At 43.7% G+C, this 144,179-nt stretch overlaps 3 protein-coding genes and 1 long non-coding RNA gene across 4 annotated transcripts; 1 reads left to right on the forward strand and 3 right to left on the reverse strand.

Annotated features, from left to right (window-relative positions):
• Nucleotides 1-2,061: 2,061 nt before the first annotated feature.
• On the reverse strand, nucleotides 2,062-32,207 carry LOC123621668 (cytochrome b5). The gene is made up of 5 exons (XM_045527572.1): nucleotides 31,940-32,207; nucleotides 11,373-11,501; nucleotides 9,603-9,632; nucleotides 5,103-5,137; nucleotides 2,062-3,365 (listed from the first exon to the last, which is right to left on the reverse strand). The coding sequence occupies exons 1-5, from the start codon at nucleotides 32,066-32,068 to the stop codon at nucleotides 3,284-3,286; spliced, it is 405 nt and encodes a 134-aa protein (XP_045383528.1). The 5' UTR covers nucleotides 32,069-32,207; the 3' UTR covers nucleotides 2,062-3,283.
• Nucleotides 21,308-30,023, reverse strand: LOC123621669. Its single transcript, XR_006729214.1, has 3 exons — nucleotides 29,902-30,023; nucleotides 27,140-27,197; nucleotides 21,308-21,440 (listed from the first exon to the last, which is right to left on the reverse strand). It is a non-coding gene; the product is annotated as an uncharacterized LOC123621669 (long non-coding RNA).
• A 5,737-nt stretch (nucleotides 32,208-37,944) lies between the features above and the next one.
• On the forward strand, nucleotides 37,945-93,923 carry C16H18orf63 (chromosome 16 C18orf63 homolog). Its single transcript, XM_045527634.1, has 14 exons — nucleotides 37,945-38,078; nucleotides 39,822-39,900; nucleotides 42,348-42,404; nucleotides 46,851-46,962; nucleotides 48,234-48,275; nucleotides 49,911-49,987; nucleotides 54,473-54,582; nucleotides 57,475-57,571; nucleotides 57,683-57,768; nucleotides 58,983-59,166; nucleotides 68,852-69,868; nucleotides 91,350-91,453; nucleotides 92,358-92,434; nucleotides 93,664-93,923. Exons 1-14 carry the CDS (start codon nucleotides 37,945-37,947, stop codon nucleotides 93,921-93,923), a joined length of 2,436 nt encoding a protein of 811 aa, XP_045383590.1.
• Nucleotides 93,924-120,352: 26,429 nt separating this feature from the next.
• Nucleotides 120,353-139,724, reverse strand: DIPK1C (divergent protein kinase domain 1C). Its single transcript, XM_045527353.1, has 4 exons — nucleotides 139,467-139,724; nucleotides 129,948-130,631; nucleotides 125,543-125,707; nucleotides 120,353-121,353 (listed from the first exon to the last, which is right to left on the reverse strand). The coding sequence occupies exons 1-4, from the start codon at nucleotides 139,653-139,655 to the stop codon at nucleotides 121,156-121,158; spliced, it is 1,236 nt and encodes a 411-aa protein (XP_045383309.1). The 5' UTR covers nucleotides 139,656-139,724; the 3' UTR covers nucleotides 120,353-121,155.
• Nucleotides 139,725-144,179: the final 4,455 nt, after the last annotated feature.

The following is a 144,179-nucleotide window of genomic DNA, read 5'->3' on the forward strand; positions in this document are numbered from 1 at the left end:
ACTTAGTGCAATTTAAATCTCAGTGCAATTTGCTATCACTACCCTTTTCTAAAAAATGCTTCAGCTTAGCAGACACAACTTTTGCATTGTTCCTTTTTCTCCTTGACCTGTTTCCATTTCTCCCCAGAATTTTGTCCTAATGAAAAATAGCTGTGCAAGTCTTTTGTCACCCTATCACACTTCTCTACCATAGAAACATGTCCATACCAGTGAAATAAAAATTTTCATTTTCTGCAGGCCCGTATCACAAAACTAATTCATACTTTATCCGACTCTGGTCTGCCAGGATGCCCCCCCCAGGAGGGAGGCATTCCTCCAAGACGGGTGGTGGAAGAGATGCCATCATTCCTGCTGCTGTCTATCCCACCTGAACTCAAACCACCCCCCAAAAGGCCAAACTGACCTTTCCTACTCTGTGATTCACCATCAACAGAGTACATGTCAGAAGAGGAAAGAAAAGCCCAAAGTCCTTGAGGTTACGGTACTTTGCTTGAAAAAGGGTCTCAATTAAAGATTCAGACTCCACTGTTTTTATTTTCAACGTACAATGTTTGAGAGAGGTTTTCACACCCTGGGGCAATGCACAAAATTCAGGATGGATGAGGAATAGGCCTCTGGCATGGACAGGGTACCACCCTAAAATTCCTATGTGGAAACCCTACCCCTTAATGTGAGGGTAGGAGGTGAGGTCTTTGGGAAGTAATTAGATGACGTCAGGAGGGTGGAGCCCTTATGAACAAAATTAGCGTCCTTTTAAGAGTCCCGAGAGCGCTTGTTTCCTTTCTGCACCACGTGAAGACATACATGAGATGACCCTCACCAGACCCCAAATCTGTTGGCACCTTACCTTGGACTTTTAGCCTCCAGCACTGTGAGAAATAAATGTTTAAGCTGCCCAGTCTATGGTATCCTGTCACAGCAGCCGAGCTAAGGTGGCTTTTTTCCTGAAAAGAAGAGGAGGAACTGAGTTTAAGGGGGAGTAAAGGAAGAAGAGCCAGTCGGAGAAATCTCAGGAAAGAACGTGCTATGGCTTGACTTGTGTCCCCCCAAAAGATGTGAAGTCCTAACCCCAGCACTTCATAGAACGCGACTTTATTTGGAAACCGGATCATGAAGATGTAATTAGTTAAGACGAGGTCAGACTGGAGGGTGGACCCCTAATCCACTATGACTGGTGTCCTTATGAGATGACAGAGACGACAGGCAGAGCCTGCAGCGAAGCAGCTACAGGCCGAGTGCGGTTAAGGCTGCACGGCTGGCCCCCGCCGGAAGAGGCAGCGAAGGATTTTGCCAAGTGCCGGAGGCAGCATGGCCTTGCTGAAACCTTAATTTTGGACTTCCGGCCTCCAAACTGTGAAAACAAATTTCTATTGTTTTAAGCCACTGTTTGTGGTACTTTGTTACCACAGCCCTCAGAAACATGCAACTCCACACAGGAGCTGAGGATCTGAAATTGATTCCCTTGACTCCCAAACTGTGTCTGCACACCCCTTGGGAAGGTTACCCTTCGTGAGACAATCAGCTTCCACAACTTCCACTCGATGTTGCCTAAACACTTCCTGACCCTACTGCAGCTAGAGCAGTGATCATGGGCTCGTGCAGAGGGAGCGAGCGGGGACTAGGTCCCAGGAGCCTCCGGCGACTCCTGGCACTCTAAGAGCCAGTAGATATGAGGAATGACAGCTGCATGAAATCCTGCATCGCTCTTAATGGAAAACTGTAAAAAGTGTCAAATATCTTGAGATTCTGGATGCGCAAATGTAATGTTCTTTGTCCTTTATCCCGTATGTTGTTCCACAACACATGAATAAAACAGAGAGCCAGGGCGGCCAACTGCTGAGTCAGCAATTAAAATGTCACAGTTCAACTATTATGGTTCTTAACAGATATTATTAGCCAACTTCTTAATGAGTTACAAATTAATCACTTCAATACTGTCTAGGATAGGATACACCCAGTTCAATTCACTTCATAGCTAATTTAGGAGCAAAGTTTTAAAAGTATTAAAATTTGAAGCTTTATAGCTAAAAATAACCCAGAAAATTGAAATAGTTACACAGGTTCCTTAACAACTGTTGAAATTTATTTTGAAATACAAATTAGCTCAACTTTCAGTGACAAAAACAGGCAAAGGGTGACACATGCCATTGATTATAAAAATCTGTACTCTGTTAGAATAAAATTCCTTTCCAATGTGTTATTTCTGAAGAACTCCCTTGGCTCCTGGGTCAGCTCACATGGCAGTGGAAACAGTCACACTAGTGACTTACTCATGGTCTGACACATTCACCTGTCAAGTCGCAACATTAAAAAGGAACAAAGCACGAATAAGGACAATGCAGAAGGCAGAGAGCAGCAGGAGGGAAGTAAGATGACTGCATCAGTTCCAGCGAGGAAATAGACAGAGTCCCTGGCAGGTCACCACGAGCAGCTAAATTTCTTCAAAAATCACATTCCAAATGTCCCCCAATCTCCTTCAAAGCTGTTTTTACAAATTAGGGAATCAGCATTTCCTTAGAAGAGTACATAAACAATTTTCCCCTCTGAGGAATTCTTAAATTCTTCAGAAGCCATAAACTGAGCGCCTCTTTGGCATAAGAAAATGGACAGCTGTGATATCCTCTCGCAGTTCATGGGTTTTTGTTTATGTTGCTGGTGGTTTTCAGTCAGAGAAGATACGAAGTCTCGTAGATCTTGTAGGCTACTTTCTCTTTTTGTCATCTACTTCAAGTAGAATAACTACTAGAAACCCTTAAGCTATAATTCCTGGGCCTTTCTTGATCTCCCTGAAAAAAGCAGCCACACTGGGAACATGCAACGCTTGGTGTTCGCTTAGACCAGCAGCAGCACAAGGAGACACTCCAGGTGGTTCCCTTCCCCTCAAGTCCCACAGTCTCCTTGGATCTGAATGAATAACACATTGAATGATTCTTCTAAATAATCAGAGATTCTAAACATTAAAGACAATTACATACCAAATATACAGGCAAACATGGTGGCCTATTTTAGAATCCAGATATATTTTTCAAAGATCATGCTTATAAGTAAATCACATAGCGGAGAAACATCAAAATAAAGTTGATGAATAAAAAGGCACACTTGAGAAGTTCAAGTGGAAAGAATAGGACAGTTCTTTTTGTTTTGTTTCTAATGCAGGAGGAAAAGTTAACAGACATATTAAAATTATTTTTTCAGGTGAAGGTTTCTGTCAGTTGAAGTAGTTACATTGGCTTTTCTTCTCGTACAAAGCAATCCTGTCTTGTGTTGGTGTCTCAGAAGGTATTCAGTCTTCCGCCATGTACAAGCGATACATCAGGGCCACAGCCAGTGCTGAGATGGCAGGGATCACCCAGTTGGTCCACCAGCTACAAGACAGAACAAGCAATGATGCTTGCACGATATCCACTGCAGGCAACTCAAAATCTTTGCTCCTCCTAACAGAAAATTACCATGGCCTGTTTTTCTTTTTTTGTTGTTGCTTTTTTTTGGGGGGGGGAGTTTGTTTTGTTTTGTTTTTTACTTCTGTAACCAATTTGGCTGAAAAGACAATTCGAATTTGCTAAAAGTGATGTGAATGCATGCCCTAGAATACTGCCGATAGCTAAACCCTGCCAGCCTTGTGAGAAAACTAATGCCTCGCTTTGTTCTACTTCGACCTATTTCTATAGACTTTACACAAAGAGCTGTTATCAGTTTTCCAAGAGACACTACTGATTTACCTCAAAGACATAAACTCTGGGTTACACATTGCGAGTTAACAAAAGTTAATATTCCTTACATGTTTTATTCTAGTTACATATATTAATTAAGAATTTTAAATGGCACTCAATTGAGAATCAGAAGACCAAAGTTCTCATTTTGGGTGAGCCACCAGCAAGCTCTACAGCCTAGGGCAAATCACTTCCCTTGAGTGGTAAATATGATTACTACGGTTGCTACTAACACCATACCCCTGATACCCCAAACTTAGGTTTTGAAAATCTAATCTTTACAACCTGTGCTTAGTGGATTTAAAGTGTTAAGAAACAGTACACCCAAACTACTTATTTCTGTGGTCTATAAGGTCTAAATTCACAAAAATGCCTAATTTGCACGTTTGTTCAGTCCTGATACATAGAAGTTTGATCTAGTATAAATTACAGATTATGGATCAAATCAGGGAGAGTTGAGAAAAGCTTTAATTTATATTTTAACATTTAAATTAAATTTGAATCTTCAATTTAGATTTTAATTTCTTAGGAAACAGAAATTAATGTATAGGCTTTCAAATCTAAGTAGTCAATGTATACATATATTTTCCATCATAAACTTTCTGTTCTTTAATACACTTCATACATCAACCCATTCAAAGATAAAGCCCAATATGAAGATTTAAACTGCAAATGGATTACAAGTGGAATTTTCATCTCAGTGGGGTTTGGTGGGGTTTCTCAGTTTCCCTCTAGAAAGAAACCTGCGAGTCAGTGAAGAGTAAGGTGAAGTAACGCCCGAGGGCAGAGACTGTTCCAGAACAGCAACAGACTGGGGCAGTTAAATCTGACAGGATGAAATACAAATGTGTGGTTTTGAGCTTGAGTCCAAAAAAAAAGTGGGGGCTGTTAAGTCAATATGGTAGAACTGCTAAAAATATTAATGTGAGCTTAGACTATGATAAAGAAATCTAGTCCCCAGAATGAGTGAGTCATGTGACACTTGGATTAATAGGTTCAACACTGGGGACAACTTATAAAAATGACAAAGGAAAACTGAGCCATGCTCAGGGAAATGTGATCACTACAGTTTAAGAAACAGACATGCGTCAGGTGAGGAAGGAAACGTCCGTCGGGAGATGAACCCAGGGAGCGGAGCAGCCACGGGACCGGCTATCTGAGGGCACCCGGGGAAAAGGCGATGCCAGCAGTGCTGTATGTTCCCTGGGGTGGACGCAGCCAGAGGGTGAGGTCCAGGGTGGTTGTGGAGAGTGGTCCCAGCTGGAGCTGCCTGACGTTGGGGACCAACGCCCCGAACAGTCTGGCCTGCAGGCAGGGAACACGGGGACGCCCCTGGTCCAACTCTTGACTTCCGAGCCCTGCAACCCAATACGACTTTAAAACTCCACATACCTGGAATTAGAATCAACGGTAGTAATAAGAGTTTCCTGAAACATAAGAGGAAAAGTTAGAGGGAATATCCACACATTTATTCCGTTGACTAAAAACCTGTTTTAAAATAAGATCATGGTATTTTATTCAATGCATTCTTCAACAAATGTTGAAAGGGAAAATTACATCATAAACATCTTTTCACTAAGATGCTTAATTCTGCCATTTTTTTCAGAATAAAAAATGGAAGCATAATCTATATTTAAATTACTTAAGGACATAACCTTGATCATTTGAAAATTTTAAAATAGGCTACATAAAATATCCCGCACAGAATAGGTACCTAAATACTTTAACATAAAAACTGAAAACAGATATTCATGTACACATACACACAACCCCCTGCCATCTTTAGGAAGAGTTTAATTCTTCAAAAGCACAAATAAATGTTCAATAAAAACATCAGTTATTTCATTCAAATATGATAGATATAAAAGTGTACCTTTTAATTACATTAAATACATGTCAACCAAAAAGAAAAAATAACTGTTTAACACTGGACCCCCTTTCCCCCAGCCACTTCTACCTCTGTCCTGACAGGGACTGGCCTCACACTGACCACCCACCACCGGCCACTGTCACCCCAACAACAAACTTCCAAATAAGGAAGCCTTGTTTTTACCTTCCAGCACTTCTGAGAGCAGCTCTAAAGAAGTACCACTGAAGTGAGCTGACAGCTGCTCTGGAGAAGTAGATACTTCCCTGAGGGCTGAAACATTAAGGCCTAGCAAAATACAAACTTTTCTGGGCTTAACGTGTTAAGAAAGCATTCTTTCGATATTTCACACCAGCAAAAGTTATTAGTGCCTCAAACAAAACCAGCTGTAAATAAGCAGCTTCATCAGAGAGCTCTATGTCTGCAGTTTCTCAAAGCACAAATAAAAAAGCATTAGCAAAACAATCAGCTGTCTGCAGTGAAGCCAAGCTACACTCTGCAAAGCACATTAAAGAAACTCCCACGAAAAGGCAGAAACCTCTTAGGGGAGAGCAGGCAAAGCATTTGTGAGACCCACCAACCTTGAAATATCTCCTTAAGATTCCTGACACAGTTGGGGAAAAAAATAAATCATTTACAAAGCAAATGTCACAATATCTATTTAAGCAATTCTAAATGTTAGCAACTATAACAACTACAGCCAAGATTATTTTCCAAATTTTGTATATGTGAGTAAAGTTAAAAACTGCTAGAAATAATCAAAATACGCAAAAATGTTATTTAGCTACTAAAAGACAATCAGTTCGGAAACAAAAGAATTCACTGAAGGTAAAATATTATTGTCACACTAGAAAGTTAAGCTTGAAACAGTACATGGAAGGCAAACGCGAACATTCATGACATTGTTAAACTGAGCACGAGTGGGCATTCCACCAAACACGCCAACAACCCTGAAAACTCGCCGGCCCGTCCTCCTCCACCTTCGTGGTTGCCACAAGCGAGTGCTAATGTTCAAAAAGCTGCTAGCACATCACTACCAGCAGCAATGAACCTCTGAAGAGATGAACTTAAGAAAATCATGTAACTTTTTTGATTGTTTATCATCTTCTTGGCTCTATAACCAGGATAGCTGACAGTTAAAGCAAGTGTGAATGACCACTTAGCACTGTGACGAAAAAGCAAATTGTCTTCAGTGGCCAGTGCTCTGAAGGGCCTCACGTGGGTTTAGGGATGTAACTACCAAATATGTCAGCAATGAATAGGGAGAAAAGACTATGGTTTCTATGACAGGCTCTGCCACTTGTTCACTCCCTGACCTTGAGGGTTTAACTTCCGTAAAAAAAAGGTTAACAAATCAATAAGTCATGTGTAATGACTTATAAAAGTCATGTAAAGTCACGTCTAAGTTGTGATAAGCTCCATATAAAAGCATGCACAGCCCAAGAAGCTTTTGCAAATCAAAGCTATCTCATTTGTAAGTTCATTTAACTTAGCGCATCCTTTAGCTGCAGGACTTCCTCCTTTAAAACACTGGTGGTCGGTGCCCAGCATGTCAGGTCCAGAGCCTACAGAACCAGCTAAGAGATTGAAACCAACAAGCCTGAGAGTGTTAGACTCAACACTGGAGTGTGTGACTTTGAACAAGGAGCTTAACACTTCCAACCTTAGTTGTCTTCACTCCTTGGCAGGTCTGTGGATCTTACAAAGATATAGTAAGAACCAAATAAATAATTTATATAACACATGCTTTGAAAACTATACCCAAGAAAGGGTATTGCTACTACTAATATCCTTCATGTAAGCAAATTTGATAGATACAGGTATGCTTAATTAATACATTTAATTAAAAATGCCTGATTTCTATGTCTACAAATATCTTAATTTGGCCACTTAACACTATGCTTTCCTCTGGGCAGTTTCAAGCTAATAATCTTTGGTACATTTTATTACGCAATTCAACTAGATACTTTAAGCAGGCAACATTTCAAAACTTCAGACCACAGTGTACATTGTTCAGCCTGGAGACAGATGGATGGATGGATACATGACACACAATAGAAATACCCAAGGATACTCTCTTCTTCTGGAAAACTAAAAGTACAAGAAAGATAAATCCAGAAAAGCAATCATGTATTTTCTTGCATTTCATGTGCTTATAGCCTCTCAAAAAACCCAGCAAGTTCCTGTCCCACAATCCTGCATTCTGCTCTAATTTAAGCAAAAAATTACATAATATAGAGGTTTCTTTTTTTTGTAAATAAAATACTCAAGTTGTCTTGAGTAAATCTCTGAAGAGAGTAAAAAATATCTACTTTAAAAAGTTAGTGTGATTCTTAAAACTCCAGTAAGATCTTCTATAGCCAGCAAGCTGATCAAATACGTATCAACTACTAATGACGACATGATGAAAGCCAGCCTTAACTCACAGAGAGCTCTCACTAACATAATGTTGTCAGGAAAATTTACGTTGATGTTGAAAGCTAAATTCCCAGAATTTAGCATGTAAACTTGCTCTGTCCCCTAAATATTGAGTATCAAAGTGATCAGTGCTTTAAAATAGGAAAATAAGAACAAATAGCAACGGTCAATGAGTTCAACGTAACAGTAGAGGTTATAATGCATGTGTTCTGAAAGCAAAGGAGGAACCTGTCCTTCAAACGCAAAGCAGCTATGGTGGGAGACACATTGACCACCTGAGACCTAATGGTGTTTCCTGCTTGCAGGCATTACGGCTAGAGACGTGGCTGGCCTTGCAGTGATCCAAGTTCATGTAAGAGCCTTATCAAATCTTTGTTTTACTGTAGCTGAATGACTTACACCAAGATTATTAACATACTGAACGCCTGACAGGAAAATATGCACCTTTCCCCTGACAGTCTTTAGAGAAAAAAGAAAAACTGCATGTATCACAGAATTTCAGCTGTTCAAAAAGCAGCCTCAAAAAAGGTGCTAACGTCAAATAAACTGACAGCAAGGACCCCAAGCAATTGTTCAAGAGGCCATTCAAATTCTGAAATCCATTTTTTATCTCCCAGAAGGACTCGTATCTCCAACATTGAACTTGAGTCTTTTTTTTGAACAAGGAAAGGAGAGAACATAAATGAAATTGCTTTGTACTAAACAGCATTACACAAGACTTTTATTGTACTATCCTGGATGCAGAGATAAACAGCCTTTATACTCATATTATTGGATTAACTGCTTTGATTCTGGTGTAGATTAAAGACATCTTGACAGTAACAGAAAGCAAAGTGAGTTCACCAAGGCCTGATACAAGCTCACTGCAGTCTTGCTGTTGTGCTCCCTCCAATAAAACCAAGAATAAACAACAAAATGAAAAAAATTAGACTTTCTGCTACTTAAGAAAAACTTTCCCCCTAGTGCTTTAGTTACAGGCCAGGAGCTACTATGCCTACGTGTACTTTTGGGAAACTTTGGCTGTTCTCATCCATTCTTACTCTGGATTCATCTTCAAATGTAAGTGACATGGTCAGTTCAGAGAGAAGGGCTCGTGAACCAGAGTGTAAAACTGGTATTACCCGAATGATTTTCCTTTCCTCTGGAAAAATAAGTCAAAAGGGTATATTTAATATTAAATTCATCCAGCAAATATTTATTGAACACCTACTATGCCCCAGAGATGCAGAGATGAACAGGACATGGGTAGTGTTCTCCAAGAGTTAAGTAATAGGACCTCTACTCAACCAGATTTTAAGTTCCTAGAAAATAAGGCTCGTGTCAAATCTTTCAGGTAGAAGCACAGTGCTACCTATAAAAAACAGCTCTTCAAAAGATATTAATAATTAAAAAAAAAAGTATTGAGAGTCTTACAAAAATAACACACAAGCTATCCTGACAAAACATACTAACTAGTCTACACAAATAAAAATTTTTGCCGAGCCAGCAGGTAAGAGCTGCGCTGGCCTCAGCCAGCTAAGTAAAAGACCTCTGCCTTCAGTCTGACAGGTATTAAAGACAATGAAAATAACTCTATCCACCGAGACATGTGAGATGGTCACACTTACCGAAGGCTTGTTTAACTTTGCTCTGTCATCCTGCAATAAAAAAAATAAGGCACATTAAAGTACCATTTCTAAAGCGTTCACTTTGAGTTTTTAAAATTACAATTTAGTAATTAGCATTCTGGGTTCAGCATTCAGCTGTTAAACACAAAGTTTGATCTATCTGGCTTAACAGCAAAATTTGATGGCAGGTCAAGTGCTGAGAGGTATTTTCTATCTGGAGTTCCAAGGGTTAGAATAGCATCCATGACAGTCCTCTTTGTAAGCTCATGTGTGTATATGTTTATTAGACTTGGACTATAATCTTTAATTCAGAGAACAGCTGCAGACCTAGTTCTTCCCTCTGTGCTCTCAAATTCCCTTGGAGATGGTACGCATCTTTTACTTGCATGATATCCTCACTGAATCCCTGCACTCTCCCAATTGTAGGGTCATAAACTATTAAACCTCAGAAGCCACCAGAAATCAAGTGTGTCTTGATGCTTGCCCCAGGGAAGCCCGGCAGGCAGGTGGGACAGAAATGCTGTAGTCGGGGCCTGAAACCCGCCCCCATCCACCCCGCTGGGAAGAATGTGGCTGGCATGGGACATTTTTAAGGGCAGGGCTCTCTGATTACCATAAAACTACTTCACTTTTGTGAAACATGAAGATGAAAATACATGGGCAAATAAACTTTCCAGATAGATGAAAGCTTACTCCCTGAAAGTACATACCTCCTACTGCCAAAAACAAAACAAACCTCCACACCCAACAGAAGTTATTCTAAAGTGGATTTCCTCTTTCCGGCCCCCGACAAAGACCCTGGTGTGACCCAACCCTTCCTCCACTGCCAGTCACCGCAAGCAGCATCAATGATACACAATGAAACTTCTTATATGTTTTAAGTGTTTCTCAGTTTGCTCACTTGGGAGGCTATTTGCCTGTATTATTTTTCTCATGAGAAAAAAGCCAGTTTGTATCAGTACCCCGACCCCTCCCAGTAGGCTGCTCCTGCTGCCAGGAGCTGGGTGGGCAGGGAGGAGCAGGTGCTGGGGGGCTCGATGCACAGCCGGGAGGCACTTTCAGATGCTCAGAGGGCTCAGAAACTTCTTTCCAAGTTTTCAGCTGTATTCCTGACAACTTAGGTTGACAGACTTAGGTTTAACATGGCCATTTAAAACTGTCACAGCAGGGCCTAAATTCACATCACAGCCCTATGTTTATATGAATGCTAAGTTAGGTCAGTTTTTTCCAAAAATCAGTCAATGGATTGGTACCAAGGCTGCATCTTCATAGGTCTGCGGTAAAGTGAGCAGAATCAGGACAATGTGCTCGTTTTAGATAAGGCAGAGCTGCTTCATTTAACGTAGCTTAGTTTTTAAATTTTTTAAATCATTTTTTAGATTTAAAATGTCCTCAGAAAGGAGAAGGGGGGTTTTCTAAGAAAAATATTTTGGTCAAAAAAGAAAAAGGGAAAGAAAACTATGCTGGATTGACACCCCCACCTTTTAAAATTTGCTGCCTCACAGAATTTCTAAGACTGCATCATTCCCCAGCACATGGCCTTGGATAGAGTGTTCCAACTCAAAGTGCCAGTAAAAAATGCAGCCAGTGAAATGGAAAGAAATTTTTGGTCAATTTATTTATGACAAAAATAGTGTTCTAAAATCAGGAGGAGGTGTTTTTACTTTACTCCTTTTTAAATTTGGGTACATGCAAACCTACATGCTTGGGTAAGATAAGCCGATAGCCTTGAAGAGAAATAAAAACAGAGCACTCCCCAAAAGTACTTACTGGATGAACCTCCCCGATGATGTACGTTTTGGACAATTCCCGAGCATCCGTAGAGTGCCCGACATCCTCAAAGTTTTCAGTAGCGTCACCTCCAGCTTGTTCCCTTAAGACTTCTTCCCCACCAGGATGCTGTTTAAAAGATAGAATAAAAGATAAATATTTTTTCAAGCAAATGAGTTAAAAGAAAATGGCCAGTTTATTTAACCAAATAGGCTACTCCATAAGTACCAGATGACAATGGGTGACTGTATCTTGTTCATAATGTGGATTATTAATAAAACGTCACACTCCCTTATACTCAATTTCCTTTGTGGACGTGCAGCGGCACCTTCCCCTGATGGCAGAGGGTGCTTCCCGTGACACGCACATGGCTTAGCGAGAGCACTAGGCGGGTATCTTCCATCCGCTGGTATCGTCCACTCTGCTCTTTCATAAAGCTCTCAAAGTCGCTCTCTTAATCTGTTCCCAATCTATTTTTTCTTGAATCTTACACCTGACACCACTTTTCACTTCTCCAGTCTACGTGTGACTCAAGAGTGGCCACTGCCTGAGGTAACAATTCATAGGAGGCCAGGTCGCCTGACACTTCCCTCTGGAAACACTGTGCGCCTGCACCTGCCTTTGCAGAACGTGCTTTCTAGCAGGGGGGGGGGGGGGGAAACAACAGCAGATGAGACTTGCTCAAGATGCCGCAGTGAGGATACAGCACTGACAGAGAACCATGGAGCTCAATTCCACAGGGGAAGTGGGGGAGCCTCTTGTGTAAGAAAGCATTTCAGTGCTTTTAGCTGCTCTAATTAGTAAAACAAAGGACGTCTGGATGCAGGGAGGGGGGACTTTTTCCTCTAAGGTGATTGATGAGTGGGGCCCATCACCGGACACAGGGGAAGATGTAGAGATTCTCAGGCAAGGGAAGTTCTCAGAAAAGGAAAAAGAACAGCTTGGTTAAAGCTTCCTAAATACATATTTCTGTAGGGAGGAAAAAACCAAACTTCTAAAATGGAGCTTGAGTATTCTCTTAGATCAAATCAATCCTGACCATGAGCAAAGCACCTGTAAGCATCCAACCCCTGAACAAAACCAGTCTTCCTTGCACAGCTGATTCTAGTCAGTCCTTCACGTCTCCCAATAACGGAAGATATAAAGGCACATAACGTTGCACAAAGGTCAGTGATTATTCTGTTTGGAAACCTGTTTCTCCTTTTACTTTGTTTAAACATATTTAGTGTTAAAGAAATCTGCTATACATATGAATAATTTTTGAAAGAAAACTTGATTATCTTACACATTGTTTTATTAAATAAGAAGCAGATAATGCATGGTGCTAGTGGTTACCACTCACCATGGGAACTTGGGGAAATAATGGTACTTATATAGTTTCTGAAGATTAAATGTATTAATATATGTGTTTTGCACATAATATATGCTCAATAAATATTATCCAGCATTTTTATCAAACATTTTCCAATGTCACTAAGTATCTTTTCTCAATGTGACTGTTTAAATGGCTACATGTTACATTGTACAGGCATTCCCCAATTTATCTAAATGTCTTCTATTGGGGACATGTAGTTTATTAGAAGTCCACTTTAAACAAGCATGGGATGCAGACTAGAGGTACAGGCAGGAGACTGGCTACCCAAAAGCCAGGCTGAAGCTTCTGCATTCATCTCCAAGGCTGTGGCAGTGAAAACATGGTTTTGTTCATTCAGGAACAGTCTGTTTATTGTTGGGCAATGAGGAGAAGCCACAGGTGGGAGATATAAAATGACTAACACAACAAAGCACCCACAAATTATGTAAATTCACATACTGCTGTTCCTTATGTGCAGATGGCCTGACTCACGAGCTTCCTTAACTTTTGATACCTGTTAATGATATGCAAGTGCAGACAAACCTTGGGTCATTTTCCAATTACAGCTTATCTTCAAAGGGCAATTTCAAATAAGGTTAAAAACATAGACTTGGCCCTTGATAAGGACTTGTAAAATTAGACAAGTTTTTAAATACAGAATTCTGATCTTTACAGTGCTAAAATGGAGAAAGTAAACATTCTATTTCATAATGTAGAAGGGCAAAAGGGCCACTCCTCACCTTAATTTCTGACCAAGAACGGAAACAAGACAGATAAATGCATCAATCTATTTGCCTATCTCTGATATATACCTTGTCTAAACCACTGTGAGGCAGTTTTCTATGGAAAAAGTAAAAGACTGAAATATCTTGGATTATTACTGGTTTCACTGACAACTGATAAAAATTTTTAAAGTAGACCAAAAAAAAACTATTTAAGAAAAAATGTATCGGATAAAACTAATTGACACTAAAATATTTTCACTCTAAAGTTTTAACAATTAGTAAGAAAATCAAAGCCTAAAAATTAATATTTCAGAACAAAATAACTCAAGTCTTGGTAAGACAGTAAAAGGTACCAGACTAGCTTTTTGTAATATCTAGTATTTTCCTTGAAATATATTTATGATGGAAAGAGACACCTTGCCATGTGACTCGAGTCTAAATCATGAAGTACTGAAACCCAGCAATTTATCTTGTCACTCTTCTCACTCGTTAGCAAATACGTGCAGTTTTCATAGGCACAGGTCCCATTTTGAGACTAAGGAAAATGCTCTTCCTTACCATCAGCACTGTTAAGTGACAAAGAAAAACTGGGAATGCTGGTGTTTGTGCCATCGTGGTTATTCCCCAAGGTAAGCGGATGACAGCAATTTGTGTCCTATCTTTTAGGTAGGTTACAGACTTTGGGAGTGGTCCAAAGAAAAGGCAAGGCTTTGAAAAGGAAAGTGGTAGAAAAATAGGTGAATGAAATTATCTCATGATTTACTGAAAGATTTAAGGAAAAGAACAAAATGTACAGTCACACATGGGCAAGATTACAGGTAACAAAAGAGGTTAAATTCTCCCAGAGTGTGAGCCAAACAGAAGCTATGGTTCCACTTTGGTGAACTCCACGGCGGAATCCTCCACGATGCCCGGCTCGCCACAGCCCCACCCAGCCCACCACACACTCATGGTGGCAGAGACCAGCTGTGGGGCCCAGAGACAGGGAGAAAGGTGGAGAGAGGACATGAGTGGGGGCAGTGGAGGACAGATTGTGGTTATGGGAACACAAAGCTATTTCCACCAGAGCAGCCCCTCTAACAGAAAGTCTTCCATTTTTCCAGAGGCAGATTTCAATTTCCACTGTATTATTACGTGCTAAAGTTAATTCACTCAACAAATACACCCCGAGTGTCTCCACGTGCCAGATACCAAATTGGGCTGGATGCACTAGTGACCAAAGATGCCCCAGGTCCTGCCCTCAGGGAGTTCACAGACTAACATGGATCGAACATGAATAACCCAGGACTACACACCTGCAAGTGACTGTAAATGTTCTGAAAGAGCACAGTACTGTGAATGCCGAATGTCACCCATCTGAGTCAGGGGGGACCCCGGTGCTGGAGTTAATGAGGGACCAGAGGAAGGAGAAAGGGCCGGGGGCGGGGGGCACGCAGTGCTTCTGGCCTCTGCAAGGATTTTCATCTCTGTCCTGTGAGCAATCAGAAGCCATTGCAAGGATGTAATCAGGGAAGGCGACAAAATCAGATTTAATCTTACAACATAACCCAATCTTCAGAGTGATTTTCAAGTATGCCATACAGTATTATTAACTACAGTTACCACACTGTACAAAGCATCTCCAGAGCAAGACTTCAGCACAAATCAAACTGGGTTGGCAGAAAAGGCTCTCCCCACGCCCACCCCAGAGACAGTCTCACTCTGTTGCCATGCCTGGCATCACCATGCCTGGCTAATTTTTTAAATTTTTTCTAGAGCTGAGGTCTCACTATGTTGCCCAGTCTGTTCTCAAGCCATCCTCCTGCCTCAGCCTCCCAAAGTTCTGGGATTACAAGCACAAGCCACTGAACTGGTCAGAAAAAGCTTTTGTCAACTGACTCATCCAAGGAGAGACCAACATTAATGTTGAAGATGGCCAAGAACAAAATGACTTTCCTGTAATTAGGTGGCAAGTTTTAGGATCAAGCCAGACCTGTTTTACCATTTTGCCAACCCTATGGCATGAAGAGGTAAAGTGAAAAAGTTCTTATCTGTATAATGGCAATGCAATGAAGGCTTGCATAATACAGAGTAGTTCATTTTATTAATGTAATAAAAATTAAGTTATATGGCTTTAGTCCTTGTTTTACAATCACTAAAAGTCTGAAGTAGTGTCTTAACCTCTTCAGTTATAATTTCTATACTAATGCGAGAAATACAATTGTAACTGTCCTTGTAAATTTGAGGATTTATTAAAGTCAAGGGTTCACCAAATACATACATATGAAAATGAGGGCAATACACATAAGGCCAAAAATGAAGTGTTAAATGGTCTCAATAAATTCAAGGAAACAACAGGTCACGTCAGTCAGAGCTGAACAACTGACAGTGAGGGTGAGTCAGCTCTGAGCCCGGGGCTGGTCATCCCAACTCATGGCACTCACCGGGCCATACGGTATTCAATGATTTAAAAGGTAGAGCCCTGGCTTCCTAAGAAACAGAAGAGCTTGAAAAGGAAGAAAATACTGTTTTACAAACTTGATAAATTATTATTCACTGGGCACCAAATATCCATAATGAATTAAGCACTACTTACAGTCCCTTGGACAATGCTAACAAACAGAAACAAGCTCAGACTCTCATTTCATCTCTAATTAATAGCACCAAGCCAGCATTTTCCGTTATACCCTCTCTGGAAAATCAGCACTCTTAAAACTGATGACCAACATGTCGCCCTTCACCTACGAAGCCGGTCTAGCCAAGACCCCACCACCCACCCACCTCTTTCCAAATATACCCTAGTGGTAAGAATTTGCTTTAATCTGAAAAACATTCAGTGCAGGTGGAATTCACCTGCTCCCGCTTCCCTCAGGAGAGGCCAAGGTTTCCAGAGTCAGCCCTGCACTCACAGCCACCCTCTGAGACCATGTGACGGGCTTCATCCGGACCCAGGTTCTAAGAACCTTCCCAGGAAGACATGTGGCCTATTTAGCAGCATGCAGCTCAACAGTTTATACCCTGGTCATTAGAAAAAGAACTTGATTCTAAACCTATGGGTGACGCTGGCATGCCCTACGGATGGCACACCCAGGACCGTTCACATGGCAAAGCCAGTCCCTGGAAGGCCTTGCTCACCTGCACCTCAATCTCTGGCTCCCAGGTACTTTCTACTTGAGTAGTTACAAGGAGCAAGAGGGACAGAGCATACAACATGGAACTTCTTTCAAATGAAAAACAGGGGGACCATTTCCCACACACAGGAAAAAAATGAGTATCAGAGTGCAGATAGCAGAAGGTGCCTTATAAGGGCACGACGCTTTTATCACATGTGAGCTACAGAGTAAGTATAACAAAGACATGATCTTGGGATGACTGCATGTCAAGAAGAATTATACAATATACATAATGAGTGATGCCTCAAATCCTTTTTAGAATGAGGTCAAAGAGAAATGCTAAACAAAGGAATAAATGATTAGAGATTCCACAGTATACAGGATTTTTGAAACTGCAAAAAAATCCATTTTCTATTTAACATTGCACACTGAAAATGGATCTATAAAAATTGGCAAGATAAAATACATTGAGATGCTTTCTTGATACAGAGGATTTCAATAAATAATTCTTAACATGAAGGCAAATTCCTTAAGGAGAAAGACAACATTGCTAATAAAGTTGAAGTCACTTGCCTCAAATATGCAGTCTGCAACTATTACTTATCCAGAACTGATTACTGGGTGAAAATAATCTTCAGGCCCATTCTTCATTCCTGCTATAGCCAATTTACAATTCCTTCGATAATCTACCCAGAAAATAAACATGAGTATAAATATTTTGGAATTATCTTTGCCAGCTATATTCCTCTTTAACACAAATAATGTGACAATGAGACTGCCATAGGCTTGATACAGAATAATATTTTTGTTTAGTGTTATCCTTAACCCTAGAATTCTTACATTTTAGTGGCTACGGAAAAGCAAATTATAAAAATCTCAAAGTCAAAGGTTAGATGGTCTTTCTCTGAGATAGGAAAGCCTCACATTCTTGTGAGACCAGGGAGGGCTTCTCATCCAGTTCACAGTTGCAGCCACCACCTCCCTCACCCGTTCTTATCCCTCTTATAGACTGCTGCTGGAACACTCATCCTCAAATACTGCTCTGACCATTTCTTGTGCCCCACTCAAAAACCTACAATGGTGAATTTCTGCAGCCGAATCAAATGCCTCTTGGATTTCTCAACAGAGGGGGCTTTGGCATCCACGAGGCCCGGGGAGTGCCCGCAGGTGCACGATCAGATCAGGTGGGGGGAGAAGCTCACTATTCCAACATCGTTTTCTCCCTAACACTTAAACTTTTAGCGGGGACTGGCCAGTAAATGAAGGTACTAGAGGTATATATCAGCATCCTTTGCAGCTGGGTATCCCATGTGCTTAAACTCTGCCTAATAGAATGTAAGAACCTTCAAGAAATCTTTCCTTTAGTGTGGTGTGCCCCTGCTGCCCTTTCTTCATCCTTCCTTCGTCCGCTGCCTGGAATAGGGATGCTGCCCCTCTGCACAAGGATAAGGGCCACCCCCAGGGCTGGCCGAGAAGACAGGACACAGCTATCACATGTCCCAGCAGCAAACAGAATGAATAGCCAGCTCTTTGGGGTTCTTCTGAGCCTAATCCTCATTACTGCATCAATCATTTAGTCAAGAAATATGACCTGCAGGCACTGTACTAAAATGCACAAGCCATTAAAAAAAATGAATAAAACATAGTGCCAACCCTCAAGAAACTTAAAACCAAGTCAGGGCAATGGTCTTGACAAACGTCAAACAATTAGAGAAATATTAAGGGGCCATCTGAATTGTTGACTAGACAGAGCATGAGTCTGGAAAAGTAGAGGCTGTAAGAAACACTCTAGGTCCCCACAGAGCACTTAGGATGTGGACCGTGGAGCAGGCACGTGAAAATGCACAAGCTGAAGAGACGGGCATGACGGATACGCTGGATGCGCCCTGCACCACAGCTCCCCCGACCAGCCTCGACCCCAGCCTTCAGCATAAACAGCTTCTCTGCGCGCCAAGTCTGACCGTCCCCCACCCCAGCCTGAGCCCAGCAACAACAGCACGTAACTGAGCTGGAGATCTCCACGCAAAACGATAGGCTGAAGGTCAGAATCCCAGATGTTTAAGAGTTTAAAAGGACCTTCAGAGTTCCAACATCCCAAATGTACAGATGGAGAAACCGGACGCAGAGAAATGAAGGCCAGTACTACCCTGCCAGCTCACAAAGGAGGCAGGAACAGAGCCAGGTTTCTGACTTTTAGCATTCAGCCCCCCCCTCACTTATTTTTGAACATGCAAAGTTTTATATTTCTGGACAAAGTGACTTAAAATATACAAAAGATGTCTTAAAAAATAAACCTTCCTCATAAATTTCCCTTTTGAGAATTTGGGGGAAAAAAATCTCTCATCTCTTCTAAACTTCAAGAAAATTTGTCACTTACCTTGCCTTCCTGGGCCTCACCAATTAAAAAAGATGCAAAAGACACACGCACACACACACAGGCACACAGAGGTACCTATGTCAGGGTTCCACAAGACAAGGTTGTGCCTATTAAAAAAAAACAAAAAACAAACAAACAAAAAAACCCCACCCAACAGGGTATGCAGAACTACATTACCATATTGCAGTATGCACCAGGTCAAAGTCATGCCCTCTGAAGGTTTGCATAACCCAGCAAAAAACAAACCACCACCATTACCAAAAAAAAAAACCCCTTTTAACCTAAACGTAATGCTACGTGGACCAAAGTCCACCAATTCTGGAGTTTTAAACAGGATCTTTCATTCCAAACACTTAACACTGCCAAAAAAGGTGAGGCAAACAGATTGTCCACAAACAATGACTAGGCAAAAAAATATATTTAAAGAGCTTATCTGCAATAGCTAAGCCAAAAATGAAAATAATCCAGGAGAGTTTGGAGAGAGAACAATTTATGCAAGATTTATTAACAGAATAAAATAACAAGAGAGCCTAACCAAAGGTTTGCTATCATTTCTGGATACTGTTTCTCTAAGGCAGCAAAGGGTTATGGCCTCAAAGTTGGTTTGAGCTCATCAGGCCTCTGTTCTCCAACCCGGACCCGTGGAGGTGCCAACATCTGCGTGCAGCAGAGTCCATACACACCCTCCCACAGAATCCTCACAAGCATCATCCCAGTTACCTCTCCCCCCTCCACTCTGACGGGCACAGGATGGAAACCATCTCTGCATTCACCCACTGGCTGATGGGTGCCACTGTCCAACTCAACCATCCGCGGAAAGGCAAGCAAGCGCTATTGTTACCAAGACGGGAAAGCCACGCCACCCCCCCAAGTTACAGTCTAATAAGGAAACAGACACACAAGCAGCTAACCGTAGTAAGTACCGATGCAAGAGCCACCGCACAAAGCATGAGGGGAAGCACTCTCCCGGGAGGCAGAGAACAGACCGGGGAGGGTCACTCAGCAGGCTATGCTTGGACTCTGAGCAAAAGTTTTGGGTTCCAAGCCAAGGTCACGGACACCACACAGGCCTTGAGCAGAACACAAGGGTGTGGCAGAGCCACGAGCAGCTGTAAACACAGGAGCATATGTGGGTGACCAGACGTGGGGCAGCTGAGGCTCACCCTCCTGTGGGAACTGACCTGGAGAGACTAGACAGGAAGAGCACCTGAGTTTTTGCTGAAGAGCTCTGCATTTCACAGCCCAGAAAAACTGTGCATCTTCTGTTACCTTCTAGCTTTCCGTATCTCACCTTTCCACCCTAGCAGCTGGGGAAAAAGTCTAGGGGGAATTTGGGAAGTGTTCAGAGTATGGTGTGTGGACCCTTCCAAAGCTCACAACCAGCCTAGGAGGTAGGCATTACCGTGGCCACCTCCCCTTTACAGACGAGGAAGCTGAAGCCCAAGGTGACAGAGTCTGTCTGGGGAGGCCCCGGGGAGTGAAATTAGGCAGGCAGACCCCACACCAGTCCCGAGAGCGCTGTGTATACTCGGAAGAAAGCCACTTTCCCGAGATCTGCGTCTCAGATCTACCTCGAGATGCTTGTGTGTGGCCCTCAGGCACAGTTTATCTGGGGACCACCCACCTGCTGGATTAAATGACATAATTACTCAGAATGTCTGGCATGTAAGAAATGGCCAAGTAACATCAATTCAGTTTCCTTTCTTCCCCATCCCCATTTATGTACCTGGCACCGTGGCTGGGCCCTGTCAACCGCTGGAGGCCAATTCCTGCCCCTCAGCCCAAAGGGCCCCCTTCATCCTCAAGAGCTTTCTCTGGATTTAATCAACAAGCTAGATTCTACTAAGCCACATAACCAAATGACAAGAGTTAGTAGAAATATTATAATAATAATAATACACATTTCGACATGAGATAATTCTTGAAGCTCCGTTAAAAGGAGGGCAGATGGGTCTTACAGATGTCAGCCTGGGCCCCAGCCATTACCCTGCAGAAGCCTGCTATGATTTTCTGTCCTTGAAAAAGAAAAGCAAAATTCTTCTTATTTTTAGAATTGAAATAGTAAATGCTTGTTCAAAATGTACCATGAACCAAAGGGGATTTTGTATGTATTTGGTCACTATGCCCTGATCAATAGTTTAAATTCTATTATTACCAAACTAGTCTCATTACATAAAATAAAGCAAGTGAGCCAATTGGAGACGTAACTATTTCTGATCTCTGGAGAGCACATAAGCCCCCAGATGGGACATGAAGACCCTGGGACGGAGGGAAGGGTCGGGTCTGCTGGGGAGGAACGAGAGCAGGAACACTCTGGCCCCCCAACCCCCAGCACTTACCGGAGCTGCCACAGTGCACCTCCCGCTCTGCGGCCCAGCCAATCCAAAGGCCTCATAGGAATAAGCAAAGCCACCAAACCCAGGGGCCCAGTGGCAGATGAGTTAGGACCTGAGAGGTGCATCTATGGACGATCTGTCTGGAGTTGGAATGGCCAAGTGATGAGATGACAGAACAGCCAACCTTGAGACCAAAGGAAAGGAAGACTGACAGTGACACCATTCCCTACCTTTTCTTTCCCCCTCAATACCAAATAACTGGGCCTCTTTTTCCTTTTATGTCTAGTGTTCAGAATAATAGAGTTGAAACATGCAAGTGGGACAAGGCAAAAATAAAACAAATAGGAAATTACTCAATCTAGCCCAATAGCCATTCTGCATCCATTTTTAAATATTTTTTAATTATAAACTTAATCTTTCATTCATTCAATCAATCAAGACCTATTGAGTCCTTTCTTGGCACCAACATTGTTCTAGGAACTGGGATAGATCAGTGAATAAAACAGAAAAACCCCTGCATTTGTGGAGCATGCATGGAGTGGAAGGAGACCAACATAAACATAATGAATAACTATACGGTATAAGGTGATATGTGCTATAGGAAAAAAAAATTGAGCCGGTGACTGGGCTCAGGAATGCAGGGGCCTAGGGAGACTTCTAGGTTTACATACAGTAGTCAGGATATGCCTCACTGAGGTGATATTTAGTAAATACTCGAAGAAGGTGAAGGAGTGAGCCGTGCAGGTATCTGGGGGCAAAAACCTTCCAGTGCCAAGAACTTAAAATGAATCATACTTTCACTATCAGATCTAAAAATTCTTTGCCTAGTCCTAAGTCTCTTCAAAAAGTTTTACATGTTATATTTAGATCTATGATCCATTCTGAGTTAATTTTTATATAAGGTGTGAAGTTTAAGTCAAGGTTTATATTTTTTGGCTACTGGTGTTCAATTGTTCCACAGCCACTGCTGAAAAGGCAGATTGCTTCCTCCATCAAATGGCTTTTCCACCTTTGTCAAAGTCAGTTGGAAATATTTGTGTGTCTCTATGTCTGGGTTCTCTACTCCACTGCACTGACCTATGTGTGCCTCTCTGTTCGAACCACACTCTCCTGACTACTGCAGCTCTACCCTAAGTCTTAAAATTGGGCCATAAAATTAGCCACTGAAGGGTTTAAAGAGAATATAGTGACCAGATCTGATTCACATTTTAAAATGTCACTCTACTGTGGTGAGAATACACTGTCAGGGGCTGGAGGACCAGGCGAGAGATGACGGTGGCTCAGACCAGGGGGAGCAGTAGAGATGGCAGAAATTGGTCAGATTCTGACATCATGCAAGTTGCGCCAACAGGGTGTTCTGGTGGACTGAATGCAGGTGTGACCACCTGGTGTCTTGGAGGACCCCCAGGTTTTTGGCCTGAGCAACTAGATGGATGGAACTGCCATCAGTCAAGGGGAGTGATGAGGATGGAGCAGTTCTGGATGAAAAGCCAGTTCAGCTTTTCACATTAGGTTTCAGAAGCCCATCAGACACCTAAGTGGAGACATGCAGTAGCCTGTGGGATCCGAGAACCCAAGGTTCAGGAGAGAGTTTTTTGGCCCGGATATGACAATCCAGGATTCACAGCAGATTTGAAGCCAAGCCACTGGGTGAGACGTCCAAAGGAGAGTGGAAACCCTGGGCCCTGGGGCCTTCTAACTCTGAGGTCAGAGGAAACCAGGAGACAGCGGCATCCTGGACACCAAGTAAAAAGGGCATTTCCAAGAGAGGTGACTGTCGCTGTCACGTTCTGCTGGTCCACTGAGCAAAAGGAGAACAGACAAGTGACATCACGGGGACCTTGGCAAGTGCAGCTTTGGTAAACTGGTGTCATTTAAAAGAGAACGGAGGAGACAGACTGAAGACGGCAGGTTAACCGCCATTCAGAGGGTTCTCTGGAGCAGCAAGGCGAGCCAAGGGAGGTCGCAAGTGTGTGTGTTACAGGAGAGGGGAAAGCAGCACACTTGAATACTGGTGAGAACAATCCCAGGGGCAGGGCTGAGAGAATGGTGATCGGCTAGAGAAATATCTTTGGGTGAGGAGGAGGGAACAGAACAGGGAGGTACTGGATGGGACAGGGAAATTCATCTCAAGTGCCACCCTCACCTTTAATTCTCCTCTTTCTTTCTCCTGACTTCATAGGCACCTCCCTCGGTGCCATTTTGTGTTCCGTGCGCTAAGACTATGTTACAACCTAGATTTTCTCCAGGCAAATATCTGTAGAGTAAGAAGAGATCACACTAGTATGTGCCATTTGTGTGGGGAAAAGAAGGAAAAAAAATAAGAAATAAGACAGTGACAAAGCACGGGGTTGTGTCTGTGTCCCTCCACAGCACTCTCCTCTTCCACCCAGGGGAGGACTATCAACCACACCCACTGTGCACAGGGCGCACAGCAGGGAGGCGGGCAGCTGGAGACACACAGCGGCACACATGCAAGAGGAACATCAGATCTGGATTGCTCCAACTGACAGCAGAGATGCCACACAGGATGGTATGACAGAAAACTCTCCTCTCTGGAGAAGAGAGGCTGAGCTACACCTGACCAAGCAGAGGCAGGCAGAGGGGAAACCAAAACAAAAGTTTTAAGGCAGAAACAAGCTTGGCTGGTTTGAACAAAAAGAAGGTCCAGGGTGCCCAGGCATAGGCGTGGGCGTTGGGGGGATAGCGTTACCAGGCGAGGTGGGAGAGCTAGACATGGGCGGATCACACAGAGTTTCTAAACCAAGGCAAAGAGATAGGATTTTATTTTAAATGCAACGGGAACCCACTGAAAAGAATTAAGCAGAGAAATGACAATCTGTTTCCACAAAGTTTTTTCTTCTAGAAATGACATTCTTTACCATAATAGCACATATTACTCAAGCTGAAAACTGATAAAACTACCCATGAAATACCACCAGCTTCCCCCTCAGGGGCATCTGCTCTAAGCACGGAGGGGAGAGAGGTTCTAAGGACTCCTGCACTGGTGGGACAGGCCACCAGGAGCAGGATATGGAAAAGGGGCAGCCTGAAGGGGGAGGGAAGGAGCAGGCAGGAGTCTGGCAGGACCCACTGAGGGATTTATCAGAGCAGGGACCTCCTCAGATCTCCCTTTAGAACAACCCCTCCCAGGGCAGCTATTTAAAAGGCATTTTCCAAAACATTTCACCTCCTCACACATGCCTAACGTACATGTAAACTTCTTCCCTAACCCAAATCACATGGATTCTTAAAACCATGCCAGATGGAGAGCATTGTCTGGGTAAGGAACGAACTGACTCCTTGAAGATTCCCTCCGACTCTTTATTTAAAAACTCCTCTTTGAGAAACTGGAATGGCTATCAGTTCCCTTCAACTTCTAGAAGGCAGCATAGTAAAACAACAGATGGAAAAAAAGGCACATTTTTGCCCATTTGCCCGACAAGGGTTTCGTTTTTGTTCAGATCTTTGCATCACAAATTCCCTTTGCCTTCTCCCCATATCCTACAGAGAACTCCCAATGGGGGCAAAAAGCCTCCAGCAAATAGTAGCAGCTCTGTACCAATGGATGACTTTTTTCTTTTAAAGCTATCCTAGTTACCTTCAAAACTCCTTGGGTGTCATGCCTCAGTGACAGAGCCAGCAGTGACTGGGCTGCGGAGCCCCTCAGCTTGGACTGAAATCCACGCTTTGCACCTTACTGGCTACTGGCTGTGTGGCTTGTTGAGCAAGTTGCTGAATCTCCCTAAGCCCCCTTGTCTTACCTTTAAAAAGGAGGATTCCACCACCACGGACCTCAGAGGGTTGTTGTGAAGATTAAAAGTACAAACTCGAAGAAGGTTTCATGTGTGAAAAGCACTTTGCATGATATCCAGTACATAATGAATGTTAATAAACATTCAGTAACCATCCACTGCAATCACTCTTATTACTAGCTCACAGAGGATTTTTATCAGGGGAAAGGGGATTAATGAAGGACATTTACTTAACACTTCCTGAGGAAGATGGAGAGAGGAAAAAGCAGGCTGGATATATTTTGTGTCCTGGCCAATTTTGTGCACAGCTGAAAAAACCTGATGAATAGCTCTGACAGCAACAAACAAAACCAGGCCCTGAAAGAAACAACCTGGAAAACTGATACCTGCAAGGCCTTCAACTACAGAAGAGCTCAAGCTATTCCACTTCAAAAAGGTTTTGCCATCCCAGCAAACCAGGCAAAGTGGGCCCTTGACTGAGGCTATCCATGTCACCCTCCAAGTGCACTCCCCTGCCAGAGCCTCCCCAGCCATGGGCACTGGTCCCAATGCCAGCGTTTGGGCATGGGCATGACTAGGGACTGAATTCTACAGATGTAAGAAAGTCTCTTCTTGCCATGGACCATAGAGACATCCTCTGTCCCTAATGAGGGGTCATTAGCCAACAGGCAGCACGTGTGGAGTCTATTCAACCAGCAAGAGTTGAGGTTCCCCCACCCAATCTTCAACTCGTTCTCCTGGTTCCTGTGTTAGTAAAAGACACAAGTAGCCAATTGATAAATACACTTACGTGTATATTCCCAAGAAAACTAAGTTCAAAGGTAATAGGGGGGAAAAAAGCATATTTTATTAAGATACAGGGAGAGTGCCAGTTAGTCAGCTATTGCCACAGGCCACTTTTCTGATGGCTTTGAGCCCTCAGACAAAGGCCTAGTGCTAGTAACTACCGCTCATTTTTTCATAGAATAGACAAGGTATTACTCACCACAGAAGCACTTTTAAGAGAATTTATAAGCTAAAGATACTAAAAAAATTTTTCATACACTTCCTCTTCCGACAAAAATACACATCTAAAAAATTCAGGAGATCATGCAGGCAAAACACAGCCAAGTTTCTCGGTTACTAAGAACTAAGACCTGGGAAGCAAATACACTGGTGTGTTTGCCACCAGTGGTCATTGGGACAAACCCCAGTGCACTTTGTAGAAAATGTATGTCCTTTCACTCAAGAATCCCACTCACAAAGGTCTACCAGGAGGAGGTAATCACAGGCAGCAAACTAAACAAACTGTGCAAGAGAGGCATAGTTACATGTTAGTATCATCTATATGGTAGGGAGGCAGCTTGGAAAACTATTATTTAGTGAAATGGACTGCTACACTCAACAGCTAGTTCCACAGGGGAAAGAGCAGATTACAGAACAGCATGTCGAGTGTTCTCCCATTTTGGTAAAATATATCCATGATCAAGGGTGTGTGTTTATAGAGCTGTCTGTTCACCAAACTGCTCATGGTGGTCACCTCTGGGTAGTGGAATTCTAAGCAGCTTTGATTTTCTTCATTGCACTTTTCCACAATCCAATTCCTTAAAATGATCATGCAGTCTTTCCCCTAAACAATAAAGTATGTTTAAAAGCTCCAGAAAAGGGATGATTTCCAATTACGCAAAGCACATATTCCTGAAAAATAGTATTTCAAGTGAATATTTGTATTCTGAGTCATTTTGTTTACTGGTTACCATTACAATTTCTGAGATGTGTTCCCACCTAATAAATGGACCTACCACATAACAAAAAACAACAATTTATAAGAAAACTTTAATTTAAGCAAAATATAGTCATTTGAATGCCTTCTCGTACATACTTTTCCAAGTGTTTTCACACATATTATTTCTCCCCATGTTCACAGCGCTGAGGTGGATGCAGGTGACAGAAGAGTCCCCATTTCAGAATAAGGAAGTGATTCAGAGCAGTGGTCCCCAATCTTTTTGGCACCAGGGACTGGTTCTTAGAAGACAACTTTTCCACGGATGGGGGAGGGGATGGTCTCCTGAGGGCATTACATTTATTGTGCACTTTATTTCTATTATTATTACATTGTAATACATAATGAAATAATCATACGACTCACCATGATGCAGAATCAGTGGGAGGTCTGAACTTGTTTTCCTGCAACCTGATGGTCCCACCTGGGGGTGATGGGAGACAGTGACTGATCTGACAGGAGGCAGAGCTCAGATGGGGAGCAGCTATAAATACAGATGAAGCTTCATTCTCCACCCACCATTCACCTCCTGCTGTGTGGCCAGGGGAGAAGATTTAGAGAATTACCTGATTTGCCTGAGGTCACCTCCCTAACAGGTCTAAGACCAAATCTGGTTTTCCTAATCATAATCCAGTACTTCACCACGAACATCCAGCGGGGCCAGGGCTGTTCAGACTCCACTATACTAAAAAGGCACTAATGAGTTGTCTCCCACAGTCTAGGGGGACTTTTAGAATTACAGACATTCACAGTAAGTAGAATTTAGCACATTATTTATTCCTTGATTTACCTAAACTAGCCTATATTGGTCCTTATTTACAATTTTCATCCACCTTAAAGATAAATAAAACGCAAAAGTTAATCTAGAGTGTTTTCTTTACAGTTTCAAAGCAAAGTAGCCTCTTGGAACCTCTTTTCATAAGTAACAACAGGTTACCAAAAAATTATGTACATAAGTAGAAATATATCAAAGATCCACAGGTTCACACTCTCCAGGTGGCTTTGAAAGATGTGGTTTTGCCACCTGTTTACCCAAGATAAGCCACCGTTACCACCCCCGATACCTTTATATTTTCTTCCTGTGGACTTCATATTTTCTGAATCTTATTTACCTATTAATAATAGTAATCCCATTTTACATTTGGCAACTGCAACCTTTCAGTAGTAAGAGCTTCAGAATACTATCAAACTTCCTTGCAAAAGGCAAAGGCAGTTAGTATTTTAGCCCTAAATATGGTGGCCCTAACAAGGGTAAAGATAAGTGTTGTTCTAGGTTTTCCAGAATTAACAATGAGTCTTGAACACTCACACTTTCTTCCCAGGTCCCTGGAAGACTGCAGTCCCCAGGCTTGGACTCACTGGTCTCTGCGATACGGGCAGCCACATTCCAAGGACCATTATAAAAACCAAGTCCCTACAACACAACCTGCCATAAAGAACACTCTGAAGACTCCAAAGTCCAGGGAAGTCAGGAGCCAACAGCTCTTGTGAGGCAGACTGCTGTTAAAGAACATCCAAGGCTCAGATACAAGACTATCAGAATCCCAGGAACACTGGAAAATGTTCCACAGAAACAAGTTTCCATTTTTATAATGTAAAGGGAGGGGGTCAACTCGACGCAAAGACATTTTGCTTTACAAAAAGTTCAGGACAATATCTATTCACAAATCATACACCCACTGACTTGAATCGAAAGTTATAACTTATATAACTGTTGTTATATCACCTTCTCTCCCTTCCACAGCTCTTTTAAAAACTGAATACATGCTGCCCAAATCACAGACAGGGAAATGCAAATCATTTTTTTCCTTCTGGCCCTAAAGGTCTAAGTTTTCATTTCAAATAAGTGTCTCTCAAAGCTCTATAATCATAAACTCTGCTAATAATATAATTATATATGACAAGATTCAATTTCACTAAGGTTAATTCAAAAACTAGAATTCAGGATTGAAGAAAAATTGATTTCAAAATATGTAGGCAATAAAGCTCAAAATCTCGTAGGTAGGTAACAGACGGTAACTAAAGCCCTGCTGCTACTTAGACTGCCATTAATAATAAGCAAGTCTTCCCTCTTAGGTTTCTACCCCTCCTCCTGAACAATGGCTTTGTCAGTCATTATTTCAGGACAATGGAGCTCACAATACACAACTAAATTTCAACCTGTGTTTCTGACTTGTACCCTTAAGGGTAACAGAGCAGGATCCTTGCATCACACCATATGTCTTCTCAACATGAATGTGGAAACTCATGTAAATCTAGCAAATTCTGGAAAAAAAAGGAAATGCTCAGCCATGAGAAATCTTGTCCATATGGATAGGTAAACTCAGAGCAGATGGAGATCCAGCCTATAATGCCTGAAAGTTCATTTTAGAGGTAGGAAAAAGGAAAAAAAAACTTTCACATTTAGGTAAATTAGGGAAGACAGAATATTCTTTAGTTAACATGCACCAGCTTCGTGAAGTTCTGGAGCCTTTAAATGATGGAAGAAAGGAAAAAGGGCAGGGCAAGGCAGGAAGAGAGACATTCTTGCTCAGTTCTGTTTTCAAAGCCGGTATGAGACAAACAACACTGACATCATAAAATAACGGAGTAGGAGGAATCTAGAGCTGACAGCATGGTGGAGAGCTCTGAGCGAAAAGATATGTTTCAGACGTAACCTCATGGGCCCAGGAAGCCCCCTGCAGGGAATCCTAGAACCACGGGTATAACCAGAGAGAGACCCCAAAGGCCTTGCTGCGGGGTGGGAAGCCAACAACTAGGACGCTGCATAAAGCAGGAAATGGTCACATAAAGTAAAAGCAAATGTAAAAATGGCAAGTGGAAAAACATGTCAACAAAAGGTAGAAACAGGAGATGCTGAGAAAGTTGGTGCAGTACAGGAAAGGCTAGGTAGCCTTGTTATTCTAATCTGCTAGAACAACATGTTGGCAGACAGTGGAGAAGGCAGTTCTGACCCCTGAAGATCTCTCCAACCCCTTAAAGTCAACAGGATCCAAACCAAACTTCTTGTGTTTCTCCCAAACTCCAGCCTCCTCTCCTGAGACTGTACTCCCAAGCTACTTTCAAAGAGAGGGTATCAAAATCTTTGAGAAAGAATAAAGGAATTTGTTTTCAGCTAATTTACATACCAAACAGCTTGTTCTTATCCCTTCCAGTTTTGCTTGGAAAATTTTTGCATAATCCTCCTTCCTTGCCTCATAAGAATGAAATGTAGCAGTAAATAGTTTCAAGTAAATTTTAATAATTATCTTCACTTCCTTATTATCTCCTTCTGAAAATCCTTAAAAGTTATGCATGATAACTGCTAGAAGCAACTTTGTACCCTAGTGGACATGTGGCAATATTTGGAGACATTCTTGGTTGTTGCAACTGGGGGAAGGGGTGCTACCAATACCTAGTGAGTAGAGGCCAGGGAGGCTGTTCAGCATCTTACAACGACCAGGACAGACCCCATAACGAAGAATTACCTAGCTCAAAATGTCAACAATACCAAGGTCAAAAAAAAACCCTGTTTTAGGAGAATGTATACATTAGAATGGTAAAGAAAGAAGGAAGAAAAGCAAATGCTTTATAATATACCCTAGTATTTTATAAATGCTACTTTTTTTATAGATACAAATAGACAAAACATACTGTATCTTAAAATTCCAGAATTACATATACCATGGGAGAGGGGTAAGGAACAGTTGCAAGTAACTATTTAGAGTCAATTAGACTTGATGTTATCACACAAGATTTTTAGTTCAAGAAACTATAATGGCAAGTAAGCTGTGTAGTTCAGCAGGAGGGAGGGGATAGACTCTCTGCACAATTCACGCCTACCTAACTAAATGGGGACACTTTTATCTTCTGGCACTCCACCAAAAGACAAGAGTGAAATCTCTTACCCATATGCATCAACTCCAACTTTTTTTTTTTTTTTTGGACAGACCTTTTGATTTAAAGTTTCTGCAAAAGTCCTTTGATATAAATTGTGATCCAGCTAAGACCAGTTCTCTATTTTTGTCCACACCCCCCCCCCCCCCCCCCCCCCCCCCCCCCCCCCCCCGTCCTCACCACGTAAATAATTCCCGTCACTAAACAGTCTCATTTATTGTAGAGCGGTGTCAGGGGAATGGAGGAAAGTGTGTGTAAAGATTTATGATTCAAACTCTCCCAAAGTGATACAATACATCCAGAGATAGCAAAGGCAATAACTTAAGAATGCCCCTTTAGGGTGTACAGCAACAATTATAATCCAAAGCAAAGAATCTTATTAAAAAAAAAAAGTTTTAAGTTAAGCGAAGTTATTTTATAACTGCCAAAGCTGCTTAAGGATCAAGTCCCACTGGTAGACTTTGCACTGTTCTGGCCACCCCGCTTCCTTCATATCTCATCAAACCACACCATAAAGCTTGACTCCTCAGTCTCCTCCCCGCCAAGTCAGTGCTGGATGCGGCTAATCATCACTGAGGCCCACTAGGTACACACGAGTGGCCGGGGCGGCCTGCGAGTGCCACAGAGAGAGCGGGTCCGGTACCACACCGGGTCCCCTCTGGCGGGATCCCACGGCTCTCAGGGTGGGTGGTCTCCAACCGGTCACTCAGAAATAACACTGGTGGGACCGACCCTTGTCCTAAGCGGAGACCCCTTCTATTCAAACTCAAGGATAAAAGGGATCATTTAAAGTCCTTACGTAGCTGCTCTAGCCACGATTCTGCTTCCCACTGATCAGGAAGGGAGTGTTCTATACACTTCTGCGCAGGGTGTCGGGAGCCAGCCCCTGCCTACAGGGGCACACCCACCGTGTGGGCTGCCAAAATGGCTCAAGGGGCAAGGATGCCGGCCCATGCCCCCGAGCGCCCGCAGATGTGCACATGCACTGTGCAGACTCAGGTGCGCTGACTCGAGAGCGCTCCCAGGTGTGCAGACTCAAGGCGCTGACTCGGGAGCGCTCCCAGGTGTACAGACTCAGGCTCACTGACTCGGGAGCGCTCCCAGGTGTGCAGACTCAGGGTGCTGATTCAGGAGAGCTCCCAGGTGTGCAAACTCAGGCGTGCAGGCTCGGGTATGGGGGCTCCGGGAGCACAAAGAGAGGCGCCGCGAACGACAGGTCACACCAGCGAACCCCCAAAACTGAGCCACGCTCCCCGCGCCCCCGACCGACGTCGCGCCTCACCAACTCACCTCTTCCAAAAACTTGGTCAAATCGTACACCTTGTGGTGCAGGATCAGCCAGGTGCTTTTGCTGTGGTTATGCTTCTGAATCTCTTCCAGGGTGTAGTACTTCACCTCCTTGGCAGACTGCTCGGCCATGTCGGCACGCGGCGAGCCAAGCCCGGCACACACAGCCACAGCAGGGGAGGAGAGCTAGCGTCTCCGCGAGCGCCACCAGGGACATTCCCCGCGCGTCGGGCACCACGCCCTATGCTGGGCGGTCGACGCTGCGGGGGGGTGGAGGCGTTACAAAGCACGGCCTTCGAGGATAGGCCAGTATCCTTGTCACTCAAGAGGCCCGGCCTTTGATCGACCCCCTCCTCCAGGCCTGGCGCGCCCCAACCCAGCGCGCGGGTGTTGATTGGCTGCAGAAGGTGCCCTTCACAATCTCCGGCGGCTGGAGCTCGCGGAGGGCCGAACGCGGCTTCGCCGAGTCTGCGCAGAAGGCAGTGGGCGGGATTGCGGGGCGGGGCGGGGCCTCGGCCGGCACGAGGTGGTCCGGGCTGGGGCTGTTGGGGTGACCCCTGCCGATTCCACGTAAGGGCGCAACGGGGCAGTTTGCTGCCGGTACAAAGTCTATCCTTGCTAGGGCAGCGACCTCGGCACGAAATCGCGGGGTGTTTCCTCACCACCCCTAAGTACCAACGTTAATTTGTAACAAAAGTAGTAATGCTCCAAGTCCATCAAGGGTCGGCACGGGGAGACCGTCAACATGCACGCTAGAACGGTTTCACAACCTAACCCCTCTGACACAAATGTGCTGCTCCCGACAAACTTCACTGACCCTCGCCCGGGGTTTGCAATGCCTCGTCCTCGCGGGAGAAAGAAAGCCAGGGAAATTATTTTTTCCATATAAAGCAAAAGCGTATAAGCTAAGCTCTTTTTACAAAATTTCTCAGCTATTCTAGCACACTGTTTAAGTAAAAACACTTCAAAACCAGCACCTATAAAAGACAATTATCTTGACCTTCATGCTCTTTGTTAAAACCAAAAGATACAATTCCCATGTAAAAGACACCCTCCCTATACTGTGAGGAATGGCAAGGACAAAGAATTGAGACCAAAAAAATACTATACAGACCTTGTTAGAATAACTTATCTTTTGGGCCTCCTCACTTAATGCAGTCACAGTTTCACAGTTAATTATTCTTTGTCATAAATGGGTGTTGAATGTTATCCAGTGCTTTTCTGCATTGATATAATCATGTAATGTTTTTTTCTTCTAGCTTTTTCATAGAATGGAATATATTGATTTTCAAATATTGAACTACCTTGATCTCTGGAATAAACTCTACTTATGGTGTATAATTCCTTATATTGCTGAATACCATATATAAGGTTTTGCTAAGAATTTTTATATCTATGTCAATGAGATATTAGTGTGTAGTTTTTATATACTGTATTTGTCTGGTTTTTACATTAGAGTAATACTAGCTTCATAAAATGAGTCCATTTTTCTGGAAGATACTGTGTAGAAGTGGTGTTATTCTTCTTTAAAAGTTTGGTAGAATTCTCCAGTGAAACCATAATGGGCCAAGAGATTTCTTTTTGAGGTTTTAAACTATCCAATTTCCTTAAGAGTTACAGGACTATTCAAATTATCTGTTTTATACTGGGTGAACTGTGATAGCTTATACTTTTCAAGGAATTGATCAGTTTCATCTAGGTTGTCAAATCTGTGTGTGGAGTTGTTTGTAGTAGTCCTTTATTATCCTTTTGATGTCTGTAAGGTCTGTATTGATATCCTCAGTTTAATTCCTGATAGTTTTTAATAATTTTGACTTCTCTCTGTCAACCTTGCTAGAGGTTTGTCAATTTTACTGATCTTTTTTAAAAAGCCAGCTTTTTTTTGCACTGATTTACTCTATTTTTCCATTTCATTGATTTCTGCTCTTTATTATTTCCTTTCTTCTGCTTGTTTTGGGTTTTTCTCCTTTTCTTTCTAGTTTCTTGAATTGGAAGTTTAGAGTATTACTTTGAGACTTTTCCTTTTATCAAATGTGTGCACTTAGTGTTATAAGTTTCCTATATTATTTTTAAAAATTAATGAACCAGATTATGCTCTTTCCCTAACCATTCTCAGGATTGCTGAACCCATGACTTCCAGTAGAGCAGCCAGTCTCAAGTGCACGGCTACCTCTATGATCCAACGTCAAGATACCTTCAGACTTTAGTCCCAGTTCCAAATAACTCCAGAAATGGTTAAAATAAAAACGTTAGTGCTAGTAACCTGGATCCTAACCCTGATTTTGTGACCTACCTGATGTATGACTATAAGCAGTTAACTGCTCTAAGCCACTTGCTTAGAAAAAAATCTGTTTTGTCTCCAACACAAGTTAATAGAACAAGGGTAAAACGCTTAGCACATGTCCTGGCACACAGAAAGCAATCAATCAATTTTAGCTAGTGCTACTATTATTATTACTCAATAAGCTTTCCTTATTCTAAAACACAGGTGTAAAGAAGCATCCTATCTGGCAGGAACTCCAAGGTGAAGTAAATGTAGGCAAATTTAGAGACAAACCAGATAAAGAAACACAAATATTTACAAACTCCTGACTTCCTCTACTTCAAAGAAAGTAGCCAGTGGAGGGTTCTGAGTGTAGAAGAACAATTTGATTTACATTTTAACGAGATCACTTTGACTCCAGTTTTACGCAAAGACGCCAAGTTGAGATTGGAATCAGGGATACCAGTTACAGACTACCATAATAGTCCAGGTACAGGGATGGCGCCAGGTTTTATGGGGCCTTAACCTTCCCGGGCCTCAATCTTCAAGAGGGGTGGCCCTCTTGAAGAAAAAGAATACGAAATTATAAATGCAAAATTAGGTGTGGAACCTTGGGAGGGGTCTGTGCAAGTGAGGGATCCTGAAGCTTGAGCCTTATCCGTACCTCTGCCTGATAGATGGGGCTGCGGCCCACATTAGAATGTACCAGAGGCAGAGGACACGCTGGAATTCTGGATATACTCAGAAGGAAGGACTGATGGGTTTGTTGGCAGATCAATGTGGGGTGTGAGACAAAGAGACAATGCTAACGCTGAGGTTTGGGGCCTGAGCAAATTGAGGGACCATCTACAGGACACACAATCCAGCTCTCCTCTCAGGGAAGCTCACCTCTCAGGCAATCCCCGGGTCCGCTGCACCCAGAGTCGGGCGTCTTCCACGTTGGCGAGGAAAGCTGACGGGCACAGCATGCCAGGAACGCACAGGAGGCGGGGCATGCCGGGAATGCGCGGGGGATGCTGGGAGAGCGTGGCGTGCCGGGCGCATCCGGCCGTGCTGCAAGGAAAGCGGGGCGCGCAGGGCATGCCGGGAGCGGCTCCTGAGGGCGAGGACGCTGCGGAACCGAGCGCTGAGGTGAGTGTCCCGCCCGAATGGACCTGACTGCACCGAGGGGGCATCTGCTTGAGAAAGCAGAGTGGAAGCGAGGGAGGCCGCTAGAGTCCTGCTACTCACCCCGAGGGAGAAGGCCGGTGCGTCTGAGCCTCAGGAGGCCGCGGCTTTGAAGGCGTCGCTTTTCTAGTCTTTTAAAACTCCTTACCAGTTCTGTTTCCCTCTGTTGCGAGGCAGCCTGAGTAGGGAAGGGACGCGGGTGAGCAGGTCAGGGTCGCTCGCAGGGCAGGACCCCGGCGCCAGCGCCCAGAGAAGCGGGGACGCCGCTCCTGGAGGAGCCCGCGAGGCGCGGTTGGAATCCCGCCGCTTCTCGCTTTGGGGTCGGAAAAAATGTATTCGTTCTTCAAGGCCCGTAGGGCCCATTGTTAGTGTATTTTACTTTGTTGGAAACTTATAGAATTACCTTTTTAATATGTATGTGGCCTAGACCTTAGCTGCGTTTCCGCCCAAATCCGTTACTACAGGTAAGAAAGTGAGGCCCGGAAGAAGGTCGCTTGCCCGAGGGCCCTCGGGAGGCCACCTGTGCGGCCCACGCTGAGTCACCTCCAGGCTTGCTTTTCCTGGGAAGGGTCCTGCAGATGGGCCGGAAGTCCCTTCCGCTCACTGACTGCGCAGGCTGGGCGCTCTTGGAGTTTTGCTTCTGTTTGGGTTCTCTGTGGCCTTCAGATGTAGAATTTTACGGATACCTGTTCCTTTTTGCTAACCGTGGTGGTGGTTGGGAGCAAAGATGGTTTACCAGGACGGACATGTAGTGGAGTTATTCTCTGAACAATATGTTGATAATTCATCCACGTATGTTAATAAGGTTTGGCCCAGGTTTTGAGCCTTACAATATAATTCTTATACAATCTAGTAAAAGGACAAAAAGAAACTGTAGTTTTAAATCTGTAAGTTTTGCCAACTAAGAACTCAAAAGCAGTTTTTAAAAAATTCTGTTAAATAAATTCATGCTTATTCCTGAACAAATCAATCTTGTTTACATAAAATTTTCTGATCAGTAAGTCTCTGAAGATTGACAAAAGGGGAGGACTGCTCATAGAAATTTCTTGGTGACCTGGAATTTAGATCTCTGCTGTGAGATATAAAGGAAAAATGAGATAGAAAGTAATTTTAGTGGGAAATGTGTTTTACAAATGAAAGTAACAAATCACAAAATGTCACCCATGTCTTTGACCTATTCTCTTGAAAATGTGCACAATTGACCTGGGTCCGAGTCATAATTAATATTTTGCTTTATATTTTACCTTGTTCATTATTGATGCCCTCTACTAAAACACTTAGGATGAAGTGAATTAAAATTGTGAAGTAGGTTGTGTTTTTCTTGGAACTTTGTACTTTTTCTCCCCACAACATAAAAGCAGAAAGAGAAGGACTATTTTAATTTTTAATGATACCAGAAATCATCTTAAGTCACTAACACCTTTGTGAATTTGTTAACCATTGTAAGAGTACTTCCAGTTTAAAAGAACCAAGTGGTTCTCTAACGGGGAGAAAATTTCACGCTGTGGTGCTTGAGTGAAAGAAATGTGTTGGAGCGAAAAGGGCACTGCCAGCATTCCTGAGCTGACCCCACAAATGCATTTTGTTACCGGGATCAGACTTAAGACTGGCCACACTCCAGATTCCTGGGCTAATATGTAATTACCTCTTAAAATGAGAAAATATGTCCATGTTAAAAAGTTTTAAGTACGAGAGAGTCCAAGTTACTTTCCCCAGATGTATTTGTGCATGTTAGAGTACTTGAGCTTCAATAGGTTGCTTTACTTTTCATATTTCAGTTTTCTGTAATACTATAATGTATAATATAGACTTCAGAGGTAGACCCTGTGAATTATCAGTTGTAAAATGTGCCCCAAATAGAATTTTAAAGCCAGATAACTTAGTGGAAATGAAAACTAGATAACAATTTAGAAATGTCAGTGGACATTTTTACTCATATAAAATGAGTAATATATCCCTTAACCTTGAAGTGCTTTACAGAGATAATCTGAACAGCAGAAGACTTTGCTATGCATTTTGATTTTTAAAAAACTATTATTGTTACAAGAAAGATGTTGTTTTCCTGAAAACAAAATGAACCTTAATGTCTGGAACTGTAGAAGATATTTATTAAATAATCACAAAACAGTAGAAATATATTTAGTTCCTAGAGCAGAGTAGGAATTTAATAAACAGCTGGTGTTTTATATTGTTTATACTCAAATTATTCTACCTGTGTTATAAAACTGCAGGTTTAAAACTCTAGGTTATGATCAAAATGTTCTAAAATTTATTGCAGTGATGGTTGCACAACTCTGAATACAGTAAAAAACATTGAATTGTACACTTTAAATGAGTAAATTATATGTTATATGAAATATATCTTAATGAAACTTGTACCCAAAAATCCTAGAAAATCTTAAAGGTAAAATGGCAGTGATATTTAACTGCTGAAGTTTGCTAACTAATTTGTTTTTATGATCTTATTCTAATACAGCGTCAATAATATACTGAGTTGGTATTGAAACCCTATTGGTAAGATATTTTCCCTTTTGTTGTTTGTTTTTAAAGGCCTGATTGTTTCAGTCAACAGGAAAATATGAATGATTCTAGACAGCAGTCACTGTTCTTCATCACACTTCCAGATTTACACAAACTCTGTGAAGTCAGAATAATATTGAGTAATGGCTTGTCAGATACTGAGATTAGGAGTATGCAAATGAAGATGTGCAGGTAAAAAAATACATCTTATAACTAAGGCTTTTAAAACTTTAAGAGCCATAAGAGCTGTTTTAGAAGTATTTCCTTTAAAGCAAACATACTTATTCACTCAATCTGTGTATATAATTTCAAAATAAAGGAAGTCAGTTTTGTTTTGACCAGGTATATTGGATTACATTTAAGGAGAGACTTAAAATACTTGTGATAGAATGTCTCACTGTTGAGTTTTTTTGTTTGTGACCTCTTATGTGCTTTTGTAAAATTTAAAATCTCTGCATACATTCATGAATTAAATCAGGCTCCCAAAAACTTAGAGATCCTAATCAATATTTACTAAGTATATACTGTTTATAGGACACTTAGAGCCACTGTAAACACTTTAGTTTCTTAATTTTCAAGTCAGTGTAAAACAGGAATATTTTTCTAGGATCTATTTCAATAAAAATGACCCCAGGCAGTCTTTGAAAAACAGCTTAGAGGAAGCCTAAAGTATAATTTCATGATTACTGAGGACCCACCATCTATTAGTCCCTTAAATTGCAGAAGAAGATTATATCTTTAATTGAATTTCTTGGAGAAGAACAAACACCTGTAAGATTGTTAGGGGCAAAAAATAAGGAAAATGCTTTTCGGGTGTCCTCCATTTTCTCTTATTTACAACATGTTTCTTTTCCTTATTTGCATATTTTCCCACCCAGGGGCAGCAGGGAGCCTGTGCCCTTTCTGCCAAAATGCAATTTGATGCCTATTGAGGACTTCACCTGTGACCCCTTTTGGAAATACTGAAATAGGTAGAAAACCTTAAGTGAGGTTTTCTGCTGCTGTTTAGCCTCAAATTGAAGGCAGCCGTGCCCACAGAGTAGCGCTGTCTTAATTCAACCTCTCAGTAACTGACAGCCTGAACAGAGAAAGCAGAGAGACCTGGCCTGTGTCAAACAAAGGCAGACCTTCCAAAAGCAAGTACCTGCTGCATCTGGCTTCCAGCAGCTAGGAAGCCACCAGAATCAGGTTGGCCTACCTTGCTTTTTGAGGCAGCCCCATACACATACTAATGGTCATTTTAATTGATTTCTTTGATGATTATAATGTTAAAAAATTTCATATTTCTAACTATTCCCATTTGTGTTTTTCATATCTTCCCCTTGAACTTTGAAACAAAATTATTGGTGGTAACTTGAATTGTGATGATTTTTGTTGTAAATTCATTTGGCTGTTGAAAACCAAACTAAAACCACTACTCAATTCTTTCGGGCTTGGGAAGAATTCCCTTTTGAAGAGAAAGGATCTAGGCAGTAGTAATTTTCAAGGAGTTGGTAACTTCACTGATAGGTGAATCCTTAGCCTCTTGCTTCCAGTGCCCCTTGCCCACCACTTAAAAAGGGGAAAGTGAAAGGAACAGGAATTAAAAGAGATGGATTCCTCACTGTGCTTAGACTTCTTCAAGTCTACATTTAGGACAGAAATGGAGCTTTGGAAAATGAATTTAGTCTCACAGAAGAAAGAGTTTGGGAAACTCAGGTACAGGGACAAATTATCATATTAGTATCAGTATCTAAAACTTCAGAATCCTCTTAATTCAAGTGTTGGCTGAGTACCTGCGATGTTCAAGGTACCATGCTAAGTGTGAGGAGATAGAAGTCTGTAACACAATCGTTGTCTATAAAAACTTAAAATTTTAAGCAAATTTTTAAAATGTTCCAGTAAAGTCAAAACACGGTGGGCAGGTCTACTATGTAATATATTTCATCTCCACAGGGAATTGCTGTTTTTGCATCAAGATGTTCTTACATCACCTGTGCCTGGAATATTAAACCAAATTTGGGTAGTGATGGCGGTTAGTATTTTAATGTTTTACGAAATATTAGTACTAATTATTGGGAGCAATATTGATAAAAATAAAAAATTCAGATATTGAAGCTAAAATTGAAGATGGTTTATGAGGATGTATCGCACTGTGTTATAGTTTGATTGAACTATTAACAGAATAACTTTGATATGCCTGATGTTTAAAATCCATTAGTTTTCTCTGTCATAATGCTAAGATAAAGACTATTAAAGAATAAAATGTGTTACAGTATAGTTTTTTAAGATGGCATGGGCTTAATACCTTTTATCATATTTTATTCTTTAGAATAAAAGGAAGAAGTTTCTCATTTCAACAAATCTCCAACTGTTTTTTAATTTTTTTCTTTTTTAACTAGTCCTGTGTCAGATTAATCTCCAACTGTTTTTAAGGAACTTAGATCAATGTTTCTTTTAATTTGGAAATTTTACTAAAAAATCTTCCTATACTTAGTAAAATGAGTATTAGAGACATATTTCCCAGTGCTATATGTAACTGGGAATTATAATGAAATTTCAGAAACCTTTATAAAAATCATATTATCCTAAGATTTTTATCAAAAATCTTTCTGAAAATTCTGTTTTTCAGAGATTTTAATTCCCCCAAATTCAGTGAAATCATCATTTTTTAACAATGCTGATAAATCATCCAAAGCCTTTAGTTCTTTTATTTTTCTTCTAGGTCTTGGTTATATGTCCATCTTATATCTTCTTATCCTCAATATAGTTTTTAAAAAAGACAAGCTGTTAGTGAACAAGTAGACTAGTATCTCTTTTTTTTTTTTTTTTTTTTTTGAGACAGAGTGTCACTCTGTTGCCCGGGCTAGAGTGAGTGCCGTGGCGTCAGCCTAGCTCACAGCAACCTCAAACTCCTGGGCTTAAGCGATCCTACTGCCTCAGCCTCCCGAGTTGCTGGGACTACAGGCATGTGCCACCATGCCCGGCTAATTTTTTTTTCTATATATATATTTTTAGCTGTCCATATAGTTTCTTTCTATTTTTTAGTAGAGACGAGGTCTCGTTCTTGCTCAGGCTGGTCTCGAACTCCTGAGCTCACACAATCCGCCCGCCTCGGCCTCCCAAGTGCTAGGATTACAGGCTTGAGCCACCGCGCCCGGCCTTAGTATCTCTTATTTGTATCCTTTTCTACCCGAAAATCTGTATGGCACAAGGATATTATTTTAGAGTTCTAGTAGATTATTCTAATTTTGGCAAGAATAATTAGAGGAAAGTAGCCATCTATTTTTTAAATATATGTTTTGTTTTCTTACAAAGGTATTCTGTAAAAAAAATATTTTACAAAAACATTTAAGTAGAAAATGGGATTATTATACATATTATTTTGAAACTTGCTTTTTATTCTTTAACAGTCTCCTCTGGATATATTTCCATGTTAGTCATGCATCCTCATTTTTTAAGGCTGTGAAATATTTAATTGTATGGGTATATAGTACTGTAATACTTCATAATGCAAAACTGAGTTTCTAGTTTTATACTGTTACAGTGTTTCAGAAAGCATCATTGAAATTGTATCATTTTTATTTGATAGTTTCTGTGGGTTAAATTTTTAGAAGTGGTTTGCAACTATAATCTGGATGTTAAACTATAATCTGGGTACTGCTAAATTGGTCTCTGAAAAGCTTATGCTGGATTACATTTTAACAAACAGTGCCCTGGGAATGGTGGCTCACAACTGTAATCTCAGCGCTTTGGGAGGCCAGGGCAGGAGGATCACTTGAGTCTGAGACCAGCCTAGGCAACACAGTGAGATACCACCTCTATAAAAATAAAAAACAAAAAAATTAGTCAGGTGTGGTGGTGCACCTGTAGTCCCAGCTACTGGGGAGGCTGAGGCTAGAGGATTGCTTGAACCTAGGAGTTTGAGCTATGATCATGCCACTTCACTCCAGCCTGGGCAAGATCCTGACTCTTAAAAAAAAAATAAATAATGTATGAGAGAACCTGTTTTTCCATACCCTCACAAACGCTGTAGATAATAGCAGCCCTTAAATGTTTGTTAATCTGTTACGTTAAAAATATTTTCCTTTAATTTGTATTTCTTTCATTAGTGAGTTGTGGCACTTAGGCCTTTTGAATGTGATCTTCTATTTGTGTCCATTTTTCTTTTTCATGTCTAAAAATTTATTGTATACTAAGGAAGATACTAAATACTAAGTATATGAAATTTATTGGACTTTGACTTTGTATGGCTTCTGGGGTCATATCACTCCCAGAAAGGCTTTCCATGCTTTGAGAATGTGCCCACAGATTCTAGTTCAGGGAGGGCATGATTATCACCTCCCCAAAGCATAGAAGCTGATAGAATGATGGCCTTATTCTGTGCCCTCTGTTGCATAATGTGTAAAATCTTCATGTATTGCATTATTTAATTATATATTTATGTTAAGTCCTTTCTATAAATGTGGATTTTTGTTATAGATACCATTTTATAAAACTGGAAAACTTAATGCCTATATTGAAAAATATGGAGCTAAGGTAAGTTTTAAAAATGATAATTCCAGATGTTTATATTGATTATGTGTTCCACTTCTTTAGTCAGTAAATGAAAATTGGAGTATCTTTCTCATAAATCATTGCTATGCTTGTGAAAGAACCCAACAGTTTTTTCCAAAAAATTATTTTGTGCACATTTAGTATAGAAAGAGGGGAAGAGGCTTATTTTTTATTGGATACTTTATTGCAGCCATTTATGTGGCATAATCTCATTTACCATATGTTTTATCTTAAAAGAAGTAAATCTCCCTATTTTCGCATATGGAGAAAATGAAACCCAACAGGGTGAAATTATTCTCCACAATCGTAGAGCTAACATGTGAAGGAAAAAAAATTATAGATTGCATAATGGCGATGAGCTTCTGGATTTTTGCAAGGAAAAAGATGAATACATGGGGTTGAGTACCACTCTGTGTCTCAGTAAATCAAGTCATGGAGCTTTGATTAGAGCTCACTTCGTGCCTTTGCACGTAACCCTGAGGCACTCACTGTTATTCTAATAGCCTGTCCAGCCATAACTGCTGGCCTCTGTTCCTAGATCTATTGGAGTTCAGGATAATGAGGTTTCTAGTCATCTCTAAAATGAGATGCTGCCTTTAGATTCTAGAAGAATAATAAAGTCTCAGAAATGGTGCATTCTATTTACCTTCGAAGTCTGAATAACTTGAAAGCTGGTTTCAGACATCAGTTACAATCTGGGAAAACAGTATTGTTGAGTAGCAATGAGGAAGGATTATGTTTAAATCTTTTTGCTGAGACAAGTCTTTGGTCATCTAAGGATTCTGGTCATCCTGAAAGGCCATTTATGAACTATGAGAATCAGATTTACAGTGTATCATTCACCTAGAATAAAGACCTAGGTCTTTAAGCAATCCCTACAAAATTCTATTGTTTATTATGGAAACTATGTTGTGGTTTAATGAAGACCCCTTAGCTTCTGGAGAATTTAATCTTCTTATTAATATACTGATTTAAAAATTCTATTGCTGTAGAATCTGTGGGTAAAAATTGGAGGAAGGCCATGACAAATGTTATTATACAAAAAGAATACATACAGTATGATTTTTAAGATGAATTCTAAAGATCAAAACAATTATATTCTGAATTTCTGTACAGCAGATCCTTGAATAAAGTCATTTTGTTTAACATTGTTTCATTATGATGTTGATGAGGAAAAAGAATCAATTTCCAGCAAGGCCACTGTGTGGGGTTTACATGTTCTCCTTATGTCTACATGGGTTTTCTCCAGATATTCTGGTTTCCTCCCACATCCCAAAGATGTGCACGTTAGGTGAATTGGAAAGTCTAAATTGTCCCAGTCTCAGTGAGGGTAGGTGTGAGTACACCCTGAGATGGAATGGCGTCCTATCCAGGATGGGTTCCCACGTTGAGGCCTGAGCTGCTGCGATAGACTCTGGCTGCCTACCACTCAGAACTGGAAGAAGTGAGTTGGAAAATGAATGAATGAATAAATGCATACAAATTATTATAAAATAAAAATTCATAAAGTATACAATGATTATTGTATACTTTAATTATTAGTATATTATCGTATATATAAATGCACCACAATAAATGATGTGGTATGAAAGCACTCAGGGAACCTGCCGAATTTCTGATTACTTGTTTTTTAACTACATGGTGGTAGGAGATGCCCCTGACAATTTTCACTTTGCAAACATTTATTCCTTGATTTAACTCACCACCACTGTGACCACTGTCACTGATTCACCAAAAATTGGGTAAATAATTATTTTGTTTTTATTAATCATTCTTAAATCTATTTTTAGTTCACATTTATTTCAATGTTTTTTTAAAAAGTGTTTTAGGTCTTTATTTTGAAGTTTGGTGATGTTTTTGTGACCAGGACTATGCTATAGGAACTTAAATCTTACTTATATCAATTAGCCTATGGTAAAATTGGTTTTGTTATATGTTGTTCACTTAAAGTCGCAGTTTCCAAAAATCTATTGATGACAGTAAGGACTTACCACATTGATTTAATAAAGCAATATTTATACTAAGCACCATCAATTTATACATACTTTATATGAAAAAATGAAAAATTAGGAAAAATATCACCCACAGTCCTTATATGATAATAAAAATGCTTACTTTCTGCTGTATTTTTTCCATTCTGTTCACACCTTTGACTTAATCAGTGCAAGGTGTCACATTGCCAAAATAATTAAAATCTTTCTGTTTATACTCATCCTTTTCCCATTTATCCCAATTTCTCATGCCTTCTAAGTAAACTTGTTTTGTCCCCTTTACCAGACTTCCAGATCCTGAGTTCTTTGCTATTCATGAACTTTCTTCCAAGCTCACTTACATTTTCCTATCGTTATTGAGCCTTTATGGTTATGCTCAATTTTTCTTTATATAAATAATTTTCACATAATAGTAATCATAGTCAGCAGATATTTTTTGAACACCTATAATATGCCAAGCACTCTACTTATTTCTGGGGGTAAAGCTGTGAACTAGATAAAGTCTCTGCCCCCAGGAATTTTATAGCAGGAAAAAAATCCCTACATTTTCAAGTTTTTGAAAGAGTTTGTGTGGAATTTTTGTTATTTTTTCAATAAATGTTTGGTAAAATTCACCAATAATGCTATCTGGGAAGGGTTTTAACTATATTTTTAATTTCTTTAATAGATAATAGAGCTATTCAAGTTACCTGTTTCAAGGAATATATCCATTTGATCTCAACTGTCAAATTATTTGCATAAAGTTGCTTATAATATTCCCTTATTTTCCTTTGAGGTAGAATCTGTCATGATTTAGTGATGTCATCTCTTTCATTCCTGATATTGGTAATGTGTGTTGTCTTCTCTTTCTTCCTCTTCGTCGTATCTTCCTCCTCCTCCTCTGAGGGGCAATAGTTTTTCCTACAATGGGAGTCACCCAAATAGAGAAGGTGGTAGAGAATTTGTCACTGACTTTAGCTAAAGTGATAAGTGGCACCATTGTTGCCCTGCAGGGTGTTCGGGTCACCCATCAGTATGGTTATGGATGATAGAATTGCCCCAGACTTCCTCCTTGCATGGCTGTTTGTGCTGATATATCCTGCTGTATGTAGATTAATTCCTCAGGCCAAGGAGAAAGTCAATACAGAAATTAAGGAGAAAGCAACCTGGCTTTCTAAGGAAGACCCTGAGTTTATGAAATTTGTTCAGCTGCTTGGGTCTGGGCCTCTTGGGCCATGTTTGGGGTCAACATTGCAGGTTTACCTCATCCTGCTGCTTGAAGTCCTAATGATAGTAGCCTTAATTAGATTCCAAAAAGACAAATTAAACAGATTAGCGCCATCCCTTGCCAACAGATTATTCAATTGTTATCCTGGCAACGTTCACCAGAAGCCAAAGTAGTGTAGAAATGAGGGGTGGATAATATTGAGAGACAATGCTCCTTGGCTCTCTCACTTTTCTGCATGTTTTTCTCACAGAGGCAATGGCAGCTTTTTGTTGTTGTTGTTGTTCCTGGACTATATTTTCAAAAATGTTTTTATAGCAAACAGCCTTGGGCTTTTCCCCAGCCTTGGGCAGTTTCCTTACGTGCATGTGCTAATCTGTACTCAGCTGAATACTCAAGAGGGACCCTCTGCTAATCTCCAGAGTTTGCTATCTATGCAGCTCTCTTCTCTCCGGTACTTTGCCCCTGAAAACTAGCTGCCTTGGCCTCCCTGGACTCCCAGCTCTGTCTTCTCAATTCTGGGAGATAAGCAGACTCTTCCTAGTTACCCCCGTCCTGCACTGCAGCCTGAAAATCCTCTGTAATCAAGAAGCTGGGGAAATCCTAAGGCTCATCTTGTTGGTTTCCTGTCTCTTGGGGACCACTGTTCTTTGTTGTGTGATGTCCAATATCTTGTGAACCATCGTTTCATATAAATTCATATAACCAGTTTCTTAGACATTTTAAGTGGGAGAATGAATCTGGTTCCTATTAATGGTCAGAAGTGAAAGTCTTAATTTTTAAAATTAATTCTGTACAAATAGCGATACTGTTGGTTGCATGTGTGCCTATGTAAGTATTTAGTTGTTTTGTGATGTTGAACTAGACTGAACCATATTGAGAAATGTCACAAGATCTGTCTGTTCTGCGTTCCTCTGTATGGAGCAGAGCACAAAGTAAAGTTGAAGGTTCTTAACACAGGAGCTCTCAAAGATGAGGCTTATTGGGCCAGGATAAGCAGGTAGAATTTGGGCATAATAGCTTGACAGTAGTAGTGGTTTTGAAATGGATATCTTTCAACACTTCTTTACCTTTAAACTCATATAGGGCTAGCTATAGCAAAACCTAGAATTTTTAACCAGAGTAGCCCATTATGTTGGGTAGTGATGTAAACATCTAATCATTTCTTTTGAGTTTATAAGGACATAGAAATTGCTCTAAATTTGCCAATATTTTGTTCTTTAATATTTTTAGATGGAGGCTCCACAAAGAGTAATTCCACTAATTCTTCAAAACTGCCTTTCATATTCATTAATGGCTAGACTTGCTCCGGCCTGGAATAGAACTGGCCATGTCTTGGTACAAGGTAACTTTATCTCATTCAGTCATTGAGGTTTTCTGAATTAGGTTACTTCTATTATGTGCATCTGTTTTGAATTTCAAGATAATGTCAATTTTAGGGAATAATTCATTTTTATTTCAAAATACTAAGGGGGTGCAAATGTTTTTCGTTACATGGATTGGTTTTGTAATGCTTGAGTCACAGCTATAAGTGTGCCCATCACTCAAATAGGGTTCACTGTACCCGTTAGGTAGGTTTTCACCTATCCCATCCTCCTCCCTCATCCCTGCTTGATTTCCACTGAGTTTTACTTCCTCTGTGCACATGTGTGCTCATTGTTCAGTTCTAATTTAATAGTGAGTACATGTGGTATTTGTTTTTCCATTCTTTAGATATTTTGCGTAGGAGAATGGTCTCCAGTTCCATCCAAATTGTTGCAAAAGACATTAATTCATCTGTTTTATGGATGAGTAGTACTCCATGGTGTGTGTATACATATACACAGACACACACACATCACATTTTGTTAATCCACTCATGAGTTGGTGAGCACTTGGGTTGATTCCACATCTTTGCAATTGTGAATTGTGCTGCAATAAACATTTGAGTGCAGGCATCTTTTTGATAAAATGACTTCTTTTCCTTTGGATAAACACCCAGTAGTGGGATTGCGAGATCGAATGGTAGGTCAACTTTTAGTTCTCTGAGGGAATAATTCTTAAAACTGACCCAACTAAGCATTCTCAAACAAGCCTATAACAATATAAATGTCATCTCTTTACTTTGGATTATATACAGAGGCCTGCTGATGTTTCTTTAAAAAAATTTTTTTATTATACAATACTTGATGCTTGGAAGGGAATAAATATAAGTTATGAGGCAGTGTGATAAAATGAACACGAATTGCCAATACTGTTGGAACCAAAAAACTATCCTGAATTTTTGTTGAGGTCTGTTTTCTAAGTATTTTATAGCAGGAGATAAATATTTAAGGAAGAATATAAGTATTTCTCTCATCCAAGTACTAACCAAGCCAAACTCTGCTTAGCTTCCAAGTCCAGATGAGATCGGGCGCATTCAAGGTAGTATGGCCACAGTCAAATTGGGTATTTCTGTCCTTTAACTGAAGAGATACTTTTTGAATGATTATATTTTTTCTCTGAACCGTCATCAGATATTCCTTTGCATTTCAAAGTATTTTTATTAGCTTTGATAATTTCACATCAAGCATAGTTGTATTTATCAAGCATGATTATGAGTTATAATAATACAGCATATTCTGCAAATTTTTTAAGGAAGAGATTTTCTTTCTCAGATGGGAAAGCAAAGTGCTGTTGGTAAGTACAAATGCTTACATCAATATGTATGACATTAATGTAATTAACATTGAAAACAATGTTATAGATCATTAGGTTGTTACAATCTTTTGATGGTTTGGTTATATCAGAGTTTAATCAGATATTGTAATCAGAATTTCACCTGGGAAATCACTTCTGGTTCAAAATACATATTCTACTTATATGAGAAAAATGTACTAATCATAATTGGAAAAAGTTATATTTTATTTTCTCTACTTAAAGAAAATTATAAGTGTGAAGGAGTTTAATTCTGTAGGCACTGCATAGTTTCCAGAATCATATCATCAAAAATTTTTTAGTGCTGATGTAAGTCAAAACTTTATTTCTTATAAGAAGAATATGGTTGTTTTTCTCCTTTAAAAAAAGAAGGTTATCTAAAGAGAGACAGATGATCCAGAGTATATAGTTTACTGTATGGCCTAATCTGATTCTTTCATCAGTTTGCATGGTTGTATGTCAGGTAGATAGTTTCCTAAACAGTAGTCCAGAGAGAGTAAATAGGTGGGAATCCTGAGCCCACAGCAGATATTATTAATCAATCATGGTAGCTCTTCCTGTCGTTTGGGCATAGCTTTAAAATTCTGACCTGTAATCTACAACTATTTGATCTGAGTTGGCATTCCAGCTAAAGCTTTTTTATACTAGTTTTACATTTAAGGTGGGCAGTGACAGTCACTGTGCTCTAACTCTGTATGAATGGGTTCATTATCTAAATCTAGTTTCACCCCGTATCCTATCATGAGACTACAACTCTAGAGCTCAAAGTTAACAGGTCAGGAGAACAAAATTCCTTACTCCTGTATTAGGATTTTTTTTCACTCTTACTGAAATGCAGTATACTACAGCATAACTCACAAATTGTAAGTGTATAGCTCATTTAATTTTAACAAGATATCAGGAGAACAAAATTCCTTACTCCTGTATTAGGATTTTTTTTTCACTCTTACTGAAATGCAATATACTACAGCATAACTCACAAATTGTAAGTGTATAGCTCATTTAATTTTAACAAAATAAACATATCATTGTAACCAGTTCTCTGATCAAGAAACATTACCAAGCTCCTCTTGCTGTTTTCAGGTACTACCCCTTCCCAAGGTCACTACTGTCCTGGCTTGTCAGTAGTAGTTCTCTTTATGAAAAAGCAAGGTAGAGTCTTCAAGGCTCTAGGAGACCTGGAATATATCTGCCAATATATTTGAGAATATTTTTTAGTAAAAGACTATTCATGTCAGAAACATGGTGTGGTTCCTGTTTAGATTTCAGAAGGGGACAGTCTCCATATTTTTATATATAATATTAATAGATGTACATGTATAGGTATGTTTAGGTTTTACTCTTAACTGCAGATGTCTCATTTTTCTCATTGTAACCTTGCCCTGTGACTACTTTCCTCCCCATATCTTCATGCAGTTTTATATATTTGTCTTCTTTTAGATGTCTCATCTGTAGACCATCAAATATTAAATGGTGATTATTTGAATTTTATCATGTGTGGAAAAAAATCTTTTCTTAGTTTTTGACTTAAAGGGGTTTTTTTGCTACTAAAATATTTAATTTGATAGGATGGAATAATAATGCCACATAGGTCACAGGTAAATATTTTATTTTCAGTATTAAACATCAATGTAACGGAAACTCAAGTTTGTCTAAGTATAGAAGCTTGCACAGTCCGACTGCCACCACCTGAGGTACCACATGTTTTTATTTCTGTAATTTACTATATACTTTTAATGTTTATTATTATTACTAATGTACTATTAGGTTTTAATTTTTAACATAAAAGGTGATAGGAAGGTTTTTATTATCAAAATCCATATTATTAAATGCTTGACCTGTTTAAATTCTAAATTTGCTTCCCCCAAAGAAAATATTCTGTCTATTTAACACAGGTCTTTCTCATATTTTTCCCTTGTTCACAAATCTGTGTAGGTGGCGTCCAAGACTCTCCACAGCCTTACCCAGTCTCAGCCTTTTATTTTACCCCCAAATGTTTAAAGCACTGTTTTGGCTTGTAGTAAATGTAATCTTCATCCCCTGTTCTTGGCATTCTGATAGCATATTTTTGCATCTATTTTTATACATAACACTTTGTCTTAGTAAAAGGATGTCTTTTATTTTGCAAATCCCCATAGCACCTATCATAGAGCCTTACACATTAGTGGCCACTCAGTAAATGTTATTTTCTTTCCTTTAGGCTAGTGGTTCTCAGTGGAAGGGGTTGGAGGAAGAAATGAATGATTTTATTCTCCATGAGACATTTGGCAATGTCTGGAGGCAATTTTGGTTAACACGATGGGGGGAGGATGGTGTTGCACTGGCTTCTAGTGGGGAGAAGCCAGGGATACTGCTAAATATCCCACTGTACCGAGGACAGCAACCTCACCCCCACCCCAACAAAGAATTATCTGGCCCAAAGTGTCAGTAAGCACTAAGGTAGAGAAACCCCAGGCATAGGACAGGTAACTCTTCCTTTGTTTAGAATGCCCCTCTGATTGGCTGTGCATGCCCTGCTTATCCTTTAAAGGCCAGCTCAAATGCTACTCATCCATTTATTTCTCTTTAATTTTGTGATTACCTGTTATATTGAGGCAATGGTCAAGTTAAAGATGGATAGGGTCTACTTTCCTGTCCTTAAGAATCATTAAGCCAGTAAGGCAGCTGACCTGCATATAAATAATTGGAATGGGTGACATGGCATATATGAGGCCTGTCCAGAAAGTATACAGCCATATAACTGTACTTGTTATATTAACAGAATACTTTCCAGGCAGCGCTCGTGTATCTCAGACTGATGAGGAACTTTCCCAAGGCTCTAAACCCTATGTGATCTCCCACCCTCATTTAAACCCTCATACTATTCTGTGCCATACTATCTTAGCCTGTTTTCTGTCACTTACAACAGAATACCTAAAACTGGGTAATTTATAAAGAAAAGGAATTTATTTCCTACACTTCTGGAAGCTAAGAAGTCTATGGTTGAGGAACCATACATGGTGCGGGTCTTCCTGCTGGTGGGGACTCTACGCAGAGTCCCAAGCTGGTGCAGGCATCACATGGTTAGGGTGCTAAGCATAGTAGCTTAGGTCCCTCTTCTGTTTCTTGTAAAGCCACCCATCCCACTCCCATGATAACCCATTAATCCACTAATCCATGAATGGAATAGATTAATCCATTCATGAGGGTTCTACCCTCCTGAATGAATTCTTGTTTTTGTGTTTTTTGAGACAGAGTCTTGCTCTGTTGCCTGGGCTAGAGTGCCATGGCGTCAGCCTAGCTTACAGCAACCTCAAACTTCTGGGCTCAAGTGATCCTCCTGCCTCAGCCTCCCGAGTAGCTGGGACTGCAGGTGTGCACCACCACGTCCAGCTAAATTTTCCTATTTCACTCTTGCTCAGGCTGGTCTCAAACTCCTGAGTTCAAGCAATCCTCTCCCACCTTGGCCTGCTGGCCCTGAATGAATTCTGAAAGGCCCCACCTCTCAATACTATCACATTGGGGATTAAACTTCAGCATGAGTTTTGGAAGTGACAAATATTCAAATCACAACATATACTCATATACTTTCTTGTATTTTTAGATTATATTCATTTTATACCTCCAATTTCCTTTATAATAAGCATCATGAGAACTAATATTGTGTTTTACCTTTGAATTTTCTGCAGATGATACTTCTGTATTCTGCACTTGAGTTTGAACCAATTTGGAGATTGTCACATGGGAGTGAGCATAGAGATCAGAATACCACCTTTATTACTAGAGGGAGAGTATAATTTATCATAAAAAATGGGACACTTCCGAGAGTGAAAGGGACACTAACCTGATGAGCTCCTGGCCCAGCATGCCTGAACTCGGATAAATGGTCCTACTGTTTATTATTGGAAAGGAAAAACAGCTATTGGAGAACGTGGTTTATCTGAATCCTAGAATTAGGCAGATTTACCTACCCACTTATGGCAGTAGTGGAAAACCACAGGCCTCCCTCGGAAGATTAGGTGCTGTTCCTAACATGACAGAATGCAGGACCAGCTCCCAAGGAAGAGGGAGGAGTTGGACCAAACATGGTGCTTATTTATCCTAGTTGGGATGCACATACCAAATGGGCTTTCAGAGAGGCTCATGGAGATCTGCATGCATAGTAAGACTCAGGTCGTATAACTCCCAGCTGTCCAATCAGAGTGGTCCCATGATGATGTCTGAACCACAGGAGGTCCCATTCCAGACACTATACAACAAGACCCAGACCATAACCAAGCTCTCTCTTTTTGCTATGACAAGGGGTCCGGTCATCATCTGTGGCACAGGTCTCGTGCTCTGTAAACCTATATGTTGTTCTTGCTCTATAAGCCTATCTTGCTCCCTGTCAATAAATTTCACCCAATACTTGCCTCACTTTGGTGTGTCTGGTCATTCTTTGGCCATGAGCATACCAAGAACCGAAAACACAGAACGAGATTGCCAAACCTGACAGACGAGAGTTCTCTTTTTAAAACATAGGTTCCCAATCTACGTATCTCTAGTATCTCAACATTGCCTATGGAAAATTAAGTCCAAATTATTTAGATTGGCATTATGAGGAGGAAGTAATATTTATTGGTTACCTGCTTTTCAATATGGTTTTGGCCACATAAGGACACTTTATAAATATTTGCTAAGTAAATAAATACAAACGGCTAGCAGTCTCTTGGGGTATGTGGTAAACAGTTGGGTAGTTTGCCAGCCTTTAGAATAATCTGTGTTGAGAAAGACCAGTATAGACAAATAGCGCTAGTACCATAGAGATCCCTGCACCAATTGGTTTGAGTCTCCGAATGGTGTAGAAAATACCTAGAAAGATATAAACTCAAGCTATGTAAATAGGTGTATGTTAGAACCCATAAACTGCAAACATTTGAACCTAATACTTACCTCCTTTGAATTCAATTATAGGTTCTATTTTCCCTCAGTTTATTCCTTTGCAGCCAGTCTTTCCTGACATTCATAGCCATCCCTGCCCTAACCATCTTTTTAATACACGGTTTAGGCAACTGATCTCTTAAGCACAGTATGTTACAGTCCAAGATTTATCTCTTTTGCACAGGAAAATATGTCCTTACTCATTCTGAGAATCCTTGCTCTCTTACAGCATTACCAGCACAACTTATCTCTTTTTTCTGCATTCGTGTTTTTCTGCTCCTCCCTGCTCCCCCATTTCCGTTAGTCTTACCAAATGCCATGGGAATTCAGAGAAGGATCAGTCACTGGATATGGAGGAGATGGTTCTAGATCCACGTCTGTAGGGCCCCTTCTTGGTAGGAGTCAAATAAATAAGAGTGAGGGAAGTGCTTTAAGCAAGTATATCATTAAAATGACTTGTCCAGGTAATAAAAAGTTGGTCGGTTTAGTTGGAGTTCTTGAAAATTGTAGGCAATGAGGCTAGGACATTGTTGCCCAAAAGATGCCATGGTGATAGATTAAAACAGAGGTGAGAGATCGTGAACCATTCTTTGTAATCTTAATATAGTATCTTTTTACCCATTAATGCTTTATTTTTCACCTCCCTCGGGGTCTATCTTTGAATAACTGTAAGAAAATGCCTCCCAGTGGGACTTTTCAGAGTAAGAGAACTATAATTAACAAACTCTTGTTGGCTAAGTACAAACTTAAATACCGTTTAGGTAGGGAACCTGAGGAACAGGAAAGAAATGTTCTAGGAGAGAGAGGGAGGGGATATAAAAGGAGAATGGAGTTGTTGACCCTCCCCTCCAAAAGACCAGAAAGAAATATAACTCCCTTACTTGTCCTCCATTAATAAAAAGAAAAAAAAGGTCAAAAAATTGAGGTAAGAAGTTATTCTTGTAAAATGTAAATACATGCCTTTGGAAGGGATTCAGCTTCCTACAAATTAACATAATAAAAACCCTGAAAGCCAATTGTATAAGTACAGAATAGAAGTTTTGGTTTGAAGAGTAAGAGGGAAAGCATAAAATACTTAATATAATGTATAGAGGAGACACAAGGTGAGCTGCAACATTGATTATGTTATATAAAGTGGTTATGCATGATTCAATATTACTTAAGTCTTTAAAACTACTTTAAACTGAGAGTGTAACAGATATAAGTATTTTTTTAATGTTTCTTTTTCTTTGACAAATTTTCTGAGGACTTATGCCTTAAAATCTCTTTTCTATTAAAAGCTAAAAGAATTTGATATTTCTCAGAGTATTATAAAGGATTTTCATATTAACAAGAATGCTGTCATTGAGAGACATTCCATTTTAAGCAAGTGGTGCTACGTTTTGCCAAGGTGAGATTTCAATTTGTAGTATCTAGGGTGAGTTCCTCTTATTTTTCTTCCTTAACATGGATATATATTATTAGATTTAGTTTCAAAAACTGCTATTTCTGGATTTCTCATTATTAAGTTGACAGTTATAATAAAATCAGTAATACCTTATAAACCTATACCTAATAATTGTGACTTATTATCATTTCATATAAGCTGAGTTTTAAGTTTATACTATCTTCAGGAAAAAATGATTTGTTTCTAATATAAACAGAACTATTGGAATGGAATTTTAACTTAGGAAAAAGAACTTAGTAGAATGCATGTAATAATTTAATCATTAAAGCAGGGAAGAGATAGATAAGGAACATAGATTTTACTCTAATTCATTCAACTCCTAACAGACTTTTTTCCCTAAAGTCTAATGGTTACAGGCATACCTTTGTATGGCAAAAATTTATTAGTCATTATTTTGTGTTTATAATTGGCACATCGTTGGCAACAATTTAGTTTTTCCTAACAAGTCTAGTTGTTAAGATTTTATACAAATAAAAGCCATGTATGACAAACCCACAGCTAACAGCATACTCATAGTGAAAAGTTGAGCTTTTTCTCTAGGATCAGGAACAAGACAAGAATGCCATTGTCACTACTTCTATTCAAACATAATACTGAAAGTCCAAGCCAGATCAGTTAGACAAGAGAAAGAAATACAAGGCATTCAGATTATAAAGGAGGAAGTTAAATTGTCCCTTTTTGCAGGTGACATGATCTTAGATATAGAAAACCCTAAAGACTTCACCAAAAACTTGTTAGAACTAATAAATTCAGTAAAGTTGTAGCATACAAAATCAACACATAAAAATTGGTAGCATTTCTATACACTGACAACAAACTATCTGAAAAAGAAATCAAGAAAACAATTACATTCATAATAGCTACCAAAAAAACTTAGAAATAAATTTAACCAAAGAGGAGAAAGACCTGTATGCTGAAAAGTATAAAATACTGATGAAAAATTAGAATAAAAGACAAATGAAAGATATACTATGTTCATAGATTGAAAGAATTATTAATAGTATTGTTATTATAAAATGTTCATACTACTCAAATCAATGTACAGATTCAATGCAATTCCAATCAAAATTACAATGACATTTTTCCACAGAACTAGAAAAAACAATCCTAAACTTCACATGGAACTACAAAGACCCCAGATAGCCAAAGCAATCTTGAACAAAAAGAACAATGCTGGAGACATCACACTCCCTGATTTAAAACTGTACTAGAAAGCTATAGTAATCAAAACAGTATAATACTAGCGTAAAAACAGATACATAGACCAATAGAACAGAAAGCTCAAAAATAAATTCATGCATTTATGGTCAGTTGATTTTCAACAAAGATGCCAAGAACACACAATAGGGAAAGGATGATCTCTTCAATACATGGTATTGGGAAAACTGGATATTCACGTGCAGAAAAATGAAATTGGACATTTACCTCACACCATATACAAAAATCAACTTAAGATGGATTAAAGACTTAAGACCTGAAACTGTAAAACAACTAGAAGAATACAGGGGAAAAGCTCAGTGACATTGGTCTGGGCAATGATTTTGGACATGACCCCAAAAGTACAGGCAACAAAAGCAAAAATAGACAAATGGGGTTACATCAGACTAAACTTCTGCACAGCAAAGGAAACAACCAACAGAGTTAAGAGACAACCTACAGAATGACAGAAAATATTTGCAAACCACACATCTGATAAGGGAAATGACTTAATAGCAAGGAAACAAATAACCTGATTAAAAAATAGGCAAAGGACCTGAATAGACATTTCTTAAAAGAAGACATACAAATGGCCAACGGGTATATGACAAATGTTCCACGTCACTGATCAGGGAAATGCAAATTAAAACCACAGTAAGATACCACCTCAAACCTGTTAGAATGGCTGCTATTAAAAAGACAAGACAAAACAAGTGTTGGCAAGGATGTGAAGAAAAGGGAAACCTTGTACACTGTTGGTGAGAATGTAAATTAGTATAGCCATTATGGAAAACAGTATAGAGGTTCCTTAAAAAAATTAAAAATAGAACTACCATATGATCCAGCAATCCTCCTATTGGGCATATATACAAAGGAAATGAAATCAGTATGTTGGAGAGATACCTACACTCCTGTGTTCATAACAGCCAACACAGGGACTCAACCTAAGTGTCCATCAACAGATGAATGGATAAAGAAAATGTGGCATATACGTACAATGGAATAGTAGCTTTAGAAAAGAAGGAAATCTTGTCATTTGCAACAACATAGATGAGTCTTGAGAACATTATATTAAGTGAAATAAGCCAGGCACAGAAAGACAAATACTGTATGATCTTACTTGTATTTGGAATCTAAAAAATTTGAACTCATAGAAGCAGAGAGTAGAATGGTGGTTACCAGGGGCTGGGTAGGTGGGGGTGAGGGAGTGGATTGGGGAGATATTGGTCAAAAGATAGAAAATTAGGTAGAAGGAATGAGATCTGTTGTACAGCGTGGTGACTATAGTTAATAACAATGTATTCTTGAAAATCAATAAAAGTAGATTTTAAGTTTTCTCACTAAAAATATGATAAGCATGTGAGATAATGCATATATTAATTAGTTTGATTTAGCCATTCCACAATGTATACATATTTCAAAATATGTCATACACAATAAGTATATACAATTTTGTCAATTAAAAAACAATTTAGTACAACGTGTGTTTGAAACTAGGAGCAAATAGTTTATTATTTATATATGGCTAGTAAGATAGTTGCTAAATCTTTTGGAACACTTTCTAAATCACATAGTTAACTTATCAAACTGTATTTAAGCATTGGCTCATGATACCGTACCGATTCTCATTTTTCATAGCATGAAAATGGGACAAATTATAAGTATTCTTCATGCCACCCCCCCTGACTGTCCTTTTCAATCATATGAAGATTTCAAGATGCACTGGGATGACCTGGTAAGGAATGGAAATATATATTATGGTAGAGTTATTTGACTTTACTTCTTGTACCTTAACCTAAGTTTAGTTTTCTCTAAGATGTTTTAAATTTTGTGCTTAATTTTTTAGTATGGCTATAAACTTCCAGAAGATTGTGGAAATATTAAAATATACTGCAACATCTATTTCAAAATGATTGGAGAAAAGACCTTCACGTATCCTTTATGCACCAGTTGTAGCAGATGCTGCCTGCCCACCTTATGAACTAGTCTTGCCCCCATCGTCTTGTCATCATTGTTTTCAACCTTCTCTATGTTTAAATGAAGCTACAGTACTTTTTCCTCTACTATAATGCTTAATCTGCACATTTTTTGTTTTGCTTAGAATTTCCTGTTTTTATTTGAAGATGAGCAAGCTTAATAAGGATAGGTGTTTTTTTTTAACATTATTTTAACAATTTAGAGAACAAAAATGTGAGGTAGAAAAAAATGTTTACCTTTCCTAATACAAAGAACCAATCATATGATTCTCCTTAGCTAAGAGCTCCCTCCAGTGGCATTGTGGATATTATTGAAAGAGTTAAAGGAATAAGTTGTTGGACAAAGATTTTTCTTTTTGGGAGATTATCTAATTTTACAAGCAAAGTTTAGAGAATTTGATTTGCACTTAATGGGTCCCATTGATTTATTAAAATATCTTTCTTAATATTTAAAAAAAAATCTACCCACAAAAAGCGCAAGTACTCAGGTGAAACTCTGAAATCTTAATTAGTACTAATTTCACCATTCCTGTCTCTTAGCCTTTGTATTTGGACCTGCTGGAGTTTAAAAATAGAAGAAGGAAGAGCCATAGTGTTCTCTTTCTGCATTCTATTGTTTCCTAATCCAGATATTAATAGTAAAGCTGAGGTTGACATCTATCAGTTATTTCCTTTTGTTAGATGCCAAGATATTATTCCAAATCTTCAGAATAGTTTTCATCAGAAAAAGTATTAATAACTGCTTTTTTTCAAAGGAATGCTTTTGGAGTTGAATACAATCTATATGTGTTATTTTTCTGTACTGAGTTTTACTGGTTTTGGATATGTAATCTGTTCATTTTTTAGTTTAACATTTATTTTTTAATCTGTAAGGGTCATAATATCTTCCTTGTAACTTGTTTTTGAAATGTCTTAGTTGTCCATTTCATTTAGAAGGCCACATAATAAGGATATAATGAATTTTCTTGATTGTGAATGTTAGAAGGAATGAAGATCCCTGTGAAAAAGTATGCTTTTCAGCTTTGGATAGTATCAGATAAACAATATAAAAAATAGTATTTACTTATGTGTGCCTTTTTAACATTGCTATTTTAATGCTTTTAAAAATCCCATATAAATTTCTGTCTCTTATTTACAAAATATTTGACATTGTTCTTTACCATTGTTCAGATACCCTCTCAGCTGCATCAGAAGTCAGCCCATACAGTTCTTTCCAAGGGTAGATTTGGAAGGTGTGTTGAAAAGTTTCCTTTCAGATTTAAAATCTAAACTGCCCCATATATGTGGATTCCCCATAAAGATGACAAATAAGCCGTGCTACTACACACAAGAACTAACTAAACCTCACATACAGGTAAGAGATTTCTTATCCTATCTAGTTCTCCAGGACATACTATCCACCAGTTTTTCTTGAATCTTTTGCCTTCTGGAGTGGAACACCCAATCCATTGTGTAGCAGTTCTTTTCTCTAAATTTAGTGTTTCCCTAATACTGTTTGTTATTATTATTATTTAACTTAGCCATTTATCACTGTTGTTTGTTGTTATTGTATTCAACACAGTATTATAGTAGTAGTAGTTTACTGAAATGTTCATTCACATCAAGGATATAAATGAGTTGGGTTGTTGGAAATTAAAGAGAATTTTGTAAAGAGTATTTATTTGAAAATGCTGTGCTGTCATTATAAGCTCAGTTAGAAGGTGAGATGCCTGCCCCTCACCAAGTCAGGTAAGTGAAGGGCTTCTGTGGAACCACTCAGAACTTCAAGTGTGATGCCTGTAGTATGAGGAAAACAGTGGGCTAGTGTCTGGCTCCTATCTGAACATCATTAGGAAGTTAGTATAACTGGCTGTCTGCTGATGGACAAGTTAAACAAGAAATGGCCATTTGGGGATTGGCCTATACCCCAGAGTTTGTCAGAACAAAGGAGTAGAAGACTTAATGTGAAATCAGATTCAGAATTTTTATTTTTACTGAGGCAGGAAACTTTCAGGGAGAGAGGAGCATTTCCTGCTGGGTTTGTCCCTTCTGCATTTTTAAAATCCATTCTTATGGTGACATATGGCACACATACAGAAAAGTACATATGTGTACAACTTAATGAATGCTTATAAAACACCCATGTAACCATTACCCAGAACAAAAAAAATAGAACATTGCCAGGACTTTAGGAGACTCGGGCCTGCACCTTCCTAGTCATCACTCCTTCCCTCCTCCCAAAAGATAACCACTAGCCTGACCTCTATGGCAATTTTTCCTTGTTTTCTTTGTTTTTGTCAACTAAGTATGTATCCTTAAACACCATATTTTAATTTTGCCTGCTTTGAGCTTTATGTAAAAGAAATTGTAGAGTATGTATTCCTTTGTGTCTGGCTTTTTAGGCTCAGCGTCATGTTTGTGACATTCATCCATGTTGTTCTACTTAGCTATAGTCAGTTCATTTTCATTTTTATGTAATATTTTATTATATGATTATACTACAGTTTATTCAGAATACTATGGATGGATATTTGGATTGTTTATGTTTGGGGGTTATCACTAATAATACTGTAGTGAACATTCTTGTGTGTATCTCCTGGTGCACATGTCCATGAAAGCTCCAGGAGTGGAATTGTTAAGTATATTTCCAACATCAGTAGCTATGCCAAACTATTTGCCTAAGTGGTGGTACCAGTTTGTACTTTCCCTCACCTCCACCCAAGCAGTTTAGGAGAATTTATGTTACTCCACATCCTTGCCCATGTTTGGTATCATCAGTCTGTAATATCAGCCATTCTGGTAGATATATTTAATGAGTATCTTTTCATATGTATATTGGCCATTTGGGTATCTTTTTTAAAGTGCCTCCCTGTCATTGTTCTATGTTATATTTGTTTGTTTGAATTGTAGGTATTCTTAACATATGCCAGGCATAGTTCTTTATTAGTTATATACAATTATCTTCCTCCATTCTGTGATATACCTTCTCACTCTTAATGGTGTCTTGGTGTCTTTTGGCAGAGCCTTAGTTTATAGTCAAAATGATCAGTATTTTTTTTATGTTTGGTGCTTTTTGTGTGCTGTTTAAAAATATTTCTATACACCAAAGTCATGAAGATATTCTCCTGTATTATCATCTAATAAAAGGTTTATTGTTTTCCAGTCACCTTTAGGTCTACAATGCAATTGGAATTTATTTTTTAATATGACATGATGTAAGGAATCAAATTTCTTTCTTAATATGGATATCCATTTGTCCAAGAAAAAAAAAAAAAGACCATTCTTTCCCTGCTACTTTTTTCCCCAATACATTTTCCTCCCAATATTTTGCAGCACTACCTTTGTCATAAATCAAGTGTCTTAGGTGTGTGATATTGTTTCTGGACTGTCTGATCTCTTTCTCTGGTCTGTTTGTTTATTCTTGCACCAATACCACACTTTTAGAATTATCTTAATAAATCTTAAATTTTATATTTATTATAAATAGTGTTGTAATAACGTTAAATTTTATGATATTTTTGAAACCTGATAAAGTATCTTAGCTATTCTTTGCGCATTTCCATATGCATTTAGTTTCAACTTATCAAGTTACACACACACACACACACACACACACACACACACACACACAGAGCCTGTTGGGATTTTGATTAGAATTTCATTGACTCTTATGATTCATGAATGTTGTATATTTCTTCCCCCATTAAATATATCTTCTTTAATTTCTCTCAATGATAGTTTATAATTTTAGGTATAGGGAAGGCTTATGTACTTTTATAATATTTATTCCTTGGGGTTTGATATTTTTGAATGTTATTGTGAATGGTATCTTTTTAAAATTTTTATTTATTTATTTCAAAATATTTTCAGATTTTCACTTGGATTTCTTTTGTCCCATGAGTTAAAGTATGTTTCTTAATTTTCTAAAATATGGAAATTTTCTAGTTATCTTTTGTTTATATGTTTGTAGCTTAAATGTATTATGATCTATCAGTTGCTGAGAGGTGATTCTAATCTCCTATGGTTGTGGATTTGTCTACTTCTACTTTCAGCTTTTGCTTTTTGTATTCTGAGTTATTAGCTACATGTAAATTTAGAATTGTTTGTCTTCCTGGTCAGGGGCCAACTCCTTCTATTAGTTGGAGAAAAATGGTACCAAAACCTGACAATCTAGATGTCAGGGGCCAAAGACAAGGCCACTTCCTTAGAAGGGAATGTGGGTAGACAGATACCAATTGATATCTTTATGAGAGTATTAAAACCTTGTCCAGACATAATATTATTTTTTAAAGTTTAGTTGCTGGCCAAGTCCTAATCTGAGGAATTTGGAAAAAGATATGTCACTACATCATGCATTTTTATTGAATATATTTATAGAGTACCTAATATTTTCAGCTCGTGTCTGTTTTAGAATTAGTGAATCAGAACAATGTACTTGTGAAAATTTGCTTCATAAATGTAAAATAACACTTAATTGGAAATTCTGATTTTTATGTCACTCTTGACAAAAAGAATTTATCCTACTCAATTAAATTTAGTGTACTCTGTATGCTAGCTGCTTTTATGTGTATTTTCTCATTTAATCGTCAGAATTGACCTTTTGGATAAGGAATTGTTTTCTCAATTTTGCAAAAGAGGAAAAAACTAAAGCTCAGAACATCCAAGTAATTTAACCAAAGCCATGCGGTTAATACATTGCAAAATTAGAATTGAAACCCACGTAGTCAGATTCTTAGTTCTGTAATTGGAAGAAGTTTAGATTTGTGGCTGAGAGCTCAAGCCCTAGAAACAGGCAGCTTGGATTTGAACCCCTTACTACTTGTGTAATTTTTGGTAAGTTTTTAAATTTCTCTTTGCCTCAGTTTCCTCAGCTGTAAAATAGGGTAGGGGCTAGTGGTGGTGGTAATGATAGCACTTGTCACAGATTGGGTTCTGTAGGAGTCTAGTGCATGTGATGTTCCTTAGGGACTGCCCTTCAAAGCAATCCACATGGAAGGCAGGAAGAAAGCAAGATTGGGTAAAAGGAGAAGTCAAAAGCAAGGCAGGCACCAGATTGCCTCGGCCAACCTTCTGAGGAGCTCTGAGACTAAAATGGCCCATCAGAGTTGTTCTGTATTAGCCAAAATAGCCAGGCCTTTATAACCCTTCCTGTATCTGTCATTTGATTTGGCCCACCCTGAGACAGACATGTTCTTGGGCAGTGGCTCTCTATGACCAAGGCAGTCCCAGCAGCAGGGGACAGCAAGTCCTTCCTTAAAGGGGGTCATGTCCTTTGCAGTACTTACTTCATAGGGGTTAGTTCTTAGGATTAAATGAGATAATACTTAGAATGGTTTCTTGTGTAATACTTAGCTCTCAGTAAATGTTAGTTATTATTACTGAACCTCATACATGGTAGCTCTAACATTCATGCAATGTTAAAAAATTAAGTTTAAAAAATGAAAAATAAATTGATCAGATTACTTGATAAAACTCCACCAACTTTAAAAAAAAATTAAAGTAACAGAAGTGGTTAGCCAAACTAGGTTTCTTTAAACTTATAGAAATGTTCAAAGATACATAAAGAAAATTAGTACAATGACCTCTCATGTGCCTATCAGCTAATTCCCCTTTGACATATTCTTGGGTAGGGGGTAAACTGGAACCTTTTAAAACAAATCCCAGTTGTGACATTATTTCACCTGTGAAGACTGTAGTGTGCATTTCCGTTCGTAAGAGGTTTTAAAAAACATTTTTAAATAGCCTCCATGCCATTATTACCCCTAACAGAATTAATGATAGTTCCTTAATATTATTAGGTACCAGTTCACACTATTCCTCATTTATCTCAAAGATTTATTTTTAGGAGTTTTGTTTAAATCAGAATCCAAACAAGGTCTGTATAATTTCATTTATTATATCTCTTAAGTTTCTTTATAACATTCTTAGCCCTCTCCCCTTTTATGTATGCCAGTATTTGCTAGAAAACTAGACCATTTGCCCTGGAGAATGGCCCATATTCTGAATTTCAGTGCTTCCTTGTGTCATGTCATTTAAAATTAACATATTCTTCTAAACATCATATTTCTTGTAAACCTCTGGTTATATCTAAGCTTCATTAAATTCTGGTTCAGCTTTAAGCAAGAAACACACTGAGGTGGTTCAATGCACCAAACCAGATTTTAATAGATAAAACACATTTGATCGGTCATTTGCTTAATTTCTTGAGTAATTATATTTGATTATTACTTTAATACTAAACCTCCATGAGATATCTATTTATATCTAAATTTGGGTTAATGCTTTTGGTTATCCTCTATAATTTTATGTTAATGTATAAAGTTACATAAATTGTATGTAAATTATAGAAATTAAAAGTCACCCAAGTTAGGTTAGCCAATGACACTTAGCAGAAAAATGATATAATGAAGAATATTTTTAATTTGCTTATGACTTCACAAAGCTTTGGTTTGTTGACCATTTAAGTATATTTAAGTTCTGTGAATTATTTATGATCTCATCTGCTGTTTACATAGGCCTCTTTGGTATTCTTTTTATAAATTTTGAATATAAACCTAGAGGTTCCTCCCTTTGGGCTATTTATTGTATTTTAAAAATTGAAAGAATGAGTAAATAATACATTGACAAGCTAGAGGGCAAAACAAACTCCTAGAAATTATTTTCACCAGATGTATATTTCTGAGAGACAGATGAAGAAGAACCAGGGTGTGAATATAAACATATTTCAGACACAAAACACATATTCCAGAAAGGTTTTATGTCAGAATACAAGTAATTTATTCTTATATAAATCTGAGTTTTTCTTTTGGTATCTCAAGTAGCAGATATGTTGTTTAAATGTTACTGCAGTTAATAGAACCCAAGGGTCAAAAAAATGGGTGTTCTTTGCTTTTCTAAAATTGATTTCAACTTAGTTCTTATGCCCTTTTTCATCAAATGGAAAATAATTCAGTCTGGATACTTCAAGGTTACTCAGTCACTTTTGACAAAACATTTCTTTGAAGTAGAATTTCAGTCAAATTTAAGAACCCTTCTCATGATAGCATCTCCATGCAGGGAAAGCTTGCACAGGGTGAGGGCAGTGGTGTGTGGCGAAGTGCATTGGTACATGTGCCTAGTGTTGTCTGTACCAAGAGAATGGCTGCCCTGTGCTCTGCTCTGGACACCTATACTTGAGCTTCTGCCAGTTCTGCAACTGAGAATCAAAGGAATTCATAATTAAACTTTTCAGCAAAACAGCAGAAGTATGGCTTGACCTTACTTCCTCCTTTCAAGTACATTGTGAGTGCATCTCATTGGCTGGTTCTAAATCACATTGGAACCCTAGCTACAAAGGACAATATGTCAATTTTAGATTTCTAGGCTCTAGTCCAGGCAGGAGCACTAGGAGGAAGTGGAGTGGGAGTTGCACACCAGTCCTTCCTATTCATTGCAGAATCATGGGGCTGGGGGGTGATAGGGTGGGGAAGGCCTTCACTTCATGACCAGGGTTGATGGTGGCGGTGGTCTCTGCTTACATGGTATCTTCACAAGGTGGTGTATGAGGTTTTATAAAACACTTTTAGCTTTATCCCAGCTCCCTGTACAGAGGGTCTTCAGAAAAATAGCCACATTCCCTCTTCACTCTCTCCAGAGTTATATATCAAACTCTGTTATGAGTTGAATTCTGTCTCCCCAAATCCATATGTTGAAGTCCTAACCCCAATACTTCAGAATGTGAATAGGGTCTGTGCAGTAAAATGAGGTCATACTGGAGTAGGGCAGGCCCCTAATCCAGTAGGACTGGTGTTCTTATAGAAAGGGACAATTTGGACACAGACACACATAGAATGAGAATGCGGTGGCATGTGAAGATGTCCATCTACAAGCCAAGGAGAGAGGCTTGGAACAGATCCTTTATTCATGGCCTTTTGAAGGAACCAACCCTGCCAACACCTTGATTTCAGACTTCTAGTCTCTCAAACTGTGAGATAACTCGTTTCTGTTGCTTAAGCCACCCAGCTTCTGGCACGTTATAGTAGCCCCAGCAAACAATACAAACGCCTTCCTGATGCATGCTTTTTCACTCAGCCAAGCAATGTCAAGGGCAATAAGCCAGCAATTACTCCTCCGTTAGCCTCTGTATTTCTTCTTTTAGGGTCATGAAAACTGGCTGGGTCTTCTATTACTCCCTGAAAATATAGGCAATTAGAGAAGGGTGTGCTCTGATCTGAATGTTTGCATTACTCCAAAATTCAAGTATTGACATCCTAACCCCCAAGATGATGCTATTAGAAGGTGGGGCGTTTGGGAGGTGATTAAGTATTAGGAGGTAGAATGCTCATAAATTGGATTAGTGCTCTTATAAAAGAAGCCCAAGAAAGATCTGCCTGGACCTTAGATTTTTCAGCTTCCAGAACGGTTAGAAGTAAATTTCTGTTGTTTATAAGTTACCAAGTTTATGGTATTTTGTTATAGCAGCCCAAACAAACTAAGACAGGTATCATCTTGTCCCAGTGGCATGGTAAACCTCCAATCTGAGAAATCTTTAGACAAGAAATGAGCCCTGTTCACCTATTTTCAGCATCACCCTCAAACCTAGCCCAATATTTTCTTGGGGACTTCCCACTTTTCCTAAGAATAGTCAAGGTGGGAGGAGTATTGTTCTCTATGGCAACTTTCTATTACGTCAACTTAAGTATTCTAGAAATATGTTTCTATGAATTCCCTTCTCCACATAGTTCTGGGTTAGGGTGGCACATAATGGGGAAAGTGGAGCTGAAGGAAGAGCCCTGCTGATGCTCCAGTCTGTGTAGGGCTGCCGTTGCAATGCACGCTCACTGGGAGCTGCTGGCTCACACAGTTGGTATGGACCAGGAGTTGGCCATGGTTCTTTCAGCTCCTGCCGTCTCTCCTCCTCTAGCTTCTCTAAATCAGGTTTGTATGCAGCTCCTTTGCAAAGTGCACCAGCCCTTCTGTGGGCCACTGGTGCTGTCAACACTGGAGGCTTGCAGGTAGTGAGAGAGCACGTGGTTCTGGCTAGAGACAGGCTGCCCCGTGACATCTACTGCATTTTCCAAAGTGGCCACAACAAGATCGCCTACCCCACGTGCTCTTCTGGCCAGACACAACCCTCCTCCCACCAAGGTATGGGTCTCTGTTCAAGTCTGGACAGCCCTGTGGCAAGGTGATGCTATGTGACTCTGAGGCTGTGTCATTAGAAACAGCTTCCACCAGGTCTCTCTGGGGATGTTTGTTCTTGGAATCCCACTGCCGCCTGTGAAGGATCCCTGGCAGGTGAAGAGACTACCTGTAGGTATTGCAGCCAACAGCTAGCATCAACCATCACAGGTGAATGAGGAAGTGACTCCAAGGTGACTCTGTCCCCAGAGTCATCTAACCACACAACTTGAGACACCCAAAGCTAAGCCAAGCCAACTCCAAGAATAATGAAAGATGATAACATAATGATTACTGCTTTTAAGGAGCTAAATTTTGATGTGATTTGTTATGCCTAATAGATAACTGGATCAGTCTCTTACTTTTCCTGTGCCTGTTTATAATTCTGATCTCCCAGAACTCTCCATTCTCTTCTCAACTCCATTCAACAATTGAACCTTCAGCAGGAGAGAGAAAAATCAATTGTTTTGGTTTATATATTATTCCTAGCAGTTTAAAAAAAATTGTCAAACTTTGAATCTCTGTCTTTGATGTGGGAGGGTAAGAAAAGAATTCCATGTTCAACGTTTCAGATTATTGCCACATATCACTCTTTTCCAGACATTAGGATTCAATAGATAAGTATTTTAAAAGACTATTAATACTTTCCATCAACAGATGAAAAGAAACAAAATGTGGCATATATATACAGTAGACTATTCAACCATAAAAAGGAATGAAATTCTGATACATGCTACAACATGGATGAACCTTGAAAACATTTATGCTTAGTGAAATAAGGCAGACACAAAAAGACAAACATTTTATGTTTCCACCTATATGAGGTACCTAGAATGGGCAAGTTCATAGACATAGAAAGTAGAATAGAGGTTACTAGGGGCTGGAAGGAAGGGGAAACAGGGAATTATTATTTACGGAGTACAGAGTTTCTGTTTGGAATGAAGAAAAAGTTTTGGAAATAGATAGTGATGATGGTTATATAACACAAATTCAGTGAATGTACTTAAAACCTCTGAATTGTTCACTTAAAAATGGTTAAAATGGTAAATTTTATATTCACCATAGTTTTTTTTTTTAAACTATAAACACTTGGCTCTCTATTTTCTGACAAGTTTGTTTGATGAATACTTGCAGAATTACAGGTACCAGGCACTGTGGTAGGCAACTAAAAAATAAACATGATTAAGACAGACAGCCCTGCCCTGTAGTCGAAACCCCACTCATTCCTCAAGGCCTAGTATAGGTGCAGCCCCCTCCTCCATTAGTTTAATGTCTTTCACCAAGTATTTGTGAGTAAGTTGGAAAGATGTAAGAATAAATAAGTCATGGTTCTTACCTCCAGGAGTCTAGTGTCAACTTAGGGAGATGGAACATGTGGACTAAAAGATACAAGTGTTCATCTTCTGTTATTTTTTTGTGACAAATGGTATTTAACTGAAAGCAGATCCTTGGAGAGTTGAGAGATAAATAGTCACACTATGCTACTTTGATTGGTGGAGGATTCAGAGGAGGTGGAACTTTGAGGACTTAGGCACAACTTGATCAGAGAGAGAAGAGGGAGAGAATAGGGGGACACTCATCTGAGCAGGACAGCAGCATGAGCATGTTTGGAGGATAGTGGGTACCTGTGTGTGCAGTTTTTATAGTTGATTTATATGACTGTAGAGTATACCTTAATCTTAAAATATTATCTTGAAAGGATGGTATCTCAAGAAGGATGCAAACCATAAGAAATGTAGATATTTCCTCCAGAAAGCCCATTTTTGTTTTGTTTTTCTTTACTTATTCTATATATGATAGTGTCACTTTATATTTTTATTTGGAGGATATTGTATATTTTATTTCTTTTCCACTAAGGACATTATTTCATTTTTAAAATTTCTTAATATCTATCCTTTCAGGAAAACAAAGTCAAGCCACCCAATTTAACCACTAAAAGAATGTTTAGGGCATCTCTGACTCAAGCCGCTTCCATAAAACCTACTTTGGCTCAAAGTCTTCTACCATGTTCAATAGCAGCAGACCACAAGGGGGAGCTTTCGGTGAGCCAGCCAAAGCCAGGCATTTTCTCAGCTCTGTCTCTCCAGCCAGAATCTCTTCAGGGCAGAAAGAAATCCCTGTCTAACCAGGTACCACAAGTACATTTGGAAGCATTAAAGCCCAACAGAGAAAGTACTCAAGTTCAACATACAAATCTTAGCTCCCAAAATAACATCACCCCTAAATTCATACCAGTTTTCAAAAATAGATTATTACAGATGAACAAAAATACGTCAGCACTTGGCAACCTGAAAAGAAAACAGCATGTTGTTACAGAATCTAAAGCATTTTCACTGAAAACTAGTATGATCCAGGATGACAAACTGAATTTAGTTCCAGCTATAAAAAAAAGATCTAATAGTAACATTCAGATGCATGCTAAAAACTTAAATCAGAAGAGTTCCATACTTTTGCAAGAAAAAAATGCTAAGTCCTGTGAAGATATGACAAAATTTCCCTCTTCTAATGGAAAATCAACTGTGAGTTTAAATGAAAGTAAACAACTATCTAATAGTGCAGTATTTCATGTGACAAATAATTTAGGGGTGATAAAAAGTACTGTTGACTTCCAAGTGAATGGAAAAGAAGATTTAACATGCAAATGTATAGCACAAATTGTAGGGAAGGGCCATGAGTCACTAAAACTGGAAAGAAAACCACACATTTTTGAATCAGATGCAGAAACAGAATATCCCCAAGTGCTACAGCAGCAGTCAGCAAATCAAGCTAAAGAAGTTGATGTAAGTGATCCCAGGTTGATAGTAAACAGAACAGCCCACAGGTCTAAAAGGAAGTCATGTCCGGAGTCTTCAAAAATTTCAAAGAAGTATCATCCCAATACTGTCCATAATGGGCAATCCAGTTCTTCTAGGAACCAGGTAAAAAAAAAATTTTTTTTTTTAATCTGGGGATATTCATTGTATGCTAGACTTTTAAACCCTCTAAGTAGGGATTTAAATGATTTGCCCAGGATCATCTAGAAATATACTAATTAAGAAACACTGGGGAGGTGAGGGGCAGGGTGACAGGGCTAGGAAGAGTATACAGCAATAGCAGACTGCCTAAGGATAGAATATTCAGACAGCTCCTAGGTATCTACATTTTGAGATTCTTACCCAAAGTAATAAACCTTAAATAATGTTTCAAAGGTTAATCATTAAGTTAAATTTTACTCTAAAAGTGCTGCAGTGCTGGCTAAATTTAAACTTGAGCTATAATGCTGAGTCCATGGCACTGAATTTATAAAACGATGCATCTGGAAATTACATTTTATTCCATTCTGCCATCTGGTCTTTTCTAAGAACAAACATGTTGCTAAAATATCCACAAATACTTTTTTGCATAGAACTATTGGAGTACTTCAAATTCTTTAAGAACTAACTAGAAAACATTTTCTTTTCTCTTCCAAATGCTATTTTTTCCTATAACTAATAGAATTTTCAGCCTGATTTTAATTAACCAAAAGGTGTTTAAGTGTATTTCTGTATAGATTATGTTGCATTTTATGTAGTTTTTGACATCTTACATTTTAATGCACTAAGTAGATGGTTGAGGAAAAAATGTATATGCCTTAAAAATGTTATTTGCATTTTTAGAAATAAATGAAATCTATCCTAGATTTCATATTGTTTTAGAAGTATAGCACTTTCCCACTTTGAATTACTTAAGACCTGACACGATTTTTAAAAGTAAGAAGTCATTCTATCAGCTAGAAAGAATAACATGAGAAAAATTGTAGAAATCATTATAGAAAATAGTTTCTCTCCAATATAAAATTAATATATACTCCTGTAAAAAGTTTGAGTAATACAGAGCAGTTTCAAGAAAAAAGTGAAAAACTATCTGCAATTCATCTTTGCAGAAATGACCATTCTGAACATTGGATGAACACTCTTCCCGATGTCTCTCACACTTACTCCTGTGAGCGTGGAATCAGGCTCCACTTTCTGCTGTGGAGCCTCTGTTTTTCACTCGACAATTTCTTTTTAATGCTTGCAGAGCATTTTGTTGTATATGGGTGTACTGCATTTAACTAGTCCTCTATTGATTGACAACATTTCACTGTTGTAACAATGTCATGTAAGTAGTCTGTGCAGATCTTTGCAAAATACCTGTGATCCTATATAGTAGTTTTGATAGTTTAAAATGTTTTGTGCCTACTATTTTTATTATTGAAATTTATTTCAATTCATTATTTTTATTATCAGAATTTTCAAATCTCAAAGTACAGATAATAGTATGAAGAACCTCTAAGTACCTATCACCCAGATCTACCAGTAATTAATATTTTGCCACTGTTGCATCTGTTATTCACATTTTTTGCTGTAATATTTTAAAGCAAAGTCAAGATATTATAAAATTTCAACCATAAACACTAAAGTATATATCTCTAACACAAGGAATAGTATTTTATAAGAAAAAAATAATGTGTGTATATATTACATTTGGGGGAGTCTGCTATATCTCTGATGGCTCTCTAAATTTCAGTTTTGTTTTTACATGCAAACTGGTAGGAAGCCCTGAATAAACAAACAAAAAATTTATTTCAAAGCAGAACTAGAGCTCTTATTGGAGTAGAGATTTCTACCTCCAGTAGTACTCATTGGCATCTACCGTGTGTGCCAGGCAGTGGATAAGCACTGTGTCCACTACTGAAATGGATGAGACTGCCATGACCTGAGCCCAAGGGTTGATGGTCTAGTTTCTAGCAAATCCATTGTGGGTTCCTGGCACAGGCTTAGGGACGGGACATATATGTATTGAAGTACATGTCCAGAACGACCTGGTCCATATTGCAAGTAAATTTGCTAATATTTGAAAAAAAGAGAAACAGAAATAGGTCTTCTCACCTAATGAACATTATTTTGGCTTTCAAACATTTTAGATGTTTAATTTATAAAATACAATTGCTATAATATATTTAAAAGAAACAAAATGTCTTCATTAAATATTCCATTGAAACAATCATTATATAAAAAGAATCAGAGATCCAAGTATAAGTTGAACTTTGATTTTTTTAAGTGTAGATTTACTGTTTCTACCACTTCACTGAACCATTGCAATTAAAAGCAAAAATAAAGTCTCCTTCAAAACTGTAAATATAACTCTCACTCCTGAAATTGTGTTTAGTTGATTAATTTTCTATATGCCTTTAGTGTAAGCATTTCTGTTTTCCAGAATTATCTGTATTTCCCAGTAATTTTACCATTTTCATAAGGACATACATTTGATTTAAAACCCATTTCAAGTGTGCCTTTCTCATTCTATATCTGGTATTGTATATAACTAGTAGACTGCTGTACAGGGTAGTATGCCATTTTGTTTGTGAGGCCGTGGTGAAAATAATTGTTTATGAAAGTAAGGTTAATAAATATGCGTGTTTGGTCACACAGTCATCCACAGCATGTAGTCGTTCCTAAAACAAGCCGCCTCCGCTGCTCTGCATTCCCAGGCCGCTTTCCTGCTATTTCCAGTCATTATACCTTAGGTAGTGAAGACTTAGTTTATTATTACACTAAGCAAAATAATTAAACAGATAAATCCACTGCTGAAGTAGTGTGTAATATCTGCTAGTTCTTTATGTAAATAATCTAGATAGCCCCTCCTGTACTCCATTAGTTTCTAAAATTTAGAATTTATAGTATAATACTTCATTTAGATAAATGTTAACCTACATGACAAAACCTGCTAGGTTAGTACAGCCTATTTTCTTGTGTAAAGTAAGTTTATTTTTATCTTACAATATTTATCATAATGAAAGTTTTAAAAATACATGCGTATATGTATGTCTTCTATATGTAATTTAATTTAGATAAGTAGATAGGCAGATTGTTGATTTAATATTCCATGTTCAGAGAGTAGATTCTAGACTAAATTTCTGTGCTCAGATTCACCAGAGAAATCATGAATATTTTGGTTCATTTTAAAGATTGCAATGTTTGAAAGCCAAGATAATTCCAAATATAATTAGGGAAAACTAAATTTTACTTCTTAGTTTTTGGTGGTTTATATGCAATGTGGACCAAAAAAAAGTCATTCTTCACATTCCAATTGTACATTAGTTTTAGAACCATTACAGTTTTAAAACTGTAAGTAAATGATTTTGTGTTTGCCTATACCCAGAAGCTTAAGCAATTAGTGATTGCATTAAAAAAAACCTGTGGAAGTATGCCAAAATTAAAGCCAAAAATCATATTTATAGCAATATAAAAATGTTTCTCATGTACTACTCATATATTAAGTTTTACTGTATTGGTTGCTTACTATATTTGTATTTATATTTTTATTATACATTCTAACAGTGTTATACATATTTTTATTTGTTTCCTACTATGGCAAAAAAGTAAAACATACGGGCTTGTGTATGATTAGCTTTTATTTGACTTCAGTTTACTAACTAGTTTTTGCTATCTTTTTTCAAAGTGCATATGATCTCGTGTTGTGCCAGAACTGCCAATATATTGAATATTTGTTAATACTTAAGAATGGCCAATGCTTATAAATATTTATGTATGTCATGGTCCTTATGTATTGATGCCTGAAATGTTCATGTTGTTGTATCCTACATAGTGTCTTATTTTAAACAACAAAATAATAAAGGCATTTTAAATAGATGTATTTTTCATATGTCTTAGCGGCTGTAGCTAGGAATGGAAAGGCTCAGATAAATTCCTTTTTCTCTGTGGTTCTATTTCTTCACATGCACTTGCTGCTGGACCCATGTAAACTAGCTTAGGTCCTTAGCACTTCATAGAACTTTTATTCTCAAGAGTCCTTAATTCTTTCATTCAGTAGATATTTAGTATTTGCTAAGCACTATTGTAGATACTTGGGATATATCAGTGAACACTGACCTTACATTCTAACAGGGAGAAATAGATGATTGGTAAACAAGTGAGTAAATTATGTGGTGCATTAGAAAGTCGCAGGTACAATGGAAAAAAAAATAGCACAAGGTAAGGGAGATGGTTAGGATTGGGCAGAGACTTGAAGGAGATGAGGGGGTTGGCCATGTGGCTACTCAAGCTTTCTAGGCATAGGGAGCAGCCTACATGTTCAAGAAATGCCAGGAGCCCAGACTGGCTCAAGTAGGAGGAGCAGAAAGGAGGGAGGTGGAGCTGAGACCTGATCACATTGGGCCTTGTGGACCATGTGAAAGGCATTGACTTTACCCTGACTGAAATGGGGTGGGGAGCAAAGGAGCAGCGTGGTCTGACAGGTTTCCTTCCAGCTGCCGTGTTGTAAATCGACTGGGGCGTGGGAGTGTGAGAGAAGAAACAGGGACACTGACTATGAGTCCAGGCAAAAGGTGACAATGGTGGCTGGTACCACTGTGGCAGCAGTGGAGGGGATGAGAAGTGGTGATTCTGGATCTGTTCTGAGGGGTAGAAAACACTGGTTTAAGGACTTGAGAGAAACAGGGATGTCTAGGATGACTCCGAGGTTCATGGCTTGTCACTTGATGGAGTTATCAACCAAGATGAAAATGAGCAGATTTCGGAGTAAGAGGAGGACTGGGAATTGACCACAGGGTTTCCCAGCATGGAGGTCTTTGACCCTGGTGAGCAACTTCTGTAGCATGATGAGGAAAAAGCCCCACTGAAGTAGAAATAAGAGAGGATGGGGAGGGGGTTGGAAATCCTGAGTATAGATGCTCTTTTGAGAAGAGTCATCTGTGGACTTTTCTAAATCCTTGTTTTCCTCTTCCCCTAAACGATGTTGTTCTTTGATTATCCCCTTCTGGAAACACTATTCTCTTGTGGCCTCTATAATCTCACATTTCTGGATGCATTTTTTTCAGTCTCCTTAACTGACTGGCATTGAGTACCCGAGGGACCGTGAGGGATGAACACGTTTGGAGCGCAGGAGGAAAGGGAAGAAAGGCATTCCAAAGAGGAGAAATAAAATGAGCAAAGGCCAGAGTTGTACACGTATTTAGGGAACAGTGGACACCGACTGTGGTGTGGTTAGCGTGGGCCTCATGTGGGGACCAGAATGACTGCAGATGAAGCTGGAAGGTCATCCCGGGCCAGGGCGTGAGATCATCTGGAGACTCTTTCAGAGAGCTAGTTCGAGGTATGATGCATGCTGGAGCCACGGGGTCAGAGATGTGCCAAGGAAAAAACTAAGAATAATTATAAAACCTTAATAGGTGAATCCTTTATTTAAAAAAAAAATACAATGCTACTGCTGTAGCCAGTAGTGTTTCATCATAGTGGCAAATTAATGAGCTTACTACGACTGAGATGTACTGGAACTCTTTCTACTTTGAAAAACAAAAAAGTGTAAGTGGAGGGAAATGCACTACCTTTAGGAATTTTTTTAATGATATTTGTAGTTAGGAAATACAGTTTATATTAATATAATTTTCAGACACTGGTCTAGGTCCTGAATATTTTTTTATTTCTATTATACAAAAGAGTTAAAATTTTTTTTTTATTTTTTATTGATACATAATAATTCTACATATTCATGGAGTACATGTTATATTTTGATACAAGCATATATAACAATGATCAAATCAGGGTAATTCGGACATGATTCACTTGAAACATTTATCATTGCTTTATGTTGGGAATATTTGAAAACTTCTAGCTATTTTGAAGTATAATAAATTATTGTCAACTATAGTTGTCCTATTGCACTATTGAACACTAGAACTTTTTCCTTCTATTTAACAGTATTACCCATTAACCAACACCTACCTCTTCATTACCCCTTCCCACCACCCTTACCAACCTCTAGTAGCCACCATTCTATTCACTACTTCCATGAGATCAGTTTTTTTTAGGCTCCATATATGAGTGTGAAAATGCAATATTTGTCTTTCTGTGAAGATTTTTAAATTTTTAAAGTTGCTTTTCATGTTCACAGAAGAAAAACTTTTTGATAAGTGTTGCTAATTTATACCAAATCCTGAAAAAAATACATATAATAATATGTACTATATTTTATAATTAAAAAGGTACTTTAAGCACCATTTTCCATTTGATGTTCCTGATAATATCATGAGATTATTATTTTCATTTATGAGATGAGAAATCTGATGTTGAGAGAATTTATAAGATTTGCACAAAGTCGTACATCTAATTAAGTGACAATGCTAAGGCTGGGACCCAGGTTTCCAGGCTCCTGGTTTTTACTTTTAGACAGCTAGGCCTCCTGCCCTCCTAGAAGGATGATACTCACAAAAAAAGTTAGCCTCCCCTGAACCAAGAGAAGTAACAATCCATCCTCGAATATGGGGGCCTACAGGGCAGTTCTAAAGATGTAATTTTGAGCCACCGTACAGATTTTGTAATTTCACGTCTGCTCTTTCTCCTCTGGTGAGAATAGGCAAAAAATAAGAGTTCTCATAAACTAGAGCTTGCTGATAGATTGATTTATTGATTGATTGATTGAGACAGAGTCTCTCTCTGTCGCCTGAGCTATAAAGTACAGTGGCATCATCATAGCTCACTGCAACCTCAAACTCCTGGGCTCAAGCGATCCTCCTGCCTCAGCCTCCTGAGTAGCTGGGACTATTAGGCATGAGCCACCAGACCTGGCTAATTTTTTCTATTTTTTTGTAGAGACGGGGTCTCTCTCTTGCTCAGGCTGGTCTCAAACTCCTGGCCTCAAGCAATCCTCTTGCTTCAGCCTACCAAAGTGCTAGGAGTACAGGTGTGAGCTACCATGCTTAACCTGTAATCCAGAGTTTAATTAACCTCCAATGCTTTCCCTCTAGAGAAAATCAAGTTCTGGCCAGCCAACAAATGGTCTATTTAAAAGAAAAAAAAGGGTGAAAAATGGAAGGGAGACCTGGCAAGCATGGGGCCTCTTGACTAGCTGAGGAGCAGGGGCCACCTTGATTCAGTGAGCTCACGTCTTTTCTCCCGGGACTGGGGGGATCCTCTGTTTGTTATTGATAAGTTCTGGGTTTTTTGGACAGCTGCTTTGCAGGGGAGAGATCTAGCATGATGCCAGTGAAATGTGTTTCCTTTTTTGGAAATACAGAAAGTGAAACAAATGATTTGTCTCCTAGATCCATTGCCTATATAATTCTAGTAATAAGAAGAAACTTCTCCTTTAAAGAAAGAAATCACTTTGCATAACTGGTAAGACTTTGAAATGCTTCCTTGAGATAGTATTTCAAGTTTTAAACTTCTGAGTGAATTAAAAAGTTCTAGAAATAAGCAGAATTCTCAGAAAATGTGGTTGCCAACCAGTGTACCCACTTACAATATACCCACCTTACTAGAACTATTAATAGATGATAAGCCTTCATATGACCTGCAATAGCATGAAATTTAATGATTTAATCATACAAGCCCATTAGAGAAATTGTAATTAGAAATGGTTAATGAAAAGAAAGTGAATTGAGCTGTAATCGTACACCTGTCTACAGTTGTCTTATATGATTTAAATGACTTATATGACTTCTATTTACTTTCTGATTCTCTTTTTTGAAAAATCAACTCGTGAGTTCTGAAAAACTGTATACTCTCTGTTTCCAATTTAGTTTAATGAAGTATTTATCCACATAACAAGGATGCTAAGAGATAGGCCTGAGGAAAAGAAGGGAGAAGAAAGTTCCATGATGGAGCTATTTGCGACCAACATGAATCTAAGGTATTATTATATTATTTTATATTTTTCAGGATTGACTATAAAGTACAAGAGCACATCAGAAAACTATTATTAACTTGAAAAGCAAATGTAAGTCAACTATACTGTGAATAGGAAGAGCTATTAAGAAATAGCCAGGACCTGGCATATCTTAGAAACTTTAAGGGGAGAGGTGGGAAATGCCCCCCACCTCCAAAAAATAAACGACCCAGAGAAGCAAGAGATAGTCACCTGAAATATCAATTGTTTGAGAATGGACAGGGAAACAATTCACAGCTATAGTCAATATTGCACATGGGAAGGGGAGAATGGATAGGGAGTGGAACTTACTCAGTGTTTTAGGCGCACTCTTGGGGGCTTCCAAGATGGCTCCCAAAGAGTCTTGCCCTCTGCTGTTCGTGGCCTGTGTTATTTCTCCGCACACCCAAGCCACTCTAAAGTTCCTGACCCACAGAAACTGCAAGAGGTAGGTATTCATGGCCGTTTTAAGCCACTGAGTATTGGGGTTAATTTGTTACATGGCAATAGATAACTAATCCAACAGTATAGTGTAGAAACAAGGGCAAGTAGGGGTCGCAAGCAAAATTGCTAGGTAAGCAGCTGAGAAGGTTAATATGAGAAACATGAGAATATGTGCAAATTAGATGAGGCTCACTCTCACCCTCTCTTTGTGTGAGAGGAGAACAAAGCTCTGAAGCTTTACCACCTGGAGCAGATTCCCCAGAAAGTCTGGGGAGATCTGTATTTTCACCATGTCCACCACTCCATGGGAAACACTGATCTGTTACTTATACAACATAGATGACACCATGCCAAGTCTTCTCTCCCTAGAAAACTCCTGTCTGTGTTTCTCATAGACACTAGTTCCTCCAAGAAGCCTGACTGACCCCTAAACCAGGGTTAAGTGCCCCATCCTTTCATGGGACTTTTTGATTTGAAATTGCCCTTTTACATCTCGCTGGGCCCTAGAGCCCATCCTGGGAGGGAGGGGCCACGTGGCATTGCCACAGCCAGCAGGCTCAGGAAAAATCCTTGTCTAATAGTTAAATGAATGAAAATTAAAATAAGAATTAAGAGTCCAGTGACTTAAGCAGAACATTAAAAAACTTGGCATAGTTAGTGGTAAATTCGTTTAACTATTAGAAAGGTTGTGGTTTTTTTCCATACCAGTTGAATTTCATCTTCTGTAATTTATCAGTTTTCTGCCCTTTTGTTTATTGGTACATTAATGATTTTCTCACCCATGTATGTGAGTTCTTTAATAAACATATCAACCTCTAAAAAAAAAAAATCCTTGTCTATAAGTGACCTGCCTGCAACTAGTTCAGCTGGCCAGTGAAATGCAGAGCAGACTCAGACCTTCCAACACTTAGTGCAGCATTCTCTCTCCAAAGCCACGGTGGGTCACTATGTTCAAGGAGTGTTTAAAAATGTGTGCTCTAAAGGAAGGATGCAGAAGACATGTTTGCATGGTAATTTTCATGGGTGTCAGTAGTGTCCACATATGTACAACTCCTTTAAAAATCTTTCTTCAGATTAGTTCCCAATCCCTCCTGCCCTTCACATTCCTGTGTACACTTGCTCCCATTAGGAGCATTTCTCACTCATTTGGTGGTGAATGAGGGTTTGGAGACAGTGCATGGAGCTTATATATTTGAAAAAGCCCCTCAAGAAGCTAGTTGTGTAGGAAGGGAGTTCCTCCCCCTTATCCTGTTTCCCTTGAGAATTGCCCTTAATTGGTTTGGGCCAGTTCCCAGACATTTTCCAAGCTTACAGTACTGAGAACTTTCTAAGAAAAAGTGTAAACTTCTCTAAGTTATCAGCAGAAAGGCCTGACCCTCAGAGATCACGACCAAGGACCCCCAAGTCTGTTGGGTGGTACCATGTTTCCCTGCCAACCTTCCAGTTCCCCAAGGCCGAGCAGTTGGTAGGCAGGTGGGCAAGGCAGGAGATGGGCAGAGCCCTCCTGAAACATGCAGCCCATGTGATCCACCGTCTCAGAGACCCCCCAAGAAACTTGGACAACTTGCTGTGGCACACAGTGTAAATGGCAGCTAATGATTATGTCCTAGATTTTTACTGCATATTTATAAAACAAAGAACTTTTATATGTTAGAAGATTGAACAAGCTCTCTGTTTCCCAGAGCAATAAATTCAGCCTTTTTTCTCATAAGAACTAGTTTGAGTACTTTATAAACCAAAGTAAGCCACACTAAGTATGAGGCTGATGAGATGAAACAAAGGAAAGTATTTTTAGTCATGTTTCTCTTTAACCAGATTTACCACATTTCATTACTTTTTTGCCTACTATTGCTCTGTGGTCCCTAAGGAAATAACTAGATGGAACTGAGAATAAAAACAATGTAAAGTAGGATATTTGATACCCAGGTTGCATACACCCAATCGGGTCACACAGTGATTAAATTTAGCTCTAGTTAACCTGGTTTCAAGTACAGTTCAATTCTGGGGCTATGAGACACAGAATGCTTATTCTACATTATCAGAAAATATTTATATTGAAACATATGGTTTTGAGTTTCCCTGCCATATAGGAACATTAACACACAACAGGCAGGTTCTACTTTCAGAGATCACTGAACATTGCATTTGTATTATCAACTTGACAAAGATTTTATTTGGCCAAGGAGAGCATTAACCAGCATTCCTTGCTGCTCATATGTCCCCACATGTGTGTACACGCACACATACACCCTACCTGTAGCATCTCTGCTCTGTTGTATCCAAGGAAGGACATAGAGTTCTATTATATGGTGGGAACCATGTGGCAGCTCCATTTAGATTTAGTCCCCCAAACTTTGCCAACCTTGAATGTATTGTCCTGTTGTTTCACAGGAGGTCCCAAATCATGGTGAATCTGTGTAGACTGAAAGGAAGAATTTTCAGACATTAAAAGTTGATTATATAACAAGGCTGTATAATTTCTTCTTGGGGAAAGGCAGGGTGGGATTTCCAAATCAAATTGGTTCACTTTTGCCTGAACTGGTTTTAATTAACCAGTAATTCTGCTAGAAATTTTGGAGACAGACCAGATGTCCCCTCAAGATTCCTTCAAACTTCCCTGCTATTACTGAGTTGCTGAATGTTAGAAAGAGATCTTCCCCAACACTTCTTTCACTTGACCCTTAGGGAATCAAAATACAAGAACTATACACGGTTTACACTCATATAATGATCAGGAGAAAAAAATCATTATGTTGCTTTATAGTCCCATCTTTGTTTTTTTTAAAAAAACAAAAACCTTTTTATTGTGAAGAGTATCATGGATTCAAAAGAGTTCATACAGTAATATGTACAATTTAAAGAATGTAATTGTGAAACAAAGACCTTCTGCTACCACCCAGGTTAAGAGACAGAAACACCGGAACTTCAGAAGCTTCTTAACGGTCCCTTCCTGATGTCATTCCCTTCGAGAGTAACTGCTCTCTTGAAAATTTTGTTAGTCATTCTCTTGCTTGTCTTTATGGTTTTACCACTTACATGTATACTGCTATTCAATATATCTAAATATATAAATTGACTAGATGCCATATGTATTCTTCTGTGACTTTTTTCTTTCATTCAACATTATGTTTTGAGGTTCAACCATGTTGATGCCCTAGTTGTATTAATAGTTTATTCATTTCTCTTTGGATATGCTATCTCATTGTATGAATCTACCATAATTTATCTCTTCTACTGTTGGAGGACTTTGGATTGTTTCTAGTTGGCATTTTTCTTTGTTTTGCATGTGATTTGCATGTGTACAAGTCTCTCTGGACGCTAGAGTCCACCTTCAAATTGAAGTGACTTTTGAGCTGAGTCCTGAATGGTGAGAAGGAAGCAGCCATGTGAAGACTGGAGGCAGAGTGTTCCAGACAGAGGAACACAACACCAAATGCAAAGGCTGCGGGGTGAGAAAGCTTGGAGTGCTAGAGGAAGAGCAAGAAGGCCCAAGTGGCTGGAACATTGGAAGCCCACAGGATAGTTGTAAAAAATGAGATCTAAAATACAGGCAGAAACCAGGTCCTGTAGGCATTGTGTCAAGGCTGGATGCAGTGAGTGGCCAGCACAGGCTACTGTGAGTGCTGTGCAGACAATGGATCACATATCCACAGGATAGGAAGCAAGGGGCAGATAGGAGGCCGGTGATGTAATGCAAGAAAGATGCAGTGATGGCTTAGATAAGGAAAGAGGCACTGGAGATAGAGAAATGTGAAAGAATCAAGAAATATTATGGAGATAGAGACATGAATTTGTTGCTGGGTTAGACAGGAAGGATGAGGAAAAGAAAGCAATCAAGCTTAAGTCCACGCGACTAGTAGTGGTAGTGACTAGAGACGTGGAAGACCAGGGGAAGGACAGAGGTGTTTGGGGGATATGAGGAAAAATGAGATTTTTGTTTTAGCAACATTAGGTTTGAGAGGCTTAGTAAACATCCAGGGAGAGTAGCTGGCAGGCAGTGAGGTCTGTGAATCCAGAAGGTCTGGCCTGGAAAATAGGTTTGGAGTCATCAATGTGTCATTCGTAGTTAAAGCATGGGAGAGAATAAGATTACCCAGAGCAAGAATGGAAAAGAAGAGGTCCAGGAACAAACTCTAAGGTACTCCCAACATTTTTTGGACAAGCTAGGGGAGAAGAGCCAGCAAAGGATATGGAGGCATGAGGCAAACCAGTAAGGGTGGGGTTAAGGAAGCCGGGAGATGAGACTGTTTCTAGAAGGAGGGTGTGCTCAACCCAGTGTGGCCAGTAGGCCAGATAGGAGAGGACAGAGGCACGGACTTGACCAGCAGCAGTAGACGGTAACCTTGGAGAAAGCAGTTTCAATTGAGGGACAGGGAAGGTACCTGGCCAGAGAGGGTGTGAGTGAATACTAGGGAAGGAAGTGGGGACTGTAACTAAAATTTGATCTTTCCATAGGCTTAGCTGTCAAGGAAGCCAGAGAAATTGGATGGAGCTGGAGAGGAATGCAAGGTGAGAGAAGGGCTCTTGTCAGTTTAAGATGGAAGCTGTTAGAGAATGCATGTGTGCTGGTGGGAAGAATTTACCAGGGAGGGAAACATGATAGAGCAGGAGAGAAAGTGCCTAACTACAGGTATAATGTCCTCAAGAAAGCAAGAGATGATCCAGAACACAAGAGGAGAAGTTCACCTTGTAATTCAAGCAGAGATGCCCACACAGAGTAATTTATAATAGTAAAAAATTGGGAATAATCTGTGTTCAACAATAGGAAAATAGTTTTTTAAAGTTATAGCATGTCCACAAAATGGAAAGTTATAAAAATCACTTTTTGGGGGTTATGATATATGTAGAAAAAAGTAATATACAAGAAAATTTGAATTTTGGAAAAGAAAATATATATCTGTGGGTACATGTACAGAAACTTATGAAAAGAAATGCATCAAGACATTACCAGTAGTTATTCTGTGCATTATTTTGATGACCCATTTCTTTTATATACTTTTTAATGTCCAAATTGTCCATAATGGACATGAATTATTTGTATCATAAGGAAAAAGACAATTCATATAATTATTTTTAAAATAGACGGAGCAAGGCAGAGCATTTTCTCTTTAAGCCAGATAATTATTTCCTTTTGTTTGATATATGCAGAAATATCACAGAAGTGATAGTGTTTAAATTTAGATTAAATCCCCTTTGGTTTTCCTTGTTTATTCTTACCTCATCTGTTTTGAAAACTTTGTGGCTTTAGGCATGTTTCATTCAGACATGTTGCCGCATTCTGGCTTGTGCTCTTTCTAGGGCACTAGGTAATCACCCAGATCCTTTTGAACACGTGAAGCTAAAAATTAAAATAATCCTACCAGAAAAGCATAACAGACACATGCCAGACAACTTCACCTCGGTACCTTTCATGATAGGAAGATGGTTAAATGAGAGGGCTTTGTAGCCTTACAGGGAATCCCAATAACACATTTAACTGAGAAATTGCAATTTTAAGTAATTAAAGCCACAAAAGCAGATCAGTTTTCTCAATGGTGAATATTTAAATTACTGGTGGAGCCAGGGTAAGTATAAGCTTCTCAGGAACCACATGGTTCCCCAAGCAGAATTCAAGGCTGTTATTAAGAGAGAAGAACATTTGGATGCTGGGAGAGGACCAGTGTTGACAACAAGCTGTGATCCAGAAATCCTGACCTTATAACAATCTTAGGGGTCATATTTCCACTTAAGTAGGCTTTTATGCATTTGTTAAATATTTGTTAAGCTCCCACTAAGTGCCATAAACTGCCAGGGATGAGATATATAATCAAGTATACAAAACCCAGTCACTGCTCCCCCAATCCAGTAGAGAAGATAAGACAGTTAAACCAGTCATGAAACCAGTCATGTTGACATGATAACTGCTGCCACAAAGGAAGTACAATTAGCTATTATGGAAGTATATACCAGGATCAAGACTTCCAGAAAAAAGATAAGTTTAAGCTATTTCCATGCATGGGAATTAGCAATGTGAACTGGAAATAAAAGAGTGGTCCAGGCAGAGGAAAATTTGTGTCAGAAGACCCAGAGGAGAGCATGATAGCTTTAAGGAATTAAAGAAGGTCAGTAAAGTTGGAGTGCAAGGAGGAAGGAATGGTGAGAGATGCCACTGGAAAAAAAGAACTAGAGATTTGGGATTGGAGGTCAGAAGACAGGGGGATCCATTAGGAGACTGTGGCAGCATAATGGAGAGAAGGAAACTGAATAAGAATTATTTAGGAAGCAGAACTGACAAGACTGGATATGGTAGAAGCTTAGATGACTGACATTAGCCCTTTTTTGCTAATATAAGCATGAAATGCTATAAATGTTCCTTAAATTACTGCTTTAGCTGTATCTCACAATTTTGACATGCTGTATTTTCATTTTCAGTCAGATTAAAATACTTTCCAATTTCTATTTAGAAGCTTGTTAATTTCAAAATATTTGTGGATTTTCCATATACCTTTCTATGATTGCTTCCTTTCTAGTTTTATTCCACTGTGGTTATTTATTTTAAATTTATGAAGACTTATAGCCTAGTATATGATCTGTCCCAGAATGTTTTATGTGCACTTATGAAAAATATGTACTCTTGCTTTTGCTGAGTGAAGCATTCTAAAAATATCAGTGAGATCAATTTGATTAATACTGTGTTCAAGCCTTCTATATCTTTACTGATTTTTCTATTTATTTGTTGTATAAATTATTCAGAGAGTAGTGCCAAAATCTCTAACTATAGACTTTTTTATTTCTCCCTTTTGTTCTATTGGTTTTTGCTTCATGTATTTTGAAGGTCTCTTATTAAGGATTTATATTCAAGATTGTTAGGTCTTCTTGAAGATTGACTCATCATAAAATGCTGCCCTGTATCCCTGGTGCTATTTATTGCTCTGAAACATACTTTGATATTGATGTAGTCACTCCAGCTTTCTTTTGGATGTTGTTTTCTGGGTATATTCTTTTTTCATCTTTTACTTTTAACCTATCTGTATCTTTATGTTTCAGTGAGTTCCCTATAGACAGCACATAGTTGGATCTTACTTTATTTTTTTGTCCAATCCAACAAGTTCTGCCTTTTACTTGAAGTATTTAGATAATATGCTTTTAATTAATTATTTAATTATTATTAAATAGTATGGTTTGATTTAAATCTACCATCTAACTGTTTGTTCTATATTTGCCCCGACTGTTCCTACTTACTTTCTTCCTCTTTTCCTCCCTTGTTTCGGATTAATTTTTAGGATCTTACTTTATCTCCACTATTATAGCTATACCTATTTGTTTTATTTTCATTGCTTATATTATCATATTTAGTTTATTGTTTCAGTGGTTGCTCTAGGGTTTGCAATACACATTTTTAATGTATCATAGTCTGCCTTCATATATAGAGTGACAACCTTACAACAGTGTATATTTCTGTTTGTATCTCTCATTCTTTATCCTATGATTATCACACATTTTACTTCTACATGTTATAAATCTCACAATACATTTTTATTATTTTTGCTTTAGATCATATATTTTAAGGAGATGTAAAATGAGAAATCATTCATAGTAGAGCTCCTCACAATTATTCTTTCTTCAGAAGTGTTCTTGTCTGGCCTTATGGATTTCCACTTTATATTTATACAGATTTGTGTTTAAAAAGATTCAGTGGTGGGCTCCTGTGCAGATTTCTGGAGTACTTTTTCTGTGTAGCCCCTTCTCTTGGGAACTCTACCTCACAGATTCCAGCAGTCTCTGATCTCTGTATCCTCAGCCCTGTGAAGCTGCCTGACTTTGTTGGGGTGCTCCCTTCCTGAACTGCAGCCCAGGACTCGCCTCCAGGCAGACAGGCCAGGTAAGGGTAGAGGTCACCTTGCTTGTTTCCCTTTTCTCAGGAATCACAGTCTTGTTTTGCCTTATATCCAAATAGTTGTTTTCTATATTTTATCCTTTTTTATAGTTGCTTGCAGAAGGAAGGAAATTGCAGGCTGTCTTTACTCCCTCATGGCCAGAAACGTGTACCCTGATTAATGGGATCTGGAAGCCACGATTAAAGCAAGGAGTCGTGGATGGTTTCGAAGTTACTGGCATGTGCAAGCAGGTGGATGGTGGTGCCATTCATGGAGAGAAAACTCCAGGGGATAAACAGGTTGGGGGTGGGTATGAAAGAGCCTGATGTGTTTGCTTTTGCTTATGTTGGACTGAGTTACATGCAAGTCATTAAAGTAAAGAAGTGAGTTTACAGACAGCTCCCTCACACTCTTCCACTTCGGGCTCTCCACTCTGCTGCCTCAGGGGGACACAGCTGCCATGGGCTGGTGACTCCTTCCCAGGGCAATGCCCAGTGGATGCATCCACTTATTTTGGAAGAAAAATGTATTCATGAGAATGAATTGGAATAATCCTCCCTATGATTCCCCCAAAATATTAAAGTGCATGGCCCAGCATCGGTATACTTCCCAAAGTCTGGAGTATTCTGTTGTAAATAACACAACACACAAAACACCAGTAATCCAGTAAGTTGCACTGCCCCAAGCCCAGTTGATTCCTTCCCTTTTTATTCCTCACCTGACCTTACCTTACTTTCTTTCCTTCTTTCTCTTTCTCTTTTTCGGTGGTCTCTCCTGAAGTGCAGAGAAAGCCAGGCCTGCGAAGGCTTCCTACAGTCTGGGGATCCTTTCTGGGGACCGTCTGTGAGGGGCTGTGCATCAACCCCACAAAAATAAGCCATAAAATATTGGCACACTGTGGTCTAAATCCATATTTGGGTGAGAAAATAATTCTAAAAAATTACTCTAAAGAATCACAATGTACAAAAATGAAACCTGACCACAATAATTACAGCTTTGACATTATTATGCAGACGAGTTTAGCTCCTTGGAGCCAAAGCCACATGATATCACCTTCCCAGAAGAGGGTCATTCCCCAAGGGGTGGTTTCCCAGAAGAAAGATAGTCTCGGCCTCAAAAACAAAGTCAAGCTCCCATCCCTTAACAGGCAGGAAATTGCAGAAACTTTAAAATTATAACTTTTTAAATTCTCTGTTCATAAGGATCTGTGTATAAGATCTTGGGATCTGCCCTCAGCCAGGGTCATTGTGTTTTGTTACTGTTGTTCAGCGAGGACGAGACTCATGTATTGGGCTGGGAATGTGAGCTAGAAAATGTGAACTCTGCTTTGTTTTCTATAAGTAGTTAGAGCACAAAAATAGCCCGTGAATCCCCTTGGGTGTCTACTGATAGCTAATGCTAGCTCCTAACCCCTCTGCCCTTCTTCTAATTGTGAGAGTCTCTGGAAAGTGGCTGTTCAACTTGGTTCTTGCAGCATTGCTATTCTAGTAAATTTGGAGACACTGTAGTTGGAACACTATTCAATTGGATTGTAGATATCCTCAGGAAAGGTTGTCCAGGTCCCTGCCTTGTGAACAGTCAATGGAGTAGTTGATAAAAATATAGTGGAGAAATTCTGGAGTTGGTAGCTTGAATTCCTGTAAGTCCTTAAAATCACAGATTTTAGGGAATTCGGAAGTATTTAAAGGGAAGAAAATGAGAATGATTTTTTTGTTTTGTTTTGTCATTCAGAATTTTGTACTTGGAAAGAGGAAGTGGGATAAAGAAAGGGCTATAAAATGGGTTAAGAAGTTGTGCGGTAGCCTGCGAGGACTTTCACATAAAACGGCTTTTATTCTCTTTTGAAGGCTGTTTCTTCTCTAGGTACTTCCGACCAGGATCTCTGCCCACACTCCTTAACTGGGGATTTTGGCCACATCTGTGCCACATCTGAGAAGATCACATTTGTGCCTCTGTCAACATCTTGAGAAGTTCTGTTCTGGCAACCACCCCTGCATTTCATTTCATTTCTCCATCAGGCTCCAGTTTTGAATTCCTCAAGTCCCGACTTAACCACAGCCTAATGAGGGTAGCTGCCGTGCATTGCTCTACTCGCCGTAATGGATGCTGGAGACCTCCACATCCCACGAGGCTGCCGTGCCGGGGTGGCAACAGCTCCCTTCTCTCCGCACGCGTATCTGTCCTTCTCCTGGACGGCTGGCCCAGCTCGCATGGTCACCCAGCAGTCACAGCTGCCAGGGGTCGCCGTGGTCCCAGCCAAAAATCACACAGGACTTTTACCCAAGTTTTCTAAAATAAGATCGTTTATAAATGTCACTCTCAACCATGCTCATGATTCCGAGTTCTTAATTTTAGTAAGCGTTTGTACCTTTAACATTTCCACTAGCTTTCTGTTCCAGCTTTACATTGACCTGTTCTCCAGATGGAGTAGGGAGGACGTTTCTAGCTGCACAAGGTATGATGTGGCAGGAGCCGGGTGGTTTATTCTGGGATGATGGGTGGAGAGGCTTAGTAGGTGCTCACGGCACGGTGGAGAAAGATTTCTCACTCAGAGATTAAGGTATAAAAGTAAAATTTATTTTATACTTTAGAAGGACAGAGAGAATGGGGGTGGGGAAGCAGGGGGTGGGGAGGAGAGCAGAGAGAGTGTGGCATCCCAAAGACGGAGAAGGGAGTTGCCAGCAGTGAGGCCAGGTGGCTCGCTGATTTTAAGGGGCACGAAGAGAGAAAAACATGATGGCTATCAGTTGATAACAATAGTGGCAGCAGGTAGATGACAAAAACTGCAAGAATGTCAAAGTCCAAGACTTGGTGTCCTGCCCTTCCTTGGAGAAGGGGTCATCACAGGAGATGTGACTCTGTCCTCGAGATTTGGTTGAGCCTGTAGCTTGTTCTTCTGCTGTTTACTCAGGAACTCTGTAAAAACAGATTCTCAAAAAACCAATTTTGAAAGACAGAGATTTGCATCTCTTTTCCGTCCATTCAGCTTTCTTCAGAAGTGGTGCAAAGCAGAGCTCCTGCAGGAGTTACTGGGACAACTCATGGGATTGATCTTTAACCGTTACTGGGGAAATTGTGGGATTAGGAATTTTTCCTATGTGGGATTAGCTATTTTCCTGCTGTTTTTGCAAGGCCGCCCCTTTCCATCACGTGAAAGAAAATGCAGAAGAGATATGTTAGGAAAGCAGTGGAAATTTCTATACAGTAGAGCAGGATCCACCTAGGCATGCCATCGAGTCTGTTGCCTCAGCCCCCTACAACAGAGTTATCTGCCCAAAATACTAAAAGCACCGAGGTTAAGAGACCCTGAGCTAGAGAAACAGGAAGGTGTATCTTCTGACCATCATCTCTCAAAAACCCAGAGTTACCAAAAAATGGGAGAAAAATAACTTTGACATACAGCATACCTAATAAAGACCAAAGAAGGAGGGGCCCAGGCAATAAGTGCTCTAGGAATTCAGAGGACAAAGAGATTTCTCCTGGGGTCTGCCTTCCATCTGGCATAGTTAGCTTAGACTTCACTGGGAATTGGCGACTTGAGAAAAACCTGGAGAAATGGATAGGAGAGGCAAAAGAAGGACATCGGCAAACATCTGATGTTGGAAATTTGCGAATGTGTTTGAGTCAGGGAGTGGAGCAGCTTGACTAGATGCGGGACTGTGAAAAGCGGCTGCAGGAGTTCGGGTTGGAATGGTGCACGGAGCCACATGACCAAGGGCCTTAGGAGGCTTTGGACTTTATTCATGATGATTCTGTGATAGTTAGAAAGCATTCTGTAAATGTTAAAGGATAAAGGGAAGAAGGAAGAAGTGCACTTTGGGTTCCTGTCCCGCTGTGTATCATGATACTTATCTTCATGATAGCAAGCACTTAGGCAAAACATTAGAGAAAAATGATATTTCAAATGATAGTAAATCAAATAATAATAAAAGCCCTCATGTGTTTAATCCTATATATAGCAACACTTCATTCATTCAGATTAGCTGAGGGAAGGTAAGGCCAAATTAGTGCAACTAATGTAAAGATTTTTATTATTTTTAATTACACAGAAATACAAATCTACTGTTTAGTTTTTCCAGTTGAAAATCCTTCAAGGTTTGCAAATACTATTTAATTTGTGAACATCACTTATGATTTTAAATTGACTGCAAATGAATGCTGATAAAGTATTTACAAAATAGTTGATTCAATCAAGCAGCAAGGTGATTTTAAAATCCCCAAAGCATCAGGACTGCTGACTGGGGACCTAGCGTGGCTGGGAAGGAGCGGGACACACTGAGGCACTGCAAGAGGTTTGTCAGGAGCAGGCCCCCAATCCTCCCACTCTGCTGTACACAGGACGTGGTCGCACCCCGCCAGGGCAGGCTGAGGGCTGCACCACACCAGGCATGGCTGGGGGCAGAGCACATTCTGAGAAGGACCTAAGGTTCCCTGCTCACATTGGGATGGCCGTGTGGCCAGTGGGCTGGGGCTGCCGACACAAGGTCCAGCACATCTAAAAAGCAGATATTTTTCACCTCCTTTTACTGGAAAGGAGGCTGGCGGCACCGCTGGCCGGGGCAGAGCCAGCGCTGGATGTAGGTCTGTCTGTCTCCTGCGTTCGAGGTCTTCCTGCTGTGCTGTGCAGCCGTGTTAGCTTGAAAACTAGCAAAGGCTCCGCGGTGCTTAATTCTGTGCACCAACTTGACTGGCCACGGGGTGCCTGGATATGTGGCTCAACATTATTATTATTATTAGTTTGCTAATTAAACTCCAGACTTTATTGGGACTTGATTCATTTTCCATTCATGTCCTTTCCTCATTCTGGGATTCAATCCATGATGCCACATGGTGTTTAGCACATGTAGACTTTTGAGGAGAGTGATTAAGCACTGCAGTTTACATAGTTTTGCTTTAAGAAACTGAATTTGCTTAAACATAAGGGAGGAAATTGCACATAAATCAACACGGTTTGTTGAAACATTAAAGCTTATTTTTGTATGACAAATGAAACAACCAAATAAACTCACAGGCCTGATCAGTATATATACAAAATACGTATAATACACACATATATATAATATACATAATATACGTATAGATTATATGCTAGGTATATATTATATATAACACATTATATATAATATAGATTATATATATGCATTTATCTTGTCATTACTAGAAAGAAGATTTTAAAATGCAGGATTAGGACAAAAGAAAACTAAGTTTGAAATAACTCACCAAGAATTTGTAGTGAACAAGAATATATTATGCCATTTGCCTTCTTTTTTTTTAATTCAGTGAAATAGCTATGGAAGAAACTCGTTACTGGCTATAATGTTTTGTAGATTATACTGTAAAAATTAAATGTGCCTCTTCGGTAATGATATCTTCTACCCTGCTAATGTGTATGTATTCATTTTTGAATACCCTCAGATATACTTTATGTTTGCAGTTGGATGCCTCCGTGGCCTCTGCCAGGGCTGTTCCCTCCCACAGCCCGGCACAGACCGGCCTCCCTGCCGAGCCCGAAGCCAAGGACAGTCCCCGCTATGCAAGGTGAGCACATTGCCCTTTCCCCTTTACTTGGAGCCTGAGACCAGAGGTTCTCACAATTGCAGAAGCTCAGGTGCACGTGTGTTGCACACAGAACACTTTTAGTTGGGGTCCCACGTGCACAAAGAGCACGGGGACCAGCAGGTCTGTGGACATTCCCACATTCGCATACAGATCAGCTCTGTGCTTTTGTTCTGTTCTTCCTCTCAAAGTTGAGCATGGCCATCCCAAAGACTCCACTCAACCGTGTGGGGAAAACAAGTCTGGGCATACTGACAGAATCCCCACAGTTTATGAACTTTCTTGAAGGGTACAGTTCTCACTCAACTTAGTTCACTTTGAAATTTTACCATCAAGGTTCCAAGCGCTGCTTCCTTACCTGTGATTGAAAACGAGAAGATGGTAGCAAGCACACCAGGACTTTGTGAGCGTCGGGGCTGGCTTTGTGCCCAGTGTGTTGGGCAGCACAGCCAGAAGCCCCCCCTGCCCTCAACCTGCTATCCCTGCCACTCACCCCATCAGTCCTTGGCTGTCCTTTCTGACCCTTCCCTGAGCATGGCCTCATCGCACTTCCTTCCCCATCCATCAGCCTCACTGTCAGTTCTGACACCAGGAGGTGTTCCCTCGGCCACAACCTGGGTACCCCCGCACCCCAGCTCTGACCAGGCTGCAGTGGGAAAGGCCTCCCAGTCCTGCCTAAGTATCTTCTTACTTTGGGGGGTGCAGATTTAACACTGTCCTCCAGGCATGGAACCCATGCTGACAATCAGCTTTCTAAAGGGACCGCTGCCAGCCACCAAGTTTTCCCCCACCTGGAAGTCGATTTTGCCCCCTGAACTTCCCTGCACAGAGGGGCTAGATACATTCATTCAGGACCTATTTACTGAGCACCTCATCATGTGACCAGCTCTGGGGACCGGGTGACACCAGGCTCACCAAGGTCTGGCAGCCCCTGGCCTGGGCACATGCTGCAACACTCCAGGGGTAGGCGGGAGGCTGGCACCTGGCTAGTCACCAGGGCACCACTCTGGGACCGTAAGAGCTGAGACACAGAGATCAAGTCCACTCTCCACGTGCAGATGGGAAGCCCATCCTGAGGGGAGCCCCGCAAACTGGGGTCTGTCCAGGGCCACTGAGCAAGGTCCCCCAACTCCATGCCCGGGGTGCTGCCGCATGAGCCTGCTTGAGGCACACAGCTTAAACCCTGGGCACTGGCTCCTAGACCAGCCTGGGGCTGTGAAAGAGAAATGGACAGATCCCAACACCATGAGAAAATGCAGGCAAGAAAAACGCTTCCAGGCTGTCACTAACTCATGTTTTCTTATTTCTTAGACTTGGAAAGCGTTTGCCCAGCTCCAGATCTCTGGGCACGTTCTCAAGAAATACTGCTACTTCCATCTATTAAAAGCTCCCTGGGAGAGCGCGGTCAGGACTTAGGATTCCAGCTTATATATTATGGTCTCATGTTTCCCAACTTGAAATACCACAGTTAATGTATCAATGTTAAAAATGCAGCACTCAAAGTATTTGCTAATGTTTAATTTAATCTTGCATTTCTCTGGCACCTGTAGAAATTAGGAGCCTGGGAAAATGATGATTAGCGAGGATTTATACCTGATAGCACTCTGTAATTGCAAAAAGGACTTTTAAATGCTTTTAAGGCATTTATTTCTCACTGCCTCTGCTGTGGAAGGTGGCTCCACTCCAGAAACGCTGTTAGGCCATTTCCACAAAGCGTCGTACCTGAGGGTAATAGGAACCCGTGTGGCTTCCAAGTCTGGGTTTGTCTGCTCGTGTAAAGCTTGCGGGGGGGCCCTTCCTTGGCACAGAGCTAATATAAACCTGGTCAAGTGGTCACCCTCTGCAACCTTCCACCCCATCAGCAACCGAAAAAAGGAAATCCTTCGCCCTAGCAGACTTGAGTACACAGGCTGTGCAAATCACTAGTATGATTTTTCTCTGACATGGTAAACCCCACCTTCCTCAAACTTTTTCTTCTCATTCCATAACATTAAAATAATACTCTTTAGGAGACCATATCCTTTTAAGAAATAAAAGGTGTCAAAATAGCTGATGGTCTGAGGGATTTGGGGGCAGACCCAGAAAGAGTAGGACTTGAATGAAAGTGTTCCTTAGTTTTCCCTATTTTAAAAAGGGGGAGGGGTGCCAGCATAAAGGAACGGCTTGCTGACTGCGGAATCTCACATCTGCAGGGGTGCGGGTGGGGCAGGAAGAGGTGCCCTACTCCCCAGTCTCAGCTTGGACCGTGGAAGCTGGCCCTGGGGATCACACCGGCGCCTGCACACTCCTCGCCGCACTCCAGGACGAGGGCTCTCGAAGCCTCGCCTGCACCAGAATCCTTGTAAGTCCGAGTGGGGCCTCATTTCTCACAAGCTCCCAGGTGCTGCTGCTGGAGCAGGGCACCCTGAGAACCGCTGTGCTAGAAATGCCTTTGTCAGGTGACCTCACGTAGCTGAGAAGGTGCATCCGAACCAGGCTCCCCGTGCAGCAGGGCACTGGCCTTGAACTTCACACGGAGCATGCTGCCACACCCCCAACACACACGTCTCCTGTTTGCGGGTGTCTCAGTCAGCTCCGGCTGCTGTGACAGAATGCTACAGACTGGGGGGCTTAAACAACAAATGATTATTTCTCATCTCACAGTTCCCCAGTCTGGAAGTCTGAGGTCAGGTTCTAGTGAGGGCTCCCTTCCAGGTTGCAGACTGCCACCTTCCAGTTGGTGCCCGTGTGGCAGAGGAGGGTTCGAGAGCCCCCGGAGGGCCTGTCTGTAAGGGCACTGATCCCACTCATGAGGGATCCACCCTCAGAGTCTGATCACCTCCCAAAGGCCCCACCTCCAAACACCAGCACCTTAGGGATTAGATTTCACCATCTGAACATTCGGTCCGTAACAACTATGTTTAAAGTGATTAAGAAGAATCATTTAAGGAACAAAAAATGCTTTTAATATGAAAAAGAGAAGCTATCAACTGTTTCGGATTTAGTTTTCTAAACAAAACTCCTAGGCTTGGAAACTGTCTGCTATAAAACAATAATGCCCATATGTTCCCGTTAAGAACATTGAGTTACTTCAGCGAATATGTACTTTTTCTGCTTCCTAATCTTAAAATTCACATTTTCTAAGTAGCCAGTGAGGTTATCTTGTCTTTCCAGCCACAGAGTATATGTAAGCGTTGTTGTTTCTTAATGGGAGACCAGAGGAATATCAAAGAACCCAGTCAACAAGAGGGAAAAGCCAACAGAGGCAGCAATGATTTAAAGTTCTAGCACATTTCTGCGCTTGACATGAACCACTTCCCAACTGCCCGTCTGCCACGGAACTATCTCCTGCTCTCCACCCCACAGCCACACTGGGGGACGCAGCCAGAAGGAACATTTCCCCTTGGCTGATGTTTCTCCTCTTCCCTCTGGTAAGTTCTGGAAGGTTTCTTGTGCAATCACAGAACATGAAAAACGAAGTGGAAGGGGATAATAGAGAAGTCAAAATAAAAACAAAACAAGGTGGAGGGAAGCGCATGGGTTCCTGCAATAGCATAGCTACCATTCCGCAGGGGGAAAATCAACCGTCGAGCCAAAGGAAGCTTCTTGTCAGACTCAGTCGAATAAAACCCGAGCAACCACTGGACTGAGCGCCTATGTTGTGTGGGCCAGGGGCTACTGGAAGGGCCGACTCTGGCCTTGCCTCCGAGGGTCTCGCCAGGAGGGCATGGTAGACGGTGACAGCCTCAAAGAAGCTGCCTGTCCCAACTCCAGAAACCATGACTACGTTGCCTTACGTGGCTTCAGGTTCTGATGAAATAAAGGATCCTGACATGGGAACATCATGTCGTAATGTGTGGGTGGCTCCGATGTCATCGCCAGGATCCGTCTAAGGAAAGAGGGAGGCAGGAGAGTCGGAGGAGGAGCCATGATGGCAGAAGCAGAGGTCAGAGACAGAGAGAGGGATGTGCAGTTGGAGCAAGGGGCCGGGAGCCGTGGAACGCAGGTGCCTCTAGGAGCTGGAAAAGACAAGGAGACAGATTCCGCCCGGAGCCTCTCAGTCCTGCCCACAGCTTGATTTTAGCCCGGAAGGCCCATTTTAGACTTCTCCAGAACCGTAAGATAAGAAATCTGTGTTGTTTCCAGTCATGAGTGTGGGAATCCGCCGCCGCAGCAGCAGGAAGTCATACGGAAGAAGGGGGCCTGAGAGAGAAACACAAAACAGGCCGGATCAGGGCCTGGTACACCCACCGGCCACTGGCCACCGGCCACCAGCAGGCGTCTGACCTCGGTCTCGCGGCCCTGCCCAAGGTTCTCTCTGCCCGAGAGCTGAGTCAGTCCCTTCACCCCACCGCTCACTATGGGTCTTTATAGACAGAACAGGCCTTATGCCAGTCGGGACACATTAAATACTGTGGAAATTCCAGGGCAGTAGTTTTCAGATGTGGGACCCGAGATCTGAGACAGAGCCACATGGAGAACCCACTGGCGAGTCTCCGCTGAGGTGGGCGGGTAGGCCATGCACGGCACCCGCGAGCAGGAAACTGGGCTAGGGACAGAAAGATTTGTTAACAAGAAACACTTTCCAGTAACCCTGTGAGGACTACATGCGGGCAAGCCCTACATTACACACGCAAAACAGAAGAAATTGATTTAAAGCCATTTGTTGAATGAGCCAAAATTAATTGCCCAAGAGGCCTGGGATAGAGCCAAGGAAAGCAGAGCGAAGCCCACAGAAATGCACGGGGCCTGGAGGTGCCTGTGCTTTGAAAAGTGTTGCTGACAGGCCAACTGGAGTTGGTCCCCGCCGTCCCACGCCTATTGAGGAGGAAACCAGAGAGGAGGTGGCACACCCGGCACGCAGGTCAAGAGGAGTAGGACCCCCTGCAGCTGGGAGCACAGCACGGTCAGCCAGACCCTTCACTTGTCAAACAGATGCGAGACAGATGCGGGGGTTGGGACGGGGAAGGTGGCAATAGGACAGAGGACTGAGGGTCAGACGACTGGGTTGAATGCTGCACATCAGCCATCCAGCAAGCTCCAGGTGCCAGTGTGGCAGGTGCGCTGCTGGCTGAGGGGGACACAAAGATGCCTGCAGCAGTTCTGGGCACTCCAGGACCCCCCAGCTGAGGTAGAGCAGAAGGAAGGGGAACATCTGGAAAGATGCAAATAATCAATTATCATCTAAAATGTGGCGGAATAACCGGAGGCCCCGTGGGGACAAGCTTGGTGAGCATTCAGGTCTTGTCTTGCTCAGCAGCCTGCGGGGCGACCATGAGCAAGTTGACCAAACCTTGAGGGCATGTTGGGGAGAGAGTGGTAGATTACACTTAAGAGCAGATTTAGGGGGCAGGGAGAGATGACATAGCTGCTATAGGAAAAAGAACCTTAGAGAAAGAATAGAAATATTTTTAAAGGGATTTTAGAAATTCATGTGATTTGCAATATTAAAATCCTTCTCCATGTTTTCAGGAACATTCAGTAAAATCAACATGACTCATCCACACCTCTGGAGTTTGTGGGGGAATTTGGGGGTGCAAGGATACCCTATGTCTATCAGTTAAGATTCCACTTGGGCTGCATATAACAGAAAAGTCCAAAATAATAATGGCTTAAGCAACATAGAAGGATACTCCTCTCTCACGTAAAGGCAGTCTAAGGCTGGCATGGCAGGTCCATGATGTTAAGATTCAGGCTCCTTCACGTTTTCTGCTGCAGTGTTGAAACAGTGGCTTTCATACTTAAGGACACCTCATTATCCAAGATAGCTGCTGGAGCTCCAGTCATCACCTCTGCCTTCTAGGCAGCAAGAAATAAGAAGTAGGAAGGGCAAAAGGGTGTAACACTCTCTAGATGAAATTAGGATTCTGATATTAAAAAAGAAGAAAATGGCCATTGAAGGTCAACTGAGCAGTCTCTGCTACATTTGGTCTGACTTGACAGTGGGAGTGGAGTGAAACCCAGGGGACAGCCCAGGAGTCCTTATGTGAGCTACTGACATGACCAGCTGCAGCGAAGAAAGACCATAATGGCCAGTGGGGCTGATTCCGATTGGGTGACCGCTGCAGGGCTTCCTAGGGGGAGTGTCACAGTATTTGGACTGAGTCCTGAGCCGGGTGTGAGGGGGAGGTCTGCCAGCAGACCGTGGCTCTCCAGCTGGGGCGACAGAGCAAGACTCTGTCTCAAAAAAAAAGAAGGTGTCTGGCCCAGACTTTGCACCATTCTTCCTCCTGTGTTGTTGCACTTTCTCTTATTGATTTATGTGGTTCTTTATATATTTTGTGAGTCTGTTATCTATGGATCGCAAATGTTCCTTCACCCTGTGGCTTGCCAAATCACTCTCATAGTGGTCATTTTTGAAGACGTAAGCATGTGATTTTAAAGTAGCTCAGTTTATCAAATGTTTGCTTTACACTTAGTGTACTTAATGGCCCTTTTAATATTTCTTATAGTACTCAAAGTTAATAAGGGTATTGACTTATACAAAACAAAACCCCGTCTGAATTCAGTCACCAGGGGAAGGCTGTCCAGTAGGACATTCGTCTTCCCTCAGCTAACTGATGGAGGAATGCTGGCGTCTCTGTTCTCTAATCAGTGACTTTTCTATTGTAGTAAAACACATATAACATTAAAATTTACCCTTTAACCCATTTTAAAGTATTCAGCTCTGTGGCATGTACAATGTTGTACAACCACTGCAACTCCGTGGTTCCAGAACTTTCTCATCACCCCAAAAGGAAATGCCATACCCATGACACAGTCACGCTCCCCACTGCCCTTTTCTCCCTCATGTTGGCAATGACTAATCTGCTTTCGTTCTTTCTGGACTGGCTGGCTCTGGATATTTCGTACAGATGAGATCATAGACTACGTGGCCTTTTGCATTGGCTTCTTTTTTTCCATGTTGCGTTTTGAGGTTCATCCACATTGAAGCGTGTGTCAGCCCCGTGATCCTCTTCATGGGTGGATAACACATGATGGACCACATCTGATCTCCTCCTCTGTTGATGGGCCTCTGGGAGGTGTCCACCGCATGGCTACTGTGAATGATGACGCTGCGAACGCTGGTTTGCAAGTATTTGTTTGAACACCTGTTTTCAATTCTTTTCAGCATGGACCTGGGTGTGAACTCCTGTATCATGTGGTCATTTGTGTAACTTTGGGGAACCGCCCAACCGTTTCCACAGAGGCCGCACCCTGTTACATTCCCACCAGCTGCGTATGAGGTTCTAATTTCTCCACGTCCTCACTGCCACTTCTTATTTTCTGGTGGTGGTTCTTTTGTTTTGTTTGTTTTTATTATTGCCAACCTAGTGGGTGTAAAGTGGTATCTTATTGTGGTTTTGATTTGCATTTCCCCATAACAAATGATGTTGAGCATCTTTTCACCTGCCATTGGTCATTCGTGTTCTAATAAGCAATTATTTTCTTGACTTATAAGAAAAAATATTTTATTTATGAGGTAGTTACACTAAAAAATTATAATAATATCTAACATTTATTGAGCTATTTCTATGTTGCAAACACTGTTTTGGGTTCTTCTCATGGATTAATTTATTTAATCTTTATGACAACCCTGTACTGAAGGAGCTATTGTTTTTTTCCTTTTGCAGACAGGAAAACTGCAGCATGGACAGGTTAAGTATTAATAACTTGCCCAGAGTCACACAGCTAAAAAGAATTGGGATTAGGCTTAGACCCTAGGTGGCCTGTCTAATTAGCAATTTTTAAAAGTTGCTATTTCATCATATTCAGAGGTTAGCGAGAGGAAAAATTAATTTAATCTATGCCACTTGTGTCTTACTTTTTCTATTTATTTGCTAAAAGATAAGAAGTCCTCTCATTTTGAGAACTTTTTCTCAAATCAAATACACATTTATCATAACCGTGAAGGAAAGGTGAGAGAGAATGACTTCCACTGAGAAATAATCAATTTTGCAGTAACCCTGGACTTTCTATTACGTGAACAATTGACTAAGCGTTTTCTCTATTTCCAAGAAAAGAGGGGCAAGGTTTGCTCCTACCTGCGTGTTCCCAGCCTGTTTCCAGGCAGTGCCCTGAGCCTCAGGGAAAAGCAATCAGGGGACCTGGACAGGGCTGCTGCTCCTCGCTCTAGAAATGCCAGCCTCACTGTCTTTCCAGCTGCTTCCTGCCACACATGCTCGCAGTTTCCCAAGGCAGGTAATAACTACGTAATTACGGCTTAAATTTAATTGAGCAAATCAAGCAAGTGAATTTGCTACCTAGGTTTACAACTCACAGACATCTATTCATACTGGAAAGGGAGAGGAAAAGAAAAAAAAAAAAAAACAACAGAGAAATTACAGCCTGGTACCGAAATATAAATTCAGCAGTTGCTTGCCACCATGTACATGTGAGTCGTGTAAACAGGGCATTCTCTTTTGCTGTCTAGGACTGCTTGAATTCTCTTTGAAACATAAAGATACAGTATCACAAACGAGAAAGTTCTTGCACCATGCGGACCAACAACTTTCTAACTTGGGGTCAAATATCCTCTGTAAGCTCCACAACACGCCCAGGTGGGCTGACCCTCAGTCAATCCAGACCAGGGGCCACCCTGGAGGTGGACCCTCCCATCTCAGCCATTGCAGACCCAGACAAAGGAGGAAGCCTTCCCCGCCGTGGGCTTTCCAAACTCTAACCCACAGAATCTGTGAGCATAAAAAAAGTGGTTGGTTTTTATGCCACTAAGTCTGGGGTGGTTTTTTACAAAACAGTAGCAACCATGAGGAAAAACTGACACATTTATATATCATGTCTTCAAATACATGGGGCTTTGCACTTAAATCTCCTTTCTATAAAATTAAGTCATTTTCTTCATAAAGGGTATGCACATCTTATGTTAGATTTATTGCTAAATTATTTTGTTCTTGTTGCTATTTTAAATAGCATTTCTTTACATTTTCTAACCGCTTGTTGCTTCCAGAAAAATTGCTAAATTTCTTAATTATAATTAATTCTTAATTGATTCTTTTTATTCTTTAGTTATTTTGTGTTTTCTTTCCTTATTTTAAAGGTATTCATCTTGTCCAACTCAAACTTTGTACCCTTGGTGCCCTCTCCCCATCCTCCCCCGCCCCCGCCCCGGTCACCACCGTCCACTCTCTGCTGCTGCAAGTCCCAGTGTTGTAGACTCCACATGCGAACAAGACTGTACAGTATCGTCTCTCTCTGTGCCTGGCCTGATTTTACTCAGCATAATGTCCTCCAGTTCATCCAGTGGGTTTTCTAAATAATAAATTCTTTTGGGCTTTCTACTTAGACTAATCCTATAGTCTGAAAAACAATGGCAGTTTTATTTCTTTTCCCTGTGTTGCTGTGTTGGCTAGAACCTCTATCCCGGGCAGCGTGGATTTCCCTCCACTCTGGAGTTTGGTTTTCTATTACCTTTGCTTTTTCCTGGGCTCTGTTCTTCACTTTTTTTTTCCTACTGAATTTATCAAAATTTTAGTTCCTCCCTTTTGCTTTCCTTATTAGGAAGTTACAGTTTCTATTTCAACAAGAATTTTGAACTTTTAAAAGCTCCAAATGTTGCCGCCCAACCAGGTTCATTTTCCTGCTGCCCAAGAGGAAGCCAATACGCTGAGTCAGCAGAGAGAGTTATCCCACATGGCGCCAAGTGGGGAGACGGGAGAAATTTCTCAACTCTGCCTCCCGGAGAATTTGGGAGACAGGGTTTGTAAAGACAGTTTGGCGTTGGCAATTGAGTCTGCTAATCGGCTGTGTTCGGGCAGAACTGTAGGGTTGTAGAAATTGTCTTCTTTGCTGACCAGGTTCTTGAGCGGGACTCACAAGACCAGTTGAGTCAGTTCCTGGGTATGGGCCACTGGTCTGGGTGGGTCAGCTGTTGCACTGGAATGCGGGATCTGGAAGATACCTCGGAAACTACCCCTAGGTTTCAACAGGTGATGTTATCTGTGGAGAAAGCTAAGAATCTTTATGACCACCAGCTGTGTGGCTCCAGAGTGGCAATTATGGAGAAGCAAACGGGGACAGTGGCTAACTATTACCATTATTTTTAGCTAGGCTGGTGCCTTACTTTTTAGCTAGTCCCTTACCACATTTTCACCTTGCACCCCTTTATCAATTTATAAAGGTGGTTTCACCAGTGTTAGCTCCCTACTTTCATGTTCCTCTGGGTGGGCCCAAAGCTCTAGAATATTCTGGTTAGCTCTGCATGTTACTGCTCTGGGCGGCAAGGCATCAAGGATAGTAGCTTCAGCCTTTTCCAATCCTGGGATTTCGGTTTCTGGGGTTTTCTTATTTGCTAGAAAAAACAAGTAAGACAATGTGGCACATATTCAATTAATTATTCCATGTAAGTTACTATCTAACACTGATTCCACTCAGAATGATTGATGAGCAGCACACAGCAGCTGTTCCCCCTTTCCCACTCAACAGTCTCAACGCTTCCTGAACACGGTCGGCAGGGACCGGACTCTGCTTAGCTGCCGCTGGACTCCTCGTTTCAAACGGCGTCTAGCCAGTGGCCGGCGATACATCTCCCGGTTTTCCACTAAAATACTGGAGTGTGAACACTAATATTGCCAATTCCCTTAGCTAAACTTAACAAACACAACTCCCATTTCCCTAAAAGTGCATCCAGGTGGTCAGAATCCATTTGAATACTACTTGCCCAAACAAAAGACATAAAAGCCTGGAAAAGAATGGAATTTTAATTTTGATGTGGGATGATAGCTTGGCTTTCTCCCCTCATGGTCTGGTCTATTTGCATTTCCTAACTTAGCTCCTTTAGACTTCACTTGCTAAGCTAAATGTCTTTCCCTCCCTTTGTCCAGTCCATTTCCCATTGAACACTCCTGTGCGTCACTGCCAACCACTCAAAATTAGAGCCAGTTAAAATTTCTATTGTATTCTGGAACAAAATCACTCTCTTATAGTCTTCACTACAAATCCCCTCCCATTTTCCACCTTGTTCTCAAGTTCTCTCAAATTAGTCATTTTTAAAAGTCAAAACGTACCTAGATTTTCTACCAGGTGTAATTGATTTCTCTGTCCTGTTTGTGGCTGTGTCGCCCACTGCCCTGCAGGAATCCAGTCCCCTTCTTGCTGAGTACGCCGTCAGCCTTTCTTTCACGGAGGGCTGGGCCTGGCAAGTACCTCGGACTGAAAATGTTCTTAATGTCACCCTAATTCTTCAATAATGAGCTAGCTTAGTATATAATTCTAAGCCAACAGTAATTTCCTGTTGTAAAAAATGTTACTGGCATTTCATACAGGTTGAGCATCTCTTATTTGAAAATCTGAAATGCCCCCAAATCTGAAACTTTTGAGCATTGACATGATACTCAAAGGAAATGTTCATTGGAGCATGTCTGATTTCAGATTTTTGGATTAGAGATGCTCAATTGGTAAGTATAATGCAAATATTCCAAAATTAAAAAAAAAATCTGAAATCTGAAACACTTCTGGTCCCAAGAATTTCAGATAAGAGATATTCAACCTGTATTGCTGATGAGAACTCTGTTTTTCATCTAATTGTCATTCCTTTGTAAGGGAAACGTTACTGTTCTCCGAAGTTTGTTTTTCTTTATCTTTGATATTCCATAGTTATGATGAGTCTAGGTGTGGAGTTGTTTGTATTTTTTCTGATCAGAACATTATATGCTTTTTCCACACAAAGACTTAAAGTCTGTCTTAAATTCTAAGCATTTTCATCCTTTATTTTTTTTCAAATAGTTAACCTTTCTCATTCTCTGCATTCCTTCCTTCTGAAGGAAGCTTGTTGGGTTGGATCATGTCTAAGCCCATTTACTTTTTATTCTGTCGGGGCTGGGCCTAGAAGAAAGGATGGATGGATGGAAAGAACGTGAGCAGGTGAATGAACGTGACCAGGTGAAAACAGCTGCCCGAAGCTGCTTGTTTGCTGTGTGCAAAGGTCATCTGAAAACAGCTGACCTGCATGGATGTTGTTAAAGACATTAGCAAACAGCCTGACCCATTGCACGTGTCCTTAGCAATAAATATAGGGAGGAACTTAGCTGAGGAGGCCATTTTCTCCCTCAGACTCTGGCCGCTCTCCTTCTGTCTAAACGCTGTGTTTCGAGTAATTATTCCTTCACTACCGAGCTCAGGAGCAAAAAGCAGCTGCAACATTATTCCACGTTGCTCAGTATTTCTTTAGAATTTTCTCTCTCTGTAGTGCTCTGTGCTGAGTTATAGGTGACTTCTTCACAACTATCTTCCAGTTCACTAATTACCTCTTCAGTAAGATCTGCCTTATTGTGCTGCCCTTTGAGTCTTCATTACAATAACATATTTCTTATTTCTAGAATTTCTACTCATTCCTTTCTAAATCTACCTGAAAAATTTTTTTATTACCTCTCCCCTCTTTTAGAATTTCAAGCATATTTATGTTGACGTCACTTTCAGAGTGCTCCCCTGGGTTTGCTTTATCCTAGTTGCTGCAGCCAACCACTCGCATGCAAGGCAGTTTGTTCCTCACACGCTATGTGGTATTTGGCTGTGGAATCAACGTCGGTGTGAGCTGTTTCCATGTGTAGTCCTACACCTGCCCTGGGATGTGGAGGTATCCCTCGGGGCCCCCTGGGTTTCACCATTTTTGGATCAGTTTCACACATTAATTTCTCAGCTCAGGGTTTCTGCACCTCAATAATTCAGACCCTATACCTGTAAGTGGCCCAGAATTCTGCAAACTTTTTCTACCCCTGGCCTAGAGTGAGGGTGTGCTTCTAAGCTATGTCCCCAGTCAGATGGACAGATTTTTCCAGCCCCCCCCCACCCCACCCATCACAGACGGGGCAGCCTTCCCTGGCTCCCTAATGAGCTCAAAGCCCAGCTGTGTGCTGAGCAGGGGGCAGGGTGGAGGGAGCCCCCGTGAGATCTGCTCCTTCCCTTGTGCAGGGGGAGGCAGAGTTCTGAGAGCTTCGCAGTCCACTAAGTTCCCAGCCTGGTTCTCGGCTATGGCTTAAACCTCTCTTCATTCTGGCACTGGGGTATTTCCAGCCTGGATCTGAATTTCCAAATGTTATTTTATTAAGCAGATTTGTGTGTTTGGAGGATGGTCACTCTGGAAGGGGGTGGTCTCCACGTCAGCTCCATCTGCCACATCATGTTGACCAGAAGTCTGAGATCATAGGGCAGAACTGGAATTTTCAGTTAATAAAGTAGCCAAGTCTACCTTGAAGGAAAGACCTAAGGAAAGGACATATGTCCCAGTGCCGGCAGTTCGCTCTTCATGCCTGAGAGCTGCCGTGTCCATCTGGACTGAGGAAGGAGCAATCTGTGCGTCTCCTTTGAGTTCTGGGATCCCGGCCCCTGCCTGGCCCGGGCTGGGTGCTCAAGCAGCAGGCGACTGCCCTTCGCTCATGCTTTGCAGACATTCTCTCTAATTCTCATACATTTCTGAAGTAGCTGTTTTGGTTTTTGTTTCTTTTTCAAGTGTATCATTTTTGTGGTAAAATACATATGACATAAAATTTACCATCTTAACCATTTTTAAGTATCCATTTCAGTGGTATTAAATGTATTCATAGTGTTGTGCAACCATCACCACCGTCCATCTCCAGAACTCTTTCCATCCTTGTAAAATGGAAACTGTGTCCCTGTCAAACGCTAACTCCCATCCCTGGCCCCTGGCACCTGCCATTCTGCTTTCTGTCTTGGCGATGTTGCCTGTGCTAACTGGTAGTAGGTGTGCTTTTAATCCCCATTTTAAAATGCAGAGACTGGGACCCAGTGAGATTAAGTCACTCGCCTAAGGTCACTCGCCTAGAAGATGGCAAAGTTGGGAATCGGACTTGAGGTCTGTCTGAGTCTGAAACCCGTGTTTTGGCAGCTGCTCTGCTCTGGATTCTTTCGAAGGTGTGGAGGAGAGGACAGACTCACTCTGTGACCTCAGATGTGAGAGGAGATGAATGGTAGACACTAAATGGAGGCTGGGCGAGGTGGCTCACGCCTGTAATACTAGCACTGTGGGAGGTCGAGGTGGGAGGATCATTTGAGGTCAGGGGTTCAAGACCAGCTTGAGCAAGAGCAAGACCCCATCTCTACTGAAAATAGAAAAATTAGCCAGGCATCGTGGTGAATGCCTGTAGTGCCAGCTACTCGGGAGGCTGAGGCGGGAGGATCACTTGAGCCCAGGAGTTTGAGGTTGCTGTGAGCCAGGCTGACGCCACGGCACTCTAGCTCAGGTGACAGAGTGAGACTCTTGTCTCAAAAAAAAGGAAAAAGAAACTAAATGGAAACGGATTTTGACCCGTAAAGAATCTTCATAGTAGTTAAAACACCCCAGTGGGGCTCCTTGAGGATCACAGGTCCCGGGCATCAGAGTGGAGTACTGGCCGGATAACCTGGCGGGACGTTGCAGAGGGATCCGCAGCTCAGACTAGACGTCCACTCTGGGCCCCTCCCTTGTGGGACTCCGGCAAAGCTCTTTCCCGTCTATTCAGAGCCTGCCATTCATGGGACTATAATGCCTCACTTCATCTAACTGATGACCCAAATAGCTTCAAGTAGCTCTCTGCGGGTGGCCGGTCCGTCGTGCAGGGTATCCAGTTACTCGGGCTGCAGAAACTGGGAGCCTCTCCTCTCCCACAGGGGGTGCCACAGGCCCCCTCCCATTGTCAGGATTAATGAGACCTTTGCTGGCAGGGCCCCAACCTGTCCCCGGGTGACAGTCTCACCACCGCCCTGGGAAGGAGAGGGGAGCAGCTTGTTAGCCCACTGGAGTGGCAGCAGAACCAGGGAGCGGAGAAGGAAGGGGAGGGGGGGAGGCAGGGGCAAGGCCAGAGCCTCTGAAAGCATTTGCAGCAATTGATTTTGAGCCACTTCCACCTCCACCACACAGCAGGGGCATATGTGCACGTGCTGACTCAGGACCTGATTAGTCTCTAGCAGAGGACAGTGGCTAGCTCTCCGCTCTGGGTCCTCGAGGGGGACCTGCTGGTGCGCAGGCGGGCGGGCCGGGCCCTGCGCGTGAGCACCCTGGCTCCTTGGCAGCCGTTTCCCGGGCAGCTCAGCCGAGCTCCCGCGTCTGAGCCGGGCCTCGCAGCACAGGCTCCTTCCTGCCCTGCACGCCCACCCTGAGGTGGCCCCCAGAGGCGTCCACCCCAGGTGCTCTCCTGCCCTCCCCGGACCCTCCTCACCCTGGCCCCCCAAGAGATCAGCGGGTGAAGAACAAACAAAAAGCAACGACAGCAACTAACAAGTAGCAGCACCAAAAAGGCCCTCGGGTTCCTTCCCGGCCTCTGTCGCTGGTACCTGCAAAGTCCTTTGCAGGGAAGAAGACCTAGAGTTACCCGACACCTGCTGCTGCCAGCGCACCTGCGAACAGCTGGGAGGACCCCAGACGGCACTGCCCTGTGGTTCTTGTCGTAGGAAGGTCTCCTTCCCCAAACCAGCGCAGGGAGTTAAGCTTCAAAGATTAGCAGTCGGAGGTTCCGATGCAGCTATTTAAATATTGCACGTTCCCCTTCCACTTCTTAGCCTGAGACTCCACACTGCAACCAGCTCTTCGGTCAGTGCCTTCCAGGTGCAGGCACAGACAGGAAAGGAGGACCCGACGGGGGCTGGACACACGCGGCTCCAACGGGGGAGTAGCTCCTTTTGGTTTGGCGGAAAAGAGAGAGAGAGAAACAAAGCATCCTCGCCCTCCTGTTTTATAACCAAAGGGCCACATCGGATCTGCGGGGATCGTGATTCTTGAAAGAAATCGTTTTTAGGCCACAGATTTACCTAAAGAAGAAAGGCCCAGCTTGCCCGAGTCACAGGGGGACGTCCCTGACCTCAGGGACAGTGTCTCACCTTTGTCACCCAGAGCTCGTGAGGCTCCTGGGGGGGGGGTCACAGGCAGTGGCCTTGTCCTGGTGGAGCTTCACAGGCACCAAAGGAGGCGGGGAGGCCACGTCACAGGCCGCGGGGACTCTGCGTGGCGTTTGGCCGGGGTGCCAGCTCCACATTAGGAAAGCCGGACTGATGTTGAAATTCATAGAAGTTAAATTCGTGGAAGCCTTTGCAGGCTGTTTAGAGGGAAACAGCCCCCTGTAAAATGCTTGTTGTAAACATTGCACATACCCATTAAGAGCATTTCTAATAGCACAAGGGACCGTTCTGGGATCTGGGTGGAACATCAGCACATTATAGACTTTTCCCCTCCGAAGTACAAGTTTATTTCCTTCAGGCACATGCAACGCAATGAGCTCCTCGCAAACGTCGCTAGGCAAGGCCTGCTTTCTCACGGGGCCTGCTCCTTGCTAATTACACAGCCCCAGTGACTCTGCAGGCTGAGGCCAACCCCTGGCTGTGGATGGAAATTCCTTCCCGATGATGCAAGTGGTATCACTTCAGCGCTCACAGATAGTCTTCTCTGTAGGTTCCTAGTGACCCTGCAGTGTTTTTCTTCTGTGACTGTACGGCCGTGCCTGCCCGTTCTCTCATTTGCCTTGGACGAGAGTCTCGCCTCCCACCAGGGCCCCTCTCCGATGCTGTCTTTGGTGTCCAGCCCTGAGGCTGCGTTCTAGATAAAGCAGTCACAGCACCGAACCAGGGTGTGACAGCTTCAGATCAAGCCACGTTCACCCAGAGGCAAGACTTCCCCAGAATATCACAGCCTTGGGGTGCAGTGACATTTCCCCAGGCAAGGGGTCCTTCGGTGCAGGGCAGACCCGATCGGCACGGTGGTGGGGGCAGCTGGGAGGGAGGCCCAGGCGTCCGGCTCCCCAGCGCCACAGCCGTGCCGGGCCTGGCCCACAGTGGCCGCGGTGCTTAGTGTGGGTTACAGTAGCAACTCTCATGTCATGGCGTGTGAGGAGAACGGCCCGTCCATGCAGCCGTGGAGACAGGTTTACGGTGGTCATTCCTAAAGAGGAAAACCACGCCCTGAGAACTGCACAGCATTTTTCTGAATTGCAATCACCAGGTCATCGTCACCTCTCTATCCCCAGGGAGCTCCAGTTTGGAAAATGCTCTCACCTGAGCACCAGCTGTGTACAGGGCACTGTCGGGCGCCAGGGCCGCAGAGACCAGTCAGGCCCGGTCTCTGCCCCTGTGGAGAGAGCACGCAGCACCCAGGCAGCGACCGCAGCCGCAGCTCTGGGCCAAGTGCTTCTTAGGGTCCACCTCCTACCCACAGATGGGAAACTGAGGCAGGCGTGCAGCACATGGTGATGAGGTGGCGTGAATCCACCTGTGAGCCTCAGCGCTGTGCTTTGTTGCCTTCAGACCCCTGTGAAGTTTGGGGGCATTGGACCCTACTTTGCGAAGCACAGACAAGAAAGGGGGCTCGAAAGGAGTCTGTTTCCTTCAAGGTTAACCCCCAGCCAGCAGTCCGGGTGTGGGGCTGCAGCCTGAGGCCAGTGTCCCCTCAGCACGTCCTGCCCTGGCCCAGACCCCAAGCCGGTGGAGCCAGGAGAGGAGAGGAAGCTGGCTTCCAGGTTGCCGTGTCATCGTCCCGGCATTTTCCTTTCCAACACAAAATGTAAGAGTTCCTTGCGATTCTGCCGTCTCTCCAGGGCCCCTTGGTGACACCCTCCCTAGGGTCTGCCCTTGGCTACACGCCTTTCCCTCTGGAAAGCTCCGCGAGAAAGAGCACGTTCCCACACGCCCCAGCAGGGCCACACGCTCTTTCCAGGCCGCTCCAAGCATTAGCAGCTCAAAAGGCTTTTTCATCTTAAATGACTTCATTTGGTGTTGAAGACAAAAACATTATCCACTCTTGATTTAAGGGGGAAAAAAAATCTCCCTTTTAAAATACAGCTATTTAAGTTCAGTAACTTTCTATTTGTAATCCTGAGGAACTTTCAAAAACTATCCCCTTCCTTTCAACCTTCGAGACCTTGTCAAAAGCGCTTGGTGATTTGTAATCTGCTAGTCTCCATTTTAATATTTGCAGCTGCAAAGCCTCGAAACACTCTCAGGTTCGCGTTGGTGAAATCTTGCTTCACAGGAGAATAAAGTTTCTCAGAACAGGGTGGCTTTAGGTTAAAAGACTAAAATAAGCAAAGTGAAAATCGAGTATTTCCTTCTGGGAACTTGATACCGCAGCATAGACACAGTCCTCGAGAGCAGGTTACGGCAAAGACGATAATAACTAACACGTGTCTGAACGTCGCCCTTGCCAGGCTCACAGTCGGAGGTGAGCGGGGCAGGTGATGCGTCCCCACCTGTCCCCAGAAGCAGCCCCGCAGGAGCAGGCGAAGTCTGACCTGGCACTCTGCTGCCTTTGCCCCTCAACCGCTTCCAGCCTCACTTAGCTCCCTCAGCCCGGCCGCTACCCTCCCCGGGACACATCAGCCTCATCCCCGGCACGGGGCTTGGTCCTCTCGGCTCTGCGGGTCTCGCTCTCTCATCACACGAAATTCTCATTCACGCCACACAGCTGAGTTTCATTAAATTTAGGAAGTCAACAAACTTGCCAAATGCCTGCATGTGTTCAGGCTAAAAAGGTGTGTGGTCGGCTGATATATGACCCCCTGAAGATGTCCCCGTCCTCCTCCCTGGGACCTGCCAATGTTGCCTTTTAGCGCAAAAGGGACTTTGTGGGCACGATTGAGTTCAGGATTCTGAGATGGGCCCATTAGCCCAGCTTACCCAGGTGGGCCTCAAGGGTGATCACAAGTGTCCTTAAGAGGGGACCATGTGGCCACAGGCCCAGGGGCACCACCAGAGGCTGGAGGAGGCCAGAGAGGGCACAGCCCCCCGCCAAGCCTTCAGAAGGAGCCAGGCCTCTAGCCCTGTGGAGCGGATTTGGGGCTTCTGGCGTTCAGAACTGTAGGGGAATGAACTGATGTTGCTTTAAGGCACTCCACTGGTGATAATTTGTCACAGCAGCCATAAGGAACTAATGCAGGTGTGTTATAGTAGTTTAATCTCCCAGAAATACAGCGTTTGTTTTTGCAGAGGGGAGTCCTTGGTGTTGGGGATGGATCCGTGGCTGGTGGAGAGTTTGTTCTGCAGCATGAAAGGCGGACGACTTGTGAGGGGTGTTTTCACCCACGTCCGCAGTCCCTGCCTCAGTTTACTAGTATGACATTGGCCCCCTGGCCGCCCTGAAGAACTACACCAAAATCACTTTAAACAGATTAGCATTAGCTTGTTTTAAAAAATCTACTAGTTAATTATTTTTCTCTACCAACATTTGGCAACCAACTTAGCTAATCACCAGAACCACATGGGACGCTTTTCTTAAAGCAAAAACAAACAAACAAAAAAAACCTGCAGAGTACCCCGAGATTCTGATTAAGGAGGTCAGGATGGAGCCCGCACATTTGTGTCTGAAAAGCTCCAGTGGGAACCGTCCCACCGGCCGGCGTGGGGAGGCGCCGGGGTGCGTGCCTGGTGCCCCAGGAGCTGAGAGACTGCTCACCTGCCTCCGAGTCCCCCGCACTTCTGCACTCGGAGTGTTTATTGAGCTGGGTCTACCTCCACTGACTTGATTCCCATGAGACGGGATTTCACAGTCACTTCCCGAGCCCGACAGCCATCCTGGCAAGGAAATCCCTCACCACGCTCAACTCAAGGTCCTCAGGCTCCAGGTTACCAAGCACCTGGGGCGAGCGCCAGGCCCTGGGCCTGCAGCCGTGAAGGTACAACTCCCGCCCTCCCAGCTACCTTCCACCACCCCCTCTACCACCCGCTGCTCTGAAGGGCTCCTTACAAGGGTCAACCCTCATCTCAGAGTCCTCCCCTGGTGTGAGGAACCTGGACTCGCCCTTTCCTTGGTGGTCCCCCAGTGCGTGGGACCCCATCCTCTGAGCCCGTGGCTCTTCCCTGCATCCGCCTCCGAGTTCTCCTCGCTCCTGGGTGGTCGGGGAGCTGCGCCGGTGCCTGCTGACCACGCCCTTAGCTGAGGACTGTCTGTGAGGCTCACGGTTGCCCACCGGGCACTGAGCTGGGGGGACGTGGAGGTGCCCTCACCCCTCACAGCTTGGGGAGGACACACGCCAATCGTGTTGGTGGTGATGGAGCCATGTGCCAAGGCTCACAGGAGTGCAGAGGAGGGGCCGTGGGGTCTGCTGGGGACCTGGGGAGTCCTCTAGAAGAGAGGACGGATGGGAGGGGCCTTGGAGGAGTGGGTGCCTGGCAGAGGAGGTGGGGAGACCACCCCAGCACGCAGAGCCAGAAAGGAGCTGGGATGTGCTGAGTATTCACGACTCAAACACCCACGGTGAGCAAAGATCTAAGCACCTGTGAAATCCTCACCCAAAGACCCCTGGCTCAGGAGGTCTGTTCCTGCCGGGGACAGTCCCCCTGCCTCGCTGTTTCCAAACCACGCTGGATCCGCAGGGCTCCTTCACAGCCCTCGGGAATGCTCCAGTCTACCTCCCCCTACGCTAAATTGTGCCACACTGACCCCAGGTGTCCTCCCGGGAGCAGGGGAGGCGGCCCCCCCACTGCTGGGCATGAACATGGGCGAGTGCACCCCTGAGCTGGAGAAACTGCCAAGAAGACATCAGGTTAGAGCTGACGTCCACGATGGCAGCACCGTCGTGGCCGTTACACACTTTTCCCCGCCCTGAGGCGAGATGCGGCTGCAGCCCTGCGACACGGCATCCACACAGCATCCGTCCTGCGGCCGGTCCTTTCCCACGGCGCACGGCGCACCCACACCTCTGCCGCCCCCATTCTTCATTTACAGTTTCAGTTTTTCTTCCCCAGCCAATTTCTTTGCTTAATCCCCAATAAACCTCCTTTTATCGATTTCCATTTATTTCTTCCAAGGAATTAGAAAGCTTAATGTCAATTTTAATTTGCAAAGCTGGTAGCAATTGAGAAAAGTGCTTTCTTCAGATCAATACTCCTCCCGACTTGACACGGGGCCGTTGCTGAGCACTTGGCACGTGATCTCACGGGAGCGGAGGTGGGAGCCACAGAACTGCAACACACGGGCATGACACCAGCTGACCGAGATGGACTTTTATGAAGAGCCCACGAACGCTCCAGTGAAGCAGAAAGATACCCCAGTTCACTGCATTCCTGCCGTCCACCAAGCTCATTGGCACATCCCCAGAAATGAGGTCCATTCGTGAAGATGCCTTCAATGACCTGTTGGCCAACTGTGCGTCAGCACCTCATTCCCTCTGCCAGGTTTCGAATCGATGGCTTTGCTGCCCGTGCCAGCAGTGTACTCACGTCACAAGTTACTTACAGCTGCTAATTGACTTGTTTGGGTCCCTTATTAGTGGACCCAAAATGTCTTAGGTTGGTTCCACTTCAATGGTGAAATTCAGTCATTCTCCCCTGGCTGCCCCTCCGTCCTCAGGTATTTCTCCCAACAATCCAAGTCCTGGCCATGGGGACCCAGCACAGCAGAGGTGACTATGTCCTGTGCACCTGCCTTCCCAGCCCCAGACCTTCCTTCTCCACACCACGGCCACGTGAAGTTGAGTGAGATTTTCCTAACGGGTTTGGAACAACTGAAGGGAATTACGAGGTATTTGGGGAGGATCCTTGGTATAGCGTTGCCTCCACAGATCCAAGGGAAAAAACTGCAAAGAGGCGAAGACCTCAGCAGGCTTCACCCTTTCTCTTTCCAGAGAGTCGCCCTGGGGACAACCCAATCCCTGCCCTGCTGGAATTTCCCGTTGGGAACATGCCCTTTGGTGACAGGAGGATAGTCCGGGCTGGCGAGGGCTCTCCCCAGGACGCACCCACATCTCCTCATCAGTGCGTCTCTCTTCCCTCCAGACATCGAGCTGGTGCGAACCGGTAGCCACACACACACACACACACACACACACACACACACACACACACACACGCTCCCAAGCTCAGCCTCAGTGCGGAGCAGCAGAGTCACACTGTCTGCAGGTATGCAAACGTTTTCTAAGAACTTCGGAACATGCAAGATCTGAATGCTGACGTGGGCGCTGGGGCATCACTCACCATGGGCATAGTGTTTTCTCCATGTCCTGCCACCACCCCTGCTGTAGTTTGAATGTGTGCCCCAGAGTTCACGTGCTGGAAACTTAATCCCCATGCACCAGCGTCTAGGGGTTGATCAGGCACTGAGGGCCCTGCCCTCGTGGACAGGTTAATGCCAGCATCACAGGAGCGGGTTCCTGGTAAACGGCTGAGGTCAGCCCCCCGGAGCACTCGCTATTTACTTTCCGCCCTGGGCTGACACGGTAAGAAGGCCCTCACCAGATGCCAGCATCTTCATGGTGGCCTTCCCAGACTGCAGAACCATGAGGAATAAATTTCATTATAAACCACCCCGTCGGTGGCATCGTCATAGCAGTGTGAAAGGGAATAGAGCAACCCCAGTCCCCAGACCCCTCCAGGTTATGCTTCCTCAGCCCTGCCAGGAGGAAGAAATGGGATCATTGGTGAGACATCTGCCTGCTTCCTTAACCTCACAAGGACACTGGGAAAGCTTTCAAGCCACTGCATGCAAAAGCCTGGGAAACTTCAGAAATGGATGGGATGAATGAAAAAAAAAAAAAAAGAATGATGAGAAATTTTAAAGAATTAAAAATATCAAAAAAAAAAAAAAAAAAGAAAGAAAGAAAGAAAGAAAGAAAGAAAGAAAAATCCTGGGGAACTCCCCGCCTCAGCTAGGGAGCAAAGGGGAAGAGGTGGGACCCGGAGCTGAAATGTGGTTTGTTCCTTCACTTATAAGGGGGCTTGCATTTCACAAGGAAACGCTGTGATTGGGGAGAGGGCCAGGCCGGCTTCCCCAAACCCTTCCCCATCTAACCTGCCAGGAATGCCGTGTGTCCCACAAGCTGTTCCGCCGACCAGCCCCTCCACACATTCCTGGCCTCGGCACCTCAACTGAGAAAAGATTGCAATTTCTGGGCTAATCTGTGTCATTTACACTTTCAGCATCTCTACAGATGATGTTTCCCAAAAATAGTACTGTCTCTCACTTAATATTTTCTTTTCAAAATAAGATAACTTCTGTGTAAGCTATTTCTTTTTAAAGGAAATACTATCATCAGATAGATAGATGATGGACAGGTTTATGGATTGATAGACAAGGATGGATGGATGGATGGCTTGGTGGATCAATGGATGGATGGCTAGCTAGCTAGCTAGCTGAGATAGCAGCTTCTCTCTCCAGAGCTGACATGTTCCTTGGAGCAGGCACCTGAACCTTCTGGCTGGCTGTTAGTTGAAACAGGCCTCCTGCTTTAGTCTTCAGTCAGCTGTCCAGTGGAGCCCAGGAGGAGATGGCTGCATTGACAACTTCATCAGGAATCTCGGACCTACGTGTTCCACGGAAAATCCACACTAGTATTCATTATGGGCCCGCACGGACCCTTGGAAGCAGCGGCAGGAACCAGCTGTCTCCTGCGGCCCTTGCCAATGGCCTGAAGATTAGTTGCACCATTGACCTCCAGTAGAAATTTCCTCACCCGCCCTGCCATGAGCTTTCCAAGTCTCCATCTGGTGCTTCCTGTTCGCCGTGAGCCCCTCCTGTTACGGCTCCCCTGTGGGAGGTTACGGTCCCAGGAAGACTTGGAGAACGGAGCGCAAGGGTGGGGCCGGGAACAAAAGGTATGGCCAAGACGCAGATGTGCTCACGCACTTCCCAACGGGCCCCTTCACACCAGCTAAGCCTGGACCTGAAAAGATTTCAGATGGATCGCTATGCTATAGCCTTTCTTCGAAATTTGGGAGAAAATATATACTTTCAATTATCCTCAAGTAGGAAAATAAAGATTAAATTCGGGCAAAATAAAGTCTCAAAGACTCAAAAGATACTTTTGGTGAATTACTGCCACAAATTTTACAAACCTACTTTCTCTGCCTGACGTAGCTTGGTGGTTTTGTTTTGTTTTGTTTTGTTTTGTTTTGTTTTGTTTTGTTTTTTTAACGTGTATCTTTAAAGACTCAAGAAAAGGCTTCATGAACCCAGTGTCCAGCATCGATGATGCTGTCACGGCAACCACAGGTTTGCCCCATCTTTGTGGAGAGGGATTTTAAAGACGCATCATTTTTGTCTACTTACATTTAGGAATATAGCCCACTTATCCTTGCTACCTGACTTTCCTGCCCTCAAGAAACTATAAAATAAAATAGGAAATGAATTACGTCAAAAACTGCAAAATGTAAAGAAAAAGCAATATCAGAAGTCGAATTCAATCCAGACAATATATTTGGGTAAATAATGCCATGAATTTTGAGCCTTTTGAGAACGAGCGGTAGATGCTGTCAAACAAACCATGATCACAGCGGATCATCGAAGCTGTGTTTGTGCAGGGTCGTTGCTACAAGCTCTAAGTTCCTGAAAACACAAAATCCCTTACGTGAAAACAGATGTGAACGTGTGTCTGGTGTTAATCAAAGATGGGCAGCTAGGGTTTTGGACGTTGAGAGCAGCCTTGCTTTGCTTCCCGACTCACAGAGCAGCTCTGTAGTGAGGATCTGAGCAAAAATAACCTTGATTTTTATATAGACTTGTATTTTTTCCCAAGGCCTTGGCCCATAATCTCATTAAATTTAACAGTTCAAAATAAGTTTCCCTGGGAAACTTTGAGAACTGGCTCTTTGGTATCTTTGAAAACACTGACTTTTGAAATGTACATTATCAATTTACAACTACCAAAAATGATTATTAACAAAAAAGTCAGAAATCTTCAATACAGAATAATACGATCTAAGTAAACATCTATCCTTTATTCTCTCTCAGGGATAACCACTATCTGTAGTTTTGTGTTTATACTTTCAGGGTTTTAAATGCATATATTTGTGTATGTATGTACACATGCTCCAATGGACGTTTGCATTCTGAAGCACGTGCGGCTCTGGGACCCCGCGCGAGGAGGACGGGTCCGTGGTCTTCGCCATCAGCCGGGGGCAGAGCCCACCTCTCGCCTCTGTCTGCCGGCGCCCTGCGCTGCCGGGCTGGAGCCGAGGACCTTCCCTCCCTTGAGGGCTGTCTGGGGACAACTCTCAAGGGCAGTCGTGGTAACAGTGGTTGCCGCCCACGTGGCTTTTGGCGAAGTTCTAACAGAAATAATAATTATAGTGGCAAACAGCTAAAATTGTTCACGTTTTCTCTGGGCTGGGTCTTGACACAAGGGGATGGGCTCTTTCTGTTATAGACTGAAAATAGGAGAGAAAACCAACTTTGAGGAGTTCAAGTTTAACTGGAGATGCTTTCTATGCCGTCAGCGAGCGCCTGTGCGCGTCGCTCCTGCCCCGGAGCCCCGGCCGTCCGTCCCGCCGTCTCGGAGCCCCCAGCGCGGCCCGGCCCGGGCGCTGCCAGGCGGTGGAGACGGACGGAGACGCGGGTACCGGGGACACGTGCGCATCCCTGCGCGAATCTCCCGCCGCGTCGCACATCTTTCACCCGCTTGATCTCATTCGGTCCCTGGAGAACATTTCGCAGGTGAGAGAGTTGAAGCTGGAGAAGGTTTAAACTCATACAGCTGGTCGGTTAGCTCGAGGGCTGGGACCTTCACCCCAGACCCTGGCTTCGGGTTCGGGAGCCTCGTCAGCGCCAGGTCGCCTCCGCGTCCCCACACGGGGCAGCGAGCCGGAGCCGGGTCTGAAGTCAGGAAATAAGGCGACCTGGAGGAAACGCCCTCCTCGCGTGAAAACCTGTCTGGATGACAAGTTGCTTTGGAACAACACACAGATAAAGATGAGGGTATTTCTCACGGTGGTTCTCCTGAAATTTTTCTAAATGTGAGTCTTTTTGTTATCCAGAAATATGATCACTGGTCACCTTGCATTTTCTGGGACAGTTGTAATTTCTAATAACTGCATTCTTTTTGACAAAAATGGTACTGTAAAGGTGCTTTACTTGTATTCTTCTCACATCTTTTCGTGTTTATGAGTTTTAAAACTCAGAAATGTCATTTGTCCTGACTTTTGGTTTGAAAAATGCAATAGTAGCATTCTGCTTCTGTCGGGTTTCTCTTAGGGGAAAATAAAGGACAAAGAACTCAAGCGAGGGGCTAGTCCAGATACCCTGATTTATTTCTTAGCTGCAGCTACGCGCCCAGCCGGGTTCATCTCCCTGTCCCTGCAGACAGCCCGGCTACAATGTCTCTGCGGCATTAACGAGCTCAAGACACGAGAGCAGATGGGGGCCCCAGGAGCCCCACCTCCCACCGAGCATAAACACACAGATGCCACTGCCGGGTCAGAGCCTCTCATCACGCCGTGGTGTAGACATAAACGAGCAGCCGGCACGACATCTTTATGGGGAAAAGGATGAGGGGCCAAGGTGGCCAAACAAGAAGGCGAGAGAGAGAGAAATAAATCGAGAGCGTACGGGCTGCCAGCGTCCTTCCCGCAGGCCAGCCGGCCGCGGGGCTCTTTCTCCACCCTGGGTTTACTGGGCGTCTGGCTCCTTTCTACACGGCAAATGACATTTACAGCAAGCAAGCTGCTGCCACCTCCGCGCGGGAGGAACCACAGGCTTTGCTGTCTGCTAACCTCGGCTGCTCAAGGTCAAATGGGAGCCAGTAACCCTTGCATCGCCGCAGTCTGCCCAGCTGCACAGCTGGAAGGCTCCTACGATGCATGCCTCTACTGCCGGGCGCCCCCGCTCTCAGACAGAGAGACGCCCGGCCAGGGTCTAGACAGGGGACGTGCAGCAGAATCACCTGCGTGACGTTATCAAAAGGCACTCACCAGGCCCCTCCGACCCATGTTCTCTTCCCTTAGATGGGTGGGTCTCAAACGCCGCTGGCTGAGCGACCCCCTGCTCCAGCTGGGGCCCCCCAGTCCAGTCGCCGGGGTAATCTGGCCTCAGGAGGGTGGAGATGGGGCCGCTGTTCCCCCGTTAGGTCACTGAGCCAAGCGTCTGCCCCAGGAAAGGAGGCTGAGGGGACAGTGAGAAGGTCAGAGAGAGAGGCAGGAGAGACTATTTCCTACACCAAAGCCAATCCTGTGGCTTAAAATGGCTAATGATCACCACCAGGGACGGACCTCCCAGTATGTGTCTCACGCCTGTGCACTGTCCCATTTAATCCTCACACTCCTAATCCTGCGAGATAAGGTGCAGATGGGGAAACTGAGGCACAGGGAGGTTAAGTAGCTTGCCCAGTGTCTCGAATCGGGCAGACGGTGCTGCTGGTACAAGAATTTCAGGCTGTCTCCCCTCAGCGCCCACGTGGGACCCACGAGACCACGGGAAGCGTAGGGGATGCTGTGGCCTACAGCAGAAGGGGCAAAGCATCACGTTGGAGCCCACAGCACCCCTGGAGGAAGCAAAGAGAAGCAGAGAAAGGTGAGTTTCCGAAGCAGGGAGGCCTCCAGAGATGGGGAGAGCCCCCCGAGTGTGGGCTCCCCGACTGCTGACCGTGGCACCGCCCGCCAGGACACTCCAGGTGGGGCCCAGCAAGTGCCGCTGCTCCTCTGAGCGTTCCGAAGGGTTTCTTAGGAAGCTCGTCTTCAGCAAGTTGCAAGAAAACTGAAATACACCCCACTCCACTGGAAAATATGAGGAGCAGGAGAAAAGCCGCTGCCAGGTCTCAAAAACCTTCCACACAGGTTTTGGAATCCAAAAGGTAAGACAGATTGGTCCTGGGCATGCTCGATTAACAAAAAACAAAAGCAAACCGTCCAGGAAGGGGCCTGGCCCAGGAGGCAGACGGTCCTTTATTATGGCATTTTAGAAAGAAATCATCAAAGCCTTTAGATTTGGGCTGGGAAAATAGGCAGGCGGCCTTTTACCCTCAGGATCTAAGTATACTCAGCGATGAAAGGACAAAAGAGCATGTTTCTTGCAAAGAGTAGCCAGCTTCATTCATCTCGGCCTCCTCACCGACAGGGGCAGTCAATAATTACTCAGACCATGCACTGGAAGAGAATGTCTGCAGCATAGTACTAGATTAATGATTTTAAAAAAAGACAACCTAGTGAAAAATGAGCAAAGTACATGCACAGGCAATTCATCAAAAAAATGCACATATAGTTAATACAGGTGCACAATCTCACCAGTGATATGAGAAATGCAAATTAATAATACCTGTGTTATCCCCTCCTATAAAATAGGCAGAAACAGAATCAAATAATCTTTTTCACCCCAGGGTCTACCCCCTAGAGACCGCTTGACCACGCAGCACAAACCCCACTGTTGAAGGTTGCAGATGGCAAAGCCTGGCTCACTCCCTCCCTCCTTCCCTCCCCCGCTATCTCACACCTGTCCTCCTGTAAACATGTTTGCTCATGAAGAACCTGCCCAGAAGGTGACCATGGTTCCAGGTGAGCCCCTCACCACCCGGAAAAGTGACTGCAGCTGGTGCAGCCCTGGTGCGATGGGAGCTTCCGCTCGGGTTCCAAAGCCAGCTGTTCCCTTGGAATCCACTAACCCACTGGTCTTAGGCCTGTGGCTCAAACTGGGGTTTTAATTTCCTTCCGCCACAAGAGTGACCGACACGGGTTCTCCTTCCCACCAAAGAACACAAAGGGAGTCTCCTACACCTAACGAAAGGGGATCCCTTGAGAAATTCAGTGTCATTTGGAAAATTGTCCATGGTGATGAAGAGGGGACAGGGCTAGCAGGCCACAGGGGCCTTCGAGCAAGTCTTCTGGGATGGCAGACTTCAGAGCTGGGGGCCTCACGCCACCCTGGTGCCTCGAGTATTGTTTTCAGGGTGAGCCCAGGGGCAGACTCAGAGCGTGGCCTGGAGACACGTGTCCCCAAAGTGCCTGTGACTCAGTCTTCAGTCAGTAAAGGAAAGGTGCTGGTCTCTAGTCCTGTCTGTAGTCAGTGCTGACCTCAGCACTCGCTCTACTTTAAATTCTCTCTCCAGTGGCGAGACGGCACCACACTAAGCAAACCCACAGCCCCTGCGTGCAAGGAAGATGCATGGCCGTGAGCGGAGAAGTGCTCCCTGAGACAAACACTTAAAGTCCGTGTATTCTGCCAGATGACAACACTATCAGCTGCCATTACACACTCTTCAATGCAAATGACATTCCCTAAAGATGCAACTTTTTGTTTTTTATTGTATTTAATAACACAATAAGAAAGGTAATTTCTTCACTGGGTAGACAAGTTGTCCCAGAGGACACCCTGGAGAACCCAGCTGCCCCACCCCAACACCGCACGCCCCACACACCCAACTGCTTACACACACATGCACACACAGTCCTGTGCAACTCACGCACTCATGTGCACACACTCATGCACAGATTCACCCATGTGCACGTCTGAGCATGTATGCACACTCACAGTACACACCCGTTCACACTGGGGCACACACACACTCATACGCATTATGCCCAGGCACACGCACATTCACACACACACTCATGGGCACACACTTGTGCACACCCGCGCATGGACACACTCACGCTTACTTATACACACTCACCCATTTACAGACACACACATACTTTTTTAACATGGTAACGCTATATAGGAAGAACAGCTGGAACTCTTGCTCCGGCAGGCAGGAACGGTGCTCTCTGCAGAGAGTGACTGCATGCTGGGGCCAAGCGGCCTCCAAAAGTAAACGCTCTGTACCCGCTTCCTCACTTCATGTCACACAGGGTGACAGGTCAGAGGCCAGGCGGGGATCTTGAAACAAGAGTGAACCGAGCCAGGACCGAGCAGGGTGGCCACATGCAGCTGAAGCAGAACCGCAGCGGTAGCGATTCTTGCTTGCAGAGAGCGTGGCGGCATCTCGGCGACCGTTCGTTTGCACAGTGAAAACGTCTCATCTTTAAACAACCGCAGAAGGAGTCGCTGGAAGGTCGCTGCTCCCATGCGAGCATTTCTAAGGCCAGAAAAGTGGCTACTTCTCTGCCCCCTGCAGCTCCCTCTGCGTGGCTTGGAGGAGCCGGCGAAGCTTCCAGAACACACTGGGGGCTGCTCTCGGGGAGTCCGCGCATTCCTGCACCGCGTCCCGCAACTGCAGCTGCAGCGGGAAGGGGACGGCGGAGCTCTTGAGGGGCGAGGAAAACCAGTGCCGAAATATTTTGTCGCAGATGACCTGAGGGAGAGCAGGTGGGCGGTTAATTCGGGGCAGCTAATCAGCCCCAGAAGCTTCCCCAGCCTGCAGCGGGCTCTGCACAGACCCGCCTCTGTCCCACTGCGCCCCAGCGAGGGCTCTCGGAGGTTGTGCGACGCTGACAAGCGCTCTCCCTTCTGGAAGCTGCACCGCCCACCACTGTGAACAAACCACCCCGGAGAGGAGAAGGCCACCTCCGTGTGAGGTGGCAAGTCCCGTTCCTACCCCACAGCACATGGGGAAAGTTCTGGGTGGCACCCAGTGAGGAGGAAGGGAGCACAGGTCACAGGCAGTCGCTGCTGCGTAAGGAGTGGCCCCTGCAGGCCCGAGGGCAGCAGCACCTGCAGGGGCGGTTCCTCCCCACGAGCTGGTCTAGTGACGATGACGACCCTGCCAGGCTACACGGAGGGTCACGTGGCATGTTGGGGAGAAGCAGTGTGCGTGTATGAGCTATGATCCTTCAGCACTTGAAGGCTCATGAAAAGAAGGTGTATTGGAGGGGAAAGGCTGCAGGCATAAGGCTATTTTAGAAGCCTTTGAAGTATTTTATTCTAGGAGCAGAAGTAAAAATTAAGCCACTCTCTCGTAATTCTAGTAGGGTATGAAATTCACTGCTGCTGAAGACCACTTGAAATTCTCAATTTCAACGTGTTACTTGTTTTATCACTTTCCCAGTCCCCATTCCCCACCCTGGTTGGGAGACCTGGCCTAGAAGCTGCATAATTAATAGCACTTTACTTTTCTACATCACACTTTGCATCAGACCCACTTAACAAATGCCGCCATTGTACAGAGCTAGTTTCACAGAGGACAAATAATTTCAACTTGCATTTCCCAATCCCTGCAAAGGCAAGGATTCTTTTACAAAACAAATCATTTTGTTTCTCTTTTGGATAGAGAACACATTTTCATGTGCACAATTTAAAATGTCCTTAAGGATATAGTGTAATCTCAGTCTCCACCCACCCTGGACACAGTTCCCCGCTCTGCAAGGTGACTGCTTCTGTGAATGGCCTTCTCGACAGAGTCTACACACCTATACATGTATTTCCTTTTATTTTACACAAATTTAATCCCCATTTAACCACATATTGGGGAGATCCCTCCAAATCATTTCTCATAAGTATATTCCATTTGTTTTAATGGCTACATCTCAAATGTGTGGATGTACCGTAAGTTCTTTAACCAGTTCCCCGATGGAAACTGGGGTTATTTACTAACTTTTGCTATATGAACAATGCTGCAGTAAATATCTTGCATATGTATGTCATTTCATTTTGTGCATGACACTAAATTTCTGGAAATTGAATTTCTGGGTCAAAGGGTATATGCACTTTTTGTTTGGATAGATATTGTTAAATTGACCCCATAAAAGTTGTACCAATTTACCCTCCCTCAGCAAGGTGTCCAAGAATGCTTGTCCTTCCACCGCCCCAACTAACACATGTCACAGACTCATTTTGCCAACAGATGGGTGAAAATGGGTTCATTTGTATTTGTCTGGGTTTGAAGCTATTTGTGTTTCCTTTTCAATGAATGGTCAAGTTTATATTTTTTGCCTGCATTTTCTATCAGGTTGTTGGTTTTTTTTATTAATTTGTAGATGCTCTTTATATCTTAAAGACAGTTCTCCCTGCTTCAGGTTGTTTCCCTAGGAGGTAGACTCAGAGATGGAGGTTTGCAGGGATTGGTTGAGGGATGTTCTCGGGAACACACTCCATAGGACAGGCCTGCAGTGTCATCGCTCAGGCAGGCAAAGGGGTGCCAGGCTTGGGGTCTGGCCCTCCCTGTTCCCCACTGGCCCATCTCAGATGCTGCCCTGGGGAGTGGGTATAACCTCGGCAAAGACAGTCCTGGGGGGACTTGCTTGAGCCCGGCAGCCGGGGGTTAATCCCACCATCCTCTCCACTCCTGGTCTGTAATGGGAAATGCACACATTCTGCAAATTTTCTCATTTAGCTTTTAAATTTGCTCCTTTGTTTTTTTTTTTTTTCTGTAATTTTGTTTTTGCCAATGTGGATTGTTTCTGAAAGACAGTTAAATTTGCCAGTGGTTCCTTTTACAGCTTTGTTTCATACTTACAGAGGCCTTCCCTACACAAGAATAATATTTAAAATTCTCCCGGTTTTTTTCTGGTACTTTAAAGATTTCATTTTTGATGTATATCTGCGGTGTCTGGAATTTGGAGTGAGACGGGGAGGTGACCTGTCGTGCCCACCCAGCAGCTGCCTCCACCACACAACCAGCTTGCCCCACTGGCCTAAAACGCTCCTTTCATCGCAGCCTAAATGCCCCTGTGTCATTAAGTCTATTTCTGAAATACTTCTTATTCTATTCCAGTGATTTGTTAATTTATGCAGGGCAGGGATATTTTAGTAAAATTTTAAGTTCAAAAAGTAGAAATTTTACACAACATACAAGGGATGGAGAAAGTTATCTGTGACCCTAGTATCCAGAAATGATCGCTTTTGACATTTTGGCATCCACCTTTCCAGTCATATACTATTTGACAAAAATGGATCATATTGTAAATACTGATTTCTAACCTGCATTTTTTTCTCTTAATGCTTCATATTTTTTCATATTCTTAAAGAAAGTGTAGTTTCATTTCTAAGACTTTATTCAAAGGTAATAATTAGATACATGCACAAAAAATTGCTCAGCTAAAGAGCATGAATATTTCTAACAGCTACATACCCTCGAGAGAGAGAGATATAAATTTCAATCATGTAAATGACATAGACACTTCTCTATTTCCCTGAAGTCTCAACTGTTAATTAATAGCATTTTAATGACTATTTCCAATGGGTAAATTAAATTTATTATCATTGGATTTTAATGTGTCTTTGAATGGTAAGATTAAATAATTTTCCAAGTTGTTTGGCCATTTGGATTTCATCACTTGTGTATTTGGCACCTGTTCTCCTGCCAATTTTCTTTGTGTTCCTCGTGCCTCTTAATGAACCTGTGAGAGCCCCCCTTTCCATATGAGGGATGTAACCTTGGACTCTCGTTACGTTGCAAAGGGCAGGTGTTTTGGTCTCACTTTGTGGACGGGATCGCAAGGTGGTGGACGCTTAAGTGAAAATCATCCTGTCCTCGCCGCTCCAGAAGACTGGCTCCAGGAGGGACCGAGCAAGGTGAGTCCACACGACACGGAAGAGGCTGGGATGGGGACGCCTCTGACGGCTGACGGTTCCTAAAAGGGGAAGCACCTGTGACTCTGGAACTTGGCCCAAAGTCTGTGTAGACTCTGGGCTGGTAGAATCAGGGCTTTTGCTTGGCCTGGCCGGAAACAACAGGGCTGTGCAGGTGTCCCGAGTCAGTCCTCCACCACGGGACAATGCAGTGCCACGCGGTGCCCTCTGGCCGCCCGCCCCGCTCTGATCTGTGTGTCAGGTCTGCCCTGGGCCACGCTGGCCTGCCGGGTTTGTGGAGCACAGAGGCCGGGCAACAGCGGGGGCTGCACTGGGAAGCAGGTGGGATAGGGGAAGTGAAAAGCAGCAAAGTGCCGGGCAAGAGCCAAGCTAAGCAGGGGCACGCGCCAGGCAGGGGCGGAGGGTGGACACTGCCGGCCCCTGGCAGCTCCTCCTGTTACAGGGGCACCCGTGGGCCAGGTGCGTCCACCCCACCTGAGAGCCTCAGGTGAGGGCGCCAAGGGACAGCATCTGCCAAGAAAGGAGAGGTGCTTTCCTGCCGATGGGGAACTCAACCCCCGGTCCGGGACCGCAGTACCGCCACACCTGATGTGAATGCCCCGCCCTGTGCGGATCCCTACCTGCCGCGACCTCCCTGACGTGGCTTCTCCTGCCACAGGCCACTTACTGGCCTTGCCCCTCTAGGCTGCGGGGTCTGCCCAAGCTCGCCAGAGCGGCCAGTTCCTCAGGACTGCTTTGCACTCTTTTCAGTCTTGTCCTTGATGGGTGGGTCTCTGGTGTGTGTGTGTGTGTGTGTGTGTGTGTGTGTGTGTATGTGCACGCGTGAAATTATGTAGATGACATAGGCAACAAAGAACAAGCGACTATCCTGTCCCCCACTGTCTGGCCATTATTGAACACATCAGGCGTGGAAAGGTTGCCTTTGGCTCTGCTAGGGGCATCTCCATCACTGGGGGCAGAAATGACAGGGAGGACACGACCTGTCCCCGTGCCCAGCTGCGGCAGCTGCTTACCTGCAGGTTGCTGTTGACGCGTTGCGCCCCACACTTGTTGACTCGCAAATCGCACTTTGAAAAACAGTCAAAGAAATTGCAGTCCTCATCTCCCGTGCAGTTTTGCTCAAGGATTTCCCTCATTTTAGGTTCAAAAAAGGCCATGTCCACATCAATAGCCACCACCTGTAATCAAAACAGCACACGGCTATCACAGGGACACGCGTGGGCTCAGCCGGGAGGAGAGGGAGCCTGGTTGGCGGCTCCTTTTTCCGGTGTTGGGAGCGCCGTCGCCCAGATCGCAGGATGGAGCCAAGAGGAAAAGCCCTGGCTACGCCCTGGGGAGCAGTTTTCTCCCCCAAAAGTAATTACATGTATTTTCCTTTACACAAGCAACTGTCGCAGATAACACTGCAAGGCTTTAGCGACAAAAAGAACCTTAACCACAAGTATCACTTTTCATCTTTAAACACTTTTCTCAGCTTTACAAATAGAATCTCTAAAACTTTTTTTGTTTTTTGAGACAGGGTCTCACTGTGTTTCCGAGGCTAGAGTGCAGTGGTGCAATCACAGCTCACTGCACCCTTGAACTCGTGGCTCAAGCGATCCTCCTGCCTCAGCCTCCCGAGTTGCTGGGACTACAGGTGCGTGCCGCTATGCCTGGCTAATTTATTTTTTATTTTTTTTTTTATTTTTTTTTTGTACAGACAGTGTCTCTGTATTGCCCAGGCTGGTCTTGAACTCCTGGCCTCAAGCGATCCTCCCGCCTTGGCCACCCAAAGTGCCGAGATTACAGGCTTGAGGCCCCATGCCTGGCCAAAAACATCCCTCTGTTGCTTTTCCACTTTGGTCTCTAAACTTCAAGGGTCAGAATGATGACAGCTGTAAGATACAGATAATCTATCCCCATGAATACAAGCAACAAAAGGATGCTACCTGCGAGTGGCAGGCCTGCGGGTGTGACGGTGGAAACGAGGTGAGCTGTGCCTACCTGCGTTCCCTTTCTATGGTGTGTGTTACCTGAGTCCACGGGCGTGGGGTGGGGAACGGCAGAGCCTAAGTTCTCGGATTGGGACTGAGTTGCCGGAGCCCTGATCGCACAGGACCAACTCCTGAGTTGTCAGCACGAGGACTTGGAGTTTCAGATTTAACTTCCTGGCTTCAAACCAGATGGACTTCAAACACGGGAAAGTAATAACCTCTAAATTATGCAGATTTTCTTCCACCACCTGGACGCCACAAAAAAAGATGAGCTCAAACCTGAGAAAATCTGGAATCTGCCCAAATGTGGTTGTTTATAGCTTCGAGGTATTAAAGAGCTATTAGAAAACGTGACGAGTTTGACGGTGTCAGGGGCATCTCACAAGCCTCCACAGGTCAGCGTGGAGCTGTCAGCCCTGTCCCCGCGGTGGCGTTTCGAGAGAGGACTCTGTCTGCTGGTGTTAATTTCCTCCTCGGTTCTGCGCAGTGTGGGAGGCACAGGCCCTGGTTGGGGTTTTGCTTTTAGTTTTTCGTGAAGGATTCACGCTCGAAGGCCATAAAGTTTCTTGGGGATTATTTAGTAAAACAGAGCAGGGGGGAAAATAATTTATTTCAAAATACGTGGAGAATAATGAAAACAAAGAACATAGAACTTTTCTCTATTTAAGGGGCTTTGCCTACTTATTAATTCAGCAAACAGAATTTATCATTTTAATCAATCTTTCCTAACTCATTATCTAGCCAAAATAAATAGCTGATTTCATTATTTACTCTGGTTAACATATTAAAAATGAACAAGGCCTATGCCAGCAAATCTATTGTCTTTATAATTTATTACTGGGGCTATGAGACTCTTCTTTCTACAGTTTCTGGCAATCTCCCCAGCCCCCTCCAGGCCCCTATTTAGAATTTAAGCTTCTTGCAACTTCTCCTTTTCATTTCTGATGGTTTCCTTCTCATCTCCCATGGAGAGCCACATTTGTTTCTAACTTTTAGTGTAGGGCCTAGAATGGATTACAGCTCTTGTAAGTTTAACCCTATGCACCTAAAATCAGAACAGGATGGAAACAAACAGAAAAACTTGCACAATGTTTCTTAATATCAGGAGAATCATAAAATTCTTCCTGCATGGAATTACCTAACTTGCATCATCTTCTTCACGCTTCCTTCTGGCATCGGAATAGAAAGGGATCAATGAGAACTCTTTCATTCTTCACTGGAAAGTGTGGCCCTGGAGTTAGGAGAGCCTTGCATCTGTTTGGAAGTAGCTCTTGATGGCAACAGTTCTGGGGCCCAAAGTCATGACATTTCCTGGTGATTCTTTTGCAGCCATTGGATAAATTCTCAGGACCTGCAAGTGGAGCTCTGGCCTGAATGAAGACTTGGAACCATCAATTCTTGCACCGCACCCGGAAGGTGCCCCTTCCTTCCACCAAGGCAACAGCATCCTGGGCTCAAGTGCAGGACACCCCTGCTGGGTCCCTGAGCTCACCAGTTCTCAAACTTGAGCACCCATCAGAACGACCTAGAAGGCTTGTTTTAAAAACACAGATTGCTGGGTCCCACACGGGATTTCAGAGTAGGGGTAGGATCTGAGAATTTGCATTTCTAGCAAGTTCTCTGGTGATACTGCTGGTTTTCTCTTCAAAGTTGTGAAATCTCAAGTAAAAGACCTAAGTGTCTGCCGGAAGGTGGAGAGGCAGAACTGGAGAAGGGAATGGTCCTGTCTGGTGCCCATCCCCACCCAAGCCACGGCTGGGGCAGAGACAACAGCTGGGGGGTTGGCCCAGCCTGCAGAACACAGTTTGGGGCCAGGTCAGGGTGCACAGTCATCATTTCATTGAGCAAATCTTCCGTGCCTGTTGTGTACAAATGCTGGAGACACAGCTTAGGTGGGTCACACAAACCAGTCACGAGACTATCAACAAATGTATAGACTAAAACGTCCAACGGTGCCCGCTCAGCATCCTCCATAAAGCACATGTCCTCACCGGCCCCTCCACTCTCCCGGCCTCCGTAGCTGGATGAATGGACGAGTGACCGAGTGCCGAGAACTGGCCCACAACTGCGCCAGGCCATGTGGCTGTCTGTGGACACTCCACGTCTTCCTCCCCCAAGGCCTCAGTGTGGCCACGTCCCAGGACGTCCCTGAGGTGGACAGCACCTTTCCATGACGTAATCCTCCTGCTCACTAAGCAGGGACACCTTGGCCCGGACAGCGATTTCATCTCAGCGGGTCCTGCCATGGGCAGCCCCCTCCAACTCGGGACAGCATCTGGGAGGCTGCGTGGAGCTCAGGATATTGTGGGCAGGGCCAAGCTTCCCCTGAGCCCCCTACACATCGTGTGGACCCTCCTGGAACCTCCCAGAACTCTCTGGAACCTTCCAGCTCTTTCCCTTCCACACTTCGAGTGACTCCCAGCAGCCAGGGACAAGGCATCAGGACCAAGCAGTGAGGACGAGATACTATGATGCCCTTCACGGGGACAAAGGCTTGGTCAGAGAAGGGACTTTTGGCCACTTGGTCAGGGCGGCAACTTTAGTTTTCTAGATTTCAGGCTGCTTTCGGAAGGCTGTGCCACCTGCCACGGAGGCCTGTGGCTGGCAGTAATGGCACCTTCCCTTTGTCCCTTTATGTTCTGACCACGAAGAGCATTCCCCACCACAAGCCAGTCCCCAGGACAGCCAGCGCACTGAGGGGACTGGAGCTCAGCTAGTCGCTCACCTGCTGGCACCTGCACGTGTCAGTTTTAGCCTAGCTGGGGGGCGAGGAGGGGATTGTCTCATAATAAAACACTGAAGGCCCTTTTGCTGCTTTTTCTCCAACTTGTTGTATTTCTCACATGACTGCATTGCCCCAGCGAGGGAGATAAAAATGCATCTGCCAAGATATTTCCACTTGGGCAGGTTTCTCCCTGTCGGACGCACAAAAACTCCACTTGTCCCTCTAGAAATATTTCACACAGAATGGAAACTAACTAGAACCTCTCCAGAAAAAAAAACACTGGAAAAAGAAACATTGTCACAGAGCACAGGCAGTTGAGAACAGCGTCCCCAAACTGCGCCACTGTGCTAACAGCCCGTGTGGGCCACCCGCCCACATCTTCCTCCGCCGGTCCTTGTCTCCCGCGGGTCACTCTCCCCGCTCTGCAAAGAGACCCTCCAGAGAGGGCCTAGGGAGCCACTGGGCTGCTCGGAAGGAACCAGAACAGGCTTCAGGGAGGACAGGCCTCGCCTGGCCGTCTGCCCCCGCGATGGGCTCCTTTTATTGCAATTCCCACCCGAGACCCAAGGTTCTCTGAGCTCTTTCTTCACACACAGAAAGAAGGAGGAGTGGCAGGTGTGAGGCTGCAGGAAGGTGCAGTGGCTGCTTCTTGGCCAGCAGCTGCCACTCCCGCCACCCCACCTGTCTGCACACTGTCCACAGCCCGCCCCGTCCACTTACTGTGAGGTCACTCCTGATGGCAAAGTTTTCGGGCTTGATGTCGCAGAGGTGGAGGCGATGGGAAAAGTCACTGTGGAAATGGTTCACCATGTCCAAGAAGCTGAGAGCGATGTCACTGACAGCCTTGGCCTGGCCCTGGCCACCCCGGGGGGCACCTGTGGCCTCGTCCAGGGGGAAGAGAGCCCCGTGGCGGGGGCTGCCGGCGGCCAGGTACTCCACCGCGTAGAAGTGGCCACAGGAGCCCAGCACGGGCAGGACGTGGCGGCTCCAGTCCTGCAGCAGGCTGAAGTAGACGTACTCCTCCTGCTGCAGCAGGGCCCAGGCGCTGGCCAGCTGGCCCCGCCAGCGCGCGCCCCGCCGGCCCGGCCACAGCGGGGACAGGCTGCTGTTGGGCAGCTCCAGGCCCAGGGCGCTCTTGACCTGCCCGGCCACCATCAGGAGGAGCTCTGCCTCCGGGACGCCCTGGCCGCCCTCCTCCGCCGCCCCCTCCAGCAAGCCGAGGGGCTGGAAGCTGGAGAAGGCCTCGCTCTTGGACTTGAGCACGACGGGCCGGCCGCGCCAGTCGGCCTGCAGCACCTTCTTGCCCCTCTCGTAGTACAGGCAGCGCCGGTACAGCAGCTTTCCCGCCACACACAGCTCCTCGCAGAGGTCCCCCGTGAGCGCGCCGCCCCGGTAGTCCTGGCACTGGAGGAAGGGACAGTCGGTCACAAGAGAGGAGGGGCCGGCGCCACCGCCCGGCAGGGGGAGGGGAAAGGGACGGGTTGGTCCCTGCCCTCAGGACGCTTATAATCCAGCGGTGGAGAGAAACCCCGCAATGAGAGCAGCGGCCGTTCGGGGAGGTAAACGAGCGCCTCTTCGCCACTGTGCTACTTAACTAGGCCGGGACGGTCTGCAGCCTCGGGACACCTGCAGAGGAGGAGCGGACCGCCACATCCCCCTGGGTGGTCCCGGGGAAACCTGAAGCCACGAGTCGGTCAGGGGAAGGGCCCAGACCAGGCCGGCAGCTCTCAGCTCTGGCTACACCGCAGCCTCCCCGGAGAGCCGTAACAGCCACGTCTAGGAACGGCTGCGTCAGGCCTCAGCAGACGGGACCCTGGGACCCTGGCCTGCCCCGGGGTGGACCACTGCAGTGACCCGCGCCGGCACATTCCCTGGGCTTGCTGTTTCCAGCTGGGGCTGCTGCGGCCCGAAGCCAGGGCGCCGGGAGGACTGCATGGCTGCAGAGGAGAACCTGCTACGGCATCGGGAGCCGGAGCAGACCTCGCGGCTGGTGAACTGGCGGATAGAAGGCACCGGGGAGGAGCCACTGGGGACACATTCTGGACTGGAGGGAGCACTGTGTCCTCGTGGTGGTGGTGGGAAGGCCACCCAGGAGCCCTTGGGCGTTTCTCCTCTACTCCAGGGGACCTTAGGATGGAGCCCCTGCGGGGACCCGGAGTCCCTCCCCACCAGCTGACTCATCCCCTGAGAGGACGGCCCGGCCCCCCAGTCCTGCAGGAGGGAGAAGGAGTGCAGGGAAAGGGGGTTATCACTCCCCTCTCTCTTTTCTATCCTTTACAGAAAATCTAAGCCTCATTTTTATTAGGAGTTGAGCACATTTTCTAATCCCACCCCTTCCCCCACCAGTGACTCTTCCTCCCACATCAGCACACAAAGGCCCCTCTTTCTTCCCAGAGCGTTTACAGAGCTCTGTGAGACAGGAGAGTCATCCTAGTGCCTACGAGGTCCTAAGACAAATATAAAATCCCGAAGTTGCTTTTTCACCCTATTTCATGTGTTACCAAGTGCCCTGAAGGACCAGCAGGGAAAACGTGTCTCCAGGGCCCCGGACAAAGGGCTGGAGCAGACCCAGAGAGCTCGAATGCTGGCCCCGACTATGCTGGGGCGTCCCGAGTGCATCACCAAACTGCTCTGGGCCTCGAATTCCTTCCCCGGCACAGGGATTCTACGGGCCACTGAGAGATGTGGCAGCCACAGCGCACACACGCGCCAGGCAGCCTGGGCTGGCCCTGGAACAACACTTCGATATGGGATTCTGCGCTGTTCAGACGCTGGCTGGCTGTGTCGCGCTTTGCCAACCCCCAGTAGACTATAAGCAGCTCCTTGAAGTCGAAAACTGTCCCCCCAGTGCCTAGACATAGGAATAATTCCAAAGTCAAAAAACCCCGAAAACCGCCAGATTTTCATGACTCATTTGGCCTCTTGTGGCATCAAAGCCTAACTGAAAAGATGTGAGGCTATCTAGAGTCTATATGTGTTCTATTTGGGGTGAATTCACATACATTTTGCTGCAGAATTATTAATTTTTTTGGTTACTAGTGCTGCCCCCTGTGCAAAATGTAAGTTATATGTCACACAGTATCTTTCTACCACCCAGAACATGCCTGGCCCCAAAAAGTTAGATAAGGAATTTGGGGCCTTTATAAACAGGCTTGTGGTTCAAAGCCCTTATGTGAAAGAAATACTCCCAGTGCTTAAAAGAAGTGTCTAGATTTTCGAGACTATTTCAGGCAGTCGCCCGACAACAGCCCAAAAGGCCAACGCCACACCGTCCGAGCGGGCCCGCCAGCTTCCCGCTGAGGGGGCTCCTCCAGCCCCTGGGCTCTAGATCTCCGTGTGCCACACTGGCCGACACCAGGATGCAGCCACAGAGACCTGCAGACAGAAAGTCGTGAGCCCGATCCTCGAGCCAGCAAGGCCGCCCTGCTTGCGGGGGGGCTGGCTTTCGGTTCTGGAAACCCACCCCCGTAACGCAGCTGTATTAGCAGGCACCCCCCAATGGCTCTACATGCACGGGAAGTCGTGTGCGTGCTGTGTTCCTCTTGGAATTTAACTTAATAGAATTTTGATAAAACGCCATTCTTTGGCTTTATGCCTGGGATCTCTTTCCAAGGCGTGGGGTCACGAAATGAGCATGGAAGGATCAGGACCCTTGTGTCAACCACGCTTTGCTTATAATTGCTTCCATGTCACCCCTTGTGGACAAAACGGCAGCCGGCCAGGGTCCTCGGGGACCTCTCAGTGAGTTTCAGGTAGTCTGGCCAGGAGGGAGGACGGAAGGGAGGGCACTGGGACAGCCACGGGGCAAGGAGACGCGAGAGACAGAAATAGCACAGGGTGTTCACTTTGCCTATCGTGGGGGTTTCTTTCTCTACTTTATATGGTACTTACAGAGTTTCATGTCTCTATAATAAACTTGATAAGAAAATGCAAAAAATGGCTTCCCGATTTCCTTATAAATCCAAAAAACCCTGAATATATGATATCCAAAATGGTTTGATTCAATTCCATGAATATATTCATAGTGGTATCACATGTGTAATGTAATCAAAAGTGCTTTTGCCGGAAGTGCAGAACAGAACTGAGAAAGACAGGCAGGCAGCGGACGGAGGTGGCCGTCCTGAGCTGGGAGCTTCAGAGTCGCCGGGTGCCGGGACGGGGGTGCGGGGAAGACTCGGTCCTGCCGGCCACTGAGCGAGGACGCCCAGGGAGAAGTGCGGCCGGTGATCACGGGGCCCTGTCTTCCCTCTGCCCGTGAGCAGGGGAGTGAGGAAGGGAGCAACTGTGACTGCCCCGACCCTCACTCTTCTCACCTGAACTGTAGCCACCATTGCCACTGGCTGAGAGGGACCCTTGAGGACCACAAAGCCACCTCCCTTCCACCAGGCCTGCGGCTGGCCATGGGCAAGGCCTTGGGCATCAGCCCCACCTTGCCACCCGCCAGTCAACGGCCCCAGCTTTCCACAGCTAACCCAGCCGCGTGTGAGCATGGAAGGGCAACCTCCTGACTGCAGCTGCCAGGGCAGAGGTGGCTCCTACATGACGTCAGAGCGTGACACCACAGCAGCACGGTGAGGCTTAGCTTTGGGGCAGACTGGCTTTGCCCCCACTAGCTGTGTGGCTTGTTTCCAAATCTATAAAATGAGGAAGATGATGCTGTGTCACAGGAGACTTGGGAAGGTCCAACAAGGTCATAGTCCCTGGCACACTGCCGGCCAGCGGTGGGCTCAGCAATGCTAGTTGCCTCCCCGCTCCAGCCCTAGTTATGGAAGGGTGGGGGCAGGGGCTGTTCTTCCTGGAGAAGCGTCGTCGGAGCTGAGTTTAGAGAGAGGAGTTAGCAGTGAGGGAGCAGACGAGGGAGACGGCAGTCCAGCCGCAGGAATAACCTGCACAAAGCTCCAGGGTTTCAAAGCAGCCCTGTGTGTTCAGAGGACCAGAAACGGTCCAGGGGAGAAGAGAGCTAAGTTACAGCAGGCACCTACGTGACCACCTGCATGTTCGGTCAAAAACGCCACTCCCCCGTGTCCCCGTCTGACATAGGTGCTTCCTGCCCAGGAAGGATCAAATCAGCCTTGGCCCCAAAGGCCGTCCCACCCCCAAGTGGAAATTCTTGCCTCCCTCCCCTGCCCCCAGCTCCCATTAAATCACGGCGGCCGTGTGAGTGCCCTGCCGCCCCGCGTCCCCGCCGCACGGGGTTTTGCACAAAGCTGCAGCAAGTCAGTGAAATACAATAGAAGTCAGAGTGAAATTTGCATGAGGTTTGCCTCTGTGAATTTGGAAGGCCACTCCGAACAGGAGTTGCAGGATGTTTTGCACATGGTATGATTGTTGGATTTGGCACTCGGCCTGTGGATCCTGGAAGGGAGCATCCATTTGGGCCGTTTTTCTGAAGATCAGCACGCTGGCTACAAGCATGCCCCGCCCACGCTGGCTGCTTCCTGTGGCGCCGGGTAGTAGAAATAGCAGGGTGACCACAGCCCAGTCGGGGACCGGCCAGCGACCACAGGTGGGGTACCGGGTTTATAACCTTACTTTCCAGGACTCCAGTCACCCTGTTTGTCATACGAGATCATTTATATTAGAGCACAGCAGGCACTAAAAAGTACACAGCAGCTCCTCAGCTTACGATGAGTTATGTCCTAATAAATTCGTGGTTAAGCTGAAAATGCCTTTAATATCCCTAAACTACCAAACACCACAGCTTACCCTAATCTGCCTTAAACGTGCCCAGAACAAGTACTTCCATTAGCCTACAGTCGGCACAGTCATCTGACGCAAAGCCTGTTTTGCAACACAGTGTTGCACATCGTGTGATGTATTGAACACCGTACTGACAGCAAAGAGCAGAGTGGCTGTGGGTACTCAGGATGGTTTCTACCGAATGCACAGCACCTTCATAAATTTGAAAAATCCTAAATCAAACCATCCTAAGTCAGAGGCCGTCTGTATACAAGTGTAGCTATCACGGAGCTGTTCCTTGTCATCCTCCATGACAAAGTCCTCTTGGCACTTCAGTTCCTACCCTTCTCACGTAGAATGGAAAATCTGTCCACTACGGCTGGTGACCAGTGTTTGCAGGAACTTTTTGCGTGTCTGTGCCTGCCAAACACAGAAAGCAACTTCATCCAGCATTTTTTTTCAAAAGGTAATATACCAATTGCAAGTTTAAAAGGTAATCAAAAACATTGCCATGTTAGAGACAGTAGTGGAATTATTTTGATAGCAGCATGTCCTCTCAAAGTAGCTATTTTTTAACTCAGTAAATGTGGTTTATTTAGGTCCATTGTTTGAATCAGACTTTATCAGACTTGTCTCTGCACGGGGGGATGTCCCAGCTGCCAGCTTGAAGACAAGGACATTTCTGTGCCCAAATGTGTGTGCATATAAAATCCACAGGTATCCAAGGTGACAAAAAACTGAAAAAGCAAGTTAAAGTCTCATTGTAGTTAACTCTGGTGTGTTTTTAAAGTTAATTAAATTCACGGTGGACTGTGTTTCTCACGGACACGTGCACACACACACAAACTCGCGTCCCATCAACTCAGTCCCAGCTCCGGCAAGCAGCGTTCTTTGCAGTTACCACTCAGTATCTCTACAATCTGTATCCTGGTTCTCAAGCAGAAACAAAACCTGTCCACTCTAGTCCAGGAAAGTGTTGGCAGGGTCTCGGAGGTCAAGCCTAAGGGCTGGGTTTTCTTCCGTTTGTTTTGGTTTTTAAGGAGCGTTAAGCCCCTATGCAGTTGGCGACAATCATATTTCATGACCGTGTCCCTCCCACGCAGCCACACCGTGCACCACAGAGCCCCAGCGCGGGCAGCACGGCCACCAGAACCCCCCGCGCCATCTGGGAGGCGGCCGAGCGCTCAGGGAGGGAGGCATTCACTGCTTCCAGACCTCTCTGGATGCGTGCCTGGATGCTGCAGTCCGGCTGGGGCCCTGACAGCGTCTCCCACGATGAAGGAAGATGAGCCCACCCTACTGAAAATGAATCTCTGATGTCGGCCACTAAACTGCACGCCATCAACACCTAACTAGCCTCAAGGGCAGTTGAGTCTGTGGGGATATTCTTGAGATGCTTTGCAAAGGATACCATGGAAGACTTAAGCACACTGAGTTGTTACTCAGGGTTTCCACAGTTACGGAAGTCACTTACTGCCATGGCACTTCTACTGTCACACTGCACAGGGCACGTCCTGCTCCTCAGCATACCAACCGTGGGAAGCAGGACAAGTTACTTTACCTCCCTGGGACTCAGTTTTGCCATCTGTGAAATGGGGATACAGAAAGCAACTACTTCGGAGAGGTTGTTGAGAGAATTCAATGCAACAACACATGTGAAATGTCTTAGCCCAGCACCTGCCCACATGAGGCATTGACAGGCAGTGGGCACCTTCCGGCCCCAGCGGGAAGGGCTCCCCCTGCAGAACTCGAAGCTAGGCTTGTCCCCACCCAGCACCACGCCATTCCTCAGCCTGGCGGGGTCTCCTGCCAGGCCTGCTGGAAAGGCGGGGCCCCGGAAACCTCCATCAAGTCCACGAGTGTCCACAGTTCACGATGACAGCAGGTGCTGGAAAGCTGCAGTCAAGGGGAGCAGTGGGGTCTGACCGGGAGAATCCAAAGCTCGAAGACCTGGGGCTTGAGTCTTCTGGAACAATTCAAGTTGGCTCTTCTGGGGACTCCTGTCTGTGCAGTGTGGTTGTCTCCCTCGGGGTGAGGGGACTTGGGGGAACTCACAGACCTCTGACCTCTGTCCCCTGCCCAGCTCCTAAGCTGGTTTCCCCTTGGCAGACAGGCAGTGCCAACCCCAGGCCTGGGAACACAGGCAGATGCCACCCAGCCAGGAATTCACTACGACTTTGGCTCTGCCAGGAGGCCTCCCTTGGCTCCCCTGGCAAAATTGTTTCTTCTGGGCTCCAGTATCCAGAGTGAAAGCTAATGAGGGTCTGGAGGCCAGTCAGAAAACTAGCAACCAGTTTTATTATTAGGGATAAAAGCCAGGCAGAGTGAATTGGAAAGTGCCGCTGAGCTAGAGACAGAGGCTCAATTCAGCTCAGGTCCCAGGAAGCCGAGGTGCCAACCTCTGCCTGGCACTGCGGCCCAGCGGAGTCTGGATGGTGCAGACCGGGGTCCTATTTAAACCCTTCCAGCTCCCGTTCTGTGTCCAGTTACAGCTGAGCCAGGGCACTGTGTAGGTCCCACATGAACAAACTCAGAATGAAGACGGTAGAAAGGGCTGTGGCAGGGATGGAGGGAGAGAGAGCGAAGTCCCGAGGACGTGTGAGGAATAACGATCTCCAACAGGCCTGGCTGGCCTGGCCCTCCAAACGGGGCTCCCGACAACTCGGCTCACCCAGGACAGCGCCACAGAAACCTTCATGAAGACCGACGCGGCATTTTAAATCATTCTTTTGGCAACAGGGAAGACGGAGGGCCTTCAGAGGCAGAACCTGCGGCTCCAGCTTCATGTCTGACTAGAAACGAGCCCATGCGGCCACCGGGGAAGACAGGCTGGCACAGCCTCTGGACAGAATCGGTTTTAATTTACAACCTGGAATGCTGGGAAAGTTATGATTCGCAATTACTTAAATTATATCAGGCGATTCAATTTCCATTAGGCCTTTTCCCACTTAACCAAAGGGAAAAAGATGCAAACTGGAGTTCGTTTTTTAATCTAAAAGATTATTATATTAGATTTGTAAATAGGTGCTCCCTTCTAGCTGATGCATCAACTTCTGTTTACCATAATTAGTCAGTCAGCCCCTCCCCCAAAAAACAAGAGCACAAAAAGGGATTTTTTACATGAGTTCCCGAGAAAAATCAATGAGCTCTTGCAACTTAAAACTTGATAGTCTTGTGGCAACTCTCCTGAATAAAGAAAAAAAACTTGATAGAACTTCAGCATAACGGCTGAGGGCAGGTGGACGGAGAGAATCTGTGACGAGTGTCTCACCTGCATGTGGCCGATTCATGATGACACGTGTCACATTCGATTAGGGAGCATGACTTGTTTCAGCTTGCATATTTGGCTCATTATTTTAAAAATAATTTTACAGTCTCACAAAATCATTTCCTTTAAGAACCTTCATGCTCCTATGTTTTGTGAAAATCTACAATCTCAAAAAAAAAAAAAAACCCACCCATATGTAAGCAATTGGACTGAAAATTTCCCATGTGTTTCTGGAAGATTTTTTAGAAAATAGATCACTTTTCAAAACAAATGCTTAGAGGGTCATTACTTTAGGAAGTGGATAATCACTGGAAGCATTTAGCAGTGGTCGCTGCTATCTTCCCCTTTCTTGGATTTCCTTTTAGGGGTTCCTGCCTTTATTCAAGTCCCCGCCAAATGCACAGACTAAGGAGCAACCCACGTTTCAACCCCGCTAAAGATGAGCATTTTGCTTCACAGCGTCCGTGGGCCAAGCGCACACAGCACGCTGCAAAAGCCAAAGTGTTTCTTTCTCTCCCTAACTGTGGGGTCTGCCGAGGCGCTGTTGGATGCAAGGCCCTCCGGGTTTGGAGACTCTGCTGTAGAGGACCAGGGTCTGCCCAGTCCAAGCCGCCTCCGCGACGCGCTCTGCGCACCCGAGCGCACTGTGTCTGCTTCTCACAGACCGCCGCCGCGAAGAGCCTTGGCTTTGGGGCGCAGGGCGGCCGGGGCCCTACCAGCTGCCTGCATCTGGCTTGGCAAGGTGGAGGGTGATCCGGGAGCCCAGGGTGGAATCACAGAACGGCGGCTGAGCTAGAGCGCTGGGACCCGAGAAATAGAGGCGTAGTCCCTGCCGGCCCCGAACCCCGAACTGGTGCGCGCCCCGAGCCCAGCCGCCCGACACGGGACACGGGCACCGAGGAGCAGCCCGGAGACTCGGATCGGGACCCACAGGCTTGGATCACACCTGCAAACTTCCTTCAGGAGCTCGGAATCAGGGGTGGTGGGAGAGAGAGGGACGGGAAGATTGTCTTGGGACAAAGGACCAATTTTGGCGAAAAGGGGAGAACATTCCCCGCGTGGCCACAGAGGGACTATCCCGGCGAATCCCTGTTCGGGAGACCCGGTCCTGCGCCTCTGGCATTCCATGCACGTGTCCGGACCCCACTGCCCTCAGAGGGCGCCACCACCATCCAAGCGCCCAGGGTGGGGTGGGCGCAGCGACGCGGCAGCGCAGCGGCCGGGAGCGGGCAGGGTGTCCGATCCCCCCTCCCGGGACGCGCGGCGCGGGGCAGTGCGGCGGCGGGACCTACCAGCGCGGCCAGGATGCGCCGGCTCTTCTCGTCGGTGCAGCGCTCGGAGAGGACGCCCGGGTGCGCGCGGAGCAGCAGCGCGCCCGCCAGCACCCAGCCGGCGGTCCACGCGGCGCAGGCGAGGAGCGCGCACCGCCCGCACCGCCCGCGCCGCCGGGCCCGGCCCCGCGCGTCCGCCGCCCGCGCCATGGCCAGCCCGGCCGCGCCCGCGCCCCGCAGCCGCCCGCGCCCCGTGTCCCGCGTCCCGCGCTCGGGTAGCAGCTCCGCTGCTCAGCCGGACGCGGCAGGGGGGACGGGGGAGGGGCACCGCGAGGGGAGGGGGCAGGCTCCGCGCCCCGCCTAGCCCTGGGGGGCGTCCGGCGGCTACAGCCCGCGACCCCAGGCAGTGGATGGGGGTCCTCCCGCCATACGCCCTGCTCAACTCTCCCCGCAGCCACCGTTTGCACTTTCTTGGTTTTTTTTTTTTTTTGCACTTTTTGCCCAGAAAGCCCAGCTCCTCATTTCAAAGGAATCCGGGTAAATGCAATCCCCGCCCCTTTTTTGCACGCCTGGCCCTCTGTCAGCGCATCTTTAATTGCCGGATAGGATCCCCCCTGCCCGCCGTGGGCTCTCAGGGAGCAGCCGCCACCTTCTATCCTTCTGCAGAAGCCCCCACCCGAGCGTCCCCGAGACCCCTCGGCGCCCTCGGCTGCAGCTCCATCCCCCACCGTTTTCCTCTGCTGGACGCCGCCCTCCCCTGAGTCGGCCCCAGCCTGGGTTTCCCCCGGGCCGTGCGCAGGGTCGGGGGTCGGGGACAGTTAGGAGTCTGGGCGACCCGGCCAGACCCTTCCCACGGGCACCCCCGAACCAAATCACCGAGTCTCGGCTGCCAAAACCTCGCGGGCGTCCTTCTCAGGGGTGAAATGGGGCCGCACTCTTTAAACATTTCCGCTACCCACGGCGAGGAGCAAGCGTGCACCAGACACATCCAAAGCTGCATGTATGTTTGCAGCGTCACCCGGGTAGCACGCTTCCGTCGCGAGCCCAGCGCTTACAGGACGTGGGCCCGGCGCCTGGGCCCGCAGAGCCGTCCCCGGCCCCTGCCCGCGCCCCCTGCCCCGCCCGAGCCGCTCCTGCGACTCCGCAAACGCCTTTCTGCGGCGAGGAGGGGCCCGGCGCCCGCCCCGAGGGGAACTGTCACAGCTGAAGGGCCCTGAACGCCGCCGCGCCCGGCCGCGCCCGCGTTCGCGTAACAAACGCTGATTCAGCGCGGGTCACGCGCCAGCCGGTCCCGACCGCCCTCCCGCCTGCCCCGGCCCGAATTCACCTTGATCCCTTCCCAGGTCGGGGATGACGGGAAGCTCTCGCCCTGATAAATTCTGTCATTACCCCTCAAGAACTGGCTTCTGAACCTTCTCTTTCTGACTCGCTTGTTTAACTAGTTCTGTGGCTGGCTCAGTGGCAGAAGGCTGCGGGAATCACGCAACATCAGACTAACAAACGCTCGGCCCGAAGGAGCACTTTGGACACACCACAAAGGCCATGGAGCCCTGGGGTTCCGGTATCACTCACTGGCCAGAGTGAGGGCTGTCCCCACCGCCACCCAGCCCAGGACATACCCAGCCACGGGCACCAAGGCCAGTTGGGTGAAATCTTTGTTGTCTCCTTTCAAGACAGGTGTGGAGCACAGAAAACATCCGAGGACACGCTTTAAAATCTCCACTTGATGGCGTGAAGTTGTTTCCCTTTTCCAAGGATTTTATGTGGTGTGGGGAGGAGGGTGCCGCAGTGGGAAGGAGAAATGAGATGAAGAACTATAACCATTCATGATTTAAAAGCTATGAATAAAAATCACAGGGGAAAAGCGGAACTTAAAATCGAAATTAACATTAGGATTTGCAAGTTAAGCTTTACTTTTGTAACTTTTAAAAATGTGTTATTAAGCACACACACTTCTTTTGGCACTTTATTAAGAAAAATATACAGAAGAAAATAAAATTATTTTCTTTTAATAAAAATAATCACACAATAAAAGGATCCTTTTAACATTCAGCACTGTTTTAATACAGAAGTTAGGGTGCTCTCTAGAGCCAAAATAAAATCCTTAGCCTAAAGGACCTACACAGGGTTACCATCCTGTTGTGCGGTTTGTGCACTATGCAAAGCCACATGGGGCTGAAGTCCACCAGAGTCTAGTTCACCAAGCCCTTTTCCTGGGGGGGCCAGAATGGGACAGCTCAATAGAAGGGACACCTTTATTATGTCTGTACAAAGGAGGCTTTTTAAAATTATTATTCACAGGAAGGTGACTTGTAGGCTAGCGGTATCTTGGTACTAAAGATACTCCCCTAGAGCAGTACAAAAGTAAACAAATAATTACATTATTTGCTGCACGGTTCTGCTAAATTCAAAATGACTGGCAGCCTTGGGGGACAGGGGGACAGGTCAGGATTAAGGATACAGGCAGAGCTGGTGGGTAGCTTGGCCCAGAGCCGGGATCACATCAAGTTGATCTGAATAGACTTTGACTCCTTGAAAAAATTGTATGAAATCCAAGAACCACTTTCCCCTACTCCCTTAGCCAAATTATGAAAACTGAGATTATATTAGAATAGTAGAAATGACGGAGTACAATGATTCCAGCAATCATAATATCAAACAATTCACACAGAAATTTACAAGGTAGCTTTCCTTTGCCTCGAAGGAAATGTACATTTATCTCTGCATAATAACTGCATGAGCAGATGAAAGACACCCCAAGATTCTAGAGTCCAGAGTCCATGTCCCGTGTCTGAGTCTCAGGCATACACCAAAATGCAGCAAAGTGAATACAGCATATAATTAGGGTTGGTTTGTTTCAATTAAGCACTTATTCTGTATTTATTCATTTATTTCCTCCATTGGACTAGAGGATCCTTGAGGGTAGGACTGTATCTTTTTTAGTCCCAGTACCTAACACGTCACCTGATACCACGTAGGGCCTTAAATGTCTGCTGAGTAAGTGATGGAATGTGTGCATCAGCTTTTCCTCTGAAAGATCAGAAAACTGAGCACCCTGTGGAATCTGTCTTGAGGAAGTGCTTTTAACACATAAATATTTCTTTCTGATTTCCTGAGGCTAAGTTGAGCAATCCAGGAACATGACAGCATTAGGAATACGTTTGAACATATCTGTTGGGTCCTGAACTCATCTACTGACAGTTGAACTGCCACCAACAGCGGAATATGACTCTTCTGCTTATGGGCCATTACTGGAAGCAAAAGGAAATTCTGTGCTTTTCTGACTACACTAGACAACAGGGTTACCAGCGCTCATTCTGCTGCATTTCTCTGGGCTCATAGAAGTGAGCGTGTGAAATACCTATCCACGTCAGGGCCGTCTCTCCAGGTGGCCTGCCTCGCTCCAGAAAACTGTCCCGCACTTACCGGCTTCACCAGTCATTTGCAGGAGTTATCATCAGAACAAGGTTTTACTTTGTGCTCAGTTTTGCTACGACCCCTTTTGCCCATCCCAACAGTGGCTACCACTACCAATCATAGTGAAAGTGTAGGAAGGGGGTGGCCGCTTTTGGAAGGGGAGCAAGTTTCTGGTCCCCTGTGGGCTGGAGGAAGGGTAAGGGCCGGCCAAACCATCTGTGCTCAAAAACAGTCCACGTTCTAGAAGGGTCACCTCCGTCGTCATGTGGGTCTTACTGTATCTAGATACTTACCTGGCTTTCCTATTAAGTGTGACCAGCCCTATTTATAAAACAGGAATTTTGTTTGGAAAGAAAGAAGGCATTTTGTAGTCTGGAGTGGATGGGTCTCACTGGGAGTCCCTGACAGCCAGAGGACAGAGTCCCCTGAGGTGCAGGGGGCGAAAGACAGAGAAAGCAGCGTAGGATGATACCAGAGAAAGGTGGGTTTATTTTGCAATTTTGCCTAGAGCCCTGAAACAGTCAAGTTAATAAAGCTCGTTGGCTGTTTTCCACTAATTTAGGATAATGCGGGATTCTTGTAGGATATAGACAAAGATTTAGCAACAGGGTGTTCCTGATACCACGGTTCCTAACAGCAACAAGGTTGGAAGTAACCTAAATACGTGTCGTAAGGATCGGTTAAGTAAACCTCAGTCGTCCATCAGTGGAAACTGGTGCTGGCATAGAGAACTGTGATGTGAAGTGTTTGTTGACAGGAAAGCTATTACAGAAGTCTGGCGTCTCTCCTAGTCCTGTACCTCCTCCCCCTCTCCTCGCACATCCGGAGTTTCCTTGGGGGATCACACTCCCTCAAGCTGTCTCTGAGGTTCGCCCCACCTGCAGCGCCAGGGGCTTGGCCACAGCCTGCTGAGGACACTCCACGTTCTCAGCCACAGGGGCTGGTCGGGCGCCCAAGCCCCACGGGCCGGTGGGAGCCACGGAGGCGGGATCCTCAGGCTTTTGTCGGCCTGTTGGAAAGAGGAGCCTTGTGTGGGCGAGACCGCCAGGCTGGGAGCATGTGGTTGCTGGGGCCACCAGAGGGGAATCTCTGCAGAGTAAGCGGGGACGGATGGAGAGGACGTCCTTTGAGCTCCCACTTTGCAACCACCCAACTGAGAAGCTCCCTTTGCGGTGTAAGCCAGGCTGGGTTGGCTTTCTGTCATGGACAATGCAAAGAGTCTTGGCCAGCACAGATGTTCATGATATCATTGAGTGAAACAGCGGGTTCCAGGACATTAGGTTCCATGTGATTCCATTTTAGTTGCTTTTTTAAACA

This window comes from Lemur catta, chromosome 16 (genome assembly GCF_020740605.2).
Source record: "Lemur catta isolate mLemCat1 chromosome 16, mLemCat1.pri, whole genome shotgun sequence".
Lineage (NCBI taxonomy): Eukaryota > Metazoa > Chordata > Mammalia > Primates > Lemuridae > Lemur > Lemur catta.

Coding starts and splice junctions, on each gene's coding strand:
- LOC123621668 (XM_045527572.1), bottom strand. CDS start 32,068: ATGGCCGAGCAGTCTGCCAAGGAGGTGAAGTACTACACCCTGGAAGAG. Junction 11,502..31,939: donor TGACCAAGTTTTTGGAAGAG/GTGAGTTGGTGA, acceptor TCTTTTAAACAG/CATCCTGGTGGGGAAGAAGT. Junction 3,366..5,102: donor ACCGTTGATTCTAATTCCAG/GTATGTGGAGTT, acceptor TCTGTCTTGTAG/CTGGTGGACCAACTGGGTGA.
- C16H18orf63 (XM_045527634.1), top strand. CDS start 37,945: ATGAATGATTCTAGACAGCAGTCACTGTTCTTCATCACACTTCCAGAT. Junction 49,988..54,472: donor TCCGACTGCCACCACCTGAG/GTACCACATGTT, acceptor TTCTATTAAAAG/CTAAAAGAATTTGATATTTC. Junction 92,435..93,663: donor CATGCTGCAACACTCCAGGG/GTAGGCGGGAGG, acceptor TCACATCTGCAG/GGGTGCGGGTGGGGCAGGAA.
- DIPK1C (XM_045527353.1), bottom strand. CDS start 139,655: ATGGCGCGGGCGGCGGACGCGCGGGGCCGGGCCCGGCGGCGCGGGCGG. Junction 130,632..139,466: donor GGCGCATCCTGGCCGCGCTG/GTAGGTCCCGCC, acceptor CCCTTCCTCCAG/TGCCAGGACTACCGGGGCGG. Junction 125,708..129,947: donor CCATCAGGAGTGACCTCACA/GTAAGTGGACGG, acceptor TTTTGATTACAG/GTGGTGGCTATTGATGTGGA.